This window comes from Nelusetta ayraudi, unplaced genomic scaffold (assembly GCF_046127955.1).
Source record: "Nelusetta ayraudi isolate G7.1 ecotype Tasmania unplaced genomic scaffold, CSIRO-AGI_Nayr_v1 ptg000060l, whole genome shotgun sequence".
NCBI classification, from domain to species: domain Eukaryota; kingdom Metazoa; phylum Chordata; class Actinopteri; order Tetraodontiformes; family Monacanthidae; genus Nelusetta; species Nelusetta ayraudi.
This window is the reverse complement of record NW_027466110.1, coordinates 2230261-2367933: the sequence shown is the minus strand read 5'-3', so window position 1 is coordinate 2367933 and position 137673 is coordinate 2230261. Positions and strand designations below refer to the sequence as shown.

Here is a 137673-nt window from a genome sequence, read left to right as displayed (position 1 = left end):
ACCCTAACCCTAATTTCAACTAACCCTAACCCTAACCCGAGCTTCAGCCTTATCGTTAACCCTAATTCAATACAAGTCTATGGGGGGAAATTTCAACTTTGTCCTAGAGACATGGGGCCACTTGCGTTCTCATCAGGAGCCCCCAAGAAGCGGCCACACCAAGTTTGGGGCTTCTAGTAGTTGAGGAACCCCGAAACCCTAACCCTAATTTCAGCTAACCCTAACCCTAACCCGAGCTTCAGCCTTATCGTTAACCCTAATTCAATACAAGTCTATGGGGGGAAATTTTAACTTTTTCCTAGAGACATGGGGCCACTTGCAATCTCATCAGGAGCCCACAAGAAGCGGCCACACCGATTTTGGGGCTTCTAGTAGTTGAGGAACCCCTAAACCCTAACCCTAATTTCAGCTAACCCTAACCCTAACCCTAGCTTCAGCCTTATCGTTAACCCTAATTCAATACAAGTCTATGGGGGGAAATTTCAACTTTGTCCTAGAGACATGGGGCCACTTGCGTTCTCATCAGGAGCCCCCAAGAAGCGGCCACACCAAGTTTGGGGCTTCTAGTAGTTGAGGAACCCCGAAACCCTAACCCTAATTTCAACTAACCCTAACCCTAACCCTAGCTTCAGCCTTATCGTTAACCCTAATTCAATACAAGTCTATGGGGGGAAATTTTAACTTTTTCCTACAGACATGGGGCCACTTGCAATCTCATCAGGAGCCCACAAGAAGCGGCCACACCAAGTTTGGGGCTTCTAGTAGTTGAGGAACCCCGAAACCCTAACCCTAATTTCAGCTAACCCTAACCCTAACCCTAGCTTCAGCCTTATCGTTAACCCTAATTCAATACAAGTCTATGGGGGGAAATTTTAACTTTTTCCTAGAGACATGGGGCCACTTGCAATCTCATCAGGAGCCCACAAGAAGCGGCCACACCGATTTTGGGGCTTCTAGTAGTTGAGGAACCCCGAAACCCTAACCCTAATTTCAGCTAACCCTAACCCTAACCCTAGCTTCAGCCTTATCGTTAACCCTAATTCAATACAAGTCTATGGGGGGAAATTTCAACTTTGTCCTAGAGACATGGGGCCACTTGCGTTCTCATCAGGAGCCCCCAAGAAGCGGCCACACCAAGTTTGGGGCTTCTAGTAGTTGAGGAACCCCGAAACCCTAACCCTAATTTCAGCTAACCCTAACCCTAACCCTAGCTTCAGCCTTATCGTTAACCCTAATTCAATACAAGTCTATGGGGGGAAATTTTAACTTTTTCCTACAGACATGGGGCCACTTGCATTCTCATCAGGAGCCCACAAGAAGCGGCCACACCGATTTTGGGGCTTCTAGTAGTTGAGGAACCCCTAAACCCTAACCCTAATTTCAGCTAACCCTAACCCTAACCCTAGCTTCAGCCTTATCGTTAACCCTAATTCAATACAAGTCTATGGGGGGAAATTTCAACTTTGTCCTAGAGACATGGGGCCACTTGCGTTCTCATCAGGAGCCCCCAAGAAGCGGCCACACCAAGTTTGGGGCTTCTAGTAGTTGAGGAACCCCGAAACCCTAACCCTAATTTCAGCTAACCCTAACCCTAACCCTAGCTTCAGCCTTATCGTTAACCCTAATTCAATACAAATCTATGGGGGGAAATTTTAACTTTTTCCTACAGACATGGGGCCACTTGCAATCTCATCAGGAGCCCACAAGAAGCGGCCACACCAAGTTTGGGGCTTCTAGTAGTTGAGGAACCCCGAAACCCTAACCCTAATTTCAGCTAACCCTAACCCTAACCCTAGCTTCAGCCTTATCGTTAACCCTAATTCAATACAAGTCTATGGGGGGAAATTTCAACTTTGTCCTAGAGACATGGGGCCACTTGCGTTCTCATCAGGAGCCCCCAAGAAGCGGCCACACCAAGTTTGGGGCTTCTAGTAGTTGAGGAACCCCGAAACCCTAACCCTAATTTCAGCTAACCCTAACCCTAACCCGAGCTTCAGCATTATCGTTAACCCTAATTCAATACAAGTCTATGGGGGGAAATTTCAACTTTGTCCTAGAGACATGGGGCCACTTGCGTTCTCATCAGGAGCCCCCAAGAAGCGGCCACACCAAGTTTGGGGCTTCTAGTAGTTGAGGAACCCCGAAACCCTAACCCTAATTTCAACTAACCCTAACCCTAACCCTAGCTTCAGCCTTATCGTTAACCCTAATTCAATACAAGTCTATGGGGGGAAATTTCAACTTTGTCCTAGAGACATGGGGCCACTTGCGTTCTCATCAGGAGCCCCCAAGAAGCGGCCACACCAAGTTTGGGGCTTCTAGTAGTTGAGGAACCCCGAAACCCTAACCCTAATTTCTGCTAACCCTAACCCTAACCCTAGCTTCAGCCTTATCGTTAACCCTAATTCAATACAAGTCTATGGGGGGAAATTTTAACTTTTTCCTACAGACATGGGGCCACTTGCAATCTCATCAGGAGCCCACAAGAAGCGGCCACACCAAGTTTGGGGCTTCTAGTAGTTGAGGAACCCCGAAACCCTAACCCTAATTTCAGCTAACCCTAACCCTAACCCTAGCTTCAGCCTTATCGTTAACCCTAATTCAATACAAGTCTATGGGGTGAAATTTCAACTTTGTCCTAGAGACATGGGGCCACTTGCGTTCTCATCAGGAGCCCCCAAGAAGCGGCCACACCAAGTTTGGGGCTTCTAGTAGTTGAGGAACCCCGAAACCCTAACCCTAATTTCAGCTAACCCTAACCCTAACCCTAGCTTCAGCCTTATCGTTAACCCTAATTCAATACAAGTCTATGGGGGGAAATTTTAACTTTTTCCTAGAGACATGGGGCCACTTGCAATCTCATCAGGAGCCCACAAGAAGCGGCCACACCGATTTTGGGGCTTCTAGTAGTTGAGGAACCCCGAAACCCTAACCCTAATTTCAGCTAACCCTAACCCTAACCCTAGCTTCAGCCTTATCGTTAACCCTAATTCAATACAAGTCTATGGGGGGAAATTTCAACTTTGTCCTAGAGACATGGGGCCACTTGCGTTCTCATCAGGAGCCCCCAAGAAGCGGCCACACCAAGTTTGGGGCTTCTAGTAGTTGAGGAACCCCGAAACCCTAACCCTAATTTCAGCTAACCCTAACCCTAACCCTAGCTTCAGCCTTATCGTTAACCCTAATTCAATACAAGTCTATGGGGGGAAATTTCAACTTTGTCCTAGAGACATGGGGCCACTTGCGTTCTCATCAGGAGCCCCCATGAAGCGGCCACACCAAGTTTGGGGCTTCTAGTAGTTGAGGAACCCCGAAACCCTAACACTAATTTCAGCTAACCCTAACCCTAACCCTAGCTTCAGCCTTATCGTTAACCCTAATTCAATACAAGTCTATGGGGGGAAATTTCAACTTTGTCCTAGAGACATGGGGCCACTTGCGTTCTCATCAGGAGCCCCCAAGAAGCGGCCACACCAAGTTTGGGGCTTCTAGTAGTTGAGGAACCCCGAAACCCTAACCCTAATTTCAGCTAACCCTAACCCTAACCCTAGCTTCAGCCTTATCGTTAACCCTAATTCAATACAAGTCTATGGGGGGAAATTTTAACTTTTTCCTACAGACATGGGGCCACTTGCAATCTCATCAGGAGCCCACAAGAAGCGGCCACACCAAGTTTGGGGCTTCTAGTAGTTGAGGAACCCCGAAACCCTAACCCTAATTTCAACTAACCCTAACCCTAACCCGAGCTTCAGCCTTATCGTTAACCCTAATTCAATACAAGTCTATGGGGGGAAATTTCAACTTTGTCCTAGAGACATGGGGCCACTTGCGTTCTCATCAGGAGCCCCCAAGAAGCGGCCACACCAAGTTTGGGGCTTCTAGTAGTTGAGGAACCCCGAAACCCTAACCCTAATTTCAGCTAACCCTAACCCTAACCCGAGCTTCAGCCTTATCGTTAACCCTAATTCAATACAAGTCTATGGGGGGAAATTTTAACTTTTTCCTAGAGACATGGGGCCACTTGCAATCTCATCAGGAGCCCACAAGAAGCGGCCACACCGATTTTGGGGCTTCTAGTCGTTGAGGAACCCCTAAACCCTAACCCTAATTTCAGCTAACCCTAACCCTAACCCTAGCTTCAGCCTTATCGTTAACCCTAATTCAATACAAGTCTATGGGGGGAAATTTCAACTTTGTCCTAGAGACATGGGGCCACTTGCGTTCTCATCAGGAGCCCCCAAGAAGCGGCCACACCAAGTTTGGGGCTTCTAGTAGTTGAGGAACCCCGAAACCCTAACCCTAATTTCAGCTAACCCTAACCCTAACCCTAGCTTCAGCCTTATCGTTAACCCTAATTCAATACAAGTCTATGGGGGGAAATTTCAACTTTGTCCTAGAGACATGGGGCCACTTGCGTTCTCATCAGGAGCCCCCAAGAAGCGGCCACACCAAGTTTGGGGCTTCTAGTAGTTGAGGAACCCCGAAACCCTAACCCTAATTTCAGCTAACCCTAACCCTAACCCTAGCTTCAGCCTTATCGTTAACCCTAATTCAATACAAGTCTATGGGGGGAAATTTCAACTTTGTCCTAGAGACATGGGGCCACTTGCGTTCTCATCAGGAGCCCCCAAGAAGCGGCCACACCAAGTTTGGGGCTTCTAGTAGTTGAGGAACCCCGAAACCCTAACCCTAATTTCAGCTAACCCTAACCCTAACCCTAGCTTCAGCCTTATCGTTAACCCTAATTCAATACAAGTCTATGGGGGGAAATTTCAACTTTGTCCTAGAGACATGGGGCCACTTGCGTTCTCATCAGGAGCCCCCATGAAGCGGCCACACCAAGTTTGGGGCTTCTAGTAGTTGAGGAACCCCGAAACCCTAACCCTAATTTCAGCTAACCCTAACCCTAACCCTAGCTTCAGCCTTATCGTTAACCCTAATTCAATACAAGTCTATGGGGGGAAATTTCAACTTTTTCCTAGAGACATGGGGCCACTTGCGTTCTCATCAGGAGCCCCCAAGAAGCGGCCACACCAAGTTTGGGGCTTCTAGTAGTTGAGGAACCCCGAAACCCTAACCCTAATTTCAGCTAACCCTAACCCTAACCCTAGCTTCAGCCTTATCGTTAACCCTAATTCAATACAAGTCTATGGGGGGAAATTTTAACTTTTTCCTACAGACATGGGGCCACTTGCAATCTCATCAGGAGCCCACAAGAAGCGGCCACACCAAGTTTGGGGCTTCTAGTAGTTGAGGAACCCCGAAACCCTAACCCTAATTTCAACTAACCCTAACCCTAACCCGAGCTTCAGCCTTATCGTTAACCCTAATTCAATACAAGTCTATGGGGGGAAATTTCAACTTTGTCCTAGAGACATGGGGCCACTTGCGTTCTCATCAGGAGCCCCCAAGAAGCGGCCACACCAAGTTTGGGGCTTCTAGTAGTTGAGGAACCCCGAAACCCTAACCCTAATTTCAGCTAACCCTAACCCTAACCCGAGCTTCAGCCTTATCGTTAACCCTAATTCAATACAAGTCTATGGGGGGAAATTTTAACTTTTTCCTAGAGACATGGGGCCACTTGCAATCTCATCAGGAGCCCACAAGAAGCGGCCACACCGATTTTGGGGCTTCTAGTAGTTGAGGAACCCCTAAACCCTAACCCTAATTTCAGCTAACCCTAACCCTAACCCTAGCTTCAGCCTTATCGTTAACCCTAATTCAATACAAGTCTATGGGGGGAAATTTCAACTTTGTCCTAGAGACATGGGGCCACTTGCGTTCTCATCAGGAGCCCCCAAGAAGCGGCCACACCAAGTTTGGGGCTTCTAGTAGTTGAGGAACCCCGAAACCCTAACCCTAATTTCAGCTAACCCTAACCCTAACCCTAGCTTCAGCCTTATCGTTAACCCTAATTCAATACAAGTCTATGGGGGGAAATTTCAACTTTGTCCTAGAGACATGGGGCCACTTGCGTTCTCATCAGGAGCCCCCAAGAAGCGGCCACACCAAGTTTGGGGCTTCTAGTAGTTGAGGAACCCCGAAACCCTAACCCTAATTTCAACTAACCCTAACCCTAACCCTAGCTTCAGCCTTATCGTTAACCCTAATTCAATACAAGTCTATGGGGGGAAATTTTAACTTTTTCCTACAGACATGGGGCCACTTGCAATCTCATCAGGAGCCCACAAGAAGCGGCCACACCAAGTTTGGGGCTTCTAGTAGTTGAGGAACCCCGAAACCCTAACCCTAATTTCAGCTAACCCTAACCCTAACCCTAGCTTCAGCCTTATCGTTAACCCTAATTCAATACAAGTCTATGGGGTGAAATTTCAACTTTGTCCTAGAGACATGGGGCCACTTGCGTTCTCATCAGGAGCCCCCAAGAAGCGGCCACACCAAGTTTGGGGCTTCTAGTAGTTGAGGAACCCCGAAACCCTAACCCTAATTTCAGCTAACCCTAACCCTAACCCTAGCTTCAGCCTTATCGTTAACCCTAATTCAATACAAGTCTATGGGGGGAAATTTTAACTTTTTCCTAGAGACATGGGGCCACTTGCAATCTCATCAGGAGCCCACAAGAAGCGGCCACACCGATTTTGGGGCTTCTAGTAGTTGAGGAACCCCGAAACCCTAACCCTAATTTCAGCTAACCCTAACCCTAACCCTAGCTTCAGCCTTATCGTTAACCCTAATTCAATACAAGTCTATGGGGGGAAATTTCAACTTTGTCCTAGAGACATGGGGCCACTTGCGTTCTCATCAGGAGCCCCCAAGAAGCGGCCACACCAAGTTTGGGGCTTCTAGTAGTTGAGGAACCCCGAAACCCTAACCCTAATTTCAGCTAACCCTAACCCTAACCCTAGCTTCAGCCTTATCGTTAACCCTAATTCAATACAAGTCTATGGGGGGAAATTTTAACTTTTTCCTACAGACATGGGGCCACTTGCATTCTCATCAGGAGCCCACAAGAAGCGGCCACACCGATTTTGGGGCTTCTAGTAGTTGAGGAACCCCGAAACCCTAACCCTAATTTCAGCTAACCCTAACCCTAACCCTAGCTTCAGCCTTATCGTTAACCCTAATTCAATACAAGTCTATGGGGGGAAATTTCAACTTTGTCCTAGAGACATGGGGCCACTTGCGTTCTCATCAGGAGCCCCCAAGAAGCGGCCACACCAAGTTTGGGGCTTCTAGTAGTTGAGGAACCCCGAAACCCTAACCCTAATTTCAGCTAACCCTAACCCTAACCCGAGCTTCAGCCTTATCGTTAACCCTAATTCAATACAAGTCTATGGGGGGAAATTTTAACTTTTTCCTAGAGACATGGGGCCACTTGCAATCTCATCAGGAGCCCACAAGAAGCGGCCACACCGATTTTGTGGCTTCTAGTAGTTGAGGAACCCCTAATCCCTAACCCTAATTTCAGCTAACCCTAACCCTAACCCTAGCTTCAGCCTTATCGTTAACCCTAATTCAATACAAGTCTATGGGGGGAAATTTCAACTTTGTCCTAGAGACATGGGGCCACTTGTGTTCTCATCAGGAGCCCCCAAGAAGCGGCCACACCAAGTTTGGGGCTTCTAGTAGTTGAGGAACCCCGAAACCCTAACCCTAATTTCAGCTAACCCTAACCCTAACCCTAGCTTCAGCCTTATCGTTAACCCTAATTCAATACAAGTCTATGGGGGGAAATTTCAACTTTGTCCTAGAGACATGGGGCCACTTGCGTTCTCATCGGGAGCCCCCAAGAAGCGGCCACACCAAGTTTGGGGCTTCTAGTAGTTGAGGAACCCCGAAACCCTAACCCTAATTTCAGCTAACCCTAACCCTAACCCTAGCTTCAGCCTTATCGTTAACCCTAATTCAATACAAGTCTATGGGGGGAAATTTCAACTTTGTCCTAGAGACATGGGGCCACTTGCGTTCTCATCAGGAGCCCCCAAGAAGCGGCCACACCAAGTTTGGGGCTTCTAGTAGTTGAGGAACCCCGAAACCCTAACACTAATTTCAGCTAACCCTAACCCTAACCCTAGCTTCAGCCTTATCGTTAACCCTAATTCAATACAAGTCTATGGGGGGAAATTTCAACTTTTTCCTACAGACATGGGGCCACTTGCATTCTCATCAGGAGCCCACAAGAAGCGGCCACACCAAGTTTGGGGCTTCTAGTAGTTGAGGAACCCCGAAACCCTAACCCTAATTTCAGCTAACCCTAACCCTAACCCTAGCTTCAGCCTTATCGTTAACCCTAATTCAATACAAGTCTATGGGGTGAAATTTCAACTTTGTCCTAGAGACATGGGGCCACTTGCGTTCTCATCAGGAGCCCCCAAGAAGCGGCCACACCAAGTTTGGGGCTTCTAGTAGTTGAGGAACCCCGAAACCCTAACCCTAATTTCAGCTAACCCTAACCCTAACCCTAGCTTCAGCCTTATCGTTAACCCTAATTCAATACAAGTCTATGGGGGGAAATTTTAACTTTTTCCTAGAGACATGGGGCCACTTGCAATCTCATCAGGAGCCCACAAGAAGCGGCCACACCGATTTTGGGGCTTCTAGTAGTTGAGGAACCCCTAAACCCTAACCCTAATTTCAGCTAACCCTAACCCTAACCCTAGCTTCAGCCTTATCGTTAACCCTAATTCAATACAAGTCTATGGGGGGAAATTTCAACTTTGTCCTAGAGACATGGGGCCACTTGCGTTCTCATCAGGAGCCCCCAAGAAGCGGCCACACCAAGTTTGGGGCTTCTAGTAGTTGAGGAACCCCGAAACCCTAACCCTAATTTCAGCTAACCCTAACCCTAACCCTAGCTTCAGCCTTATCGTTAACCCTAATTCAATACAAGTCTATGGGGGGAAATTTCAACTTTGTCCTAGAGACATGGGGCCACTTGCGTTCTCATCAGGAGCCCCCAAGAAGCGGCCACACCAAGTTTGGGGCTTCTAGTAGTTGAGGAACCCCGAAACCCTAACCCTAATTTCAACTAACCCTAACCCTAACCCTAGCTTCAGCCTTATCGTTAACCCTAATTCAATACAAGTCTATGGGGGGAAATTTCAACTTTGTCCTAGAGACATGGGGCCACTTGCGTTCTCATCAGGAGCCCCCAAGAAGCGGCCACACCAAGTTTGGGGCTTCTAGTAGTTGAGGAACCCCGAAACCCTAACCCTAATTTCAGCTAACCCTAACCCTAACCCTAGCTTCAGCCTTATCGTTAACCCTAATTCAATACAAGTCTATGGGGGGAAATTTTAACTTTTTCCTACAGACATGGGGCCACTTGCAATCTCATCAGGAGCCCACAAGAAGCGGCCACACCAAGTTTGGGGCTTCTAGTAGTTGAGGAACCCCGAAACCCTAACCCTAATTTCAGCTAACCCTAACCCTAACCCTAGCTTCAGCCTTTTCGTTAACCCTAATTCAATACAAGTCTATGGGGTGAAATTTCAACTTTGTCCTAGAGACATGGGGCCACTTGCATTCTCATCAGGAGCCCCCAAGAAGCGGCCACACCAAGTTTGGGGCTTCTAGTAGTTGAGGAACCCCGAAACCCTAACCCTAATTTCAGCTAACCCTAACCCTAACCCTAGCTTCAGCCTTATCGTTAACCCTAATTCAATACAAGTCTATGGGGGGAAATTTTAACTTTTTCCTAGAGACATGGGGCCACTTGCAATCTCATCAGGAGCCCACAAGAAGCGACCACACCGATTTTGGGGCTTCTAGTAGTTGAGGAACCCCTAAACCCTAACCCTAATTTCAGCTAACCCTAACCCTAACCCTAGCTTCAGCCTTATCGTTAACCCTAATTCAATACAAGTCTATGGGGGGAAATTTCAACTTTGTCCTAGAGACATGGGGCCACTTGCGTTCTCATCAGGAGCCCCCAAGAAGCGGCCACACCGAGTTTGGGGCTTCTAGTAGTTGAGGAACCCCGAAACCCTAACCCTAATTTCAGCTAACCCTAACCCTAACCCTAGCTTCAGCCTTATCGTTAACCCTAATTCAATACAAGTCTATGGGGGGAAATTTCAACTTTGTCCTAGAGACATGGGGCCACTTGCGTTCTCATCAGGAGCCCCCAAGAAGCGGCCACACCAAGTTTGGGGCTTCTAGTAGTTGAGGAACCCCGAAACCCTAACCCTAATTTCAGCTAACCCTAACCCTAACCCTAGCTTCAGCCTTATCGTTAACCCTAATTCAATACAAGTCTATGGGGGGAAATTTTAACTTTTTCCTACAGACATGGGGCCACTTGCCTTCTCATCAGGAGCCCCCAAGAAGCGGCCACACCAAGTTTGGGGCTTCTAGTAGTTGAGGAACCCCGAAACCCTAACCCTAATTTCAGCTAACCCTAACCCTAACCCTAACCCTAGCTTCAGCCTTATCGTTAACCCTAATTCAATACAAGTCTATGGGGGGAAATTTTAACTTTTTCCTACAGACATGGGGCCACTTGCTTTTTCATCAGGAGCCCCCAAGAAGCGCCCACGCCAAATTTGGGACTTCTAGTACTTGACGAACCCCGAAACTCTAACCCTAATTTCAGTCTTAAGCTTAACCCTAAAGGTCAACTTTGTCCTAGACACATGGGGCCTCTTGCCTTTTCATCAGGAGCCCCCAAGAAGCACCCACGCCAAATTTGGGGCTTCTAGCACACGAGGAACCCCTAAACCTTAACCCTAATTTCAGCATTATCCCTAACCCTCACCCTAATTTCAGCATTAACGCTAAATCCTAAGGCCATACAAGTGTATGGGGGTCAAAGGTCAACCTTGTCCTCGAGACATGGGGTCACTTTCTTTGTAATCAGGATCCCTCAAGAAGCGCCCACGCCAAATTTGGGGCTTCTAGCACGTGAGGAACCCCAAAACCCTAACCCTAATTTTAGCCTTAAAAGACGGCAGGAGAGGACGTGTCTTAAACGATAGCGTCAACACATCCTGGCGTCGTGATCCCTCCATGCACGACGCATCAGGTGCAAGAATTCTCAGTCACATGATCAATTTGAGTTGACACAGAGGAGTAATCAAAGTCGGCCCTCTCCTTCTCTGTCTGGGATATAAATCCTGACCGAGCGCCCAGAGGTGTGAGCTGTCAATGGGGTGGAGAGAGTTGGGGGGGCTCAGCTGGATGGATGGTGCGGGTGGTGGTGGTGGTTATCGGCAGGGGCCGGGGGGGGGTTGGCTGGCTGTCACCAGCAGCGCTCGACTGAGCTCCTCCTGCTTCCAGCTGCGACCTCCGTCGGGCTGGGGCCCAGCTAATGAGCACGTTATCAGATCAGTGCCTTCAGCCTGACACAAGCTTAGCCTGGCTGGCTTGACCTTTTTAGCTATGGTTTCTTCTTCTTCTCCTTCTTCTTCTTCTTCCTCTTCTTGTGCCCCCACTCTTTTAAGATAAGCGATCTTGGGGAAACACACAATGCAGTCGCAGGAAGAGGTGGCTGGACGCTCCTGGATATTGTTTGTTATCTCCAGGAAGTGAATACCTTAAGAAATGAATCCGAAAGGGCAATGTGATTATGTCATATAATTGAGTTTCAAAAGTATGAGGTTTGTGACGTTCACCCTGCGTGGCTGTGTGCAGAATTTTTCATGCAGCTGCCAACGCAAAAAGGTCACATTTACACAACACATTAATGAACAGCAAATGTATTGTATAATAGGCCTGTTGAAAATAATCTTGTAATTCCTTACGTCTTATTAACGATGGCCGGTTGTCATGACGAGCTCTGCATGCCTGTTAAGATTAGCATGAACTTTGGGAGAGTGCACCGCTGTAGGCGCTTCGGCAACAGAGAGAGTACAATAATCATATAGTTAATAATATAGTTGACAATTACTAAATGTCTTGCACACTGTCACAATTTCATCAGTGTTTCATTAAATTCAGAAGCACTTGGCTGATCACGATGATATGAAAAATGGCATTTCTGGCCACTTGTGTTTTCAATTATGCAAGAAATACTTTTTCAAGTAAGATCTGTCATAAAACAAAGCATGTGCTGTCATATCAATGTCTGTTTATCTGGTTGATTAGAAATGTCCTTCCTGAGTGTTTATAGTAAAGTTAAAATAAGGAATAATAAATAGTTTGGTGCCAACCTCTTTTAACCATAACGTGTCACAAAATAGCAACAAGGAGTGCCTGCATCTCTCTGCAACAGTGATTATTGTTCTGCGCTACCTCATGGTGAAAATCTTTTTTTCTGGCTGCCACTTCTGCTGGGACGCAGAGAGAGTTTGATACCTGCCGACCTGAACTCTCTTTGATGTCTCATCTTTGAAACATCAAAGTCAACTTGGTGTAATTGAAAACAAGTCGGTCTCTGAAACGTCGTTATTCAGATCGTCGCCATCAGCTGAGAACTTCTGAGTTTAATGAATCACAGATGACTAAATATCGTGACGATCTGTTCGGTGTTCGGTAACTGACGATGAAATGAATGATGTCGTATTCAACAATGTCTCTGATGTCTCCGTGTTGCCTCTGAAGCTACAGAGGCGTGCGCTCTCTCCCGAGGTGCATGTAAAACTCGGCAGGCGTGCAGATCTCTACTTGACACCAGCAGACGGATTGCTGAGGTCTTAATTCAGAAATCTCTTTCATTCGTCTTGCCATCCTCCATTCTGTGTATTTTCAATAGATCCTGGACTGGCCTCATGATGGTCTGGAGTCAGTATTCTCCATTCACCTGCTCGTTCCTGCGATGCAGGTGTAACATACGCCTTCAGCTGCTGTCTCTTCTTCACTTCTTCCAACCTTTTTCTCTAAAGTGATAAATGTTCCAATGTGGCCACAAGTGTTAATAAATCTGTGAAAGCCTGCTATGAAAGCACCCAGCTGCAGCCTGAGATTCTCGTTTAATCCTCATCCACACCTGGAAGTGAAGCCACACAGGCACACAGCCGCTAGCCGACGCAGCAAAGCCGATCTGTTGTCACTGCAGCGGCAAGATGTGCATACTGTTACTGAGTGTGTTACTGCCGAATTTCACATACTGGCATACTGGGAGCCGTGCAGGTGCTGGTGCATGTTCTATCGACACGTTGGCGCCTTCTTCTTTTTTTTTTTTTTTCTCGAAGTGAGTGTGTTGATGCAAAAAGCGATTCAACACCCTGGAGAATGAGCTGCTCGGTAGCGATAGCTAATTGTCGCATTTGTTTACACCAGGCTTAGAGAACAATCAACGAGCTATCACGCTGTCACGACACCCGTCTCCCACACGTCGCTCCGGAGCCGAGAAGTTTTTTCCATCGCATTTAGAAGTCTGTGAACTGCGAGGGAAGGGTACAAACCAGGTGGAAAGAATTAGCTATGATTGCTGTGTGTGTGTGTGTGTGTGTGTGTGTGTGTGTGTGTGTGTGCACGCACCACCGATCACTGCGAGATGAGGTTCGTCCTGCGGTGACATCTCAACGCCATTGTGCGATTTGTGCAAGTTTGATTTTAGTGGGGGAGGTGAAGGAGTTGAAGGTGACGTTAACATGAACTTTCAAGCCTGGCAGCTAACAGCTAACAGTTAGCAGCTAGACACGCCTTTGCCCAGATGACTGAAGGATCTGTTGCTGTGTGTCAAATGTAGAAGACTCTTATTTGCTATTCCGTCCAAGTGCCAGCGTCTGTTTGCCAAGACTCCATCTTTCAATTGTCATCTCCAAAAGAGAGCACTCCTATTATTTTTGAAAGCATTATGTGGGCCATTAGCATGCGCCACGAGGTGCACTTCATCTGGGCGCACGGGGAGCAAATTAGCTTCAAGTGCCGCCGCCGTTGTGTAACGGATGACCGTAGAGCGTTCGTCTGGGGACGGGGATGCTGTGGCCTAACATAACACGCATGCATGCGCCCGTTTAGCAGCACAGGGCTTTTGGGCAGGGGAACAGATCGTTTTCTGCAGCCGCCCTCACAAAGCACCTATGTGTGCTGGGGAGGAACCTGAGAGGATGACGGCTTGATGTCGTCGCTGACAGCTAATTTGGCTGCGTGGGAGTGAGAGGGAGCTGCCGGAGTGTTTATTTCCCTCAGAAAAAAGGGGGAAAAAAAGCAACACGTCTGATCTCAGGTGGGAGGGAGAGTGATTTTTCCAGAGTGAATTTTCCTCCTCGTTGAGGGGTGGGTGCGGGGAGTTGATTGAGGTTGTTAGAAGGCTGCACCGGCTGCCTCCAGTCCCCTGGTTTCCGAAAAACTGAGATTAGATGCGACCTAATGAACCTCAGATGGATATGTGTGCAAGAGGAAGAGAAAGGCCTGCGGTGCAGAAACGTGCTGCTTATTGACGACCTGCTTGCTGATTACAACCGGCCAGCCTCGCTCTAATCTGTGTGGCAAACAGACATGGAAATGGACAGCACAAAGGAATTTTAAAAGGTGAAATTCAGAATTGGCCGGCGGTGTAAAGTGCTACTCAGATGATTGTTTGCACCATTGTTGAAGGTTTTCCGTGTTGAATCGAAAAGATTCCCAATCGTTAAACCGGGTTCTCATTGATTTCCTTTGCCGAGGTAACAGCTGCAGCTTGCTGATGCACTTTCAACCTTGTTGTGGTGAAACTTTCAATTTACACGTAGTTAAATTGAAAATTATAATTCTAATAATAAATAAGCAATTATAGGCTTTTAGGAAGGACAGCATGTTTATTTTTCAAGTAGTAATTTAAGAGCACTCGTGTCCCAATTCACCGTGTTATTGTGAATTTCACCGCCGACGGTGGAGCAGAGGCGGTCCGCAGGCCGCCGTCTCAATATCCTCAATGCAAAAGCCCGCCGCTGCAGCATCCACCAAGATCCCATCTCCTCACCCACAGGTAATAAAAGGCGGAACAGCCACTTATTGCATTTGTTTGGGCCACATGTGTCCCCCGACTGTTGGAGTGGCTGTCACATTTATCAGCACCTCGCACAAAGCCCCGCTGCTGCCTCAGGTGGCAGCGGCTTGCTGCGTGGAACGGCGAAAAGCCTCGGGGAGGGGAGACGAAATGAGGCAAGGAGGAGGAAGAGGAGGAGGGGAGGGGGTGGGGGGGGGTCGAAGGAAAAAGCAGCACCCGTCGCCGGGCAAGATAGCGAGGATGTTTTATTATATTTCGAGGATGTTCGGTGACAGACAGCCACAAGCCTGCAGCTTCTAAAAATAAGGTTCGACCAGCAAGTGGTTCTATGTAATACTGATTTAGATCTTTTTTTTTTCAGCCTTGTACAAATCCCAGAAAATAGACTTTAACCCTCTGTTTACAGTCTCCTGTTAAAATGTCTGATTTTAGCTTCAAACTGCTGAGCGATGGTGTTGTTGTTTTTTCATTACACTTGTTTGGAAGGAGAGAAAAGCAAGGTGGCTGCAAGGCGGTCCTACAGAGGACGACATGAACGCTAAGCTGGAACAGTTATGGGGTGGGTATCAGTTTCCCTTTGTGACATCACAAATCACATTTCACAAAAAAGTTGAGCCTTCACAAAAAGGAAAGGCAGACTTTCATGGAGAAATGTGCTTTAGTACAGAAGTTACTTCTTAAAAGGACCAAAATAGACCAAAAGAGGAATCCCGTCTAGAAATACAGCAGAAACTTAAAATAATATATATTGTTATCATGTTAAGCAATATATATTGCTTAACATGATGTAAATTTTACTGATGCTGATTGTCACGTCGCCAGCTGCCTAGCAGTCGCTTCACTGCAGTTTTCCAAAAAAAAAAAAAAAAAAAAAAGAGCGTGAAGGTTGTTAGCTGATAATCAATTTCCTCCTTGGAGCCTCCAATTAAGTCACCATTCTCCAAATCAGAGTTAAGTGGGAGACAATTAGCTGCGTCGCGGCTCTCTCAGTCGCAGCCCTCCACCTTCGGGTGCGGGAGGGTGTTGCGAGGGTGACGGCGAGGAGAGATTTGCGACCCTCCGTCCTTCTGTCCCTGCGAGCAGATGGCGAGCTGGATCATCGCCTCCAGATTGACTGCTGTCTACTCATCCGTTAGCCACCGCCGCTGCCCTGTAAACAGCTGCTCCAACAACAACAACAACAACAACAAGAATATTGATCACAAGTGCCGCTGGTCAACGGCAGTCGAGCTTCGGCAATCTGAGGATCTCAGCGTGAACGTCGAAATAAGAAGTACATTAAATGAATAAACCCGAGATCACGTTGAGGATTTTTTTTTTTTTAAAAGCAGTAATTAAAGAGAATAATTCAGCCTCGCTGAACAAAATTCCACGAAGAAGCGGAGGCCGTGCTGAATATAGAACGGTTAACAGCATGGAAACCATGTAACACCTTCAATTAATGTCGGCCCTGATGGCACACGCTCGCACAAGCCAATTAGTCGCAGTGCACTTCCTGTTAAACGATAATAAAGCGCGCGGCTCCACAGGTGCCCGGTTTCCGACCGCCCCGCCTGTGTGGGAGACTTCCTCATCAAAACCCAGACGACACCAGGCGGCCCTCATTAGCCGGCCTCTCCACGTGTCTGCTGGCGTCTTTTTACATTATGCTGCTAGATTAACGCCGGCGCTGTGACGGTCAATGGAGATGTAGCTCTGCTCCGACGATAGACCGCTGATCATTTGCCTTCAGTCGAGGGAGAATATTTAAAAAGGGAACTAGAAATTAGATTAGTATTGAACACCAAATGGGTATTAAAAGATGGAATATTTAATAGAAAAGGGCAGAAATTCTTGACTGTCAGATTTATAAAGGGGAACTGGATAGTAACACCATGTTGTGCCTGAGATTTTATTTAATTTGTGCTATATTTCTATTGCATGAACATTTCCCTTTTTTGTTTTTGTTTCAGTGTGAAAAGCCCAGACACTCAAAATTGTGTGATGCCTGCATGACGACAATCAGAGATCTTGAATCTTGAGCCGTGAATCTGTTGATGCCAAGCAACAGTCTCATATCACCCAGATGAACTTGTCATCCTGTAAACACACTCCAACCTAACGGGTTAACGGCACTGGCAGGTCGCTTGTAGCCACAGCGACTTGACTTAGAGGAAAGAATCAGAAGATGTGAACCTTCAATAAAAAAAAAAACCAAACTGATCCTGACGGTGTTTTGCTGTGAGTTTACTGTCAAAAGAAACACGGTGCCCTGGGCTTCGCCGTCTACTGAAGGTCTGTGTTGTAAACTTTTTGAGATCTCGCTTGGCATTGCTAAACACTTGTTGCTTTTCTCTGTTTGGCACACAGGGTGATGTGAAAAGTGTTGTGTCTGTTGAGAGGGTTAGAGAGCAAGAGGCTGGATTAGACAAACTAAATGTGGGCATTGTGTTTTGAAAATGTTGTATTAAGTTCAGACAAATGTCAGGTGTTGTTTCTCCTTTTGGTGCCGTGGAGCTCCAGTGAAGTTGCTGTATTTGAAATGACCCCCAAGGCAAGAAAAATATTCATACGAAAGGAAAGAAAATCTTTATTTTGTTTCATGCGGTGCCTGTGCTTAAAGCCTTTTTTTGGTATATAGATGTGGACATGTGTTAGTTAGTGATGGAAACGGGTACAGAGGCGCGTGAGCAACAGCAGCCTTATCTCTGGGCAACATAGCCATGAGTGTTTGGAAAACACGCTGCACCTCGCCGAGAACAAAAGCAGCTGTGGAAAATGAAGTTGAAAGATTTCTTCTTCTTTTTTTTTTATTTCTTTACTTTTTTGGACCCGAAAGATGTGGAATTTCTTCACCACCTGCAGTCTGAAAAAGCTTCCTCCCTCCGTTTGCAGCAAGCCCAAGAAGCCCGGCGGCCCAGTGGAGCCTCTTTTTTAATTACTTAGTCATGGCAAAAGTCCTGCATGAAGCATTTTTTACCTTGATCTTTTAAACGTCAGCACAGCAGCCGGGGCCGGCTCGCCGCACTCACCTGAAGAAATGAAGTGCGAAAATCAAAGAGAACCTTACCAGTGACCTGTTTTAATTAGCGGAGCCTCACGTAATGCGGTCCACTTAGGAGCCATTAAGGAGACGGCAAGGACACATATCAGGCTGAAAAGTGTGATAAAATAAATAAATAAATAAATACATCTCCGCAGCCTTTGAAAGTCACCGCGACGGCTCGTCGCGGCCGCCCACTGTTGCTACAACAACCTCGCCGACTCAGGATGCAGCTTCCCTTTGGCCGTCGCGTCCTTCCCGACTTTCATCATTAAACTGCGCACACGGATGCGAGGACCCTTTGGAAAGCAAAAGCAAAAAAAAAAAAAAAAAAAAGAAGGCCTGCCACTATTGAGCACCCTTGAAAGGAAGCCTCTTTTTATTTAGCGTTCCACTGAAGATGATTTGCATTCAGGGATTTTAATTGTGCCCTGTGATGTTGAGCAGACTAAGCTGCTCCAGAGGATTCGATCCTCTCATCTGCGTCGTGATTGATGGCAACTGATTTTTTTTTCTTCTTTTTTTTCCTCCCTTTCCCTTGAACTTTGAGAGCGGCGCAGTACAGAGCGCTCGGGGGGCCTTCGGGTGATGCAAGGACGGAACGGGAGGGAGAGGGAGGAGAAGGAGAGGACAACCTCTTCATATTGTGCCTTAAATGGTCACTTTATTCATGTATGGAATTTAGTCTCTTTATCTCTGGGCAATTGATCCATTGGCTCATCATTGATTCGATCGGAGTGACTGAAATAGATTGTAGAGCAGCACTTTGATGGAGCTCACGGAGATTGTGATCGTATGCCGTATACAAAATGCATTTGAGACCTGGGAAATTCAGTTCCGAGATAAGAAAAACACAAGTGACAGCAATATTGATTAGTTCTTTTGCAGTTGTTTGCCATCCTATCGACGTCTGTTCTGATACTATTTGATACCACGTTATCCTTTTACTGGAGAACAGCAAATTGCTGCAATTTGTTTTTTGTTGCAAAAAGCCTTCAGTTTTGAATTGATGAATTAACGCAGCAGGCACGGCGAGGGAAACCGTTCCGTTATGTAGTCTGAAGGCCAATAGAAGCGTAAATAAACCTTCCCGCAAAGGCGCCGTTGCTCTTGGTCGACAGTCTGATATTCAGTCGCGATTGTTATGCAGCCTGGGGAGAGTTTGCTAAACAAGTAGCAAAAAGTTGAACTTTTCTCTTACTTTAAAATGTCTGAACACATTGTGACAGGAATAGAGATTTCCCATCCCCTCCCCCCAGTCAGCAGCAAAACATCTGAAGCAGGAACTCAATGGACTCAACAACGGCACTGCAAAGGTGAATTTCTGCTGCGTGCTTCTTTGCTTTCGCGGTTTCACTTTCAGGGGGCTGCGTTTGTTCTGGTGTTAACGTTGTCTTAGAAAACCCTTCAATAAAACCTCCGCCTTTCATCTATTGAGACTTTGCAACTTCCTCAGGTGTTGGGGGGAGGGAGACGGCAAACTGCGAGCGGTTTCCAGTAAGTCTTTCGATCATTAAATAATGCATGCTGGATCGCAGCGTGCATTAGCAGCAGATGTGCGAGCTCGTTCTCAAACCGGCGGGGAACTCAGTGTGACCAAGCAGCAGCGTCTCCAGCGACCAAAGTTGAGCCTTGAATGACTCGGGTGAGGACTTCTGTTATTTTCTATTTCCAAACACTTTTATTGGAAGGCTCCAGAGCAGAGAAGCCCCCCCGCCCCCAAACCTTCCCCTGCCCTCCCGCTGCTGTACACCACTCCGCGGTTTCAGAAGGAGCAAATATAGCGGAGAAGTGACGGCAGATTGGACGAGAGCCGGTCGATTGAGCGCCTCCGCCGACTCCTCCCGCACTGGGAGGCCAAAGCTGCAAAGCCGGCTCCATTTCTGCAGCTGCAGGGGAGCAGCAGGCGATTTTGGGTCCCTATGACTAAAAATCGGTTTGGGCCGCCGCCTGCTCATACATGCGCCTCATTTTGTGCTGTGAGAGCTTTGAGGGTAACACGCATTTCACATGAAAAAGTTTTGAGGTGCCGTGACCTCGCTGAAACCTCGCAGACTCTCTCGGCACGAATCCCAGTCAGTCAGTCAGTCAGTCGGTCAGTCAGTCAGTCAGTCGGTCAGTCAGTCAGGCTTCAGAGGGGGTTCTGTAGTTTTCCGGCTGCACCTCTCGCAGCCCTCTCAGATTTGTTTGCTGTGCAACCCGAAAACGTTGCAGATTCGTGACAAGAGATCCTAGCATTTCATACGCTTTGAGATTCTGCTGGTTGCACGTTGTTGTTGGGTTATTTTTTCCATCCTCTGTTCATTCTCAGCGTTCAAACAGCCCGGCAGCCGCGATTCAGCCGCTGCCACGAGAGAAACTCATGCCAGGAAACGGCTGATGAGGATCACAGCCACGTCTTTGACTCTCCAGACTCTGCAGTCCAAAACGCTTGCGGCTGTTTTTTTTGTTGTTTTTTTTTACCACAGCATCAACTTCCTAACAACAGACAGCGCAGCTAAATGCAATAAATGAGCATCTCTTTGCGGCCCTGTTTTCTATACTCGGCCTGTAGCACAGGGGCAACGGGCAGACTGCTTTGTGTCAGAGAGACGCTCAGCGTGACTCAGTGAGCACGCTCAGACAAACGACTCCTGTCAAGGACGACAAAGCGGCTTCCGTGATGCTGTAAAAACAAGCGGAAGAGCGGGCCAAGACGCCACGTTATTAGCACCACACTGAGTTCTATTCTTGGTTTGCAGGCAGAGGGAGATTAGATCGGACGGTGGTGGGGCAGGGGGGAGGGGGCGTGGGGGAAGGGGCGTGGTGGGGCAGGAACTGGCGGGGAGAATTACAGGAGGGGGCAGCAAGGCCAAGTGGAAGCCGCCGCCGTAAGTGCCGCCGCCGCTGTCGTCTGTAATTGTGCGCAGGGAATATCTCAAACAAGCCGCTGAAACCGCAGCCCAGCCCTCCGAGGTCTGTCTTCCCATTAATGAAACTTGCTTTTCAATTAGCACCTATCTGACGTGACGATAACACAAAAGCAATTACACGCCGCACAGCAGATAACTCCTAATCCACTTAATAGGTTTGATTTGACTTCTTTCTTTTTTTTCCCCCCTTCCTTCCTTCCTTCCTTCCTTCCGCCACGGTGGCCTGAGGACCTCCTGCTCTCCTGCCAGGGCCGCCCGCGCGTCACTTCTTGTAGGTTCATCATTGGAGATGGCAACCAGACAGTCCATGCTCCCGCAGGTCCTCACTCTGCATTATTTCTTTATTCTAAGCAACAGTAGTAAAAATAAAACTAAATATTGAAATTGGCATCACAATAATCTATCCGGATGTGATACGGGGAAAAAAAAAAAACCCACTACAAACCTTTATGATGTCAAAGGACAAAGATTTCAGAGCTTCTTTCTGTTAGCAATCGCAATCAGACGACCTAACTAACCGATGATCCAATTGTCTTAAAACAACCATGTATTTTCATGAAGACGTGAAAATACCACGTCAAATATTACGTTGAACATTACACTCAGTTTCACCGAGACTGCATACGTTTCACGAAAAGGAGAAAACCCATTAAACGTGGTCCATGCCGCTCTGATCAAAATAATGTGCTGAGGGAACATGAGCGGCAGAAGAGGAAAACAAAGCAACGAGGCAGCGGCGCAGCTGAGTAAGTAGAACAAGTGGCCGCAGCCATTAACCTGGAGCGACTGCAGCTTTGACAGCGGAGAGCTGCTTCCACTAATGTCTCGGAACCACAGCCATCGCGCGGCGCTTCTACTGGGAGACTAAATGGATGGATCACCGACTTATTTAAATGAAAACAAATCCTAAACAGGGCGAGGGGCAATCAACAGCAACTTTGTGGAAAGCGACAAACGCAAAAATGGTGTTAAAAATAATTGAATAAATGATGCAAACAATAACGGCGCCATCCTAGGAAAAGCAATCATGAACTGATAAATTCTAATGGAAGCACATCTCCCCTTGAGTGATTTTTCTCCCACTGTGTCCCTGATGTTTGGATGCATTGCACAATGCGCAAGACACGGTGTCATGATTTGCATCAAAAAGACACTTTGTTGCAATCTTTTGCTTGTTTCACGGTGCTTCCTCTCCGCTCTTATTTGGCAAAGCAAACAAAGGCTGTTTGTGCTGCTGACGCTCGACGCGTTCATCAGATATTTCAATTTGCTAAATGGACTCATGAATGCAAGCGAACAGTTTCATGATGGGAATTCATTTTCCTTAGGATCTGTACATGTACACACATAGCGCCTGAATTATTATTCACCGCCTCCTTTGCACTCAAGTATTTCAAAGTAAAAATAATATTTTCTATCAAAACATTGCTGCAGCCATTTGTTTTCACTGCATTTCATTGACGGCTGTGACTCTCTGAGAGCTCCCAGTGACCAGGACCTCTCTGCTACACAAAGCAGATAGAAATGTAATCATTTTTAGTTGAGTGACATAAGAAGGAAATAGTGAGCAGTCGGCCTTCTCAGTATCCTAAACAGCCAGCTCTGCCTTGTTACTGCAGATTAAAGAAGCAAGAAATAATTCAATAAGAACCGTGAAACAATTAAATATTCAGTGAAACAAAGAAATAGACCTTAAAAAATGTTGACGTAATTATTTCCACTTTCAATCTATGATGCATTTAATTATTTATTCAATGTATCGATTTATTTAGTCCATTTTGGCATGGTTTTGCCTTGGAGAGCTGCCCCACCCTTTGTCATGGTGAACAGCATGGTGATGGAACCCTGACTGCGGTGTAGGTGATAGCTGCTTCAAATCTTCTTTGAAATCTTTGGGTTTTAAAGTATTAAAACGAGAGACATTTCAATAACAAAGATGAGAGGTCTCCCGGGGAACATCTTAGAGAGTTGGTGCAGGGCTCTGATGCCAGAGGTTGGTTGTTCAGCTCTGGTGCTGTTTTTTTTTTTGTTTTTTTTTGGCACGAGTGTCAATGTTTTAAAGTCCAACAGTCATAATATAAAAGTATAAAAGGAAACGTACCATGAGAAGTTATCCAACCGTGGAGTCGTTGGTGGGTTTATTGTGTTCAAATCCTGCATGTTGCTGACATAACTTTAGCACTAGGGGGCAGTGTTGACTTTCGTACTGTAAACCATGGAGAATTTAAAGTACCGACATTAAATATATTTGTACATATTAAAAACAATGAGCCATTTGAGGTAGGAGTCAGGTTGGAGTCCAGCTTTTCTCAGCAAAGAATCACACTACCTAAGAGTTCTACTCTCTGGAGTTATTTCTAGGGTTATTTTTAATCTCTTACTGTACGTCTCATGTACTGTTTTGAAAAAACAATATTGTTAGTCAACTCCCATGCTGCCATCTTAACTTATTAGTCAGACTTTCAATTTTGCTTCTCAATCAAGCTTTTTACGATGATAGGCTACTTTAAAGAACATCAGTTCAACTAACCGAGTCTGTCTTTGACAAGGCTTAAATGAGCTTCAGGTGCCCTAATGGAGATTAATTTTCGGTTTCATCTTGGTCTTAAATCCGCTGCGTCTCTAACAGCTGATGATGGATTAGCGGCTAACCACAGAGGAGCCTCCTAAGTGCTTTCCTGAAGTCCACATGGTAGGTGGGGGCCGAGTGGGACGCCGCAGAGGGATCTGTGATGAGCCTTGGAAACCTCTTCCATTAGCATGTTAACCGGCTTCAAACACGGACCATCAAAGTGTCAACGAAATGGCCAGTGGCAAAAGACTTTGACATCCTGCTGCAACACTGAGTGGCTGGAAGTCCGTCTGAAGGTTAATCATGGCATGCGGTTAAGAATGCTGTAACTCTCTCTGACTTCAATTATTTTGAGTCTATGAAAGATGGTGTTCTGAGGCATCATTTGGGGCTTTTACTTCAACAGACAAGAGCAAAAAAATAAAAAATAAACAAGGACAAAAAGACGAGGGTGAAACCATGAGAAACCAAAACAAGTCAGTCAGACAACATTACAAAAAACAAAGAAGCTAAACACGGTCAGATTTCCAGACCCTCAAGCCTGATTACTCACCCTTTGTCAAAAAATAAATGCCTGTACACATCCATGCCTCTCCTGCTTAGCTTCACTCAGTCAGAATGATATGATTACTTCCGCACTAAACTCACTTAAAACGATCTTTCACTGTCATTTTTCTCTTGCCACAGACCAATGACATTTATTTTGAACTCCCTTCTTCAAACAGTGTACAGGCTGAGGCGGTTGTTAGCCTCCTGTCGACATCTGGCAACACAGTGGCCAGTAGCGGAGTGAAGCATATTGGGCAGACGCATCAACTCCATGTCTCCCATTGAAGTGACAGAGCAAAGCCAATCACCTCGCTGCATCTCCGCGATGAACAGCGACACACACACACACACACACACACACACACACCTGCATATCATGCTCCAAACGCAGCTCATTTCTGTGGGCAACCACTGTGTCAGCCTGTCAGAGGCAGTGGGCGTGACTCTGGCCCCCATAATGAGTTCCGAGCCCAGAATCCAGGGTCACCGAGAGAAACATCATCAATGCGGCGCATCATCCGGCACAAAGTGGGCGCAAAACAAACTGTAGTCCTGCCATTTCTGTCTCGAGTGTCTCATCTCATAATTCTTTTTGCTGTCGCAGTTGCACCGTAATTCGTTCTTTTCACGAAATGACTCAAATTTTTTCGGCTTGCTTTTTTTTTTTTTTTCCCTGCGACCCACTCTGGGAATAGGCCACGCAGCTGAATCACTCAAGTGCAGCAGTTCATTGAAATTCATGTGGGTAGAGCATGCAAAAGTGGTCTGATCTCTTCAGAGGAGCTACTTCGCCACTAAAACAAATTATACAGTTGGAGGGAAACCTCTGTGTCGCTAGAGCGCTAAAAACCTGGAGCCCTCGACACCAAAGTATACCAGTAAGATTATAATCACTGAGGCCAAAAGACATTTGCCTAAACGCTACTAAACAACTGATTAAAAAAAACAAAAAAACAAACATGCAGCCCCATATTATACACCACAGAATACAAATGCATCATTATTTAAAGCCCAGTTACTTGGAGTGTGATTAAAAGAAAAAAAAAAAAAAAAAAAAAGTGGTCAAAAACTTTTAATAATCTTTTCCAGAAATGAGTGGATTTGAACTAGAAATGTAACACGTGGTCTTAATTACAATGGCTCTGGGAAGTTTCTCTACGTGCTGTTTTTGTTCTCCTAAAGCTGTGGAGAATCCCTGCTGACAGGTGGGACCAAAAGAATCGTTGGGTGCCTCTATGTGAGTAATAAGCAACAACATCTACTTTTGCTTTTGCACATAAATTACCCGCAACAAATATTAGCAGGAAACAAGAAAGGCAGCAAATAACAGAGACATAGAACAACAAGTAACGACAACAAATTCCTCCAAACGCGCACGTGACCGGAAGACGTCGTTACTTAGCAACCCGGAGGCGAGCCAAACACGCTCGAACGGCATCTGAGCCGAAAGACGCGCGGAACAACCCGCAGTTCGTCATACACACAGGTCATATTTCCACAACGTGGCGTTAATTTGGGAGAGTTTTTTTTTCTTCTTCTTCTTTACAAAGCAACAGTGTAAAAAAAAAAAAAAACTTTTCTTCTTTGTTTTAGAGAGACCGAGTGGGAAATAAGATGGCAGGCAAGAAAAAGGAAGCAAGTCTGCAGGTTGGACGAGCACAACTTGAGACAAGAGGTCGAGCCCTGCCTGTGCTGAGCCACTGGTGGTCTAAACATACACGTGTGCTCGTTACTTTCTTATCCAGGTCTCCGTCACTAATCAAGAGCAGTGGGAGGAGATGCTCGCAACGAAAGGCCTGACAGGTGGGGAGCTGATTAAATGACGAAAAACAGTACGAATAATGATGTATGTATTTGTTTTTTTAATTTAAATGTTTGACTCCGTGCAGCGCACAGTTGTCACCACAAGACTTACTAAACATCTTGTCACTGTTTCATGTAAATCTAAACTTGAAATATTTCTAAATGCTGCAACTGATTTATTGTGTGCTGCTGCCCTCCTGTGGTCAGTTTCGTAACTACACGTAGACTCATTTTACGCTGACGGTCTGGTTTTTTTTATTTTTTGTTTTGTTTTGTTTTAATGTCAGTGGTAGACGTGTACCAGCAGTGGTGTGGTCCCTGCCGGGCGGTGGTCAGTCTCCTCCGTAAAATAAAGAACGAACTGGGTGACGAGCTGTTACACTTCTCCACAGTGAGCATAGAATCAACTCAAGTCACATTTAAATTTCAAATACAAGGGGAACCTTTTCATTTAATCACATTCTGTCGCGTGTGCGTGTGTATGTGTGTGTGTGTGTGTGTGTGTGTGTGTGTGTGTGTGTGTGTGTGTGGCCGCTCAGGCCGAGGCAGACAGCATTGATGCTTTGGAGCATTACCGGGGTAAATGTGAGCCCACCTTTCTCTTCTACGGGGTGAGTTGGACCGTGTGTGGTGCTCACGATTCACCACAGTTTTTCTGGTCAGAGGCCCATGTATGGTGCCCTGATTGTATATTATTACAGGAACAGTGGGAGGCGAGAACTGTTCCTAAGTAATCGTATGTAACCATGTATTTCAGTTCTTTCCACTGCAGCCAACTGTGCTAATGAATACTCTGCAGCTCATTCAGCTTATTCAGTCTTAAAGGGAAAGAAAGAAAGAAGGAAAGAAATAATGAACAAATGGAAGGCTCTGAAAAATGAAAGCTGAAAATACCTTTGGCTGAGCAGGGCGGGGAGCTGGTGGCGGTGCTGCGGGGGGCCAAAGCTCCTCTCCTCCAGAAGATGATTGTGGACGAACTCTCCAAAGAAAAGTTGGTGCTGGAACAAGGGGGTGAACGCAAAGCGGTGAGAAAAACGCCATGCGCTGTTGTTCATACAGTACAGTTTAACCCATCATGCAAATGCTCGGTTATATTTCAGAGACAAATGGATTCTTAACTTTTGGGAGGGTATTAGTAGCTTGGTGGTCGAGTAGTGGAGCGTCTGCCCTGCGACAGGTGGGTTGTGGGTTCGATCCCCGGCCAGGTGACATCAAAGACTGCAAAAATGGTAGCCATTGCCTCCCTGCTTGGCAACTTGTCTCTGGATGGGTCAAATGGTGGAGGATGACTTTTGCATCCTTTGGGGATGTGACCATTACTGTGACTTTAACTTTAGTTCTTTTTTCCTTTTTAAAAAGACAACATTGGCACATGCACAAAAAAACAAATGAATTTTTTTTTTTTTTTTTTTTTGAAGGATCATCTTTTGAATATCTCTGAAGCAGTGAAGCCGTGTCAAATTGTTTTTGCAAAACCAAACTGGGTTTCCAGCTCGTCCAAACTGTCAACACACTTTTTTGTGGTCGTCTACCTGAGCTCCTATAATTAATGTGTTTTTGCTCCGTCCTCCAGATTAAAGATTACGGTCTACTGGGTGAGGACAAAGAGGAGGAGGAGGAGACGCAGGCGGGAGACGAAGAGGGCATAAGCGGTACTGATTAAACCATATCGCAGGGATTCTTTGTGTTCTCAACTGTTCCCGCGCACACCGCGGCTGCCGCTCCTGCAATTAAGCGCCACTGTTAATCAGCGTCTTCACAATTCTCATCACCATTTTATCTGCATTTGCTCCTGATTGCTCAAGCTGCTCTCTCCTGCTTTAGTCCCCGACAGTAAATCCTGCACGGTTGCCATCATCAAGCCAGATGCCGTCGCTCACGGCAAGGCAAATGAGATCATTATGAAGGTACGTGAGGGACGACTGCTGCTACACACTGAGAGGAGGCAGGAAGGTGGGGGGAGGATGCCGTGAGAAGTCTCTAAACCCATCAGCAGATGTTAGTCCAGTGCTGTGACACAACTTCCCCTTGTCTGTAGATTCAGGACGCCGGATTTGAGATCCTGGCTCACGAGGAGCGCACGCTGACCGAGACGGAGGCTCGAGATTTTTACCTCCACAAAGCTGCGGAGGTACGAACAAAGTGAAGAATGAAGAAGTCACAGAGTCGCGCACTGGTCGGCACAGTGTATGTTTGTGCGGTGAATCTGGGCAGAGAAAAGAAAAACATGTCGCAGTTGCTCATTAGTTTGCAACATATGACAGATTGATGAGTTTTGCTGCACAGATTTAAAGGATTTGATGCGACTTAGAAGGACATTTTTAAGAAAAACCTGCAGTTAATGTTGCTTTAAAAATGTTATTGTGGTTCTCCTGTTCCCATTCAAACTCTTGCAGATTACAGATCTCTGCCATGACCTTTTAGCTGCTCTTTTCTTTTCTTTTTTCACCCAAAACAAAACAATCTGGTGGGCCAATATTTGTGTGTGTGTGCGCCATGACTGTTTGCAGGCTGGCTTCGACGACTTGGTCCGCTTCATGTCCAGCGGGCCCTCCCACGTCCTGCTCCTCTCTCGGGTCGAGGGCTCGGCCACCGTCGCAGAGGCCTGGCGCGACTTCATCGGGCCGGCGGACGTCGAGGAGGCCAAGAGAGAAAAGCCAGAGAGGTCGGTGACTGGGGATGAAAAATGAACAGTAGCAATGAAAAATCAGGAATCATCGGTGTGTTTATCCCTGCGAATCTCATTTGAACAGGGCAAATTTCTGCAGCGTCACACAATCTGACAGTGAAAAAACAAAAATCAAAAAATAAACAACACCTTCTCACCCGCCTTTGTCCGACACACCCAAGTATTATGCTTCCCTCTGGTGGAGCACCAGCCGAGCGACCATCTGTTCTTCTCCCCTCCCTCTTCTCTCTCTCCATCTCGCGGCTTCCTGCAGCTTGCGGGCGCAATACGGCGCACGGGCACCGTTCAACGCTGTGCACGGCAGCGAGGATGCGGAGCACGCCGGCAGGGAGCTCGCCTTCCTCTTCCCCGGCTTCAGCAGGACGGCCTCCTCGCGGACGGAGCCGGCTGCCGAGGAAGAGCGTGTGGAGAGGACACTGGCTCTGATCCGGCCCCGGGCTGCCAGGGAGAACAGAGGTGGGGCCCGTGCCAGGCTCGCAGGCGCAGGCGCTCGCAGGTGCCAATGCGCAAAGAGGAAAAAAAAAAAAAAAAAAATTGTTGATGTTGTGAGGCTGCCTCTTATTTCCCAAAAGGCAAACTAGCTGGAATTCAGTCAATCATACACGCTGTTGTCACTTTATTAGCCACCTGTCCCAAGCGCCAATTAAGTTTAATTATAGGAAAATAAAATGAGCAGTGGTGATGCTGAATCATCCATCCATCCATTTCCAATACCCGCTTCTTGGTATGACTTGGTATGCCCGTTGTTTTTCATTCATCCCTCACAGCCTCATAGGCTCCTCCTAAAGAAAGTCTCTCCGCCTGAGCCAAACGGGGGCAACTCTCTCATGCAACTTTTACCCGTTGCTCCGCAGACGAGATCTTTGCCAGAATCCACGAGTGCGGTTTGGCCGTGGCTCTCCAGCGAGAGGTGACGCTGACGGAGGAGCAGGTCAGACGCTTTTACCCCCAGCATGTGGAGCAGGACCTCGTCTTCCCTGCGCTGCTGCAGAGCATGACCAGGTGACCTGCACCTCACAACGCCCACCCCACCGAAAGCTGTGCTTTCCCTTCAACTGCACGAGTGTTTTCACAGCGGGCCGGTGTTAGCGGTGGTTTTAGTTGGAACTGGGGCCGTCGTTCGCTGGAAGAACATGCTGGGCCCCTGGGATGTGGACAGAGCCAGAGAGGAGAGTCCTGACTGGTGCGTCATTTTTTTTGTTTTTTGGAACTGAGCCTGCGAAAAACCCAATTGCAAGACCAGTTCTGGAGCAGAGCAGGTCATCGTAGGGCAAAGACCCGAGTGAAATTGGTCAGAACCCGCGTAAAAATTTAATGTATTGAAGAAGCTCTGCAAATCTGCTCAATAGCGCCCCCTACATAGACAAAAACACTAAAATCTCCATAGCGCCCTCTAGGAAGGTCGTAGACACATGAGACAAAGACCCATGCGTTTGTTCAATCAAGACCTAATTTTCATAAAGCTGACCTTTGACAACCGACAAACAGGAAGTGAGCTATTTTCCTCATAGAGAGATCATAGAGACACGAAGTAAGGTGGTTTTAAACTGTCAGTTAAGCAGCAACTTCCAATTGTTTTGTCTTGGAAGATAATTTGGTGCTTATAAAGTAGAATCAGACGCATTTTTACTAAACTTAGTATTAGGATGCCCTCTGAAGTAAAAGTCAGCAGTGGAATTGTTTTGTTTTTTTTTAAAAAAAACATGAAAAAAAAAATCGGCGGCGCCTGTAATTGCTGACTCCAGTGTCTGTGCTCGGCCAGTCTGAGAGCCCAGTTCGCTGTGGAGAACCAGCCCAACAACCAGCTGCACGGCAGCGACAGCCCGGAGGAGGCCGAGCGGGAGATCAACTTTTTCTTCCCCCGGCAGCGGACACTGGCAGTGATCAAGCCCAATGCTGTGGAGGAGCACAAAGGTCACTTCCTGCTCACATAAGTTTTGATCAGCTTTTGTGCGCTAAAGATTGAGCCTTAACATATGTCTTGTTTTGTGATCCTCTCTAACAGACACTATTCTGAAAGAGATCCGTGACGGAGGTTTCTGCGTGGCACACCTGAAGGAGCTGCTGCTGTCCAGGCAGACGGCCGAGGAGTTCTACGGGGAGCAGAGAGGGAAACCTTTCTTCAATCAGCTGGTGGAATTCATGTGCAGGTTCGTCTGTCCCCCGCCCCCGCCAAACCCCCGAGACCGGCTCAAGTTTTTTTGGGGGTAGCACTTTCCACGATAATCTCAACGACTGAGAATCAAGTCGGTCTCAGTTTCACTGTTTACACTCAGATAGATGCACAGACCGAGATATCTTCCGCTCCGGCTGATCCCTTCGCTGGGCTGTTACGCAAGTGCTCAGCCACAAAAATCGGCAGAACAATGGGAAGGACAGGGGGAGTTTGAGCAGGGGAACTGCATCCAAGTGAGATTGAAAATTTAAGAAACTCCCTCAGAGAACTGTTGGTGTAACTGTTGGCCCCGACCTGAGGAAAAGAAAAATAATTATTCTATAAAAAATGGTCAGTTGCAACACAGGAGCCTTTATGGTTTAGGTGCCATTAAAACCCCATTTACTCATCAAGTTATCAAAGTTATCGGCAATAAAGAGAAACCCCGTCTTCCTGTCGTCCTCATTGTCCCAGCGGGCCTTGTCTGGTGCTCCTCCTCACCAAGGAGAACGCAGTGGAGGACTGGAGGGCCATGATGGGCCCCGCAGACCCCGGACGAGCCAAGGAGGCGTCGCCGGACTCCCTGAGGGCCCGCTTTGCCTCCGACATCCTTCGCAACGCGGTCCACGGCTCCTCCAGCGAGCAGCAGGCCGAGGAGAAGATCCACCTCATCTTCGGCGACGTCTGTCCAGAAGCGGCCATCGGCAGTGACGGCGAGGCCGACGCCACTGCGTCAGGTACTCTTGTGATACGGCGTGCCAGTTATTACCATCTGTCACACCAGCTGCTCTCACAGGGCTTCAAATGTTCTACTCGTCGGTGCTCTTAAGCCGATGAACACGGCAAATTCAACATATCGTTGTTTTTGTTTTCAGAAAAAGCAGAAAACTCAGAGGACGGAAAACCCGAATTGTAGCCAACAGCATGAAGGTATTTACTAAGAAAAGACGCAAGTTCACATTTAAATAAGGAACCGATTGTTATTGTTGATTATTATTTTTTATTATTGATTATTGATCCATAAGGTTTGCATTACAGAGAGAGAGAAAAAAATCTGGTTACAGTTTACTGTGTGGATCCTTTTTAACACTACTCATATTAGTCTTATACCTCCCTGCCTTTACTGCTGAGAGTCCTGGTGCAGGGCAGTACGGCTGAAAAATCACTGCAAGGAAGCATTAAAACAGAAAAGAAAAGAACAGCTCCTGGCAGCAGCATGGTCCCTGAGCCATGAAGATATCGATCATATCAAGACCGTGCAGGATTCTTAGAATTAATAAGACTCAGAAATTCCAAGTTTTCATTTGCCCGTAAACCCTCTTCTGTAAAAGCCTCTCGTCTCATCGCCAAAAAACGACACACGTTTGGTTTTCTTGGACAGCACTGATATGTTGAAACATTTCTGCTTCCTGCGACACTTTGGTCAAGTCTGGTCCTGCTCCCTGTTTACCACTGTGTCAGCAAAGAAAACCTCTGCGGCTCTGACAGAGTTGAAGTTTTTAATTAAATTTATAACTTTGGGGCTCAGGAGGCTGTAATTGTATTTCGGGAGGACATGCAGCTTTTTTTTTTTCCAGAGACTCAGCCCGTGCATTAGGACACGGCTCAATCGATGGATAACAGCGGATAAAAGTTGAGACGCAGAGCCTCAGTCTTCGTCTAGACAGGAGTGGAATGTTTTATTTTTCACTGGCAGCGTGGGTGGGTGGCGATTTAGGTTGAAACGGTTGGAGAAAACGATTTTGTGTGGCAAGTTTTTTTTTTTTGTTTGTTTTTTTTTTGTTAGGTGACTCACAAGAAGTTCAGTCCTGCGGGGAAGCAAGTATCCACGACACCTGAATCCTGAAATAAATTGAGACTTAAAAAGAAAAACGCTCCTGTATTGCACCTTTGTTTATTGTGGGGACATTTTGTTGATCACGTAATCATTTCATTCTTTATGACACTAGGACATTGCAATAATCAAGTACAGTGGCTTAGCCATGGGCATATGATTGAATAGAACATAAACACAATCTCATCCAAAAATCAACTGTTAGTTTGTTTATTTATTTCTTCTTATAAAAATATAGATTGAGTTATAGGATGATGATTATATTACACGCATTTAAACCCACTGATGTTCACATCATGAACTGTGGGGCTGAAGGATCAGCTCTGGGTGTGTATCAGCCTTAGAAAGCCTCTGTCACATTAAGCCAACTGTGTTAAAACAGCAAGTTATCGGCTGAAATAGTCCTTGATGCTCTTACTGGCGGGGCTGACGCTGCTTTGGTGCCGAGCTGAACTACTGTTTCCGGGCACATCACAGTCATCATCCCAATCGTTTGCGGCCTCCAGCAAAGCAGCTTCATCCATGTCGTCATCCCCCCCGGTGAAGGACCTCTGGAACATCTCCATGATGGACCTCTGCTTTGGGTCCTGGGGCGGGAGAATAAAAGAAAGGAACATTTTCTGTTCAACGAGCGAGAAAAATGTCCTGCTGCACATGCAGAGGCATGACTCATTTGTGAACACACGTCAACGGCTTTAAATACTAACTGGCTGTACTTTGGAGTGGAAACTGGCGTTGAGGGCGTTGTCGGAGAGGTTGGACTCAGACAGACCCACTTGCTCCAAGATGCTCATTTTCTCCTGGATCATCGGCCTGCATCAGCACCAAAATGAAGTCAATTGCAGGAAAAAAAAAAAAAAGTAAAATACACACATCAATTCCGACTATACATATGAATTATCCAAGTGACTCCTCCCATCCACGGACTGATACACACCACAGGTGATCGTCAGCGGTTCCTTTCGCAACCAAGTAGTGAATGTTCACGTTGTTGACTTGTCCGATGCGATGCACCCGATCTTCTGCCTGAATAAGAACCTGCAGGGGGAAGGAAAGGAAAAGGCATCCAGTCATGAGTGTGAAACAATCTATTTTTGTATTCAACCAAAGCTTTTGCTGTGCACTGATTCCTTTGTCAAGAAGAAAGACAAATTTTAATCATGCGTCGAGGAAAATATGAAGGCTTTATTTCTTCAGTGAAGTTGCCGCCGCGAACAGATGAACAAGCCAGCCAGCGACTACCTTCAGTTGTCGGTTATCTAATTGGTTTTCTTCTGCTTTCTTTTTGCTCTTTTCTGCTGCGAACAGCAGTTTGGGGGCATTTCACTGGGGAGTCTCTCTTTTACGGGAAGACCAAAAAGGGAGCTAATGGAATCAAAGTTGCAATAATCTCACGCACAAGAAAGGCTGCCTCCAATTTCTCACCCCTGGGTTCCAGAAGAGCTCGGCGAAGACGACCAGGTCGGCCGAGTGCAGGGTGAGGCCCATGTTGGCCGCCGTGATGGACAGAACGGCCACGCTGGCCGTGGACGAACACTGGAACCTCTCGCACAGCTGCTGCCGCTCGGCTGACGGGGTGGTCCCGTCGATACGGATGTAACCGACATTCTGAGTGGGACCGGAAAAAAAAAAAAAGGCAACATTAGTTACATCACCTTTCTATGATCCGTTCCTCAAATGGCGGTGGGACAGATTTAGGACAGATTTCAGTGACAAAAATCATTCCAAAAAGGTCAACGACATAAATGAGATAAACATCAACATCATCATCATCATTTATGAGGATTTACATATTTATTAAATTTGAAGGTGCCCAAGTCTCCAAAATTACAAAGATTTTACAAAGGCAAATTGATAAAAGCTAACCTATTAAATCCATTTTGCAAGTTTTTTTTTTTATTTTATCCTGATCTCCAGTGGAGCAGCCTCATGCAATGCATAAGATCTCCAGAAAACAGTAGAGTTAGCCCTCTGTTTGCAGCCTCTCACTAAAAGTTTGCTTTGAAGCAAGCTCTGTTGTATTGGCCAGTAATGCTGGGGGCAACAGCATTTCTCACATATCATCCGTGCATCTCACCCACCTTTTTTCCCAGCTCGGCGGTGATGTGATCCAGGACCAACTTGTGATGGGCGAACACCAGAAACTTTTCCCTCCCTCCTTCCAGCATGTCAGTGATGTACTCCCTGAGGAGGCACACACACAAAGCCAAACTCAGATCCGGGGCAATCACAATGGGCCGACACAAAAAAATTGGATTTTCTCAGTCCTCAATTTTAAACGGATGGGACGTGGAGATCCCTCGTCATTAGGAGCGCGGGTGCTTACATAATGGCCTGTAGCTTGGCTTCGCCTGTGTGGTTGTAGAAGACGAGGAGGGCTTCCTTCTCCTCCCTTTTCTGAAAGAGAGATAAGATGCGGCGCCAAGATCAGAACTGACGCGGGACTCTGTTTGATGCCTGCTTGCGGCTGCCATTACTCTCTGATGAGCCGTGTGATTATGAACAATCAAGCTCAGAGACTTACTCCCGTCGGAGCGGCGGAGGATCTCTTGAAGCAAGGCTCGCCAGAGTATTCCCGCCCGCTTTAAAAGCACTTGCCTGTCTGAGGCCACTCCCTCGAGTGCAGAGGGCGCAGCGGGCGAGTTGCGAGCCGTCAGTCTTTGGCTACCAAGGAGAGTCGCACGTCGCGCTTGACAGCCGAGCAATTTGAACGCTTTTGTTAAAATAAAAAAATAATAAAAGCCTTGTGTTCTGCATCTTAACTGGAGTTGAGCAACGGACAGAGAGGAGCAGTGGTGCTGCTGAATAATTAAGACTGATTAAAAAAAGACCTTTAAATTCCATTAAACAGGTTTGAATGTTAAAACAGTAGAATTAAAAAAAAAAAGTCGTACAGAAAATCGTTTTCACTGCCTGATGTCGCACTGTGCAGTGTGCACCAAAACAAACCAGTGCAGGGGTTGGTCTCGCCGACTCGACTCCGCCCTCAGCCTGCTCCGCCACGCCCCCTTTTCACCTGCATTAAGCACCCCATTCACGTCATCTCAATAACAAGATTCTGAGGTGCCTCATTGAAAATTGTCATCACATATTTTCGTATATTCAGGTTTTTTTTGTCACATTTTTTGTCGAGTTCTTCTTTTGCATAACAACTTTTCCAAAAATATCCCATTAACAGGGCTAAAATCAACTTGACACGCATCATTTAACAAATAAAGCTTCTTGTGCACCATCGGCGGTATTTAACAACTTGCACTCACATTTTGACGCTCCCTGGTCAACAGCTTGGCGGCGGCCGACAGAGCGGCTTTGATCCGCGCGTTGACGCCATCAATGGTCACCGTGACCACCTTGCGTTGCTTGGCGGGAAGCTGGGAAAGGACCTCGGGCTTGAGGCGGCGCAGCATCAGGCTCTCCTCCAGGAGCAGCTTCAGTTCCCCGAGGTTGGAGGAGCCGGAGTAGTCCCACCCCCAAGTGTTCTGGGGAGGAGACGAGAGAGAAGTCAAGAAACCGATAAGGAAAATAAAACGGCTTGTGGTTTAAAGGAAAAAAAATATATATATTTCACTTGTCACGAGTGTTAAATCGCCAGCTGCTCCGCGCGTCTATCGGGAAGCCGAAGCCACGCTCGGCAAATTTCACGGTGATAAGGTTGAATTTTACAGGCCGACACAAAAATCGCTCGAGATCTCCAAAATGAGTCATCAGGACTAAATTAAGGGAGTAATTGTCCTTTAAGTCGCAGAGCGTGTTCTCCATCTGAACCCGCTGAACCTAATCAAGAATATATTAAGCAGGAGAGGACCAGCTAAAAAAAGAGAAAAAGAGAAAAAAAAAAAAAAACACACAAATGCAAATGCAGACACGCTAGAGGAAAACTGATACGAGCTCGGTTCGCAGAGGCGCCCCGACTTTGAAAGTGAACTTCTAGTGAGCAGAACGAGATTGCAGACAGACGCCTACCGGCCCCGCTTGGGTCCAATTAGAGAGGTCTGCATCCAGCATTACACATGAAAGGGCCTTGCCAAGACCCAAGCTACCTGTCTGGCGTCACAGTAGCGCATCCCAAAGTCGTGAAATCGGGGGAAGAGGTTGGGTCTGACGGCGAGGATCTGCGTGTAGAGCTCAGAGGGCCGAGACATGGCGGGAGTTCCCGACAGGAGGATGACTCTCTTTGCAGCCTGAGGAGAGAAACACAAAACTGATCGGCTGACTACCGAGCAGCAAACTATCGATTTTTGTCACACGAGTTACAGTAGAAAGTGAAGGGCGACTAGCAAACAGCAAATATCTTGAACAGCAGCACACTTTTGAGAGGCAAAAAGCGACAGTGTAACCCCTTTAATAGGAGTTTTAAGAAGGCGTTGTCCAGAAAAACAAGGAGTGAAGAAGCACCTTCAGCAACGGCAGGGCCGCTTTACAACGAGCCGTTTTTATGTTCTTCAGAAAGTGAGACTCATCCTGAGTAGAAGGACAAAAAAAAGAGGAAAAAAATCAGAAGATTTATTTTATTAGCGGTTCTTTGGAAAGTGTATTTTAGCAACTCAACTGACCATGATGAGAACCTGGAAGGGCTTCCCTGGCTGCTGCTGTTTCTCCATCCTGCTCAGCAGGTCGTAGCTGACGATATTGACCGTGCCGGACTGCAGGCTGTCTTTGGCCTTCACCACCACGTTGATGCTGTCGGGACTCAGCGATGGGAGCCAGCGTCTGAAGGCCTGCGGGCACAAGCAAACACCATCAAAATAACCCTCACAGTGCCCACCTCGGCGCTGCCGGTCGATAATTCAGCCACCCACAGCTGAACGCTGCTAAAAAAAAATAATAATAAAATAAAAAAATATATTGTTATAAAAAGCTCCCAATTGTGTGATTTTAAGAGAAGGAAAAAAAAAAGTTCACCGCAGCCCAAATGCTTCTGACAGTTCACCTACTGGCTTCCTGTTCGCCTGTCAACCTGGGTTACACTCACCGGGTTGGCGCTGCCCTTGTTTTCGCAGAATTTTTGGCCAAACACAAAAGGCTACAACTGCAGACGAGAGCTGAGCCCAACACAGAAAATCTCCTTGGACTGAGATAAACTCCAGTGATTGTGACTCTCTGCAGTGATTCTATGTCCTGATTTAGAAACAACAACCGATCCAAGATTTCTATTTAACAAACTGCAATTAAAAAAAACGAAGAAAAAAAAACTAACAGATGGCGTAATTGGTTTAACTGTGCTAAATAATGTTGCTGTTGCTTTAGCAGGCAGCAAATGACGAAAAAGCGTCCAGATTTGCTCTATTTTCATGGTCAATGTTGAGTTAAAAGTTTACTCTTAATAATAAACCAAATGTATGCGGCCGTATTGCAGGAGCGTCACCACAAATAAATCAATGATTCATGATTTGGACAATCATCCGTAGCCACAGAACTAAATGACATTTAATACTGCCATCTTCTCTAGTGAAGATAAAGTAGCTCGCAGTGCAGGAAGTCCTTGGGGACGGAGCTGTAATGCGGAGCGCTACATGAGGCATTTTAAAGTCTAGGAGAGACCTTCAGTGAGAGGAGACTGCAAGGAGACCGGCTTGCTTAATGCAAACAGATAATGACACAGTTAACAGGAGATAAAGTGATAAACTCCAGCACCTACTGAGTAATGAGCCAATCTTTGGAGGTGTAAAACTTTAACGAACAGAAGAGTGTCTTTTTTTTACCTCGGCCCAGGTGAAGCGCACAGAGGAGGGAGCCACCACAAGCAAAGGCCACTCGTCCCTGTAGTAGGCGGCGATGCAGATGGCCTGCACCGTCTTGCCCAGGCCCATGTCGTCAGCCAGGAGGAGACGGCCTTGTTTGGACACCGCAAAACTGTCCGAGAGGCAAAGAACAGAACGAAGAAGCAGAAGAATTCAAATAAAGCCTTTGTTTGCCCTCGTCCTGGAAGCAAAGCAATGAATCTACAGAGCTGCCAAGATTATTTTTGCGACTGCATTTGTGGCATTCACAAGTTTGCATTAATGTAAAAAAACAAAACAAAACAAATAAAAATAATGTATATATGTGTTTGTGTGACTGTAATACTGATGGCTGTTTTGTCGTAGAGGAAGAGGAACAAAGGACAGAAGTGTCTCATCATTTGCACAAGACTGGGCACAGTGTGAACGTGTCCCCGTTTCCCTTGACGCTGAATTATTGGCTGAGCGGTGCAGAGCGGAGAGAACGCTAATGGCTGCTCAAAGGCACCTACTTGACTCCTTCCCTCTGGAAGGGCATGAGGCTGCAGGTGAGCCAGCTGTCCACGGCGGAGAGGTCCGCCTCGGGCACGTCTGAAGGCCTGGCGTCGGTCCTGTCGAAGTTGGCAGAGAAGGCCTGGATCACTGCCCTGGGTAGCGGCTCCACCTCCACTTCTGCCATCCCGCCGAGGACGTCCACTGGGTATTGGAACGCAGCACGCTCAGACTCTATGGCAAGCGAGCGACGGAGGCAAAACAGGAGGGCGGTGCGAACGCCGCGAAATAAAGCGACCGCTACTCACTGAGTCTCTTGTAATCCTCCAGCGCAAAGCTCCACTTCCTCGTTTTCATGTCTGCAACACCAAAACAACATCAGCAGGCCACACGACCAAAAGCCTTCTTCGTAGCGTCAGTGCTTGCCAGTTACCGTAGTTCTTTGTTGGCATCATCTTGAACGCCCCTATGACGCCGACATGGTAGCCGATCTCCACCTCGAACCTGCACCGGGACACCAGGACACACTGGCCCTGCACGGTGGCTCCGGGTTTCTGCCACCCGCTGCACAACTTCAACAGCGCCGCCAGAGCGGCACCGTCACGGACCACCACGGCCGAGAGGTCGATGGCGTCCATCCCGTCCAGAGGCCTCAGAGACACGGAGGGAACAGCAGCCGCCTCCTCCACTGCGCAAAGCAGCCAACAGAGGAAAAAACACCTTCAATACCTTCCGTAAAGGTCAGGTCCAAACAGTAAAAAGTATTAATATGGGCCTCGTGTTCTTACTCAGCCGTCGATAGTCCTCCAGGCTGAAGTTCCACATCTTTGTGGCAGGATCTGAAACAAACAACACGAAAGCGAAAACAGCAAGAACCTGTCAGGGGTGTAAAAACAAAAAAATAATTGCTCTTTTCTTTCGAGATCGTTCTGATCATCCTGGCTACAAGAGAGATTTCTTGTAGCTGGAGGATGACAGAGAAAACATTTCTAAAGCTATTACGGCTCGTTCTTTGTTTGACTGGCTCTGCAGGATCTCATAATGTGTGCACAGATGCAGTGCAGGGAAAAGTCTGGCACCCTGCTAAAGAACACAATGCAGTGAATAAGGGAAAAATGTGTGTGATAGGAAGGAAACTGATAAAAAAAAAAAGTAAACTGTTTACATCGATTCATTTTTTAAATTAATAAAATGTCTATGCACACCTGTATTGAGTGCAATTGATTTATGGGGGAGAAAAAGCTGCATTTAAGGAAAAACAGTCAAATTTGTGTTAAACTTCAAGCTGTTGCACAAACGTACTGTTTATCCTGCACAATGTTTTTCGACTTAAAGCAGAAATCATCTGGCAGGTCAATAAGATGACAGGAAACAGCTTCAGCTGAATCGCAGAGGCGGAGACAACGAGTAGAATCCCAATCAGTGAGCAGTTACACACACAGCAGCTCAGCGACTGACAATCTATAAATTGTCATTCAAATAATTTTCCTTCTGACAAACGGATATTTGCTGTGATAAAATTTAAGCAGCGCAAACACATTTGCCTAGTTAAAATTCAGAACTAGTTGGAGAAGTGCACCCTCAGGTTTGCCAGTGGCTCACTGCGTGATCTGAGCTGCTGCAGCTGTGGAAGTCTGGCAAAATGGCCAAATAGTTTAATTAAATAGCTCGAAGACAAATAAAGTTGCATTATCTTTGTCTTTGGTTCATTTAGATAGCCAAGTCACTGTTCCAAAGAGCACACTGCTCTCGTGTTTGACAGTGTGACGGCCACCAAACGGCTGCAAAAAAAAAAAAAAAAGCATGATAGCAACACCAGGTACTTACCATAATTTTTTGAGGGGATGGATTTAAACGTCGCAATGAGCTCTGCATGGTAGCTCACTTCCACTCGGAAGCGGCCTTCTGTGTGGGCCACACACTTTCCTCGGACGGAGATGGCGGGCTTCTTTGCAGGTAGACCGCCGCTGGAGGTAGACGAGTTGGAGGAAGGCTGGGTCACAGCACCTGCTGCTGGTTTACTGGACTGTTTGTAGAATGAGCCAGACGTGCCAACAATCAGGTCCGCTCTGGTCTGAGCCGGTGTCTGACCTCCTCCTCCTCCTCCTCCTCCTCCTCCTTCTCCTGCTGCTCCACTGGAGGAAGAGGGGCTGCTCCCATGTGGATTTTTTGTCTGAGGAAATGACCCGCTGCCTTTGGTCTAAATGGAACGAGGGTGTGAAGGGTTAGAACAAGGGTCAGCAACCTTCTTGAACCAGAGAGCTACTTCTTGGGTACTGAGTCATAAAAACTTTGCCTTCAGTAATACATTTTTATTAACGATACTCATCTAAGTGAAGATTTGTCATTCGCATTTTTAACAAAAACAATGTTACATCTCATGAACACACTTTTGAATTGAACAGTTTTAAAATGTTCACCTCAACCTTTCTAGAATTCATTGAAAGAATAGCAACAGAGTACATTTAAATTTTACACCAAGTTGTGCTATTTTTAGAACAGACCTGCGGGCCACTTATTTGGTCCTTGGGGGGGTGGGGGGGAGCTACCGGGTGCCGGTGAACCCTGGTCAAAGGCAAAGGCACTGAAACTCACCTCATTAGGAGCAGAGTTGACCGTGTGGCTGATGTGGTTGCCAGTAGCACCGTGGAGCCTCGACTCGTGTTGCTTCACAGGTGCAACAAACTGTTTGGGGGCGGCAGCAGCAGCAGCAGCAGCTGCTGCGACGTTGGGCGCCGCTCTCTGATGATAAACATCAGCGAGTTTGGGGTTAGCTCGCTCTGACGCACCCTTGGAGGGTAGCAGCGATGCCTGGCCGTTACCAGTGTTCGTCTGAGCCAGTCTCAGGGCTCTCCTTTCCAAAGCCTTCCTTCTGTTCTCTTCGATCATCCGCTGCTGTTCTGCAGTCAGCTGATGGGACATGATGAGGAGCCTCTCGCCGACAGAGTAGCCTAGCCTAGCCTAGCCTAGCCTATGTAAGTATGTAAGACACACTCAGTGACAGCGTTCAATAAAGTTTTAAACAACATCGCCGCTGGCTCATCGTTTGCTAGCGGTAGCGGCTAACGTTCCAGCAACAACTCGGTGGGGGGGAGGAGGGGGGGGCAGAATCGCAGATCGTGCTACAGAGAAGTGCAGCACGATCGACACGGTTTGCTGATCACTGGTAACTGGTAACTGGTTAAGGGTTGCCGTGGAGAGAAGAAGGAAAGACAGCTGTGTTGACTCCTGCTGCTGAACGGTAGCCTCCTCACATGCTCGTGTTTTCCTGTTTCGGTCGCTCCCGCGCAAGGAAGTGACGCCACGGAGAGCGAGAAGTCGTTTTTTTCCTTTGACTATAAAATTAAAAAAAAAAAAAAAAAAAACTAAACTAAAAAGTCACAGTGAATTAAAGCTAAATTCCACAAAAGAAGCGAACATTTCAAAGCGTTTTATTTATTTTTTTGTTCATTTTATTAGTATTTAGCATTTTGCACCTTGAATAGGTTACTTTCTAACTTTAATGATCCGTGTCCTTTTATATCTGTTCTTCATAGTTGCTGAGATACAGTATAAGTTTTAGATTTAGTGCGAACTTCAAACTTACTGCCAAGATAAATACTCTCCTTCCAGTCACTTGAATGGGAATGCTACATCATCACAGGTAGCTCACACTTCCTAAGCAACATAATGCATGCATTTGTTGGGTGAACAGCACAACCGAAAGGGTCCCAAAGAAATAGTTAAAAAAAAAAATGCATTTTCTTTTCATCACAATCGAATAATCTTCCTCCCACATTGCCTTACACTGTAAATTAAAAGTCTGTCCAAAGTGTAAATCAGTTTGAGTTGTCTTATTTCCAGTAGCTATTTAATCGTGCACCTGGCCACCTCACATTGGCGATGCTTTGTCAGAGCAATCATTGGCAATTACCTTCTACAATAGGAAACCAGCAGGCATGAGTGCCACCAGCATAGTCAGTTCACTGTTTGGCAAGTCATTAAATCCTCACCTGCATGCAATTCAACTTCTACCAAGTTCTGGGGGGGGGGGAATACAAGAAAAGAAACACTGTTTCTTGACCACAAATTCTTCAAGCAAGGTGTATTTATTTCAACTAATCAATCAAAGCACACAGCTGCTCAACATGGTTTCTACGCTTGTCATTCAAATCTCAAATGTACAACCCTTTCTTGTAATTGCTTGGAATCAAACCATCTCAAATAAGACCACAACTTATCTGAGCCAGAAGAATCTTTAAAAAAAAAAAAAACAATTCATTGTATCCTTTCATCTCACAAACAAGCTCATCATTGTGTAGAATGAAGCCTGGGCCAACTTGAGAGTGTTTCTGCTTTCCTCTAGTATCATTTAAAAGCAACTCTGCAACTTATTAATAATAATAAATAATATTATTATTTGTTGTTGTTGTTGTCCAAAATTGTAATTCGAACCATTTGCGTATATAGCGAGTTGTCTATCAGAATTTTTAAGCACACCATCCGTGATGAAGAGGAACACGACCCCCTCTGCGGTTGACTCTTTGAGTCGTGAGAGGCAGCGAGATAAATAAAGCTCATTAGCACTTTTACCCACACACACTCTCTCCCTATACAACAGACCATTTCCTGCGCCGTTGTCTCCACATTAGTAGTAATGAGCCGGCTGCTTGCATCACCGTGCGGCGGTGACGTGTGGCGTTTGGGAGCTGTCCCAGGGATCGTGGTGCTGAAGCCGCAGCACCAATCCGGCAGCCAATGATCACGGGAGAATCCGGCGATACGGATGATTCCGGGCAGAGCAGGACAGTCCTGTCGACAATCGTGTTGGATTTCACCGGGTGGATTTGCACGCGTTGGCTTGTTCTTTTTCGGCCGTGGAAATTCGATCATTGGGGGGATGTAGCCTCACAAAGAGTTGCCCGCGACCTGCAGTCTGCCTGGAGATCCGCGGGAAGAAGAAAAAAAGGAAAAAGCCCAGAAACTGTGGGGTCGAGTAGAAATCTGGGTAGCTCGCCAGGTAAGACAGATTTGGTTTTTCCCTAACATGGCACGCCATCGATTGACTTGATTTGCTTTGAGAGCCTTTCAAGATGACCGTCGACAGTCATTCCGAGGTGCGCTCGTTTAAGAATGTGGGGTTTTTTCGGTGTTGTGGGCGAATTTGTATCTGAATACCCAAGACTGACATTTTGTCCAGTACGTATCTTTCCTTTGTACGACCGAAAGGCAGATTTCTTTTATCCCCCCCCACCCCCCGCCCCCCTTTGTGGGTTGCACTCGTCGTGCATGTGGAGGGAGAAGCCTGTCGAGATGGTTTATGTTGCACAGAACAGCAGACTATTAAGGCCATGAGATGACAGTGGACACTGAGTGAACGGCCCATATAGCCTTATTACTTGAATGCATATTCCCATCAATCTAACATTTGACTTTCCTCTTCTAGCTGTTCCTTCCAGTGAACCTAATGGCTTCGGACACTTGTTTGCGTCGATGGGATTTATTCGCCTTTTGGACTTGCATCTCGGACGGAAGACAATAAAGGTCCTTTACTTGGAATATACGGATATCAAAGTCACAAACTAAAGATTCGGGAGTGCTTTTAAATAAAGACGCACGGAAAACGCACCTGAGAATTAAAACTCGCCACCTTAAACAAAAAAAAAAGAAAAGAAAGAAAGAAAAGAAGTCTTTTTTTTTGTGAATTCCTTTTTTAGTAATAGTAGTAGTAGTAGTAGTAGTTGTTGTTGTTGTTGTTGTTGTTGTTGTTGTTGTTATTGCTCATGACGGAGACACATTCGGTACATGCTGTTTCCCTCCAGCGCCTCGGCACGGTGCTGTGAGTTTGCGGCCGGAGAGACAGTGTTGATGCTGCGCAGCCAGGGCATGCTGAAGAGCCGCTGCTGCGTCCTGCTCGGTGACCTGAGAGTGCTCCTCCTCGGGCCACCGGCGCCACCGACGCCGCTGCCACCGCTGACCCCGATGAGCGGCCAAACCGCGGACGGTCATGAGACGGGCGTCGCCGCCGACAACAACAACACGTTAACGCGCGGCCACCAGGAGCAGCAGGAGCACGCGGACCGGGTCGCCGCGCCCGCATCGACGGCTGCCACCGGGACACCGTGCGGGGAGCGTGGTGGCTGGGTGGACGCCGCGGAGCTGTCGGTGGCCCTGCGCGGCTGCAGCAGCTCCTCCGATGACTGCTCAAAGGGCAAGCTGGAGGAGAGGTACTCCCTCACCAGCTACACGGAGAGTGGCTTCAGGACGCCCTTGTGCAGGATCTGCTTCCAGGGACCAGAACACGTAAGTCAATTGAGCACGTTGTCGTTTTTTCCACTCTCCAAGAAAATTTGATTTCAGGTTTGAGAGCAAATATTTGCTTGTCAAAATAGCTGATTAGGTCGTGGGAATGTTGCATATTTAGATCCAGAAATGTTTCCCCCTGGCAGCGCCTCTGTTTCTGGCTCTCTGTTACACTTCCATCCATCCATCCATCCATCCATCCATCCATCCAGCTTCCTCCTGCACTCATGGTTGGGGGGCTGGAGCCTCTCCCTGCTGTCATGGTGCGAAGGCAGGGTGACACCCTGGACAAGTCGTCAGTTCATTGCATGGCCACATAGAGACAAACAAACACCCATTCACACTCACACAGACCGATGGTCAATTTAGAGTTCCTCATTCACCTCACATGTATGTTTTGGACTGTGGGGGGAAGCCAGAGAACCCAGAGAGAACCCCATGCAGACACAGGGAGAACATGCAGACTCCACACAGAAAGGCCCCAGGTCCAGGATCGAACTCGCAACCTCTCGCATCGTAGATTAGGGCAGTAGGTGCAGCAGTGGCAGCATGAAGAGCCAGTTAGAAATTGCAGCGGGAGCATCATGAGAGTCCTTGTCACCTTGGTTGACAAATGCAGAAGATACACACAGGGTAGCAGGGTCATCACAGCCAAAAATCTGATTTCATCTGGAGGCATTACACGCATGAAAAAATGTAATAATAACTCCTCACTGTGCTGTTCATTCGCCACCTGGAAACTGAAAGCGTAATAATGTTCACGGGCAGAGCAGGCGGGGCAGCGCCTTCAAGTTAATCACGCTACATGCTTCTGTCTTTGAGGCCATATTGATGATAATGTCACGCTACATCAATCAGAGGGAAAAGTCTCAAAGCAGATTGGCCAAGGTGCCTCGGTAAATAGTATTAATCATAATGTAAGGGCTGGCGTGTGGCAATTTGGAGATTCACGGTGCAGAAACATGAAGTGATCTTACTGAGGTGGAGAGAACTGATTTTTTATCTTGCCGACTGTGCACGCTGCGTCCTCCCTTCTACCCAAGCAACTCATTGACCCATCTGCGCATGGCGCCGCTCGTGTCTCCCCACCATCTCCCCCCGTTGACTCAACTTGGAGCAGCAACACTTTGCGGCGCTCCACCTCTGAATCATTCAACGTTCTTCGTCACAGGCACCGGCACGAGGTTGGGTTGTGAGATTCGCAGAAAAGGCCTTGCCTTTGTTTTGTTTAAAAAAAAAAAAAAAAAGAATCTCCACAGATAGTCTGCGCACTCTGCGGCGCATACAAAGTAGCCCCTTCAAAGTTGGCCGTATTTCCCATGGCCTCCTCCAACTCATCTCATCAACCGCCTCCTCGAGACGCAGCAGAACTCGTCGAATGTGCTTGATTTCATGCCGTTTTATCGTCACGCCTGTTTTCATCTATCCGTCTCATCTATCGCCAGCGTTGCCTCTCTTCTCAACCTCGTGGCTGGTGAGGTTCAAGTCTACGAGGAGGTGAATAGAAGACAGTTGGTGTGGGTTGGACAGCGGCGGGGCAATGAGGACACTGGCCGTCCTCTGTTCCCTCCCAGCCACCAAGATGTCACCAAAAAAAAAAAAACAACCAAAAAACAAGGCAGCCATGATACGATCTGACACTCCACCTCCAAAACACTTGCGTCCCCAAGGCTGAGATACTGGAAAACGAGTAGAGAGCGAGAGAAGTTGCTTTCCGCAAGCCGCCCGCTAGAGCAGGGCCTTGGGAGGAGAAAAAAAGTTGATTTAATATGACACCAAATAATGTAATAGGCCTGTGTGATTGAATCTCTGTTCGTGCTGTCGGAGCGATTTCCTTTGGAGCCGACCTTGTGGTTCATATATACTTTTGAACAAAGGTTTCTGTCCATTTTAATTTGATCCGTCTGTATGTAGCCATAACTGCAACATAAGAAAAGTCACTTCTCTACCTACCTCCCTCCAGCCTGTGAGACATCCCAGTTTAAACGGCTTCACTGTGCTACCCACTCTCCACGACACCAGCTTATCAAACTAAGACTCTGGAGGAGACGCGCACGCACGCACGCACGCACACACACACACACACACACACACACACACAGCTGGAGTAGTTTCACATAAGGAACCCTCGGCACGCAACGTATGGTTATATCAACCCCTCACTTCACTTCAATAAATAAATACAATAAAATAGTTCAAGCCAGATTATTTGCTTGAGTCGATGGCCGCCCTCAGGCGCACAATGCGGATTATAAAGCGAGAACTTAATTACAGATGAAAGTAAAAGCATTCGATTTTCTTTTCCGGGAATCTTTTAAGACGTTCATATGATTCTTATATAATGTTTATTTTCAGATTTTTTTTTTTTTTAATTACACACGTCATTTACAGTAGGATCAAACAGCTGCTTTCTGAAAGCACGTAGGCCATTGTCTTTTCTTGCATCTCTTCTTACATTACCCCTCCAACAAGTGATTGGTTTTTTTGTATTTTATTATCTCCTCATCACCAGAGTAAGATTTTAAGGACTGGTCATGGAGTGCATGAACTTTCAAAGAGGGTCATTTGAAAAAAGAAATGATTAAAAAAAAAAAAAAAAAAGAGGATCTGTGCCGGTTTGTGCTTGCGCGCCCGTGTGTGTTTGTGTGTGCATGAAGCTTTCCTGATGTGTCACGCTCTATTACATTGAAGTGCCCTTTGGGGAGAGTGCTTCTACTGTCCTCACTTCAGCTGCATGTTGGGAACATGCGAGTCCCGACTGCTTAGAAAAAATATGTATATATGTTCCCTTTTCTCCCCAAATCACAACACAGACAATGCACACACACAGCGTGTGTGTGTGTGTGTGGGTGCACAAAAAGCACAGTGACGAGCCTTGAGGGGGTCAAGCGAGCGTCATTCTTCCTGCGTGGCCCCACAGTCCACTCTCTGTGGTCCATTACACCGCAGATCCTCTGCCGCCGGCCGCAAATGGGATGCAAACAGGTTATGAAATGCACACAAATTTTTGGCCAGGCTGAGGTCGATCGCAAGCGGCTGCGAATTCATAAACCTATATTATAAACCCAAGCTCTTCTTTTAATAAAGTGCCTTCAAAGAGCCATTAGCTGTCACTGTCTGGCTAATGATTCCCATAAAGCCGGAAACGACTGGAACGCCTGGCATATGTTTTATGAGCAGCCATAACAGGCGCATTTGAATATTAGATGACCTTCAGCGGTTCTTCACTTGTTGAGTCTGATTATGTTGCCGCTCGTCAGACGACTTGCAGATCCTTACAGAGAACGCCTGCAGCCTGAAATCCACCCAGCAATTGTAAAAGAAAAAAAAAAATTGGCTTTGTCCAGCTTCCACACGAGCCCGTTTATTAAAACACATCCCCCCTTCGCTCAGAGTTAATGGAGCTCGCTCGCATTGATTTTCAGACCCTTAAGAGATGCAAGTGGCCAATTCTAATTTAGCCTCATGTGCCTATGTACAACCGGAGTGGATTTCATTTTCTAGGAGAAAATTAGGAGCAACGGTGTGTTTTATTTTATGGACCGAAAGGAGAAACAAATAAAAATTGGCGAGGTCTCCTTTTGAAACCTTTGTTTGTCTCTGGATCCTTCTTTTACCGCCGCTGTTTGATCAACAAAAGGACATTTAGTTATCACTTTGTGTGCGCGTGGGCTGCGACGCCACATTTGTTATCCGGCTCTCTTGCACTCTCTCCAGCCTCGGTTGTACTGGAGTGATCTGGGTTTCACTTCTTGGCTGCAATCAGGCCAGTCACAGTCAGTGGTCTGAGTCCCACTGGACACGGCAGAAGTGTTCTGCCGCTTCGTGCCAATACACTCCCACCCCGGCCATCTGTAGACGGGCCTTTTCTCCTCTAACTCCCGCCTTTCCACCCCCACCCCCAGCCCCCTCCTTTCTCCTCCACCGTTCCGGTGCCTGTTCCGTCTGTCAGCGACGCCTGGAACGCTAACGTGATTTCAGAGACTTGCTGCTTCTCTGCGTCTCTTTTCCCCGCAACGTGTCTCGACGACGTGTGCAACGGCAGAGAGGTCAGGGAATGTTTAACCACAAAATTAAAAATACCTCGGCGCTGAGAGCTAATGCCCGGGATTATCGAGAGGTGTGGAGATATCTTGCTGCAGGAAAGCCTCGGCTGATTTATTTCCTCATTCACTACAGGCGTTTTTTTTTGTTCAGTCCAATTAAGATTAAAAAACGCATCTGTACAAGGAGGTCCTGCTTTGGATTTTACCAGCCAGCCTTTCTTTGACTGCAGGTCAGGCCCCAGAGAGGATGGCAGGCCTACATCTTCAGGGTCATCATCAGTATCCAATATGACAAGACGAGTAATGTATTTTAATATGCTCGTGTTCCCGGGTGAGAGATTATAAATTTCATTTGTGCCTCAGCCTGAATAGTTCAGAATTAATGGCTGCTTAAGAATATTGCCAGGTTATATCTCTCCATTAAATGACGAAGCTTTTGAGGTTGCTTGAATTGCGCATCTCCACCTAAGCCGATGACATTCAGTCATCTGTTGGCGAGGGAAATGCTTTGTTTTTTTTAAAGAGAAAAAAGGAAGGAAAAAAAAGAAATCCTGCCAGAGTCCATGTTGTCAGCCATCATTACGCAGCTGTTTTATCTTTAAAGTTCAGATTAACAACACAGACAGGTGCGGCTAATTCTTAACGCTGCTGAGCACATTTCTCAGATCTCCGTATCAGCCTTCCCTGTTTGCCAAAACCACTTAAAAGCGTTCCGTTGCTCTATAAAGCTCTTAACCGTCGGTGCAAGAAACACATTTCCAATCTGCCACTCTGTTCTGAACATCCAGACGTGAGGCTGTCTGGAACATCTCTGCGTACTGTCTCACAATCAATTCCAGGAGAGAAGTCGCTCTCTCCTCTCGTCTCCTCTGAAAACCTGAGATCAGCTTTAATGGCTGTTTTGTCAGATTTGTTTTCACCCTCTTTTTTTTCGTTTTGCTTTGTTCTCTTTTGGCATTTTTTTTAAAATTGTTATTATTTGTCCTTTACAAATCACGCTCTTATCTTTTCACGTTTCATCCCTCAGACAGGGCGTCTCCCGGCATTCTAAATGTCTCCCATTATGTCGTTTGCGAATCGCTTTGGTGTTTGAACAGGTTGCGATAAATAATGCAAGTGAACTTAACTTTAATGAAGACGAGGCGCCTGCGATCAGAGCGTGCGAGTGGTTACTTCACACAAAAGAGGTAGGACGTCTAAAAGACAGAGATGGTGTTTCTCTTCATTTTTATTTAGATGTTTTATTTTTTTTATCTCTTTTGCCTGGTGCGAACAGCATGTATTTTCAGTTCAGACCTACACATTCAATGAAAAGGGCGCGGCAGTCGTGCATCCGTGGGAGATTCCTCTTTGATAGAACTTCATCCTCATCTCTAATCCTCGTGCAGCGCTGGCGATTAAAGCGTTTTCCCCGTCAACTACGCACGCTTCACACCTGAACACTGCGCCTCTCTTGCAATATACTGTAATACGCGCAGTGCCGTCTCCCCCCCCCCCCCCCGCTTTCTGTGTTTGCATTCTGCGCTCCCAGGAAATCAATAGAGCGGCTGCAGAAAATACAAATGTTATGTATCTGCGTTAGCGATGCCTCGTCTGCGGGGTGGGAATAACAGCCAGTCAGCTGATCGATGCTCAGGGTGAGGGGGCTTTCCTTATGAATCACACCGTGAGTCGTGCTCCTCTTGAACCGGATGAACCCGGGCGGGCCTGCTGCGCCAGCTGCTGCTGCTGCTGCTGCTGCTGCTGCTGAAGCAGGGCATCTTATCTACTGATTCGTTTGCAGGTCGTTCAACTTGTTCAGCGGGCCGCCGGTACATTAAGAATCCACTTCATGTAAAACAGCGAAGGACTTAATATTTATTTCATTAGGGTGGGAAACGTGTCGCTGTGGCCTGAGGTAGATCAGCGCTGCCAACGTTCCTCGTACTCACACTGTATCAGCCTGAATATTAATGGCCTCTGGTGGGCTCACATGCATTTCCTTTGCACATTTTACGCTATTTCCTCAAGAGTTTCTTTTGTGTACAGTAGCTACATACAAATGCAGCTGAGCTCAATTGGCCTTGACGCTGTCGACTGCATGGTTAAAGGGGCATGTTAACATTTTTCGAACAACGTCCCGCGGAGCAAATGTGGCTTTCACAATAACAGCAGGTCACTTTTCCCGCGTTCAGCACAAGAAGGAATTTTGTGAAGAACGGAAGAAGCAATGGGAAAACCGTGCACCTTGGTTGCTAATTGTGGCCTCTCTTCCCACAGGGGGAGCTGTTGAGCCCGTGCCGGTGCAGCGGCTCAGTCCGCTGCACCCATCAGCCCTGCCTCATCAAGTGGATCAGCGAGAGAGGCTCCTGGGCCTGTGAGCTGTGCTACTACAAGTATCAGGTCATCGCCATCAGCACCAAGAATCCACTGCAGGTGACGCACACAAACACCGACGAAGTGCGGAAACGCCTTTGAATCTCGATGCGCAGCGCTGTAGGTTTGTCTGAGGAGCTGCAGATGGACTCGGTGTGTGATGAAAGGCCTGGAACGCCAGGGAGCAGATAGTCTTTATTTGGCGCGTCAGACATTCAGAGTGTGATTAGTTGGGCTCTGCGAGGAGAGGGGTAGATAGCTGCAGGCTCCTCTCCCTCCTGGGACTGATTTGGATGCATTTTAGCTTTTAATATCAAAATTATTTATTGCGAAACACCTAAAGCGCTTCTCTCAGGGATCACGCTGCCTTTTGCTGCAACTCTGGTTGTGAATTGCGCACTGAGAAACTAAAGATTTAAGGCTTCTGAATGAAACGCAGCTCCTCGCATCCTCTGATCTTTAGAGGAGACTGACTGCGAAAGCAACTGAAGACGCCGGTGACACGACAGGCTCGTTTGCGAGCGAGTAGATTTCTTAAAAGGTTGCTCAGGATTCTACTTTGTTCCATGGAACGGTTTAAACATAATATCCAGCCCCATGAATGTCTTCTGATTATATGCCAAGAATAGAACTTAAGTGTTCGATAGTTCTTCATAATACTAGTTCCAGTTACTAGCAGTGGCAATTGTAGTAGTTTCCAGCTGTGCCGTTCTTATTCCGAGTATTTGCTCGCAATTGAGGAAAAAAAGGAGGAAGAGAAATAAAGCGACCAACTCTACCGTCTCTCTGCAGTGGCAGGCCATTTCCCTGACAGTGATAGAGAAAGTGCAGATAGCAGCAGCTATCCTGGGCTCCCTGTTCCTCATGGCCAGCATCTCCTGGCTGGTCTGGTCGTCCTTCAGCCCGTCAGCTCGCTGGCAGCGCCAGGACCTGCTCTTCCAGATCTGCTACGGCATGTACGGCTTCATGGACGTCGTCTGCATCGGTGAGAGGACGGTCATTAACTGCGTCGATGGATGCATGTGATGATGTTATTTTTGCACATTTGTGGCACCAGTGATTGCATGGATGGCGTACCCAGTCTGGTGCATGATAACACACCCAGGAGCGCAACTTCAAAGGTTCATAGAATTGGTTTTGAACGCACTTTAAATAAATAATAAACCAGTTCACGTAATGCGATGTTGCAGTTGCTTCAACTTGAACTGAATACACAAATGTTGTGCCACTGATTTCTTCAACACTGACGTTTGTTAAACTTGCTACAGAATACAAACAGTCTGCGTAACGTACCTCGAAACAAATAAAGCTCTCAAAACGCTGCACTCTTGCAACGCTGAAGTGGTTCCACAGCAGAAACCAGTTTTTTCATCTCGTCAACGCTGCCAAGTGTGAGCAACCATTTTCTGACTTTCTGTGGGTGTTCATCTTGAAAACTTGCATGCACTCTAAGCCTGCAGTCCTCCCTCTCTCTCTCTCTCTCTCTCTCTCTCTCTCTCTCTCTCTCTCTCTGTCTCTCTCTCTCTCTCTCTCTCTCTCGCCGGAGCCCCGGGGCCCGCCTGTTTTGGATGACAGTGTGATGGCATCTCGCATTAAGAAAACTGTAACTGCCACTTCAGCAGACAGCAGGATGAGTGGCGGAGGAGATTGATTGTCTCCGGTTTGGTGGCGAGCAGCGAGCGCGCAGTCATTAAAGTCTGCACTTTTTACAGAGATTAACTTGTCGCCTGGCAGACATTAAAGCAGAGACCCGACTTTCGCTTGATCCCTTTGGTTGGACTGGCAAAGGAACAGGGATGAAAACGAGGCAGGATCTTAAGAATAAACAGTGAAAGACAGCTTGGGATTCAAAAAAAAAAAAATGTTTCAGTTCACCAGGCTGCTGTCTCTCTGGATGCTGCAGCAATTCAGTCGTAGAGAACAATATTCTTATAAACTATAATTAGCTGTATGGGACATGTAGCTTTTATATGCTGGCTCCGGTTCAAACACAGCATTTCTGTCTCTACGTCTTCAAAAAATATATCGGAAAAAAAACCTGAGCAGCAACGCAATCTCCACTTCCAGGCGTGTCTTGTTACAGACTGATTTCATTTTTCTGATGGAATTTGGCGAACAAGAATCAATAAGCAATTTTAAGCTTCCCCAGAGGACAAATGAATCATTTTGCTAACCCAAAATCCAAAGGTACAGACCGATGCTGCTGCTACTGCTGCGTCATTAGTCGTGCAGTGTATACACTCCTTCTTGGAGATAAAAAGAGAAAAGATCTTTAGGTTGACAGAGCGATATTTGAAAGATGAGCTGCTTTGTTCTTCAGAGTGAGTCGGCTGCGGGGCCGTGTATCACCTCGCGCTGTCATTAAGACCTGCTGCCAGCGAGCGACGCCGGTGTCTAATTGATGCTCTTGATCTCCGCAGCGTTAATCGTCCACGAGGGGCCGTCTGTGTTTCGCATCTTCCACCGCTGGCAGGCCGTCAACCAGCAGTGGAAGGTCCTGAACTACAACAAGTCCATGGACAGCGACGACCTGAAGAACAGCACTGTGGACCGGACTCTGTCTCAGCCCAGCCCCAGCTATCAGACTGGAGTGGGCGTGTCCACCTCCACCTCCTCGCTGATGGTGGTGGCCTCCACCGCCGCCGGCTCCGCCTCCACCACTTTGGTGACGGCCGCCACGGGAGGAGGCGGAGGAGGAGGAGGAGGAGCGGGGGCGCACGTGGACGCGGCGCCCGACCAACACTGTCCCTACAACATCCTCCACCTGCTCAGTCACCTGAGGCAGCCGGAGGGGCGGAGCCAGCCCAGCAATAGCACACGGGAGCTGGTCATGAGAGTCACCACAGTGTGAGGAGTCATTCGCGGCCTTATCTCACGCGGACCGGGGCGGGTGGGGTCGGGGGGGGGGTGTTCAAGTTTTATGAACCAGCTGACAGCTGCGGGGGGCGGGGGGGATGAAGAAAAAAAAAAAAAAGAAGTCTCGTCTTAACTGCACTGGATTAATACCATGTCGTTGTCCGTTTTGAAATGCATCTCTGATGTCCTTACATGGATTGAATAAAAGTCGGCGTTGTTTGATTTGCAGAAGTGAGTGGGGAGTACTTGTTAGTTTTCGTTTTGTTTTTTGAGGTTCATAAGAACTTAAAAGAAAAAAGGAACCTCAAAAAAAAAAAAAGGTAAATTGGAAGCACAGTTTTAATCCCTTTCTTTGGAAGCTCAGAGTTTACATAACTACAAATGAATTTCGTTGAGCCATAACCAAAAGTGACCGGAGCCAACTGAGCTACACCAGAGGATTCTGATGCAGACTCAACAGAATTTAACTCATTTCTTGTGAGAACGGTGATTAATTCATATATAATGTGTATGTATTTTACCATTAAGAACGACTTCTACTACAAAAAAGGATTTTGGTAGTTAAGGGGTGAATCTAAAAGTCATTTTTTTTATGCTTAGGAGCTCATGTCGCTGAAGCAATGCACACTACTGTGATCTGTGAGGACAATAATTGTCACATGCAGTAAGAAAATTGGAAGTCTCAAGAAGAAACTCAAAAAGCTAAAGCCCCACCTGGGAAATGAATTGGAGATGGCGACAGTAGAAGACAGAATATTGCAATGATGGGCCGTAATGTGAGTGAAAGGCAGCATCAAATCATTTTCACGAGTCCCTTTAGTGTTTTTGAAGCCCCTTATTCTACAAAGGTGAGTCAGTGAAATCCTTCTACTTTTGCCACTGTGCTCTTTCTGTCAAACACTCTTCTGAAATACAGGGCCTTCTCAAGGTATTTCCAGCAGCACATGTGCATGCACAGTGGTGGAAGACTGTGCAAGAGCAGGCAACAGCCACTCTGCTCAAGTGCTTCCACCACAATGTGCACGTATGGTGGCACATTTATCCAAAGCATTTGCAGCCCATTTGGGACACAGTCATATTCATGCTGAATATATGTGGTTAGCGTAGCATCTCTTGGATCTCAAGACACGCCGTGTGTGCACTTTCAGTGTTGGAGCATCACGTTGTTGGTTGTTTTTTTTTTCTTTTGCATGTCAAGGAAAGAACGTTATCCCAGCGGATATCAGCTACTCCAGGCACATTGTCGGAAGGAACAACATAAAAACAATGTTCACTTCCACACAACGTCCCCAGACTGATATTAAGTGAAGGAGTGCAGGAGAGGCATTGCTCATTTTCACGCATTTTTCTCATGATTTCGCTGCTAATAATATCCGTTGTCTGGTTATACAACAGGCCAAAGCTGATCATAGTGTGAAACAGTTCTCCGCAGCTCTGTCTCAGTTGCCTCACAGTCGTTCCTAACATGCATTAATTTAAAACATCAATAGATACATTCATTTAAACGGGGGGGAGCAGCCTCATGTCAAAGTTTCTTCTTTAGGCTGTGTGTTGTAGCTGTGCAGCATCACAGTATAACTGCTGTTGTCAATATAGTTGCAGCTTTAAATTCTGAAAAAAGTACACTTCTTGCACAATCCCTAACCAAACAACTTTGTAAAAAAAAAAAAAAACAGTTGTCATAAAGCAGCATTTGAAGTGTTTTTTTGTCAATCAATCTTCACACAACCTGGCAAACTAGTGTGTCGCTCTCGCTCCAAAAACGGGAGCGCCGCAGCCTCTGCAGGAGAATCAGGTGCGGCGATGTTATATTCCACTGAATTATTTAAAGCCCGAAGTGCTAATATCTATGGGCGGGAGAGCTGCTCTGTATGGAAGCTGGGGCGAGGTTAGCAGGAGTTCACCGATCTGCTTGTCTCTGTTCCCTTCACGCCTTGTCTCTGCCAGTTTGAGCGCGCACACACCTAGCTTTGATAAAATGAAATAAAAACGCTTCCAAAAACAAGGCAACACACGGGAATCCTTACCCGAAGGTCGGCTGTCATGAGAAAAAAATAAGAAGCGAGCCTTTAATAATTCCAAAGTAATCTGGAGCTCACCTGTAGGTGAGTTGACACCTATTGTATTGCTCGTCACACAACTGCTTCACGATGAATTATGGACCCTGTAAAGGCGTTTAATGTGTCAGAGGGCCTAGAAGTCACTGCTCTATTAGCGCAGTGCCCTGCAAAATTGGCTCGAGCGTCACTTCTTTTGTACTTGTCAGCTTTCATCTCGCCTAATCAAACGCTGTTCTGAAAGAATATCATTACAAGCGCAAATGCTTGTTGTTCAGCCTCGGGACAGATGACAGATGTGTCAGTGCTGAAGTGGCAGAGTGGTGCTGTGCATTTGTTTTTGTTTTTTAAGGAATTAAAAAGAAAAGAGTATTTTACAGAACTCAACAGTGTTTTTTTTTTTTGTTGTTTTTTTTATGTTTTGAATAAAGGCTGCACAAAGTGATGACAAAAATGAAAATAGCCTCTCTTCAAATCCAGAATAGCACCAAATAAATGTGTCTGTCTTTTTAGGTTTGGTGTAAACAGAAGCACACTGTTCTCTGCTTGCTGTCCATTTTATGTAGATTGTTGCCAGACTTCATAGCAAAAACACTCAGTCACTCTTCAGCCACATTTTTTTTTTGAATTTCATTCAATTTAATTGCAGCCATTGTAAACTGAAAAACCTCACACCACTGTTGCCATTAGATTAATTGTGCAGCTCAATTTAACAAGTTGTTCCATAGGGAAACAACAAAAGCAGTTTGGGTGTGGGCCTCACTGTTTTCTGAGGTGCAGTGTCTCCCTACACGACGCTTTCATCTGCAGAAAATCGACCCAAAAAGGAGTTGGTTTTTTTTGCAGACTGTATAAAACACAGACCCTTTGAAATTGGCTTGCGAGTGCCCAGCTAATGTGTTATTCAGGCAGGTCATCTAAAGTCTGAAACATACCGGCGGAAAACACTCGTTACTGGCAACTTCTTGCATCCCGGGAAAATAACCAACAAAAAAAAAAGAGCCGAGGTGAACGTACGTGTTTTGGAGAGCAGCTAAAGGCATCAAAGGTCAGCAGCTCTGCTGGGTGGAAACATGCGCACGTGGCAAACCTATAATTCGACTTTTGGTGTTTATAGGCGTACGTTTGTCCACCCACCTCCAGTGACGGATGCTGGAGGCAGAATTCTCTTGGTGAATCATTCTCGGCAGGCGAAGCAAATTGCACATCAACGCTGATCCATGCAGTTTTAGAGCTGCACACACACACACACACACACACACACACACACACAAACACACACACACACACGCACACGCACATAAACAGAAACACAGGAAGGGACTCCAAAACAGGAAGTATGGAGCTGAACTCACACCCACAAGCTCCATTTTTCCCCGACGAGATAACAAGAGCAACAACTGAGCCATTGCTACGGCACGCCCTGTCAGGACTCTAATTACATGTCAAACAATCCTAAGCCGTGATTGATCAAGAGAGATTAAAAGATTGAAATTGATAAGGAGGTTTTACGTACATGCAGAAATTTGATTGTGTGTAATATGTCGCTCCTCCATCCTGCACTGCCAGAGCCAATCCCGGCTGCCTTGGGGCAATGGTAGGGCTACACCCTGGAGAAGTGGAACACATAGAAAAACAAACAATCATTTGTATTCACATTGTGATCTGGAGATAATTCATAGTTCTCAATCAGTCTAAAGTGCTTGTCTTGTGCAAAAGGAAGTCAGAGCACCTGGAGAGAAGCCACACGAATGCAGGGAGAACAAAATCCACACGAAAGGGACTCAAGTTTGGACTCAAACCGATCAAACCACCCAGAACAACTTACAGCTCCTTCAAAATAAAACGTGAGACCCGTACAGACTTCCTCAGGCCAGCAAAAGGCTCTTGACAATGTCTCTCACTAACGTGGTAGGCACTTGTGTGTCCTACTTTGTGGAGGTAATCTTTGTTCCTCTTCCCGTGGCGCACAGCAGCTGCTGCTGCTGCTGCTGCTGCTGCTGCTGCTGCTGCTGCTCTACCTGGACGCTGCTGCAGGCGTTTACAAAGAGTGTTGTTCCGGAGAAACAATCTCATACCGCCTGCCGCTTGCCTTAATCGCTCACTTGCTCGCTCAGCATCTCTTCAGAAGTGCACCCCACCACCACCACCACCTCCACCCTAACACACACACACACACACATACACACACGCACGGTTGCTCTGCAAACAGCAGCAACGCTATGCGAGCAGGTCAATAGCAGTATCATTGCATTCCTCTAATTGAGCCCCTGATGAGGGACTCAGCGAGCTTCGCCGCCTTTGAGCATTGGTAAACAGACAGCCTTTCATGAGTCCCGGCTGGTGGATGGTGGATGGTGGATGGTGGCGCGCACGGTGTCAGAGTACACTGTGCGACCTAATTAAAAATACCACGCCTCAAATTGGAGCGCGTGCCTCCATATGTCCAGTTCCCCAACGTGAAGGATTTCCAGTGCAGTCCCAGTGCAAACACGCACTCCCTGTTATGGTTTGCCGGGTGAATTATGCACCCGTTTTAATGAATGCCCAATTTTGGTCTCAGTTCAAAAGTGGATTTGCAATTCACATTATTTTTTTTAACTCCCTTTTTTTTGTTGACTCGTTCCAGGCCTTTTTCTCAAGGGCCAGGTGATGTTTTTGCCATAATGGAGATTTGACATTTCCCCGGTAAAGAGCACAACGAAGGACCTAAATAAAGATCAAATGTTTTATGCAGCGGTCGGATCCTCTCATCCGTTCTTTCCCGTCCTTAAACGCCCTTCCGTCTGAGCTCGCGGCGAACCTCGCTACTTAAATCTAATCGCATAAGCGAGGATTTACATTTGTTTAGCTGATTTTTTCGCGAGCTGATGCCGGAAGTCTGCCGCCGAAAGGAGATACTCCTGAGTACTCAGACAAGGAGTTCAAAACATCTGAGAATAATGTATTTTTAAACACAAAGGAGTGCTGCATTTCATAGTCTGGGTTGTCTGTCTTGAGTCTAAAATTTACAGAGACATAAGCTTTTCTCTTCTTAGGCTAACTTGGTGCGCAAAGATAACTGTATAGGAGAAAAACAACTAAAAAAAAAAAAAAAAAAAAAGCAGGAAGCCCCGTTTGGAGATGACTGGAATAATCTGACGTCAGTCACTTTCCAACTCACGCAGAAAAGTTTTTCTTTTCAATCGTTCATTGTTCATAAAGCCTGCAGGGGGCTTCGTGTTTTTGACCAGCTACACCCTTGAAGAAGCTCGTCCATCCTTCTCCTCAAAGGACCCCTACTGGTCCGGCCATATATATATGACAGGCTGGCTGATCTGTCAGAGCAGCTCGGAGGTTATGGAGATGATGAGCCGTGAGATTTGATTTAAATCTCGCTGCACACAAGAAGGGCCTGCTGTTTTTCATGTGGCTGTCAAATGTCCGGGCAACTCTGTGAATAGTGTTCGACACTCGGGCTGTTTTCAAGTTCAACGCTGGAAGTCTAAAGATCTTCTGTGCAGAAGGGATAAACGGGGGGGGCGAGCCAAGATTTAAAGGGGCGCCCGATTTAAAATGTCACTTTCGTCGCATACTGGAGGCGTTAATTGAGTCGGGGAGGTCTTTAAAATGCGAACTGCCGAGACGTAAATGCACTCGTCGATGGCGGCGGTCACAGCTTGTGCTCATGCTCGCCTATAAGATGATAATTACAGTAACATTTCGCCTCTCTTTAAATTAACCACGGCAATCATTACATTCCCAGTTTTATAAGATAATTGGGTTGCGTGGTCAGCGTCAGAGCTCAGAGGCCTTTACACTCTGACACACGCCTCATATCGCCTCCTGTCCACAAATACTAAAGTTAAATGATGCATGTAGTTCCAATGACTGCCCTCAGCGCAGGGAGGACACGTCCGCCCTTGATTCATTTATGAGATGACCAAAAATAATGTAAGGACGAAAAAGCCGGGCAGGTCATCTGTGATAATTTACCCACAGCACATGAGAGGGAAAAGGTCCCTCGATGAAACATTTATTTTACTTCCCAGAACTGAGCTGGTGCTGCTACTGTGTGTTTAGAACAGGGAATATTTAGATTCAGGAAGAGGTAAGTTGGAACAACAAAATCAAGCGTGGTTGTTTAGTATGTAACGTGGTGAAATATTTTTGAGAGAGTAGATCCACCAGTTAGCCAATCAGATTCCAAACTGATTTAAACGATTCCATTACTGTATGACTCTTCGGAGCTGTTCACCCTTAAATCAGTCTACATTTGTCATTTTTTGTTTTGTTTTGTTTTGTTTTTTTGAGTGGTTGCAGGCTGCATTCCATCAAGTTGCATTCCATCGTGGGACGTCTCATAGTGATACAGGCCTGAAACATAAACAGTGCCGGAGTGCGCAGGTTGCTCTCTCCAAGTATGGATGTGGAGCGATGGGAGGGTTAGGAGTGTGGGGGGGGAGAAGCCTCTGCGCGCACTGACAGATTCAGTCAAAATTCAGTCACCGTCTCTATTGGAAGTGTTTCATTAATTCTACCGAATCCTCGGTGCGTCTCCGCCGACCGCAGCTGCGAACAAAAGGCCATTAATCTGAGCATCAGCCCACGCACGAAATCCCCCCCCCCCCCGAACCAAAACCGTCCCACCCACCTTCCCGCGTGCTCCTCAGTCGCACGCGCGCGCGGCCGAACACGCTCGTGTGCAAGCGGAGGAGGCGGGCGGCTAACTCGAACCCTGAGCGCGTCTGACATGGGGACTTTCTGAGCGAGATGACGATCTGTAAGTACAGCCGCTGAAAATTGGCGGAATTTCCTGCGCTCTCGAGTCGCAGTCTGGGATTTCTATCTGCTGGCTCCGTCGCAGCGGTGAGTCCACTTTGTTTTTTGAACACTGGAAGAGATTTTTCAGCGAGTTTGGGGGGGTTTATATCAAAACACAGTAATATCCCAGTGCCGGAGCGATATAAATTCTAGTGCATGAGAGGGAAGAGTGAGAAGAGGGAGGTCCTTTTTGTTAAAGCCTGTAAAAATCCTGCATGGAAGCAATGAAACTAACAAGTCTCAAATACATGTTGGTGCTGCTTATGTTTGTAAATTGGTTATTTTGTTTCTACATATTCTGGGGAAAAAAAATTTTCCCACGATTATTCTGCAAACCAAAAGAAACCAAGTGACATACATGTCAGGCATGAGCACATCAAGTGAAATCTCTATGTTCTTATTAATTTATAAGTAGTTAAAGTAAAAGTAAGTCATTAAAAGTCATCAAAACCTATTTGATTAATTTCAGATGTAACGCAGGCAGTTTAGCTGTTGTTTTTCTAGGATGGAATGTAGAACTTCTAGAGCAAAATAGCACAGATTTATCTCTTGGATTAGGTTCTAACTGTGGTGAAGAAGAACTGACCCAACCAAAGAAAATTTAAATATCGTCGTCATCTTTATCCTAGATCCTATAATCTTCTGAGGCAATTTTACGACAGAATTTTCTTTCTTTCTCGATAGGTGTTATCATTCCTGACGTGAAATAGTTCATGAGCACTCCCAAGGTGGGATGCACCGACGACGACTTTCCATTACAGCTCTAATTTAAACATTGTCCACGCCGCCTTATCCAGGGACATTGTTTAAAGCGACAGTAAACATTCCTCAACTCTGTACAGAACCCTTCTGTGAAACCTCAGGCGTTCGACAGCCACTTCCTTCATCTAAAACAAGTGGAGTTTAAATGGAGTTTAAAAATATGAACTGAATCTCAGACTCTTTTTTTTTAAATGTATTTATTTATTTTTTTACTACGTTTCAGGATAAAATGGCAATCATTTTAGGCTTGGTCTTCCTGAGCGTGCTCCCAGCTGTACTTCCTCAAGGCCTCAGCCCCCGCGGACCCAGGCCCATACCTGGCCAAGGCGACCGGTTTCCACCAACGCCAGCTCCAGACGTACTAAAGCCAAATCCGCAAGGTTGTAAGAGTGAGTTTTGTTTTGGATTTTTCACCCCCAATGAATATTTCTTACAGACTTTATTTTATCTTGAATACACAAAAAAAAAACTTCCCGTAGGTAACAACCATGGAGAACACTTCAAAGCTCAGACTTAAATTGCACAGTCACTGCAGGAGATCATTGAAATAGTTGGAATTTGTCATTCAACGAAATTCAATATGACTCTTGCAATTTTTTTCGGTGGAATATAATTCCTTGTGGGAGGAGCCTCACTGTGGCATGACATGCAATTACAATCACACCATAGCTCTTCAGAAAATTAACAAAAAATATATACATTCAAACCTTCATTCGTGTTTTCTCCTCCGGCAGGAAACATTGAGTGCCCCATCAGGGTGTTTTTCACCATCGACACCTCAGAGACAATCGCACTACAGGAGTCGCCACCTGGAGTCCTGGTGGAAAACATCAAGGAGTTCACCAAGGTCTTCGCCCAGAAGCTGGTCGATGACGAATACATGGGCCAGGTGCTGCTCAGCTGGTCCATAGGAGGACTCAACTTCTCACAGACACAGTTTGTGTTCAGTCCGTTCACAACCAAAGAGAACTTTATCAGGAACCTGGCTGGGGTCAGATACAGAGGGAAAGGCACGTTTACTGACTGCGCAATCCAAGGTATGGCGGACCAACTGACCCACCACCACTCTGGCACCGAGTCGGTCCTGTTCGGCATCGTCATCACAGACGGCCTCGTGACCGGAAGCCCCTGCGGGGGGATAAAGGTGACGGCGGAGAAGGCCCGAGAGCGAGGCATCCACATCTTCTCGGTGGCGGCCTCCAGGAGAATCGATGAGATCAGCATGAGAGAGATTGCCAGCTCTCCCACCGAACTGTACCGCGACGACTACATCGCTGTGGAGATTGTTGACGGCCGACCGAAGATCATGACCAAATCTATCGACCGAATCATAAAAGCCATGGTAATCTGAACGCTTTTTTTCTGTGCTTGACAGTTAAATTTGGAATGAACCCAGGCTACCACAAACAAGTGCTTACTTTTTCCGTTTTGTTTTTCTTCCAGAAACATCAAGCCTATCTACAGGTATTGAAGCTTCAGTATAACTTGGTGTATGTAAATAACATACATAGTGCCATAGAGCGTGAAAAGTGGTTTGAGGTCCTAATATTGCTTTGTTTTCACCCATTTTTGCATCTCTCAGTGTTTTGAGCACACAAGCAAATGTTTTGAGATGCCCGGGATCACCGGACCAAGAGGACACACTGGTCTGAAAGTGAGCAGAGGAAAAACATCTGCAAAGATTTCAAACATTTGCAGGTTTAAATCAAAGCTTCTTTTTGCTAAATTGCCAAGATATCTGCTTATTAACAGGGCAAGAAAGGAGACAGTGGTGGACATGGGACGAAAGGTTGGCGAGGTAAACCGGTAAGTGTAAAACATATTAAGTTCTACCGTTTGCCCCTAAGATATTAACTACCACATCTGATACGACTTATTACCATATTTCAGGGTGACCCAGGCATTGAAGGTCCAATCGGGCGGCCCGGTCCAAAGGTTTGCTGAAAAGCAGTGACTAAAATTTTTGGGCAAAATATACTACATTTATCAAAGTTGTCGTAATGATCTCTGTGACATTGTCTTGTCTGTTCTGATGTAGGGAGACATCGGGTTGATAGGCGACAAGGTGAGATCGACCACTGCATTGCTGCTTTTCTGCACATTGAGCCACTTTAAAGATGTTTGCATCAATGACGTCTCTCCCTCTCTCTCTCTCACCCTCTCTCCCTCTCTCGCTCTCTCGTTAGGGGGAAATTGGAGCCATAGGTACAAAGGTAAATGGCAGTTTGAATGTTTCCGTTTCTAAACACGAGTGCATTTTCATTCCCACAATATGAAATCATAGAATAGGTTGAATAATTCACCATCTTTACCAATGTCCAAACATTCAGGGTGTGGCTGGAACACCTGGCAGGAATGGAACTGATGGTCAAAAGGTGAGTGTTCCTTCAAACACAGTGAAATCCACAGTATGCTGTGACTGCAACGTCCCTCTGTTTATTAATATGTTATAACTCTGCAGGGTAAAATTGGCCGAATCGGAGCTCCTGGTTGCAAAGGGGATCTGGGTGACAAGGTAAGTTGTGTCTGTTGGGCTTTTACATGAAAACTGCTTGCGCTCGAATCTAAAATCTTGCTGGTTTGTCGTTTGTACGCGTTGATAAGAATCCTTTCTATCTGTTATACGTAATAACCAGGCAAAATACTGGAGGAGAGTGGCTGAGTCTGTGATATATTATATAAAGCATTAAGAAATAATAATTAAAAAAAAAAGAGTTAACAGAACAGCTGAATCACTCTGTTTTTGTCTCTGAAAGGGACCAGATGGACACCATGGGCAATTCGGTGATACTGGGCCACCTGGAGAAAACGGAAGCAAGGTCTGTCATGAATCCAAACAGGAATCTATTTCTCTACTTAAATCTCACTGCTGGATAAAATGCATGTCAGGGGTCAAAAAAGCACCTTTTTTTTTTTTTACTAACATTTATGTCTGGGGTTTTAGCTGACATTGTGAAGGAGGGATTAAAACATTCAGCATCTTGGTTTAGTGCAAAGTGTCCTGGAGTCTGTCTGTTTTTTGTTGTTTTTTTTTAAATAATGAAGATTCTTTTGTCGTATGAGTTTTGGAATCAGTGGAAATGAAATTAAACCCTCAGAAACCTGTTTAAGGAGCGCCAGGTGTCCATAATCCCAATTTGGAATCCTTTGGTTCAGTGCATATGGTTACTTTTAAATATTAGCACTGAGTTTAGTGAAAAGCTTTGAGCCAAATATCTTTCATCATGTTTTTATGGCACGTTTTTTTTCACTATGTGTTTTGTTTTTTTTGTCAGGGTGACTCAGGCGTTCCTGGAAGACCTGGACCTCTTGGTCCTAAGGGTAATCGAGGACCAAAGGTGATCTACTAAGTAGACCGCAAGAGAAACATAGTCGAAACATGTAGTCAGAAAATATTTAAGTGACAGAAACAAAAATCAGTGGCTCACCAAATGTTTGTATAGGGTGAACGTGGATATCCTGGAACTCCAGGACCTTCTGGAGTTAAAGGACCTGCGGTAAGAATAAGAATATTCATTCATCTAAACTGTTCTGTTGATCGCGACTAAAAGTGAAACTGTTCATGATTAATTCTTGCAGGGACCCCCTGGATCACCTGGACGAAAAGGCGCGCTGGTAATTTAGAGTATTTTTATTTATATTTATATATTTTTTAAATATAACTTATTGTTTAACTTGCTGTTGTTTGTTTTAAATCATCTTGAATTAAATGTGACCAGGGAAGGACAGGAGACCACGGGTCCAAGGGAGCAAAGGGCTCAAACGGGCCACGAGGAGAGAAGGTGAGTTCTGATCCATCAGTTGGCTGTGAATCTGTCTTTTGATTAGATTTTAGTTGTTTGTGAGACTCGACTGCTGCCAGTTTTAAAGGCAAATCATTAACCCCCTCCCGCTCCCTTCTATTTCAATTGGTCTTAGTGTTGCGTAACTGTAAAAGTGGATTGTAAAGAAACCAAATACGAGACAAAGTATGCTTTTGATTTGAAAGCCAAATAACAAGATGCTGGGAACTTTGCCGCATTGTTGTAAATGTTCACCAGAAAAAAAAGAACATTTACAAGAGAGAATGAAACACAATCCCACATTTTACTAATTAGGCATTTCCTGTCGAGCTTCCAAGGAAAATTCCTCAAGTATTTGACCTAAATAGATGAACTGAACGCTGTTGTTGTCTGATAATGCTTGGGGGGGGCATTCTAATGATGCATTGTTTTCCTCTTTAAAGGGAGAACCAGGTCAAGTGGGAAGCAGGGGTTGGTCAGGCGAAGACGGACTCAAGGGAGCAAAGGTGAGTCGTGAGGGGGGGTGGATTATGGCAGAACTTGGAAGAACTTGGCCAGTACGAATTTCCGACCTTCCAAACATGACTTTGACTTAATGTACTCTGTCCTGCTAAAAATAACCACAGCTGGCCCTGCTCTCTCACAAAAGAGTTTCCTCAGAATTTCTCTCTTTAAACAAACCTTTCGTGTCAAATAAAGTACCAGTCAAAGCTTTGGATAAATCTTCTCATTTTTATCTTCTCACTTACATTTTCATGACTTTTTACATTGTAGATTCTCACCGAAGGCATCAAAACTATGAATATATTATTGAATATATGCAGTAGTCAGAAAGCGTAAAATCACTGAAAGACATTTTAGATTTTAGATTCTTCAAAATAGCCACCCTTCATATAAAGCATATTTACAGTTATTTAACAAATGTTTCTTAGCCACATACATCTTGCTCATGTATTTAATGTCTTCATGATGTATCAATGTTAAACAAAGTAAAGACAAAGAAACAACATTGCATGTGAAGGTGTGTCCAAACCTTTGACTGGTAGTTTTTATAAAAAATGACATTCACCTCAAAGTGAGCAGTCGTGACGCCGTCCTGATTATTTGCTCACTATTTCTCCAGGGAGACCAGGGACTGCCAGGGCCAAGGGGTCGTCCGGGAGAAGTAGGAGTCACCGGAGGAAATGTAAGTCGTGTCTAACAAAAAGACTCTGGCTGATAGACACAAGAGGTGGTGGCCACCCATTAACAGCGCCTGCCTTCGCAGGGCACCGTGGGAAATCCTGGAGATCCTGGACCACTGGGAGAGCCTGGGGCACGTGGACCAACGGTGGGTGAAATGATTTAGTTTGTCTTTTCAATCTTGTAAAACATCAGACTGTTCAGTGATGATAGTTCTGCCCGTTCTTCTACAGGGCGACCCAGGAAGGTCGGGATTCAACTACCCAGGGCCGAGAGGAGCCACCGTACGGTTTTCACTTTACAGCCCACAGAACTCCGGCATATTTTTCCACACTTGAGGCCTGACGGGACAGTGTTCTCTCCAGGGAGACAAAGGAGAACCAGGGAGAAGGGGACCAAGGGGGCGCAGAGGGGAGTGTGGTGCCAAAGCAGAACCTGGAGATGACGGAACCATAGGGGACGAGGTAAGACCGTTGATTGAGTGAAGGGCAGGTTTGGGCCGTTTATAGTCAGATTTTGTTGAAATTCAGCAAAAAGATTGTTGTGTTACTCAACATCAGCACAGGTATGAGGTGGCAGAGGACACCTCTGTGTGTGGTATTGCTTTAAAACAACAACAGCTTAACTGAATCCAAGCTGACGGTGATGAAAATGACAGTGATAGAGTGATGAATAGATGGGGATTTGTTTGTTTATTTAATAATCCACGCGACTCTGCTGACACAAAGAGTTCTGCAACTGCACTGGATCGGCACATTACGTCTGCTGCTGCTGCTGCTGCTGCTGCAGCGAAAACACATCGACTCCCATTTATTTCCAACTACACCCACTGTTTGGGTGTCAGCTCAATGAGGAAAATCTATTTTCTTTCTCACTGGGACTTCAGTCAAAAGTCGAGAGCAGTTCAACTCTGCTGCGGTTCACATTTACCTGCCACTTTCAATCATGTTATTTTGGTTTTCAAAGAGACATCAATGCACAGGCCATGAACTCTGAGCGAGTTCTATTCTGTTCTCAATCTACTCTGATCCCCGAGTTGTGACATTTAGTCAGTCTAAAAAAAATCTGAAAAACACAACCCATCATAATCAGGGAAATGCCCCTTTTATGCATCATTTATAAAAGCGTATTTTTTTTCCATTGAACTTCTGACACCCTGCTTGGAAAATAATGTTTTTGGAGGGATTAGAGCGAGAAACTGAAAACTGACTTGAAAAAAGGTCAGCTGTGTGTAGATAAGACACTTCCACTGAAATAGTTTTGTGCGTAGGGGGATCCAGGAGATCCGGGCGAGCCAGGACAGCGAGGACCCAGAGGAAACCCTGGACTTGATGTAAGCAACAGCACAAGCACTCAAATAATGGTTTGAGCATGCACGCAAATTTGAGATCCAATTACATTGCTCCCCGTGTGTGTGTGTGTGTGTGTGTGTGTGTGTGTGTGTGTGTGTGTGTCTGTGTGTGTGTAGGGGGGTCCAGGACCGGCAGGGGACCCTGGGCTATCTGTGAGTCTTTAAATAAAAAAATCTGTCATACTAATAACCTGACTAATGTCTGCTCGGTGTGGGAAGTAACCTCACATACTTGTCGCTGCAGGACTGTGATGTCATGACGTACATGAGGGAGACGTGTGGTTGTTGTGGTGAGGGAAAAAAACAAAAAAAAAAACATCACGGCCGGGTCAAACACAGTCTGGTCGCCTGAAAGCTCGCCGACTCTCTCACCGCTCTGCTCTGCTCTCGTCCCAGACTGCGAGAAGCGCTGCGGCGCGCTGGACATCGTGTTCGTCATCGACAGCTCAGAGAGCGTCGGCCTGACAAACTTCACCCTGGAGAAGAACTTTGTTATCAACACCATCAACAGGGTGGGCTCCATGGCCAGCGACCCGGCGTCACCCACCGGTACACACGTCCCGGCACATTCTGTTTGGGTTTATTTTTTCAATGTTTAGGGGCAAAGACAATGGTTGGGGGTCGCCAGGCCAGGAAAGATTAATCGTACTCGACAGTGAATTAATCCCCTTAAATGCGCAGCTACAGAGACGTAAATATTTGGACACCGCTCCCAATTACTCACAGCACTCTTTATCAACAGTTCCAGTTAAGACTCCCCTCTGGCTCTGCTGCAGCAGAGTCAGCTTTAGTTGAATCCGACACTGAGACAAAACATCAGACATGTTTTGGCTTTTTTTTAAACAGTAATGTCTGTTTAAAAAAAATATGTGTATAGCTATTTGACAAATTTGCAGGATTAGTTTGCCAATCGTTTATTTTTGTTCAAACACTTTTCGGACCAAGAAGAAAAATATTGGTTTCCAATATTATTGGTCAAATAAGAGCCAATGGATTACTTGCTGGCTAGCATTTTTTTTTAATCATTGGTTTATTGGTTATAGTATTGGTCTATTGATGATGTATTGTATTGGCTGATTTGAATCATTGCCAACAAAACACCTTGTTTCAGTTGATGAGCAGAAGAAAAACAAATTAATTGTCAGAAATGAGGCGTGTTTGGTTGTGAAACAAATATCTATGTAATCTTATGACATTTTACTTCAAGTTATGATAAAAAAAAATGTAAATATATATGAACATTCACTATAAGAAATAGGGGAAATTCTATGCTTAGCATTAGCAAGAGAATCTTGTAATCTGCACTTCCAATTTTAGTGAAAACGGTATCATGTGGCTACGAAACAAGTCCTGAAACCAAACGTACACATTGGGAAACTGACCTCCTAAACCTCACACGTCTGCCTCCCGCTATAGGAACAAGAGTCGGAGTCGTGCAGTTCAGTCACAACGGCACCTTCGAGGCCGTGCGCCTCGACGACCCCAACATCAACTCCATGTCCGCCTTCAAGACGGCGGTCAAGAGCCTGCAGTGGATCGCCGGAGGCACCTTCACGCCGTCGGCCCTCAAGTTCGCCTACGATCACCTGATCCGGGACAGCAGGAGGGCCCGGGCCAAGGTGTCGGTGGTGGTGATCACGGACGGCCGCTTCGACCCGCGCGACGACGAGGACCTGCTCAAGGTGCTGTGCAACGACGGCAGCCTGGTGGTGAACGCCATTGGGGTCGGGGACATGTTCAAACGGGGCCAGGACGACGAGATCCTGGGCTCCATCGCCTGCGGCAAGAGGGAGCGGGTGACCGAGATGAGGCAGTACATCGACCTGGTGGCCGACGACTTCATCAATACGATGGAGACGGTGCTCTGTCCTGGTGAGTCCACCGAGACGACTGATCTACAACTTTACGGGTCTAAAATTTTGAAGGAAGCCCACCTGACAGTGGGAACTTCCCATTAGTCCGACAAATTGCGCATTGGCCCAACGTCCCATTAGGTTTACGGTTACGGTTAGGCTTAGGGTTAAGGGAGGTCGGACCAATGCCATGCTTCCCAGACAGTAGCGTTTCATATGTAGAGCACTGTCAGGCGGGCTTCCTTAATTACCGGACTTCTTTAAAAAATGAAGTGCAAGATGGCAGCTAACTAGAAGCAAGAGCCTTGCTCTATGTATATTCTTATGTATATGAGACCTGTTGTAAGGGTAGGAAACCCAAAGAGTGTACAAGTGGATTTATAGAGGGTAAGTTGAGCTTTTACCCAATATAAAAATCATAAATCAAGCCAAATTTTACACACTGGACCTTTAAGTCATTTTATCTAATGTCTGCCTGTTTGGTTTTACCCCCAGAACCAGTGATTGTGTGTCCTGAACTCCCCTGTAAGAGTGGTAGGTGTGGCGGCCAATGAGATCACAGGCTCGGGGAGCAGAGCTCAAGTTTACCCACCCGCTGCTCCTGCCTCGTTTCAGAACCGGAAGTGGCCCCGTGCGTCCAGCGGCCGGTGGAAATGATCTTCCTGCTGGACGGCTCCGAGCGCCTCGGCTTGAACAACTTCAACCGGCTGCGCGGGTTCGTCCAACAGGTGGCGGACTCGCTCACCCTGGCCCGCAGCAAGGCCGACCGCATGAGGGTCCGCATGGCGCTGACCGAGTTTGGCAAGCAGGACGAGCACATCGACGTCTTCCCCCTGACGCACGACCCCGCCGTCATCGCCGACGGGATGGCGCGGCTGCCGTACCTGGACTCGTCGTCCAGCGTGGGGCCCGCCATCTTCCACGCCATCAACGTCGTGGTGGGCAAAGGGAACGTCCGCAAGACCAGGCGCAACGCCGAGGTGCTGTTCGTCTTCATCACCGACGGCGTCACCGACGACGTGAACCTGGACGAGGCGGTCGGCGCTATGCGCGGCGCTCAGGTGGTCACCGCGGTGATAGCCACGGGGTCCGACACCGACCCACAGGTCCTGATGAAGCTGGCCATGGGCGACCAGGACGCCATCTTTGCAGGGAAAGACTTGTCCAGTCTGTCCGCGTCCCCCGTGTTTCGCCGCTTCATCCGCTGGGTCTGTTGAAGAAGCCGCTCGGCGGACGACGACGGCGCCATTCTGGTGCTACTGCTTTTATGTGTGTGTGTGTGTGTGTGGAGAGGGGGTCATTTGAGTAGGATTCTACTTTTGCACTGCACAATTTGCAAGTGACATAACGGATGACTAGATTTGTCAGTTCGGGGGCAGTCCACACCACAGTCTCTGCAATGAGAACTATATAAATATGAATGTATGCAGCTAGCTAAAAATGCAGCAAATACGTGAAATAAAAAATGGTTGGCTTTTGGACGGCAGTCGCACGACTATAAACTCTAAACTCGAGCAACTTGATTAAAAAAAGATACCCGATTTATCAAAAGAATTGCCTTACAAAGTCATTTTTAACAACAGGGATGCAATCATGATTCGGGTAAAGGAGATGAAACATTTACACCCAACACTAAGCATCATGCCATCCAAATAGGCCTCACAAGGTGTCGTGGTAAACTTCACGACCGTCTTCTTGGGTGTGGACAGCCCTCAACTGCTGCACCGGTCTCTCGTCATTGCTATTAAAAGGCGCTCTGTGTTTTGACCACCACTATGCTTTAATGATTTCAGATATTAAATCTAGTATTTGTTGGACACCTCAGGGCACTGTCGTCTGTAGATTCGTATCGTAAATTGTATTTCTTCCACATTAATCTCGAGATTGAAGCTGTAATTGTACCCGACACTATTGAAACCTGGCCAAACCAAATCACCGTGGACGGAGAGGGAAAGGTTTTACTTAAAAAAACAACAAAGTTTGTATTTCGACATGTGAGACAAACAACAAGCGCAAACACACAGTGCTGGAAAACGTGACATGAAAGAGTTACCTTTTAAACAGTACTGTTGCAAAGAAAAGTCAAGTCATGCATCTTTCTGTGCAGCGTGTTGCAAGGAAGGGGTCTCCCAACGGGGGGGGCGGCAGAACAAAGCATGATTGAGTGGGTTTGGGTCCAGTTGGGATCAGCGACCACATTCTTCTTACTTCCCCGCTTGTTCCAAGGAAGGACGCTCCCCATTCCCTCTCTTCTTACATCATGTCCAGCTGCACAGGAAGAAGGAAATAAACAAACATGAGAAGAGGGAGTTTAGATAAGTGGTCTAAATTATCAGCCCCGTGACCTGAGACGACTTGGCTAGAATGCGATCTTGGTCCCCAGCGGTTTAACACTCAACACTTTGGAAACGCGCCGGTAACCAAACGTACCAAGTCGTCAACATCTCCCGTGTCTTCTTGCACTGGTGCGGCCACCTCCTCCTTCTTCTCCTCCGCATGTAGAAACTAAGAGGAGGACACATTTATGTCAGCGTGTTAATGGACTCCATCTTCCAAGGTTACTCATTTGAGTTTCCGTTTTCCACGTAGTTGTAGTTACCTTGTCAGCTTCACTTTTGGACACGGCGCTTCCTTCAACCTCGTCCTTGCCGATCAGCGTTATATTGTCTATCAAATAAACGACCCAGGATTTAGTCTCGGAATGCCGAGTCGTGATTCGGGGAAGAGCGACAAAAAGACATCAGTGCCTGCCCCCTCCTTCCGCACCCCCATTTGCGTTCCTTGTATGTCTGCACTCAATTGTGTGCTATCGCAATCCTGGCCCTGGGGAGGGAAGATTGCAGAGGAACCGTGCAACTGAGCGGCGGAGCTTAGCATACCTTGAACAAGCAGTTCCCAGAAGACCTCCAGCCGTCTGCTCGCAATGCTCCTTTTCAGGGACTGCAGGTAGCTGTTGTACAGGTCAGCGTTCCCCAGCTGAAACGCGCGAGATAAAGCTCATTAAAATCCACTTTGTGAATCTCCGCGAGCCTCACATCTACATACCAACACAAGGAGGGCGGCGGAGCCGGCCTCGCTCCAAGTGTGGAGAGATGATACAGACTCTTTGTCTAATCTGAACAAGTTGACTCATCGTCTCCGTGACGATGCCAAAACGGCGCTCTTTAATATTTCAACATGATTTCACGCGGAGAAAAAAAAAACAACCCAAAAAACCTTCCCCACGTCTCGCCGTGCATCAGCCAACATGGCGTCTAACGGGGAACGTTCGCTTACCTTAACGGACTGCTCTCGAAAGGCTTGGATACAGGTGATGCTTTTCATGTAGTACTGCGTGTTCTTGTTGCTTAGCAACTGCTCGATCCTTTGAGTCAGCTGCTGACAGACTGGGAAGGACACCGGGGGTCACCACAGACAAAGGCGGCACAAAGAACGCGACTGCCACAGCCAAGCGGACGAGTCACGACGTCTTACAGTCGCAAACAAACACAGGGGGCGGAGCTCACCGTCGCCGAAGGCAAGTTTCTTCTGCCTGACCAGAGTGCGGAAGTCCCGGGCTGGATCCACACTTCCCACCTGGTTAGCAGGTTTCGGAGGAGGAAAACAAAAACAGAAGGGAAAAATTAAGCGAGCTTTTAAAAATAAATCAGGCTAAGTGTTTTACCAAGAAATGCTCTTTTGTATTTTCCATATCCCTCTTCTTAATTTTTTAGATGTAGTTTGTGCTCTTCAGGGTTCTTATGCCAGCCAACTCCCCCCCCCCCCCCCCCCCACAAAAAATGCTCACTGAGGTAACGGAGCCCTCGGCAATGTCAGCCAGACTGTAATCCTCCTCCCCGTCGTCTTCTTTTGCTTTCTTGGCATCTGGCTCCTCGGTGCTGAAAATGGCAAAAAGGAGTGTGAAAATAATTCATTCTTACAATCAATAAAACCCCTACGCACAAATAAAACACACTCTGAACACGGCAGGCAGACTATAAAAAAAAACAAAAGCAGAGGAGCAAATAAATTTTATGCAATATTTAAAAAGAATACTCTGGAAAACCAAAGCTACTTCTCACTGCATGACAAACTACTCTGTTACTTTTAAAGGCCCACAAGCAAAGTAAATCAAACTTACTCTTTGCCAAATATCTGAGCGCTTGTCTTCAGATTCTTTTTCTTCTCTACTTCTATGAGGGGAAAAATCTGTTTCACCTCCTCCAGCGGAGCCTGGCAACTTTCACGGATGACATCAGGGCAGTCCAGAGTGATCTTCAGCCACTCCTCCATAGGAGGAAGAGGAGTGCCGGGGTTGACCGCCCGATGGTGTAGACACTGAAAGAGGAGTTTGGTTGACAAGAGGATGTCAGTTTGAGATCAACAGCAAAAGGGTGGTCGGGCTTTCATCGTCAGACACTTGCAGTTTGTGTTGTTTACTAAAGAAACTGAGCTGACAGATGAGGTTTAGTAGGCAGAGTGGTGTTTCTACTCCAGACAGACTGGTGTGCAGTACCTGGAAGAGCCTCTGGAAGGCCGGGTTGGGGATGTTGTGGACCTTGAAAATGTCCTTTTGCTTGCCATGGTCACCATTTTGCTCATCATCGTTACCATTTTCAACCAACATCATGGAGTCAATGAGGGAGTCCACAGCAGACAGCTGGGAGTCTGGAGCAGAAAAAAACAACACAACATGTTTGCACAATATTTCTTTTCTTTGGAAAAAGAAACATGGTGTGTGGTGAACTAATTACAAGTACAAACAAACAAACTGCTGTTGCACTTTAAGCCAAGTCGGTTTCTGAAAGGCGTTTTCTTCAGTAAAATAGGATCAATATTAGGAATCAGTTGACATATCAAACATCTTTTTTTTAAATTACGATCACCAATTGTATTTCTTCTTTGTAGCTGTATTCATATTATTTCCTGCTTACAAAACAACACTGGCTATTGCCGGGTAGCTATTTTACACATTAAACCTGTATTAGAGAAAAGTTGGTGCAGCAATAAGACACAAACAAAGGCACCTGAAGGCGTGAACTTTTTGTTGTTCTCCAAAGAAGGAAAGTTGAAGTGTCTGAGGTCTTCCATGAATGGCAGCTGAACATACTTGAGACACTGTTGAGTCCGAGAGACATGAGAAGAGTGCATCAGGTCCGTCGCCATAAGACACTGACGTCGTAAAAACAGCGGCGTGCGCGGGCGGGCGTGCGTGATCTCACTTCGTAGTGTTGCTTGACGCACGGGAAAGCTGCTCCCACTTGCGGGTTGGAGCGGCGGTCATAGGCGTAACGCACTATGGCCACCATGTTGAGCTGATCCAGCGCCTTGATGAGGGCGGACAGCGCGACGCCAGCATGCTGCTCAGACAGAGAAGGAGCCGGGGGGGCGGGGGGGTAAAAAAAAATCAAAACTGGAGGTCAGCATCAGTGAAATATCCCAGCCAGCAATGAACCGCCTCATCTCACCTCATCGTCCTTGGCAGCAAATATCTTGACGACTTGAGTTCCCATGAACTGATGGCGTTGCACCTTCAGGAAAGCAGTGGGAATAAATTGTAGGATTACTAAAAGCTCAAAGGTCTCAGGTTTACTAAAACGATGTGTCAGATGTTGAAACAATCACCGCCGTGAAAAAGTCTCGTACCAGACTGCGCTTGGTGAAGCCAAGAACAGCAAAGCACTTTCCATCATGTTTGTATTTCATTTGCTCTTGATCCACTTTGGAGAACGGAACGATGTCACTGCCGTAACGAAAACCTGAGATCGGAGATAATGCGTTTAATGAGAAAAATAATAAGTACGGGCCACAGTTTATCTGTCCGGTCAAGATCAGGTGTCTCGCCTTGGATGGTGTCGTCGGCCTGCACTTCCGTCTCATTTTCGTCGTCAAGACAGAACACGGTCTCCCTCTTGATGTCGTCCCTCTTGTTCGTCTGAGCATCAACTCTGACCCAGGTTTTCCGCTGCTTCTCCTCCGTCACCTGTGTCATCGGGTGAGCAGTTTAGAAAACCCCAATTGGCATTGATAGATTTGTTGTCAATAAATACATGAAGAACAACTGCAAAATGGCCAGCAATCAAACAAAATACTCTTTATTTTCCCATCATTATTTTAGTGAGATGGGACTTCAGAGGTACACCAACGCCAGAGAGCAAGTAGGTTGGTTTTTTTAACCTGCAACTGACTTTTACCACAAGGGGGCACTAATTCATCTGTCTAGATAACAACAAAGAAGGGTCTTCTCATTGCAATACAACCTGTTTCCACAGAAGAAGCCTGCAAAAACCATGTTGTGTAAGATGAATGCGTGCACTTACTGCTTTATATCCAACAATACGAATGGACAGACAGCTGCCGATGGTCAGCTGACAGGGCCAGGCCATGGGTCTCTTCTCTATTCGCTTGAACATACAAAGCTGCTCGATCGCATTCCTGCAGCATGAGCGCAGCACAGCAGAGCCAAGTCAGGCAGCATAAATCAATTGCAAAATAAACTTTTCTTAAATGTGGTCATAACTCCAGGGAGATACAAACGCTCATAAAAAAAAGGTAAACAGAGATAAATGTGAGAGATTTTATATTATTTATAAATTAAAAAAAAAAGCACCTGAAGGTGTAGATTTGATCCAGGCCATCCTCCTCATCCAGGCTCAACATGACGTGCTTGATCATATCCAGGCCTTCCTTCTGCTCCCTGGAGAGACCCTTGCCTTGGCCAGGGTTACCACGGCCTCGTCTGTCTCCATCTCCTCCTCCCTCTTCATCATCCTCATCATCATCTTCACCAGCAGGAAAAGGCAAACTGTAAATACATGGGAACAAAAGAAAACAAACAGTAGGTGTGGTGAATTAGAGTGCCAAGACCTGAAAAAGAGTGAACCTGGTAAGAATTCTAAATGTGCAGGTTAGATCAGAGTTTCTGTTCTGGAACCATGTATTTCACTTTGCGTTCCCCGTTCCGAAATGAGATTATAACATGTAAAATAATGGATTTCGTTTCCCATCTCAGTTGGAGATAAATACTTTTTTTTTTTTTTTTTTTTTTAATACAGTGATACAGTAATATGGAGCAAGAGCAAAAGCTGTTAATATTGCTGACTTTTTGCTTTTCCTTTTCCTATTATTATGAAAAGCTAGTTACACATTTAGCCAGAAACACAACTTGCCAGTCCTGTATTTGTTCAAAAAGTGCATGAGAAGGTACTTGTCATGAATGTAACTGGACCGTACAAGCACTGCAGAGTGATCCCAGCTTGTTTCAGGTTCTCAATGATAACGTCCTGCTGGTCAGAGCTGGCCTCGGTGCTGAGGTCGGTCAGGAGAACGATGTTGAGACGATCAATCTTCTTCCCCCTTAGAAGTGACACCCCGCAAAAAAAGAGTGTCATTATGAAGAATAAATAGTTCTCACAGTCATTGAAATTAACATAGACAACTATAGAAAAAAAACGAATTGTTGTCCCTCACTTTGTTCCTGACTGAAGTAGGTCCATACAGACAACAAGAGCATCCATCCCTGTTGGACAGAAGTCAGGAAACTAACAAACATCATCCATGTATAAACAGGTTGTGTAAAGAGGTGCAAGAGTCTATTGTTATGGTCATGGTTAGGCTAATCAGACAATGGCAAAACAAACAAACACATAATATAAAGGATACAATCAGCCTGCTGACTTTCAGGCTGAATCTGATTCTGGATCTCCTCCAGAAGCTCAAAATCTGGGACCCTGAGTTGACGGTGCACTGTGATATGCTGGTACTGTCCATCCTGATCCAGAGGGTTTTTGGTGGAGTCCGTGCCAAACAAAACCAAGGCAAGTTCATCCTTGGTCTCTGAAAACACCTAAGGGAAGGCATTTCAGGGTGGACTCTTAATAAGAATTTGGAACGTTCTCGTAATTGACCAGACAGTTCAGAAAGCATACCTGGCGCTGCACGAACTTCTGGATGACTTTTTTGGCGAGCTCGAAGGGAGGTTCTTCACCCGGGGCAGAGTTGGACATGGAGAATCCAACATCCATGCACAGAACCATCGCCGACTTCAGAGACATGACAATGCATCTTGTATTATTCTAAATGCGTTCCATATGTTGTTGCTGTTTTTTGTTTTTTTGTTTTGTTTTGTTTTGTTTTTAACTCCATAAACAACTGTACACGAACTTTATTTAAAAAAAAAAAAAAAAAAAAAACTTGAACTTTGTACAGTCTCCTCAGGTCAGGAGGTGTGGCGTCACCGCTTCAGGCTCTACAGCAGTCATGTCTAGACATGTCAATGCAGCTAAATGTCGTTAAAGTCTGGAACTATTCAAAACAAGGCTCTTTTAAGAAACGGTTACCATTAAAATGTGAAATATTTAATGGATATGAACATACGCGGGCGTTATCTTTTCAAGAAATGTAGAATTAAACTTACCTTAGCCCCTGCCATCTTGTGTTTTCCCTCTTTCAACCACAGTGCGTTACTCTGTTATGGGTCCGGGAAGAAACCGGATATGTAAAAACTGTTCCGCGGTTTTTTTCTTTTGCTTTTTTTTGCGAGCTCAGGGAGATTGTTTATATCCTTCCGCAGTGTGCTTGCAGTGACCATACATAAATTGAAAACAAATACTAAACCTTAATACAATTTTAATGACTTGTGATGTATCTTTTATTGAGAATACAGGTCGGTGAGTAAAACTGTAAAAATCATCAGATGTAGGTCAGACGCCCTCCAGCGGTTCGTAAGGCTCTGTGCACTGCGTACAAAACAGGCATATTAAATTTAAGGAAAACGTTTAAACCAGTAGAATGTGTAGATGCAACTAAATGCGATTTAATTTATATTTTTTGTTGCCTTTTTATGTAGCCGTGTGATTAGTAATTTACTGTTCTTTGACTGAACCTTAAATAACCTGTGTAGTAAAAAGGCCTGGTGTCATGGATACTGGTGTGCTATTCTCATAGATGGATTGAACTGTGCTTTAAGGATATGGATTTTCTTCACAAAGCTGCTCACCCCTGACACACCAGGGTGCGAAAATAATTAGTCAAATCCAAGGGTGCCATGTGCAACTGTGCAGGGATTAGTGCCAGTATTGTATCTTGAAAAGACATCGCAAGCTGCACAAAAAACAGGGACCTGCTGTCTTTGAAAAAATACTTACTTTTTATTTTTCCAAGTTTAAATTTCCGAATTACTCCACATGTTGCAGTATAACAATGAGAAAACTTTATCTGGGTTATTCTTCATGTTGAATTACGTAATGGATGATGTTGAATGTGGCAGACCCAAGCCATTCAAGCTTGTCTTTTTTTTCTATTCTGAAATTGCAATTTTATAACTCCAGCCCTTATCTCAATCTATTTTAATAAAAAAATACTTAGACAGTGTTGTTTGCAATGCATTTACTTCAAAGTGCCAGAGTACAAAACACCACATTACAACCATATTTGGAATACCTTTAGACTTAAATATTTAAAATAAATTAACAATAAGAATATGAAAAACACGGATATGAACAAAGAAGTTTTAAATTGAAATTTTCAGAAAAAAATTGTAACTTCCATGAACTATACGGACTGCAAATGTGAACACCAGGTACTTATGAACACAATCAAACAATCTAATCAAAGGTGAAATAAGGAAGTGTCTGATTGGTGGGATTCTCCTGAGTATGACTTCAAATATTGAAAGGACGAATCAAAAAGCAAAATCAATCTTTACATATTGTGACCCAATGTGTTGACAAGGTGGCTTCACTCAGCACAGACGGTGTCTGCTCAAATCACTGCATATTATGCCACAACTAATAAAAAATTACACCCAAATGTAGCCTTTACCCAAGAGAGGAGAAGGTTTGCATAAAAGCATAAAACTACAGTGTCTAACTACACGTCATTACAAAATAACTACAAAGAAAGCTGTAATTTATTAGTTACAGCAAATTGGCTCGTGGGTTTAGCACCACAGACAGGACTAGGTCAGACCTTTATAAGACAAGGAATGTTAGTTGATCAACTGACAAAATTAGGAGTCAAAATCGAGACGTAGGCGCATCAGTCACCAAAAAGTCGATGTTGCAGCGCAACATTTGTCCAACCAGCCTCGCTTGAAACACAACTTCACAGGACGATAGTGACCGGACTCATGGCTGAGGTAATTGCCTGTTAAACATACACTGCATCTGATGTGAGAGCACAGCACAGTGATCACAGACACTTTAGTGACACATATTTACAAATTTAGTGCATCCAAAAATTTGTTTAGCATTTTCACACTCATTTGATTTGACAACATTTCCTTTCAGGAAATATTTGACATGGACCCTTGAGCTGTGATTCAGCATGCTCACATCATTCAATATGACAAAAAATAAAATTAAGCAGTGTTTGAGCACCTCAGATCATCATTCGGGCAGTGTCATCTGAAGTGTAGTAATTTATCTCATTCAGCACATACAGTCTGAAATTTCTGGCACATCTTCCAACAGTCAAGACCTCAGTCCACGTCCCTCCATCTCATATGCTTCCTCCCCAACTCACACTGAGGATGTCTGAGCGAGTTCACTGTGTGCCTTGCTCTGCAGCGTACCAGAGAGTGTATCAGAGTCCAGCAGCTCCACGATGCTGTAGGGCGAGCAGTCCTCCAGCCCCATCTTACCGCAGGCCCAGCCGCAGAAGCCTTTCTCCAGGTCCCTCACGGCCTGCCACCACGCGCTGAAGGCCCAGGACACCTGCACCACGGCGGAGTACAGCGCCAGCGACAACGCCATGGGCATGATGAGCATGGGGTAGAAGATGATGAGGAAGGGGCAGATGGTGATCTTGTGCCAGAAAGTCCGCTCCTCGTTGTATACCAGGAAGACGTTGTACCAGGTGAGGGTGCCGTAGTAGAAGGAGGTGATGAAGGCGAGGAGGAAGACCACGGGGGCGCAGGAGACGCTCCACAGGACAACGTGCGGCCCCTGGCACACGCCGAAGCCGCAGGCGTGCTTGGAGCCCTCGCCCGCCTCGCACTCTGCGTCCAGACGCTCCCTGGACTTGGCCAGATCCCTGAGCTCCTTCTCCGTCATCGTGAGGTGAATGTCCACCATCTGACCCTTCTTCTTCCCTCGGGTGATGGTGCCTGTTAGAGTCACGTAGCGGCTGTCCGGGGGAAGGTTCCAGCCACTTCCTGCAAAAAGCAGCGATCACAGAATGACTGAAAACCCCCTGAAATGAGACATGGCTCTACAAGAACATGTGGGGAGCTGTTTCAAGGCTCAAAATTGTTATTATCATTAAGAAAATGCTCTTACCTTCCCCTGTAGGTGTGCAGAGGAATTTAGCCCCCTCTTCGATGCTCCGCTCGGTTGCCTCCTCACCACTTTGATCCTCTCCAGGCGCCCTCTCCAAATCAGAGCGATAGATAATAATGGACTCGGGCCGCGGGTCTTTCTTCTTCCTCTTCTTCCTTCTGATGGACGGTCCCGCCTCTCCGTCGTCCACGTGATTTGCCGACATGTCGGATCGCAGGGAGATCATCTGGGGACTTCCCTCTCCTTCAGTGTGAGGCTCCTCCACCTGAGACATCCTGGATGTGTCTTCAACTACCAGTAAGGCCCTTTGGCTGCTCAGGTTTTCTCAGGCTGTTAATGAAAGGTTACTGTAGTCCTGTTGAAGTCCGTCCATCCATTGCGCTCAGGTTGGATCTCTGAAAGTGATTAGAAACGAAAAGAGACAGAGCCATCAAAAGGGGGCAGGTTCGTTTTCTTGCAGTCACCATAATATAATCTGCACATGCCCAGTGAGACTGGCCTAGATTCTGCAGACTCACGTTTTGAGTGTTGCAGAATGGTGGCAGATTTACGAGAGAGAAAAAAAACAACAACAACTGAACTCTATGATTTTGTCAAACGACAACTGGCACAATTCAGACCAGACCCAAAACCAAGCCGATGAAACCAAAATGACAAACAAAGCGAGCTACATCAATTCCGTTCAATACATAAAAATCGTGATGGGGGGTGCTTCCCCTAAGGGAGATGTTGGGAGTTCCCTGTCGTTTTCACAGGACGGGATGGTGAGACAAGCCAACGATTTGCACACGGGAAAAGAATCCAGCAGACACATTATTCGTCAGGTGAACTGGGGGGTGAAATGTAACGATGCGACCCCTTCTCCGCGCAGCTGATCCCCTCCCTTTTAAATCCCACCCATGTCCGCTCTTTTGTCTGCAGCCGGCGAACAACATGTACACACACCGACTGCGACTGAAACCGGAATTCATTCTCACCTCGAGCAGCTCAGGAGGGCAAAAAAAAAACAAAAAAAAATGGAAGGCCAAGTGCGACGCGTGAGGGTAAATCTCTGGATTCGGGTGACTCCACATTTACACGGCGCCGTTTCAACCGAGACAGATGCGCTGCACGAGATGATTTCCAGAATAACTCTAAACCCGCCCCTCTTACCTCGGTCCGACCAATCCCAGGCCGCCCCCGAGCCAAGCTGCAGTCACGTGATCACGAAAATGAATAATTTACTCAGTTGTCTGTCTGTCGTTATGTTGGCTGTCAGCACATCTGTCTCACCCCAATACAGTTACTGTCAGAAATATAATTCCATAGAAAGAAACCTTACCAAGACGGTTACAACTATGTCTATTTATATTTTCTATTAATTATTATATCTCTAAATGCAGTTTTATTAAAATGCTTCGTCACTGTTTTGAGAATTTGTTTTTCACCGTAAAATAAGTCAGACACATGCATATAACCTCAAGAAACTGGTACTTTGTGAAGTACCAGTACCACCCCCTCCCACACCCCAACATAAACTTTATTATTATTATTATTATTATTATTATTATTATTATTATTATTATTATTATTATTATTATTATTATCATTGTTTATGATAAAGAGTGTTACAGAGACGTTGCAAAAAAAACAACAACAAACAAAATTAATTAATTAATTAATTAATTAATTAATAACCGTTCATTGACGGCCGTGATATTTGCAGTCTGTTGATTTACCTTGTCAGACGAGGCCGATGCCTTCTCTGTGGATATCATGAGCGACCAGTCCTCTGTTAATAACTTTGACAACTTCCTTTTCCAGTTCGGTTAGTTCAACCTTTTATATTTTTGACTTTGTTTTATTGTCGAAATTTCGCAAGTTTTAACGTTTTTCTCACAAGCTAATGCCGGCTAACTAGCATTAAGCTAACACGCCCGATGAATAGAACATTAGTAAGAATGTCAATAGCAATATTAATACAATACCGTTATAATTCACTTGTTTTTTAGCGCTTCAAACACGAGAGCTCTCCCGGAGGAAAAATGAAATCAACCTGCAAGTTACAGGTTTGTCAGTGAATCAATTTACAATGGTCTCACATAGGAAAATGTGAGTTAGCTTGGGTGTGGATCGGTCGTTTTTAAGGCATGCAGCATGCACATGATTAAAAACACCACATTGTGATTTATTTTATCATTACTAGATTTTTTTTTTAATGTACTTATTTATTGATTGATTTATTTTAAATAATGTCATGTTTTGCCAATTTGTCAACAGGTCTCAGAGCTCAGATTGCTGAGAGAAAGTCCTACATTGAGAAAATGCACATAAATATCAAGAAACTTCAGGATGAAATCCAAACAAAGCAAAACACCCTAACCCACTATAAGGCAAATGCCAAAAGGTACAAAAAGCCATTAACTGGCAAATGGGAAACATGTAATAATGAAACAGAACAGAGATAATGTTAGTATGTCCTGTTAATTAAAAAGCAACTAAAACATATTGACACATATTTTTTAATTTCTGCCCATACTCTCTAAAAATACAGAATGATGCTGAGCAGCAGCCTGCTCCGTCACTATGAGCAGACACTGAAGGAGGAACTGGAGAGAAGAAAGACGAGTTACAACCATGACATGTGTGTAGAAGCAGTTGAGATTAATAGTGTACATTAGCTTTTGTTGGCAGAGAGTTATTAATGATAAATAAATGGCTATTTACTTTTCACCATGTCAGGAAGGTCTACGAAGAGAGACTTGCAAACTACCGCAAAACATTCGAGTCCCACAGAGAACATTATTGCCAGAACCCCCTTGCTCAGAAACTCCTGACACTGCAGGCCCAAAAGGAGGAGATTGAGTCAAGGATCAAAGCTTGTGATGATGAGATTACCATGAAACAGATGGAGCTGGACCAGCTCACTGGTAATAAGCTTTTTTTGGTCACCGTTTACTTGAAAAATATTTACTCTTCCTCACATCCATGAATTATTCCTCTGCCCAGCAATAGATTCTTCTACCACTGAGGATTTACAGCACAGGTATTTTATCAGTAAGAATGAGGAAATTGTATTGTACAGTCTTTAAAAATAAATAAATAATAATAATAACTTTTTCCCTTAGTGTTTCTGACCAGGAGCCAATAAATGAACCTGCGAAATGCTCAAATCTTGACACAGAAGAAGAGGTAAGTTATTATTCCACTGATGTCTCCTTTCCTCCTCTCAGCCAGACAAAGGTTTGCACCACAAATGGTGACATTTTAAAAACACCACAGAAGTTAAATGTGGCTCCATTATAATATCACAGATCTCACAGGATGCTCATAAAACTCATGAGGAAGTCAATGAGGAAGACCATGACCAGGACACAGCTCAGAACCTATCCTCAGAAGAAGTCAGCGACATGTTTTTTCCAGAACCAAATTGGGAAGGTGCCATTGACAGCACCGAGCAAGTCCACAAAACTGGTCCCGAAGACCAGGTCATGGTACCTTTTTTATAATTCAGTGCAAAACTTTAACTTTTTGACCCCTACAATGTCAGACACAAACTATGTTCTGGGCACTAACTTTGAGATTTTCACTTCCCAGACATTAAGCAATGTGCCTTATGTATAACATTGGTTCTGGTTCTGAGGGGCCACTCTGTTTGAAATGGGTTCAAACTCCTTGTATTTTCCATCCAGGAGCAGCCATCTGATGTTGAAGACATAGAGGAGGCAGAGATGGAGGAGGGCGAAGCTGCAGTGAAGGAGCAACCACAAAGCAAACAGCACAACAGTGCACAGAGCGTCTGCCCTCAGTCGCCATCACAGGAAAGTGATCCCCAAGCTTCCCCTGCAACAGTGACCTCAACCCCGACGTTCTCATTCAGGTCAGGGCTGTGAAAGTTGGAAAGCTTCATGTCAGCTTTAAGACAGCTTCTGAAAACTGTTTGTTGCCATGCTGCTGTTTCAGCTTCAGTCCGAGCAGATCCCCACTCAGGGAGAGTCCTGCCACCAAGTCTACAGCCTTCCCATTCTCTCTGAACTCTGAGCCCAGCACTCCTGCCTTCCCTGGATTTGGGTTTGATGAAAACTCATCACAAGACGGGGTGAGATGTACTGATTGAATGAGTGATTCAAAAGAAATCAAGGGTTGCGCTTGTGGAATAAACTATAATTCACTTCTTCATTCGTTACAGGTTTCATCTTTCGCCTTTGCTGGCTCATTCTTGAAGGAGAAGGTAGTGATTTTTACCGTCGCTCCTGTGAATGCATGTTGGAAATAACCAGAATAAAACACATCAGGTTTGTCATTTTCAGGAAACCACTGAAACAAAGTCACTGAGCTGTAAGTATGAAGGCTGAAGATCTAAATTAGAACATTGTTTTAAATTAGAATTAGAAACTTCTGAAACAAAATTGCTCCTGTCTATAATGCACATAATTAATGTATTAAAGATATAAAACAACAACAATGACGATCGAAACTCAATCATGGCACCGCAAACAGCACACCAAGTAGTTGTGAAGTCCTGATCTGATTTGACCTACAATTTCAAGGCCCCGGCTTCCTGTTTGACCAGCAAGAGGAAGGTGAAGACTTTCAGTTTGCATTTTCTTCAAAGAGCCCTCAGACAACCACGGACAACTCCCGGGAGGATTTTCAGTTCCCATTCAACTTCTGACTTTGTAAAATCTATCAAGAAACAATCCATGTGTTGTGGCTTTGTTGTTGTGTTTAGAAAAAAAACATTGTTTTAAAAAATCTTCTCCAAATGCTAAAACATTGGTTATGAGTTCATCCATTTAAACAAGTTTAAGCTGTTTGGAGTAAGAAAGTAGGAGTTTGCTGAAAATGTTTCTCTAGTTGACAATGTTCATATATTAAATATGACTTATTTTCTGATTGAATCTGATTAGTAAAATTCTATTAATAATATTGAATTTAATTCACAGTAACACACACAATGCATGGTTCTTTACACTTATTTATTGCAAGTTCTGGGGTTCTGAAGCTTACAGTAATATGATAAACTGCATATTTATTATTACTTGTTATTTGTGTTTCAATAAAAAAAGCAAATGATGTGTCAGACAATTGGTCCCAATCTTGTGTGTGCTTGAATGTTTTAGAATGTTTGCAACACAGGAACATAAAACAAACTACCAAGACTTCTAAAAAAAAAAAAAAAAAGGTATAAAGTTTTAGCTTCAAAGCACTCTTGGTTTCCTTATTATGACAGTGATATGACTGACATGGCTCACTTCTCAGAAGAAACAACAGTAGCATAAAAACCTTGATTGTCTCGTTTCATAAATGACAACTTTACATTTTTACATTTTATAATCTCTTTGATTGACAACACATTGAGATGAAGGCAACAGAAACTTTTGGTCCTGTAAACGCAGCAGCAGCAGCAGCAGTAGCAGTAGCATGTGGTCTTTGCAGTTTCAAAGGATGGTGAGAAATGATAAGGGTTAAAAAGCCCGATGGAACGTTACAAGCTGTCTAGAAGCCAGAGTCGATGCTGATGGAACGTATGGTCACGTGTTCGATCGCTCCTGGAACGTACTCACAGAAGCTGGTTTGGTACTTGGCCAACATTTTTAGCGTTGGCCGAAGGTCGAACCACCACTGGACCTTTGGCATTCGGTGCCTGATGAGAAAAATACACATTTTGAACAGCTCTTCACAAATATAACATCTGTTCAACCACCACCCACAAAAAATCAGAATCTACTTACTCAAAATCAGTGGCAGCCTTTAGCTCAGTGACAGGGGTGAATGAAATGACTTTCCTGTTGAGGCCCAGAACACACGCTGTGTCCGGTGAGTTGGCGAACACATGGTCTGGCAGGAGGACAAGAAAGTGTTGGCGTCAGTCAGCTGCAGCTCGGGGGCTGTTTTTTTTCGTCCGCTACATATTTGCGTAAAAAGCCGTACCATCTCTGAAATTTTCAGACATTTTCTCGGAGAGCCACTGGATGGCCCTCACGCCCAACTTGGTGCCGAAGTTTCTGTCGAAGGGAGAAGGCGCCCCTCCCTGCAGCAAAAAGACAATAGTTGAATGAATGAAATAAAAATATGTTGCGTGCTTTGATGAACAAAGACGCATGTGTGGAGGCTGTACCTGCTGGAGATGTCCCAACACGTTGACTCTGCAGTCAAAGATGCCCTTCCCCTCCGATGAATACAGCTTATGGATGAAGTCTGTTGTGTAGTTTTCATGGCATTTCTCATTCCTGCGGTGAGACAGAAAATAAAAAAGCAAATGCTGTGTCAATAAAGTTCTGTTTTAGATTCAATTTAGAGTTACACAATTATAATGATTGGTATTTTAGCATTGGCTGGCTAACAAATATATGGCTCCTGTACTAGGAGTTAGTTCAAAAGCCAAGTGGAGTCTTGCTCGTTTCTTTCTAATTGCTGTCAACTCTGTCAGATGTAACACTATGAGATCATAGAATACACTTAGAATACACTCTATATACATTCAGTATTTTGTATGAGTAGATGCGAGGGCACTGTGATTTCTAGTCTACGTATAAAAAGTAAGAGTTGTGTACCTCAGCACAAGTCCTCGCTGGATGTCCTTCTTCATCTTTTCAGCCAAATGCTCCACATTGGTCTGTCAAAAGGACATAAAAAGAATTGCTGCTAATCTTCCATATGAAATAAGGAGGATTGAAGGAGGCGTGTTGCGGTGCTCTCACGGTGAGATCGTGGATGTTGAAAGGGTCTTCGTAGATGTAGGCTGCGTCGGCCCCGACAGCTATACCAGTGCTGGTTGCCAAATAGCCACAGTAGCCTCCCATGGTCTCCACCACAAACACCCGTCTCTTGGTGCCAGTCGCTGACTGCTTGATTTTATCACAGCTCTATTAAGGTGAAAAAAAAATCTAATTAGTAAGAGAATTTACTTGTTGACCAATGTGTGATTAAAACCACAACTATACGGTACTATACAAAAATAAGCTACCAATTTTGCCGTTTTTTATTTCATTTGGATTTATTTAATCTCTTTTGTTATTTGATTTGACCTATTTTTGGGGTATTTTGCACAGTGCACATGCACCTTCTAATTTCATGGGAAATATTTGGTGCTATTTGAAGATTAAAGGAAGGAAAAAACAAGGCCAGTTATATTGTCACCTCTGTTTTGACCATGCACGAAGGTCTGATATGTCTCTGGCTCGGGTTTATGACTTGTTTCATGTTAAGCCTGAGACATGAAAGGCACGCGGCTAATTTGCCTCCCTGCTCAGTGTTACCTCCATGGCAGAGTTGACAGCCGTGTCTGCCCCCAGGCTGAAGTGTGTGCCAGGCACGTTGTTGCTGATGGTGGCGGGGATTACGCACATGGGGATGCAGAGCTCTTGGAAGCGGCTGCGTGCTTCAAACAGCTGCAGCACACCTTCGTAGGCCTTTGAAATGTCAAGTCGAGAGGGTAAACAACACTAAAAGCTTTAGACGTGCACGCAATTCAGTTTTTTAATCAGAAGGTGGTTTCTTTACTTCAAACCCTCCGATGACGAGCAGGGCTGAGATGCTGAACTTGGAGATGGTTTGTGCCACGCCGTCCATGAATTTGTTTGGAAGTGTCCTAACACAAAGCGTGGAACGTTAATTAGAAAGCACTTCAAAAGTAAATAAACTGGAGGGATTCTTTTTTTTGTTGTTTTTTTCATATTACTCAAGTCAAGGCAAGGCGAAGCAAAATTAATTAGTTTCTTTTGAAGTTGCTCAAAACAACAACAACAACTAAGAAAGGATATTCAAATAAATATGTGCACATAAGTCAAAATAGTCTATTTGGAGAAGTGATTGCTGTTATAAATTGTTTCCTCACCGTTTGGTCCCGAGCAGTGAGCCGCCTTGGCCTGTCCATCCTGCCACACTGTGCCACTCCATCTGAAAAACCTGCAGACAGCAAAGCGTTGGCACTTTTCTCTCCACCTAAAACCTACTGGGGTGCGCAGATTCATCAAACAAGAACTCACTTGTCCTCTGGCGAGTCCTTGGAAGCCGTCATGAACACGGTAGACCTTGTGCCCGCGTATGAGTCCCAACCTGACGGCAGACCTGACGGCAGAATTCATGCCCGCAGCCGGAGCTCCCACGTTCAGAATGGCCAGGGAGAAATTGGTCTGAGGGGGAGAACAGGTCAGTCAGGCACCGAAAAACTAATTTCCACTTCACTCAATAAGGACATAAACTGCAAGGGCGGTCACCTCAGTCTTGACCGGCTTCTGGAGGGCCAGAATCTTGTAGATGTTCCAGTTGTTCTCAAAACTCCTGCAAGAAATCAAAGCTAAGGTGTCAAGGAAAGGTGTCATCACTTTAGAAGTTATTTAAAAAGAAAAAGTAATATGGAAAATCTCCCACCCGCCGCGTAGCTTTACAGCTTCATCGAACCTCTTCTCATTCATAGCTTTCTGCACCAGCTTGGTCTGCAGATCAAACCCACAGGGTGTTAGGACCTCCCTCTGTTCGCTGACCACGTCCAGCAGCAACGCATCGCAGAGGAACAGAGACAACTCACCATCTCCACACACTCCATGAGAGGCAGACGCACGGCGTAGTTACCCGAGAGGCCGATGACACAAGGAGGGGTGTCTGGCGAGGCCTCCATCAGGGCCACCACCGCCTCCACACCCAGCTTGCTGCTCTGGAACAAAAGACAAGGCTGTGTGGACCTTGGCTTGGACTGTGCACTTAAACATTAGAAGGTCACAGAAGAATGAATAACTATATCTTAGCTGCAACAACGGCAAACTGACACCGAAGAGTCATTCATCAGCTGAGCAAGAGAAGGATCCACTTTTTTCCCAGAACACCACAATCCGAACGCTGCCGCCTCATGTCATCGCTTTGATTCTTTTAAAACTGAATCAAACACGTCGTCATGCGTTCTGTCTTCCTGGAGTGAATCTCACCAGTATCCTGTCAAAGGCCGACGGGATTCCTCCGCGCTGAACGTGGCCGAGCACCGTCAGCCGGGTGTCGTAGCCGAGCCGTTCTATCACCAGCTGCAACAGACACAAGGGCCGTTCACTCTTTCAGAGCTCGTCAGCCCGCGTGCAAAATGCCAACGACAACTCCTACAACATAAGATCCTTCATCGTCCCAGTGCTGCAGAATGAGGTGCTGAAGCGATTTTAGCAGGTACAACTTTTAACTGTTATATGTTTAAATGGCATTTTAAACTTGTGTCTTTCTGAACGTATAGGCAGCCATAAATGTCCGTCAAGCAGAGGTTAGCATCTTTAACTTACGTCTTTCACGTAGGTTGAGGAGATCGGTTCACCATTCGTGTCTATGGCACCTTCTGCCACAATGACAATGTTGAGTCTTGATCCCGTTGTGCGGCTCTGAAACAGACAGTGAGCGCAGATGAATATTTTAGGAGGGATTCTTGTGTGCATAAACAGTCTTTTCTTCAAGTCTTTTAAAAAGTCATGTGGTTCTTTTGTGTGCCTACCATTTCTAGACGGGCGCACATCCGGTCCTGCCACCCCTCTTTAGGCGGAGCCTCTGGTATAAAGACCCAGTCGGCACCAGATGCCAACGCTGACACCAAGGCCAGATACCTGGAGCAACGGCACGGAGATAAAGATAAATCCTTTGTGAATCAGTGCCAGAGTGTCAACACAAGCAAATTGTGCCAGAGCGGTACTGACCCGCAGTGCCGGCCCATGACCTCCAGAACAAAAGTACGCTGATGGCTGTAAAAGAGGGGGGAAAAAACACACACAATATTAAAATTAACTTATGAACCCGTGCAGGAGATACACGGCCATTCCACACTGACACAGAGCAAGTCTGGGCAAGCTCATGGATACCAGGCAAGGATGAATAGAAGCACTGTGGCAGGACAAAGCTGAGTTATGATGAATTAATTCAGTAAATGCAAAAATACAAGGAAGATTAAATAGACAACAAAACCAAGTCGTAGAATTTAGTACAAACATGATAAATCTCAGTTTCTTATAGCGTTTCTTGTTTAGCCAGGACAACAGGTCCTCAGAACATTTGTCTTTTTTCAATTTACATTTCTCCCACATTTTTTACATTTCTGGTTTCTGGTCTTTCTGGTTATGCAGTGTATCTGATCAAACAGCAGCAGCTTCATTCAGAGCTGCGGGTCTCACCTCTGAGCGGTCGTCATGATAGCATCTATGATCTCCATGATGCGGTGCAGGGCGGAGTCGGCACCTATGGTCATGTCAGTGCCGCAGAAGTCATTGTCGATGGAGCCCACCAGCCCCACGATGTTCAGGTGGCCGTGCTGCTGCGCCACAGTGTCTGTGATCCTTCCTGGAGGGACGTTTTTTGTTTTTTTCAATTTTAACATGAGCAGCTTATTACAGCTCTCACTGTCAAGTTTTTTCCATCCTCACCTTTTTCCACGAGTTCGGCCAGCAGGCTGCTCCACTCGTTGCGGAAGATGTTGGCCCCGGTGAGGCTGCCGTCTCCGCCGCACACACACAGGTTGGTGATGCCTTTCTTCACCAGGTTGAAGGCGGCGGCCAGGCGGCCCTCGCGTGTCATGAAGGCTTTGCATCGGGCACTGCCGATCACAGTCCCGCCCTGTAGCCATTTGACAAAGATGATGAATTTGAAATTCAGAACTTAATGTGTAATGATTACTGACTCCGGTGAAGCGGCCTTGAACAATTAATAGTGCAAAAAAAGAAATCCGGTGATCTCCAGAAAACAGCATATTTAGACCTCTTAAACAAAAAAGATTGTCCTTTGTTCGCTGAGGGAAAAGTACTGTAACGCTGGCGTGCTCGTCAATAACCAGACGTTGCTCTTGGGTTTTCAGCCGGCTTTATTATTGCTTCCAACAACCTCGAATGCAGGCCTTTCCTCCATCAACCTTGCCCCAGTAACACGCACAGCCTCTTAAAAGGACCTCAACACAGACGCCAATAAACAGTGAAACACAAGCTGGAACACATTTCAAAAACGTTACAGTACCATAGAGCAATTGCTCTGCTGCTGTGCTAATATATTAATGTGTTACGGCTGCATTCTGACCCACCTGTTGGATGATATTGGTCACACTGTGCCAGTGTGCCAGTTTGATGTTGTCCCCTCCATCAACCAGCCCTTGGTAGCCCTAAAAATACATTTTCCATAATTCAGTTGATAGAAGTGTGAGCCTTATGTGCGCTTTTATTTTGAAATTGTATATATATTTTTTTAAATTAATATTATCATTATTATTATTATTATTATTAATAATAATAATAATAATAATAATAATAATAATAATAATAATAATAATAATAATAATAAATAGCTTGTTTACCTCGTAGACAAGGTAAACCTGGGCTCCCACGTAGATGCCCATTCTGGTCACAGCCCGAATGGCAGCGTTCATCCCTGTTTGAGGTGCAGTAACAAACAAAACACTAATTCCATAATTTCCCTTTAAGTAAGTTGCTGCTGGCACACTGTTACATCACAGCCGCAGCAGGAGGAAGCCAGTCGTACTGAACTCGCTGCTTTATTGGGCAAAGGTGCCACCTGCCCTGGAGACACATTAATCATAGCCATGTACAAACACATGTACGTGAGCCAATGCACGGCACGCTGTAAGCTTAAATACGCCGATTTACACACACACACACACACACACACACACACACACACACACACACACACACACACACACACACACACACACTGCTAATAGTTTTGTTAATAACTCAAGGGTGACGAAACAGCAGCAGCTCAGTTTGAGTTATAAACAGTGCTCAAAGTAGACTGATAAACTGCGTCTCATTTAATGTTTGTCTTCACTTCACTGTTTGCTCGCTCGCCATACCATACGCATGACCTTTAACCCGGGGATAACGCCTACTTTACTGCCATCTATCCGTCCGCCAACGTTCGCTGACTCTCCGCGAGCAACACGCTGCTAATTATTATCTACCCGTGATTGCGTCAAACCGTTCAACAGGTTAGGTAAAAGGTAGCAACGGAGCCTGACGCCGTGTAATAACGAGAGTGGGTTTGACTTTTTAATCACCTTGTGCATCTCCGCCGCTGGTCAGCACTGCCATGGCCCGACCAGCCCCGCTCATCTTCAGCTTCTCCAGGTCCATCGAAGTCATGTCGAGCCGTTCACTTTGGAGCAGTTACACGGGGCCAAAGTGACAATGTTGTTGCGGTCGGTCGGTCGGTGACAAGAAGCGGTGTTTCTCAAAGTGGTTCTCAAAGTTTGCACAGATGTCGCTTCCTTGTTTGCGCCACCCGCACCGCACGGCATTGAGTGACTCGCCTTCTGACACTAGCTCCGCCCCCCAGAGTCCAAAGGAAAAGGGGGTCGTGGAAAGGGGTAGCGAGCGCTTGTTTTGTTTCACGACTCCTCCCGGAAGAACTCCGCACTGCTGTTTTGATCAGTAACCCCGCCCGTCCAACGCAGTTTGAGCTACAAGAATCTCTCCGTTACAGCACGGACAACACCACGAACTGATTACACCAGGGTTTATTCCGCTATTACACCACTTACTTCTGGCTTTAGCTTTAAATTACTGATTTAAAACATATAAATCTTCATGCTTGGGGTTGTTCTTAGAATGCACTTATGAATTAACGTTCATATTTTCCCCAAGTAGCGATTTATGTCTTTTCATTCAGAATTTTCTCATAAAATAATTCGTTGTTTAAATATTAGTATTGTTTTTTTGTTTGTTTTTTTACGTTTTTATTTTAACTGCCGTTATCATGAAATCTGAATCTCTTTAAAGTCACAATCAAGTTTATGAATGGTTGATCATCATTACTCATTACTTTATTAAAGAATTTAGAATAAGCCACCGAAATGCTAGCAATCTTTAGTACCCATTGCTACAAAACAGCAACAACAATTTATATCGATGCTGTGAAAATACAATCAGGTAAACTTAATTTTAGCCATTGCAGATGAGACAAGAAAAAAATAAATTAATGCGTGTGGGGAAAAAAGACACAGATCTCAGTGTGTTGGGTACAGTACATCAGCATTTATTCCATGCAGTTCGTTGCTCTGATTTTATTCTCCCAGATATCCATTGCACTGTACACTGAATAGTATGGGAAAATGACAGGATTGGTAGATCTTAATGCCGTTCAACAACAACAGGGAGCTGAAAATAAGTGACAAAGAAACAGCTCTTTGACACATGGGAAGTGATATCCATCGTTAGAGATAACGTCACAGAAACTCAAATGTAAGTAACTGGTGTTTCAATTCCAAATGACAGGAAGGGAACTCTGCAGAAGGACAGAAGCCAGCGTTGTGTGTGCATTAAAATCTCTTTGACCCTGCTGTGACATCTCGCTGACTCTTTCATCCTTATGCTATATGATTCCCTAATGCTTTGTCACGATAATAAAAACTCAAGGAACAAAACCACTTATTGGTGTTAAGCCTATGAAGTTAGCAATGATCTAAATGAAAAATGGTCCCCTGCAGGATAAAAAAAGATTAAGAAACTGATAACGTTGCAGTGATATGATGATGACTTTGTTCTACATACAAATACTGTCCCTCTTTCAATACAATTTCATTGTGCTTTCTTTCAATAATACTTTTAGGGGAAGAAAACAAAGGTCATGATATATCTAAAGCTGCATGAAAAATTAAAAAGAACACTTACCATTCATTCAAAAAAATAAAATAAATTAAGAAATAATCATGTAGGCCAGCTACAAAAAAAAAAAAAGAAAAATCATAATTAAATTAAAACTAAACAATCGTACTTCACAGGATACATGTCAGAGAGACAATGGTATGAACTGCTCAATAAGATCACCCCGTCATTACGGGACGCTCGGTTATTTCACAAAAGTAAACAGGACTTAGAAATGGTAGAAGGAGGCAGGAGGAAAGGCAGCAGCTGCGTTCAGAACAAGGTTGTAGGCCTTCAAAGCAAAAAAAAAAAAGATAATTTTTTTTAAAATCCATTGCGAAAGATCAACAATGTGCAACTCAGATCCTGGTGAGATCAAAACAGCCTTCAAAAAAGAATATAAAACTTCAATGAGGAGCCTACAATGTGTGGACTTTTCCCCTGTCGGTACAGTACTCATTTCTGTCCAGCACACCACAGACCCTGCAAGTGTTCAATACTGATGTAAGATGCATCTTCCTGCTCAATTTTCGGTCACCTCAACACACACACACACACACACACACACACACACACACACACACACACACACACACACACACACACGCACACACACACACACGCGCGCGCACGCACACACGCACGCACGCACAGGAGCGCGGCGCTCTGGTCGGAGCTGTGCGATTACGTTACGGAGAGGACAGAGATGGATTACGTTACATTTACAGATATTTATATACAGAAGTAACTAACACTGAGATGAGGTTGGGGAAAAAACAAAAAACAAACCAAGAGCAACTTCATCTGCCCCGTGGCCTTGTCTCTGGCTTATATTCCTAACGTAGAAGCCGTCTGCATACACTTGAGCTGACATCTTGACATCATTTAATTCAACCCTGGCTGGCTTTATTTGGAACCGCAAAGTCATTAAGGTAGTTTGAGAAACACTCTAAGTGGGATTAAAATGACAACACGTTTGTGCAGATGCAGTATCCCTTTCCAAAGACAGCGAGTCAAAAAAAAAAGCAATATTGCTGGGATTCCTTGGAACTTTATAGTCAATGGACACGGGGAACAAATGACTCCTACCCCTCGTACCCATGATGAAAAAAAGCAACAAAAGGAACAGAGTGTCAATGAAAGTTTTGCCATCTAGTAGCTGTTTTTTTCTTATATTGCACCTGCTCTCAAACAGCAACACAAAACCTGAGCGTCAAAATGTGAAAAACACAAGTTCACAAAAAAAGGGAAAGTGTGAAAAAAAATAAACCTTTACAATTAGCAATCTAGTCCATGCAACGTGTCTAAGCAGCTGGATTTCCCTGCATCCTGAGCGAGCATCTTTTAGCACCTGAGCCCAACCTTCATTATTGCCGTTTTGTTTTTTCCCCCCGCAGCAGCAGTCGCGCGACGAGCGTTCCCGACATTAGAATTTACCCTGCTAGAAAAATGGTTTATAGGAGAGAAGCTGCTCCAGACTGATTTCAATAAAAAGGGATACTGCACCCAGACTGCGACCGAAGCGCCCCCTGCACGCAGTTGATCGCAACAGCCACGACGGCGTTGAACATCAAGGCTATATCATCTGTATTCACAACATGTGCCGCTCAAAGGGAGACACCTCCAACCCCACGCAAGAATTGGTCCTGTACAGATTCTCACAGTCCTCCACACAAACCTGAGATGAGATTTTAAAAAGGGCGATGTCTTAACGGAGGAGGTGGGGGGGGAGGTCTTTGGGTTTCCTTCGTGCACAAACACTGACATACACGCACGCGCTTATCTCTCCCTTCTGATTGACGATGGCGATGACGTCGGCGTGTCCCGAGGACGGACGTGCTGGGAAAAGAGTGAGAAGAAGCCTCTGTCGTTGTCGTTTTGTTTTCTTTTTCTTTTTTTCCGCCGCTGTCGCTCCACATGCATCGCTTGGAGAGTTCAGTGGGGCAACGCCGACGACGACACACATGTGGCGCGTGTTTCCAGGACAGGGGAGGGTTTGTGGCTGAGAGGCAAGTTGTTCATGCTGGTGTTCACATGTTGTTGTTTTGTTTTGTTTTTTTTTCCTTTTTCAATGGATCCTCCGCCCCGCCACTACCGACTTACTATCATGGGGACGGGATGCGGGTGGGCGACGCAGGGAGGGACCGGGCTCTGTGTTGTAAACTCATGATAGAGAAAGTCAGGCTTTCGTTATGAAGGAGTCCTTTTGATGGTATACCGTTTTTAATTCACAGTCCTCCAGATGACCAGGAGCGGCCGCAGTCAGGTCGCAGCACAGCCACTTCATCGCCATCATCCGCACCTTCATTTAATCACAGTCTCTTCCCCACACAGTTTATTATCCTCTGTCGTTTGGACCAAAGAATATATATATAGAAGTCCTGTATTTTCCTTCAAAACTCAGACAAAAATAAATTATGAATGTTACACTGTCTACTGTACATTATCATTCAAAAGTAGGGGCGGGAGGGGGATCCCTGCCATGGGTTGCCTGGGTGCTGTGCTGGAGATGAGGGAGGCTGGGATTTACAAAAGGAAAAGGAGGGCGTTTGAAGTGGGATCTGGGAGAGATTGCATGAGGCTTTTGCTTATGAGGGAGCTTTGTTTACGACGTTTGTCCTCTTATTGCTGTATTTCCTGCAGGGGCACAGTGTCGCACGGTGGCCTCCAGGCAAAAACAGACGCAAGCCCTGGGACTGGCGGGGGGTGGGGTTTCACCACGAGGAGGGCGCCCCCACTTTGTTGTTCCTGATGGTGGCGTCGGAGCACTCGGCTTCCGATGAGTCACAATCTGAGTCCCCGAACTGAAGTGGATTCTGGAGGGGGAAACACCGAGAAACATCAGCACTGATCTACGACAAACTGACAACAACTTTAAAAACTTTATTCTTTAATTGGATCGAAGACTGGGGGGAAAAAATAACAAATTGGCACATCTAAAATGTAAATGGGTTGTTTGTTACTCATAAGCAGCTGATGGCATTGGCAAAATCGGTTACATGCATCATCAATATCAGTGAACATATTTTTACTTAAATCAAGGGGTGCTAAAGTCTGCGCTACAAGTGTAATTTGTGCTAAATCTATTGAGATTCAGTCTGAACTGGTTGTTGAGATTCCCACTGAGACCGTGTTTACCTCGTAACTGTGTTCGTCTGAGCACAGCTTCCCCAGCGAGATCTGGGTCTTCACCCGGCGGACGGCGCACTCCTTGTCGGAGAGGCCGTCCGACTGGGTGGAGATGTCGATGGGGATGTCTGGCGTGTGCGACAGCAGCTCGTCCAGGTGCTCCTCCTGGCTGGTGCTCATCCTCTCCAGGGGCCCGCTGTGGGAGTGGTCGCTGGTGTTCCCCTCCTCGCCGTCCGACACCGACAGGTTCTCCGAGCTGAAGGTGGAGTAGGACTGAAAGCTGCTCATGCACCGATGAGGTCTAAGGACAAGAAAAAGATTGACGTCAGTGCTCCGTAATGATAGAAAGACACGATGTTGAACTCTCTTTCGCAGAACAGAACGGCGGTCACAGAAAAGTAAAGTTTGCCGCGGCCGACTGCGTGTACCTCGGTCTCCTTGGAAACTCCACTTCGCTGTCAACCTCCCCCTCTTCCTCCTCTGATGACTCATCTCCGCCCTGCAAGAGAGGTGCTTTCAGCAAACCTGGCACGGCTCGACACATCACGACTGCACTGCAGCTGCACTCACCTTCCGCAGAGGCCTGAGGCTGCTGCGGGCCGCGGCCGTGGGCAGCGGCAGAGCGTGTTGGCCCGCCTCGTCCTCCTGCGTCTCGGGCCTCTTCGTGGCGGCCTCGTCGTCCGAGGCTGGGTCTTTGCTCGGGGAGCCGGCCGACGCCGTGGCCTCCTGGGTGCTGGGCAGCAAGTAGTTGGGCAACCCCGGACGGCTGGGCGCAGGGGGGGTCTCCTGACAGTGCAGGCAGCCGGGGAATGGGTGCGCCTGGCAGCAGGGGCAGAGGGAGCTGGCGCCTGGGACGCCGGGGTTGGAGCCGGTGGACGGAGTCCTCTGACGCGTGTCTGCGTCCACGGCGGTGGAGATGAGGTCGGGACTGGAGCCGGACACACGGCGCTGCAGGTGGTCCGTCTGGGGGCTGCGCAGGGCGGCGGCGGGGCCAAAGTAGCGCAGGTTGTTGGCACAGTTGACGACGGCCTGCTCGCGGCCCTTCAGCGGGAGGAAGGGGCCTTCGGCAGGCGGGGGTTGGTGGTGGTGGTGGTGGTGGAGGAGGGGGTGGGGAGGGAACTGCTGCTCCTGAAGGGACTGGGTGTCCTCGGGCACCCCGACCACGGGCCTCAGCGCGCCCAGGAACTCGCCGTGGCTGCCTTTGCTGTTGGCGCGGCGGTGGCGAGGCTTGCTCCGGTAGCGCGGCTTGCCGGGGGGCGTGGACACCTTGGGGCTCGCCGCCAGCGGCGACGGCGAGGGGAGAGAGTCGACGCTGGGGATCCCGTCAGAACGGAGCAAATCTGGCCTGCAAGTCACAGCGAAATGTGAACGGAACGTCTCGCCACATATTAAACACTCATGTAAAGCCTGTCTTTGTGAACACATTCAAGCAAGGAAGATTGATATTACTGATTAATAATACTTTCTTTTGGCAACAGTCATCAGTGAGTTATACCTTTTTGGCTGTGGCATCCCAGGCTTGTGAGACATGCTTCCTTTCTTCTTGATGAGCTTCTCTACAGCGTTGGACCTCACTATGGGTCTCACCAGGTGGCGCTTGTACGTCCCGGGATACTTCTTCTCCACCGCTTGCTCTCTCCTGTCAGGAAAGGCCATTTGAGTTTGGTTGAATGATGTCATACAGAGTTGCGGTCAAAAGTAGAACTTTTAAAATTGCGTGCACACTTTTCAGTTGTCTTAATTTGCATTGAGCAGCTTAAGCACACGTGCACGTTGCAGTAGGCAACAGCAAAACATGCATAATCCAAAATGAATCCATACAGATGGAGAAAAAAACTGGTCAAAGAATTTGTGAAAAATGAAAAGGGTATGAGGTGACATTTATATCTGAGCAAAGATGAGAAGGATGTGTGATATGACTCAGAAAAGTGCCCGATTGTCTTGTAAACTATGCAAGCTGCTCAGAAACGGTGACTCGTCCTCTTCTGTTCTTCTCACTTGCTGAACGGGCCGGGTTTTGCAAAAGCCACTCTCACATAATTTCAGATATTTACTGAACCGAAATGCTATTTACAAAATGGCAGTAATTGCCCATAGTGAAAGAAAAGGGAAGGATGACTGGGCGGCCAACATGCAGTTTCTCTACTTAAGAGAACAACTTTCTTGACGTACTTCATGAGGTCCTTCTCTCGGACCTCCAGCTGCAGCATGATGGCACCAAGCTCCATGTAGAGGTTGTTGGCCCTCTCCAGCTTCCTCTCATAGTGCTCCCGGATATCCAGCGCATGCCTGAAAAAGGAAATGCACAAAAATCTCCTCAGGGGTGGGCAAAATGTTTGCCTTTCTCTCCCTTCCCTTACGGTTTCCTCTCGGCGCTCACCTGAGTTCATCGCGCCTGCGTCGGATCAGCTCCTCGTCCAGCCTGTGGATGCAGGTGCCCTCGCTCTTGATCTTCTCAAAATGTTTCTTCACTTCCTCCCTCCACTCCGACTGTAATACGACAAGACGACAATCAGGCGAAGTTAACTCAACGGTTCATTGTCGTTGTCATTGAGCTGTCGTTGTTGTGTTGTTGTGCTTTCCTCCAAGTAGCACAAACCTGAGACTTGAAGTACGTCTCCTGAGGAGCTCCCAGGACATCAGCGGAGGCGATGTCGAGGTGAAGCAGGATCTGTCGAAATGAGGGCCGATTCCTGGGTTTGCCTTGCCTTGAAATCAGCAACAAGCAGGGTGGATGGTTGATTCAAACAGCGAGAATCAGAAACACAGGCTGAACGTTACAGTTGTTTAATCCGTAAGAAGATATGAACCCACTATTACAGCCCATAATACTGGACATAGAGTGAGATAGAATTACCAAGTTTGTTTCATGAGGATTTTGAAGCCGTCTGGGCAGGTGGAGGGGACAGGAAGGTGGAGACTGTTGCTGCCGACACCCCAGATGATGGCGGACGAGTCTACGTCTTTGTAGGGAATTTCACCAGTCAGCAGTTCCCATAACACAACTCCAAAGGACCTGTAGCACACGAGTAAAGAAAGCAAGTTTCACTGAAGAGAAATCAACCATCTCACAAAATATCAGCTCTGTTGTCTATTATAATACTCTAATTAATCATTTAAACTGTGACTCTACACAACTTTAATGTGGCTTAAATAATTTAAATCATCTAGCAAAAAGTGAAAATGCTCACCAGATGTCAACTTTTTCAGACACAGGTTCATTCCGGATGACCTCTGGGGCCATCCAGGCCACCGTTCCCGCGAATGACATCTTTGTACTTTTGTCACTGAGCTCTTTGGACGTTCCAAAGTCAGAGATTTTCACAGTGTCATTCTGCGTGACCAAAACACTGTAACGGACACAAAGAGAAGAAGGGACATCGGGTTTTATGCACAGGGGTCAAACTGTTTGCTTGAGATCACCAGGAGAATTGTAGAAGGTCCTAATTCTCAGGCAGCCCCGGAGGCATTCAAGAGTTATTAAAAGGATCATGTTACTTTGATCGAAAAGCCGACTAAATTTAATCCACAACAGATGACCTGGGTTGAACCACTCTGGCCGCGCCAAGTTTTTCTTGTGACATTCCACTGGGTTTAAAGCCGTTTTTTTTAAGCATTTCAATTTAGGCCTGTAAGACTCAGCTGCTATAGAAGCACAATTCCGCATCTGAGTCACCACCATTATCCAAATGAGACTGACCTTTCAAGTGCATTCAGCGTGCTATCATTCTGCTGACTAACGTGGTGTTAAGCGCTGCTGCGGCATGATGATATTGATTAGGGAAACAGCGCTGGGGAGGACGAGGCGGGACACAGCCTGGCTCTTATATTGAGGCAACATTCAGAAATACCGAGAATGATGTTTGTGTTCTACATCGAAGTATGCAGAGTAGAAAGGGCGGATTGTTCCCGCCGCTCTGGGCTAAAAAACTCAGACGAGGCCGTCGGGCTGTTTTCCTCCGATTTAAAGATCAGCTGCTGCACAGCAGTGACAGAACAAGAGAATACACTGTGCTGTCTGATGGGCAGAACGATCACCTTTGCTGCTTGCATGCACTGCCGATACAATCCAACTGTTTATCTACTGCACCTTAACGCAACATTAAATTCAGTTTTATGAGGCTAACTAAAGAGTTATTTTACATTATAGAAGCATTGCACACGATGAACAAAAAAACCCTCGTTGTATCTTTCAATGCAGACAAATAGAGAGGACTCACTTCGGAGACTTGAGATCTCTGTGAATGATCTTGTGCAGGTGAAGGTAGTTCATGCCGCTTGCGATGCCGGAAGCCCAGTCCACCAGCATCCTGGGCGTCACTTTCCTCCCGGCCCTCAGCACCTCATACAGTTGGCCCTGTGCACAGTACTCCATGATGATGCAGTAGCAAGGTGCCTGCGTGCACACGCCCCTGGGTTGGACAAAACGCAAGGGATGACTTTACGGGACACTGCAAGCAAACACAACTGGAACTCTGGAGCTCCATCAGGTCACACAATAATAAATATGAATGGGTGAAACGCAAAAGCTCGGGGTTGCGGACTTACTTGAAGCTAATGATATTTGGGTGCTTGAGCTTTCGCAGGTGTTTGATGTCCGTCTCCTTCTGCTCCCGCACCTTCTTGATGGCCACCTCCTCGGAGCGGAACTTGCCCAGGAAGACGGCCCCTTGCGCACCGCTGCCCAACCACTGCAACTCTGAGATCTCCTCAAACGGAACCTCCCACATGTCTAAAGAGGGATGACATTATGTCACATTTAAAGCAAGATATTATTACATATTTTGCAGCATAAAATAAAAGTATGCCATTAAGTAGATGTTGAATTAGTTTGGAAATTTACTGATGGATTGGTGTGTATCCATCAAACAAAAGTCTTTGGACATTTCTGATTGTGATCTGTCTGCACAGCCAACAAAAAAAACAGTGAAGGAGCCCTTTAAAGCCATCTCCTCTGAGAAGTGTGCGGTACCGCAGAACTAAATATTTTCAGCAAAATAAACACCCCAAAAGCACGTGTAGCTATTTTCAAGCCGTACCAAATGATCTTAAAGCCAAATCCCAGTGGGTGCACACTGTCTATAACTGTCTTTAACAGTGAGTCACATGCAGCTCCATCCTCTCATGTGGTTTGGAGAGGAGCGTGGTGAGTAAGTTATCCCGCTTAAAATTACCAGCCCACCTCATTCAGACATGAGCTGACCGAGCTCAGCGCCCAGCCCAGTTCTGTCTGAGCTCCACTCGTATCCTGTGGCCTCTGTGTCCACTTTCTACCGGCAGCCTTGGAGCAAAGGTAAAGCTACCTCCACCGTGACCTCAATTCAAACTGACGTGCGCGCGGCATCAACCGACAACAGAACAAGGGGGCCGTTGGAGCTGAGGACGGCTGTTGAGTTACGGTTTCAGATCGGGAAAAGTAGGATAGACTTAGCGTCTGTTCTCTTAGAATGCTTTGGGACATTTGGAAAGAACTAAATCAGAACCAACCTTGCTGCTGTAGCTTATATTCTGTGGAGTAGGTCTTCCCTATGATGTTCCACACAGGGCGGAGACACCCAAACAGGCCCTCTAGGAAGCCGCCAGAGCCTGGGCCGGCTCTGTGGAAGTGCAGCTTGATGTCGTCGGGGTGGTTGGGCTGGCACGGTCTCCCCTCCTCGTTGTGGTGCAGGGGACAGTCCCCCTCCCTGCCGTGCTCCTCCATCCCACTGCCGCAGCCGTGATCGCAGGAGGCGGGCGACCCCGCGTCCTCATGGTCCTGCTCCTGCAGCTGGAGAACGCTGTTCTCAAAGTGCCGGCCCTCGCGCGTCGAGTCCACGCTCAATGCAATGTTCGGGGGACTCGTGCCGCTCAGCATCGACTCCTCGTCCTGGCCGGGCGTCAGCAGCGTCGGCAGAGGGACGGGCAGGTGCGTGGGCGGGGCCAGGTCCGTGATGATCTGCGGGGACGGGTTGGACGGGGAAACCGGAGGCGGCTGGGAGTTGGGCGAGTTTTGCTTCTTCATGGCGTCCCCGACCACGGTGAGTTTGAGCTCCTCCTTCAGCTTGCCCACCAGCAGACTGGGGCAGGAAGTCCAGGAGAGCACCTCGGGGGAGCTGCCCATGGTGTCATGCATGTGTATAGGCTTCCCCGGTCAGGTTGAGTTGGCCGCCTCCTAAACTGTGGTCCGTCTCAAAGCTTGAATTCACCTGCAGAGTCAAGAAAAAACAGTAGGAGATCAGTTAGCGAACGAGACATGGGAAAGGTGACTTTTCAGTCAGAATCTACTTAACCAATAGTTATTAACAATAGTATGCCTCTGGTCTGTAATTTTTTCAAATCCTTTGTGATGTCACGAGGGGCAGTGACCACACCCCCGGCAACATGCTTGTGCCACTGAATGAGGCTACCTCATGCTGGCCGCTTTGATTTTGAATCTCAGCTGAACCAGGATTAAAAAAAATAAAGTTCTGACAATGGGTATATTGTAAGATGGCTCATGCTAATGCTAGAAAAGGAATGGAAGCTGAGGCAGACCCCATTCCATGACTGTAGATGTCTCTGCTACAATTCAAACACGACTAACTGTTACCAGGGGACTGTGGTGCTTCCACAAAGAAAAATGCAATCCTCTCATTTCCTCTCATACATCTGGGATTTAGAGAGCTTAAGTTAATGATGATTATTTTTAAACTAAGGGGCGCGCCACCAATGCGGAAAGAGGTTACGGAAATATCGGATTTAAAATCAGCGCGGAAGACGGAGAGGTGGTAAACGACGGACGAGGCCTAATAATGCAATTCTAGGAAAATTCTGGGAAGCGCAGTGGCTCTAAACCAATCACAGACACAGACACGCACGGAGGGAGGCTTTACCATGTGCTCGGTGGGCCGGTAACAGTATAGTCGGGGATTAAAAGTCTTGCTGTGTATTAGGACTGAGAGCCAAACATCTGGCACACGCAGCCCATCCCGGTTGCTTAACCCGGCGGTTCAGCCATCGTCCCAAAGCCCAGCTGACAGTAAACACACTAGTTTATTAGTTTAGTGACTGAATCACATGACGAAAATCTGCGCCACCTTAATCTGCCTATTTTGGTTGCATAAGGCTTTTCAGAACTTTCTTTTTTTTTTCCTGGCCTCACCTCACCAGCTACAGCCACACATATTGCAGTAAAAAGCTGAACTACAAGGAAACGAGATACCGCCGGGACTTTGCACCTCGGTGCCGATAGGCCTATTTTACCCCTTACAACTTCTTCATTTCATGCCCGTGATGTAAGATCTTGTGCCTTACGAGAAAGAACGGCGTCACATTCGACATATAATAAAGGTAAGTCTGAGGTTGCCAAGTCAAAATAGAGCCTTCTGCGTTTTCCGCAAGATTACACAGTGTAACATCTAATCATTCCGATGGCAGGAATGTGTTGTTGCCTCTTCATCTCGGTGTCCAAAGGTCAGATGCGAGTATGTGTGGGTGTAATCGTGTGCAGTGTCTTCCGCTCTGTAGCCCCCTCTTTTTTCCCTTCGTCTTTCAAACACTAACACTGGAAGTTTCCAGATTTGAACGTTTAAATCCGACGCACGGGGGCAGAAAATTGTCCCACCATTGTTTTTTCTTTCTGTTTTTTCAACTGGAGCAAACACTGTTTTTTGGTGAGACTAATAGATGGTCATTTACCCAGTCCGACTATGCATGTTTACTGATCTGGGCAACACTGCGGGCATAAAAAAAAAAAAAAAGGGGAGGCTCTGAATCAACTTTGTTGTGGAAAAAAAAAAGAAGGTTTAATTCTTTTTCCCTTGCAAATTCAAAGGGGCATGGACTTAGAAATCCAATCAAGCGTGAGGAGGGCGGAGGACAAACAGAGAGGGACGATGAGCGGCGAGAGAAAAGGAGACAAACAGAGGCTGTACAGTGGCTACAGTCGGGAACAGAGGATCAAAGTCCAGGAGGGAGGAGACTGACGGGAATCTGTTGCGCAGGCCTTTTCTGAAGAGGAGAGCGCGCTCATAACACGGCCGTCAATAAACTCAGTTTATGTGGTCAATTTTGGGGGGATTCCAACTCAGACTGCCACCACTTCTTCGTGGAACAGGTCGACATTTGCCAGGATGTATCGATCCCTCTGAAGCAGCTAACAGTGCTGCTGAAATATCGACTCCCAACATTGATTCCGGACCACTGCTGGAAAAACGCAGCTCAAGTACTTCCCATCCTGGACACCGGGAGAGAGGAGACAGGGAGAAAGAACTCTCCTGCAAAGACGCAGCGAGACGGTTTCGAGGCACGAGTCCGTTTGTCCACGCGGATGCTGCGCGCGCCGCCACGCCGCGCTCTCCGTCCGTGGTGTGTGCGTGCGTCTGCTGGGGGTAACCCGAGCGCTGTGAGAGTGTAGCGGCTGCCAGGGAGCTCATCTATAATGCAGGGCCGTCTCTAAGCAGGTTGCTGAGAGTGCAGGGGAAGGAGAGAACGCTCTCTCAGGTATCCAATAAATCCGTCCCTTCCACAGGCCCAGACAATCGAGCCGCTCCAGAAGGGGCCCACGGTGTAATTCCACCCGGTGGACGATTGTCGGAGCCGGGGCCCTCTGACGCGAGTTCCCAGTGGGTGGAAGTGGTCCGCTTTGCGAAAACCACGCACAAACAGAAGCAAACAGGCTTTCAGCCCAGCTAACTCGACACTTACTGTGCTTCGCTAATGACTTCTCGCCGGCTTTTCAGAATTCTCTCCTAATTGTTGCCTCTCCGACCAATGACGGGACGCACCAGCATCTGCAGTGCATCCGACACCAGGAAACAGGAAGCAAAACCTTGCGCTCCATTCCATTAATCTATGATGGAAGATCTCCGCCACGCGGCAGAGAATCCCATAAATAATTCCCGCGTCTCATCGAGGAGGAGCAGCGGGTTTAATTTACAAGTCATTTATTTACAGAACTTTTTTTTCTCCCCGAAACTCTGACCATCGAGGTTGTTACGTATTACAGACGAGCATCAGCAGAGGAAACAATGCGGAGAGCTGGATCATATAAAGGAAGAAAGGCGGAGGCGGAAGAGGGGGCAGGGGTTGCAGAGAGCAGAGAAAATGTCATGGGCTCATCCTTTAATCCCTCCACAGGCCTGTAGAAGGAAGCCAGTGCAAACACGGACCTTACACAGCCTTTCCAACACACACACACACACACACACACACACACACACACACACACACACACACACACACACACACACACACACACACACACACACACACACACACACACACACACACATCGCTAGGGAGAAGCACAACATGTCTAGGGCACGTTTGGCATACGAGCTGCACTTTACGAGTGAGTTTGTTCTGTGTGCAGCTGGCCGTGCCTGAGGATCAGATTTAGAAAACATGCCTGCTTACACACACACACACACACACATGCCCGGGGCGTGTCTGGCAGGAAGTGATAATAATCCCCACCGCTGCTGGCCCTCCACTGGGGAAGGGAAGGGTGGTGGTCTGAGGCACCCAGCATTGCTGCGTTCAGATTGGGTTTCAGCAAACTTCCGCCTCACGAAGAGCAGCTGGGCCTCAGTTTTTTTCCTGCCCGTGACCCAGACGAGACCTCTTTACCGCACGCACACGCAGGAGGCGCCGGTCGCATCCGCGCTCGCCACGCGAGCACCGTCATCTGCGTCCCCAACGCTCAGCACGCGCCTCATTAAGGGAAGCCCTGCTGGGGCCCCATGGTGGGGCCCCCCTCCTATCCCACCCGCCCCACTCCTAAGGTGACAGCTGCGCCACCAACAAAGAGCCAATTTAAGGCCCCCGGACCTGCTGCGTCATTCGCACGTTGCCATGTCAACACAGCATCCACCCTGACCTTCTGCTGGCAGTCGCAGCGCACCAGTGCATCCAGATCTGGCCGAGGCTGCGACGGCCTTGAGGTTTTCATCTTTTTTGTACCGGCTGACCTCGCTCATATGGATAAAGCAGAAGGGTAGTTTTCAATTTTGTCAAAGCCAACAGATATCAAAAGCTATCTGTGAGTAAAAAGCAAAAAGAGACAATTAAGGTATATAGCACACAGACACTGTCTTGAAAAAATTAATATTTATGGGCAGTGAAATAAGGAGTCAGACTCAAAAGTTCCTTTAGTTATCGGTCAACACATGCAACATTCTTTAAAAGCAGGTCACAGTTGAACAGATGAAAACGATGGTGTGCACAGACTCTGGACTGCACTGGCCGTTCATCATGTGACGACACGTTATTATGAAACACCAGTCCGACAGCAGACACTGTCAGATCATCGGATTTCTTCCGGGTCATTGAACTTCCATTTCTATCAAAGATTGCTTTACGCACACTGCTGATATTGGCTCCATGGCATCGTCTCATATCACCGAAACACGAAAAGTCAAGGGAGCTGTTTCATGAAAATATGAAAATAAGGATGGAAACAGCTAAAATAAATAAATGGCGATTGAAAGTGCAAACTTCCCTCAGACAGTCAGTGATGGAAAGTGCCAAAGTAGAAAAACGTCTATCTATCTATCTACCTAATATATGTGTGGGCTCAAGTGCAGTCCTCACATCAGTACAATGTTTGAGATATTCCAATGAGAAGCCAATATCCACGTCGATACAAATCCTGACGGGCTGGGGGCCTCGGGAGACGTGACTTTGCCAACAGGGACGCTGCAGTCCTGATCTGATTGTCAGGAAGTGGGCCGATGTCTAAATCAGCTTTCCGCTGCAACGGCGGCCTCCGGTCCTGCTGGGGGGGATTGGACGAGCTGCTGTAGGTGGGAGGAAGTCATAATCTGTCGGTGCGGCGGCAGCAGCAGCAGCAGCAGCAGCAGCAGCAGAGGGCAAAATAAATAAATTCTGGCACAGTGTCCAGGCATCTGCCGTCACGGTGCCGACATTTCCCCATAATCCCTCTTTCTTCACATTCGGAATTCTCCGCAGTGACTCACCTGGCTGGAGGTGAAAGCGAGCCACACACAAATAAAACTAAATAATAATCCCGGGCCGCCCCCTTGCGTGCCGGAATGTTCGGGATAGACGGAGTGGAGCAAACTGGAGCAAGGTCAGAGCAGCTCGCTCCCTGGGGAAAGTGCCAGGTGGGAGCGTCTGAAATTTACCTGCTTTGTTGTGACGGCGGGATTTTTTGTGAAGAGGCGGAGCCTGTGGGAGGCTGGATGAATGAGACTGACTCGAGCGTGCGATCCGGGGCAGCTGTAGTCCAGTCTGTGCCTTAAGAGTCGAGTCGAGTCAAACCGATCAACGCTAGCTGCTCGTTTAAAAAAATTTTCAAAAATGAATGAAAATAGCAATTTGTGCTTGTGTAAATTTCGAGTGAGCAAATTTTGAAGTGAACACATACACACACGCACACACACACACACACACACACACACACACACACACACACACACACACACACACACACACACACACACACACACACACACACACACACACTCTCTCTCTCTCTCTCTCTCTCTCTCTCTCTCTCTCTCTCTCTCTCTCTCTCTCTCTCTCTCTCTCTCTCTCTCTCCCACTCAGTGAGACACGAGCCAGATCTGCACACAGACAGCCTCCTAATATTCTGGCCCCTATCACGCACACTGCGCTCTGAGAAGAGGCAACGTGGCTCGGCTCTATTCAGTCGACACCTGACGAGTTCCAATTTTTCTAAATGTTAACTGAGTTCAAATGGACACCGAGGGATAGGCGGGGGGGATGAATGCGAGCGGACAGCGAGGGACAAGTGGGAGAAGAAGAATAGCTTCTAAGAAGAAGCGCAGGAAGAAAAGCAGATTAAAACGGGGCTGGGGGGGGCGGAAGAAAAGATGTGGAGGGGCGAGTTAGGCAGACAGAGGAGGCACGAGTGGGGGGGGTTGGTGGGTTGGGGGGGGGGGGGGGGTCGAAAGAAGCGGAACGGTGACCGCCGAAAAAGAAAAGAGGACGTCGCTCCTCGGCCTGATGCTGTGCTGAGCTCCGACGGGGGAACGACTCCCAGAGCGACAACAAAGGACACAAGAGGAGCCGGCTCCATGCGCACTGGGCCCGTCTGCCCTGCCTGGGCAGGACACACAGACACACACACACACAGACACACACACTCAAAGGCTGCACACCAGAGCAGCTGCTGCCACAACAATCCCCCTTGTGCTCTTTTATTTGGGGCGGCCTTCCCGGTCTGCCGACAACAAGGAGCCGAGGGGAGAGACAGACGCACAAACAGAGACGCAACAGACGAACGTGGCGACTGGCCGCGGCTGACACCGCGTCTCGTGGACGCGTGGCGACCGGGGGGGGGCGGGCAGTTTGCTGGAGAAACCGATGCTGCGCAACATTGTGTGTTTCTTCTTCTTTCCCCCCCTCCATCCTCCCCCCCCCCCCCCCCCCCCCCGCTGAAGACGGATGGACAGACAGGCAGGCAGGCAGGCAGGCAAAAAAACAAAAAAACAATACACATTAGTGCGCCTGTCAGCTCCTGGGTTCACAACCACTTCTGCTCACTGATAGTGTGCGAGGACAACAACAGAGCACGGCTGTGTTTTCACTTACACTTTATCGTGTGTGCAGAGCTGCGAGAGACTTGAGCGGGCCGATCAAAACACACTTGCACTGTGACGCAAGCAGCGTTATTATCATTTGAGAAAGGACGGATGAGCGAGGGCCGGTTGGATGGATGGATGGATGGATGGATCTCTCTCTGTGTCCCTTCCTCCTCTTTTTCCCCCTCCTCTCCTCTAAAGGCCGGCTGCCGGCTACTCATCCAGCGCAGTTACATAAACACGCTTAGTAGAGGACAGAGGTAGGAGCATAAACACACACACACACACACACACACACACACACACACACACACACACACACACACACACACACACACACACACACACACACACAGGACCGGAGGCAATGTTGCTGTGTATATAGATGCAGGCACCACGACTAAGCATGTGCACGTCAACATGCGTGTCCCGGGTCTGACTGATCATTTAGCTCCTGCCTCTGTGTGTGTTTGTTTGTGTGTGTGTGTGTGTGTGTGTGTGTGTGTGTGTGTGTGTGTGTGTGTGTGTGTTTCTGGTCTGCGCTTTCACCCACATCTCCACCTGCCCTTCACTGAGGGCACCGAGAAGCACTGCATCAAAGAGCAGCAGCAGCAGCAGCAGCAGCAGCAGCAGCAGCAGCAGCGTCACAGCTGAGCCAAAAATAGCTCCTTGCACGCGTCGACGCACGGCCGCGGCGCCGGGACAAAACACACCGACAGCTGATTCCCCACGTAAACAAGCGCACGGCCCGAGCGACGGCCTGCGGCGGGTGACCGCAAATGGACGAGCAGAGAAACGTAAAAAAAAAGAAGAAGAAGAAGAAGAAGAAGAGAAAGAAAACGGTGCGTAGGAATAACAGGTAGACGGCAGGTTACTCACAGGCAGACAGAGCTCAGACTCGCGGTCGCCTCTCGGCTCGGAGGAGAGGAGGGGTAAAAGTGCGGGTCCACCGTCCCGGCGGAAGGAGAAGGAAAAAAAAGAAGCGGGAGGAGAGGCCGGAGAGGAGCAGACATCCCTCCAAGTTCCCCCTCCGCGGCACCTGTGTCGGCTGCGTGGGCGCGCGGCTGGCGGGGCGTGACGGCGGCGCTGAGGAACCTGCTCACGTCACACTTTTCATGAATGGAGCCCTTCTGACGCAGGGAGGACACAGCTCAAAGAGCGGAGGAGGAGGAGGAGGAGGGGGAGGGGCGAGGAGAGTACGGGGGTGGGATGCAGGAGAGGTGGAGCCTCCTGCACTGACTCAGAGTGGGCGGTGCAAAGGAGGGATGAGGAGGAGGAGGAGGAGGAGGAGGAGGAGGAGAAGGATGGGCGGGGAGGGAAGCAGCCAGGAACAGCAGGTTAGGCTGCTGCTGCTGCTGCTGCTGCTGCTGCAGCTCTCTGTAAGTAGGACAGACCGTTTTGTTTTTTTTTTGCACCACAGAAATTCCCTTTGTGCCAAAAACGGTAATCAGCTCTCCCCCCCGCTGTGGCTGAATTATTTCCTGCCCTCCCTCGCGCAGCAATGTAACGTCTGCAAGTCGTTTGCACGCTGAATGACAAACGCCTCCAACGTCGTCGACACATTTCATGGCATTTTACGGCCGGAATTCCAAAAACCCGCCGCAGAACGGAGAAAGAAAAACATAAAACGGTCTCGCAGCAAAGAGGTGGAATCTGCAGACGGAGACGTTTCCCTGGACTGAAACGCTTGAGTCTGAAGCCAGGCGTCTCTTCCTTTTTATCGCTGACTATCAGCGCACTGCTCTCTGTGCACTGACCTGTCCAGCTGTTTCTGGGCATCTCTCAGGGTGTGCAGATGACAGGCTGCCTTCTGTCAGAGAGTCAGTCTGCCTGCATTCACACACACACACACACACACACACACACACACACACACACACACACACACACACACACACACACACACATGCACGCACGCACAGAGGGGGAAACATGGTCAAATATCAAACTGAGGCTGGGCTATTGTTATAGTACTCGGGGATTGGTCTCGGTCTTGAGACCACTTTTTAAAGGTCTCGGTCTCGGACTTGGAGGCATGTTTACTCGGCCTCGTCTTGGTCTCGGACTGGGACGGACTTGGGATTTTTGATCAAGACCGGTCAAGGCTACAATGACAGATAATAGCAAAGAAGAATCCAGCTGCTGCCGTATTACGCTCTGTTTGTGACACCCAGAGTGACACCCTGCCCCCTTATTCCTCGTTAATTTAGGTTTCAATTTTACGAAGAAAAGTTGTTTTCTTGAAAGTGGTTTAAAATAGCTGGCAAAGCAGCAAAATGTTAAGGAAAATTATTAAAAGATACTTGCTGAGAATAGATGTTGCTGTTCCATTGGGAAGCAAACTTGGATTTAAAAAAAGATACTGGTCATTTTTTATGTTTTGCTGTTATTTTTCTTTGATATATATAAGTCTTGGTCTTGTCTCGATACTCTCTAGTCTTGAGAACGTCTTGCTCTCGGTTGGTGCAGTCTTGACTACAACACTAGGCTTGGAGGCTGCACAAATTAAGATTATGCACAGACTGGATGATGTACGACTGAAAGGCCATCAGTGCCGCTTTCCACACGAGTCAACACAACGCCGAAATAAATGAACTGATTTAGACTTAACGGTGTGCAATTCAGACCAGGGGCCCTGTGGGCGGGGGCAGGGGCCAGACGCTCCACCCTCCAGTTTTGGGCCTAAACCTCAGGGGATGATGATGATTATTGGGGAGGGGGAAGGGCTGGTTGGTGGAGGAACAGAGTAATGATGCACAAAGTGCTGGGGGTTGGGGGACCAGTGCCCCGCTGTCTAATCTCAATCGTGCAGCCAAATCCTCAGTGAGTGCCTGAGGAGGGGGTCTGGTATCCCGGGGAGTTGGGTTTGGGGGAGGAGCTCCGAATGCAGACTATAAATGGTGTGAAATGACTTTGAAATGAGTCACAGTGCAGATGGGACGTGAGGCAAAGGTGAACGAGCTGTTTGTTTCATTTGGTCTAAAATCAACACCTCACCTCAGGCACCCAAGCATGGACGTATTATAAGAAGTGGATATCGGACTGGCAATATGGCGGCATGCTGATTTTTCCCAGTGGCCACTCGAGGTAATGCAGCAAAAAAAAAAAAAACAACCACATTTTTCCAAAAAGCTTTTTTCCCATAGACCGCAATACAGAACTAAATGGCTTTAAAACGACTGACAGGACGACTGTCACTTGAAGTTATGGTCTTTTAGTCGTTTGAAAAAAATGATAAAGGCCAGAAAATCACCAGAACAAAGTTTATTCCCAGCGTGACGTCAATGTCACAACGTCGTACGTGCCGCTGTGTCTCAGCTCGTTCTGATTGGCTGCGTCCTGACGTGTCTGTAAGTGGCGTTCTCCAGAATCGTTCCGATTGGCCAAATAGATCATGTGAGTTACAGAGGCATGATGGGAAGTGACACTACTGCGCACATTCTATGAGCCCATTAATGCGGAAATCAAAAACTCTTTCAGCCTATGTGCTGGGTGAGCAACTCCACTGAAATGAGCGGCATCATGTGTTGCCAGATATACGACTCAAGTTCAATAACCACAGAGGCACACACAACACACGCACACACACATGCGCGCAACTCAATACAGGCAAGCGAGTTCAAATACCTGAGCTGTTTGCTTAGCAGGAACCGCTAGCCGCGTTCTATAAATTCCAAAGTTCACAGATCACGAGCCCGTGCAGTTGTACGCAAAACAATCGACAGCCACACAAGTGGCGTGCAAAAGGGTGCGAGGAACACACAGCCACGTTTTAACACGCGCGTTTCAGGGACACCAGCCACTGTGTGGACAATGTGGTTGAAATCATATGAACCCAAGAGGAAAAAGACGACAAATCAGCTTTTGACTTTTCATATGAGAAGCGGGAACAGTACGTCAGGTGGTTGCTGATTTTCATTTCCCAGGATTCCCGGGAGTTGTATTTGTTAGTATAACAAACAGAGATAGAGAACACAGTGTGGAAAGCTACCATCAGAGACGGACTTTTCTTTTTTCTTTTTTTACAAGCACGTTTTTATAATTTACAGCTACAGCCCTTAGATGGCCTGGTGCAATAACCTCTGCGGTAAAGCCACTAACTTTTGCTCTCAAGTGGAGCCATTCCCACACAGATGACAGTCTCCCTTGCTTCCCCGCCATTTCTACAAATATTCGAGAATGATGATTTAAGCTGGCAGCTGTGGCCAGAACAAAAACAAGGAACAGCTGAATTCTGCTTTAATTACTCAGTAGCGCCGTGACGGCAATAATGTGCTGCACAAATAATGGATGACAAAGTAAATTTCATTCTCATCTCTTGAGAATCGCGTCATTTTTCTTTCAGTTAAACCAACACAAAAAAATAAACTGCTTATGCTTATGGCTTTTCAATAACTCTCACTGCGCGGGGTCACAGTTCTATTTTAGGGGATTTTTTTGGGGGGGGGTTCATTGGACGTGAAAACGCCACCCGGCACTGATAACCTTGTCATCCACGCAACGTGAACCAATCAATGCCTTCCTGCGCCTCCTCTTTTGTCTTCTTCTGTGGTGTCTCAGGTCAGCTTGTGGCAGCTGCTGCCGCTTCCTGCTCTCCTCACAGGTAAGAGGAAACTGATTTATCGATTTGTCTTATGGAATCCGATGCAATCCTGAGGACAAGATGGACGAGCTTGAGCTGGAACTGAGCTGGACCTGAAATCGAAGCAGTCCTGCTGGTGTACAAAGGTTAATAGCAAACTATATTTAACTTTTACGACTCGAACGATGTATGCATTACCAACAGGACTGGTGATAGTTGCTGTGACTAAATACTAATAGTCTGAATAAGCAGATTTAGATGTCGCTATCTTGGATTGATATTCCGATTTTGACTATTGTCACGTCATTTAGCTTTAATCCAGGAGCAGCCGCCACCAGCAGTCACTTGTAGTGTCTCCAAGACTGGCACACAGACAGGATGTCAATCCAGTCGGAGGTGCATGTGGCCCGGGCCTCCGTGTGCGACAGAGCTGTAAACCAAACTGGCCGGGCTCAGTTATACACACTCATTACTATTTCACCAGCAGCGGAACAACAGCGCTGACAGCTCCTGTGTCTGCCGCATTAATAAGAGAAAGAGCAGCAGCGCAGCTAACGGTGGTTTACCTTTACAGTCTGCTGTGACAGTGACACTGGGCCAACTCGCCGCAATGTTAACTGGAATCACTGGTGAGATAAATTGCATGAGGAATGCAATGTTGGAGATGCCGCTTCAGGATGAGGAAAAAGAATAAATACCTAAATTAAGTTCAATCTGTCTTTTCTTACAATTATCTTGTTGGCTCTTTTATCTCAGACATGGATTTTGAGGTTTTTATTTACCCAACATGTGTTTGTCCACCTTCATCTGATAAAGACGAGTCCAACGCACCCTGACACTCTGATAAAGGTGGAAGAACATGCCGGAACATGTCAGGTAAAAAAAAACAACCTTCAAATCTATGTCTGAGATAAAAAATAATAAATATCATTCATTCATTCATCTTCTATACTGGCTTATTCCTATTCAGGGTCATGGGGAATAATAAATATTATAATTCTAAATTTTTTTAGCAAACCAAAGCAGGCTTTATGACAACAACTGCGGAGCTCATCAAACCAAGCGATTAGAAGCTCTATTCAAAATCCAACAACAGAAGTATTTCTCAGCAGTTTTACATACAATGAGCGGTCTACGCAATGAAGGCTTAAATCTTTTCGTTTTGCAGAAGCAAATCTCTGCCACAAATCAAAACGTAACTATTTCTGTGCAACTTGTGCTGATTCTTGTACATGCAGCGCTACAAAAAGCTGGCGAGAGAATTAAATTTGTCACATGTCGGCACCTAATACTCCACTCGTGTACCTGTGAGTAATGTAATTCATTACAGCACGTGTTAGACACGTTTCCTTTGTACCGCTGAAGCGAGAGGGGCAATCGGCGTGAAAAAGAAAAAAAACTACAGCGCAAAGCAATCGGCAGTCAATAAAAAGTCTCTCTTAAACTCAAAGTCTGTTGCCTCCTCCAACCACCAGTCCATGTGGATTTACACACAGGACTTCCATATGGTTCTACACTTCGTCGGTCAAGATGCTGTCAAAGCTAAAAAGTAATTATTAAACTATGGTAAAATTTAGATTGCAGTACCTTGTACAACGCAGCAAGTAGCCTGTACTTTATTTCTTTTGGTCACAACAGAGCTTTCTTCATTCTCTCAGGGCGGCTGATATCCTCCGCAGACATCTCTTCTCTGAAAAAATTCACAAGTGTTTCCTCTGAAGTTTCCTTGTGATGAGACAGACTCACAGCGTGCTGTTGACACTGTCTATAAACTTCTCTCTGGGTTTCATTTTATTGGGTACCATTTCCTGGGACATTAAAAATGACGCATCCGCCACAGCCTCAGGGATTAACCATTCAATGAAAGGCCACACAAGGGTGATGGAAAAGTGCATGTGAGTTCTGGGAAAAGGAGAAGTGAGTTGATGAAGGCGTCCACTCTGCTGCCGGGGTCGGATTAATAACGGAGGTGTGCTGAGGAGGAGGAGGAGGCAGTGGGGGGGGGGGGGGGGGGGGTGGAGGGAGGCAGAGTCCTGTGGCACAGCAGCCGCTGATTCCCAGGGACAGATAATGCTTTGCCAGATTATTGCGCTGAGCCCACCAACAACCCACAGCCCGACCAATCCGGGCTGAGAGGAAATTACATAACAATGACTGTTCAACCCTCCCTGAGGATTCTGCCCACACCACAACAATCCGACAACCCTCTTTGCGAGCTTTGAGAGTTCAGGAGCAAAAAGGGATGAGGAGCAGGAGACAAAAAGTCTGCCCCCCCGTCGGCACGCTGCACGCACGCAGGCAGGCAGGCAGGCAGGCAGGCAGGCAGGCGGGCGGGCACACTGTACGCACCTGGTAATCCCCGGCATGATTTATGGGATTGCGTGCAGGGTCACAATGTGGAGCGCAAGCCGCTTGCTCGTCTTAGATAACGCACAACGCCGTGTAGGCTTTTGTGATTGTTTCCCCGCAGACAATTAGAGGAGCGAGAGAGAGAGAGCGAGTCAGCTCACGCCAAGACGTCTCGTTCGTTAACAGTTTGCCGCGCACGAGGGCGTCGGTGGTAGGTAACACGGCAGCGTGACTGCGGGTGCTGTATGCTGGATGAAGATGCAAAGCTACAGCCGTGACTGCAGGGCAGAGCAAACGCGGCGCCACAGTGCTGCGGTATGGCGCAAACATCGAAGGGTTGCGAGTACAAAGTTGGAGCCATTAATTATTATAACGACTAAATTGGCAAGATATTTAAAAGGCAGTGTTGGACATTAAAAAAAAAACATTGAATCCTTAAATCTTAAATCTTGATTCAAGGGGCAGCATACAATCAATCAATAATTTCACCACCAGATGTCAGAGTTTTATATTGCGGCAAACCAGGAAGAATATTAAGGAGGGAAACAAGGAAGTATCAGCAAAAAGTTGCTTTCCCTGGAAACCAAAGCACCTTCTGATGAATTCAGAAAGTTTTTGTCCAACAATAATTTCTCGACTTAGATTTGCAAATACTGATGACTCACCCGGTTCCATGACCTTCCCATCCTAACTAAAAATCCTATCTATGAACCAAAACAAAAGCCTGCCAAAATCAGTTTTTATATTTCATAGCTCTCAAATGCAAATGAAAGCGCCTCTGCAAAGGACTTAACACCGTGATGAAATGAAATGCTTTTTTAGTAAATGTATTCTGCCCCTGGACGGCACGCTGTACATTTACAACTTCTGTGAAAAATCCCTCACGTTGTATTCAGATGAGCGTTACTTAGGCATGCATACAATGAGCCACGGCTACCCGCGAATACATCTTTTGCTTTCATAATATAGTGCAGAAGCAGAACTCAGAGGTCAGGGACGCAGCCAACGCATTCAACACACACTCACTCACTCACTCACACACACATGCACACGCACAGCCTCTCCGACTTGTGCATGTGCTCCTCCACTCGTGTGTGTTAATATGCTCCCATGAGGCGCTGCAGGCTGTGGTAATTATAGAAGCGCAGCAAGCAGACACATCACAAGAGCCGAGTGCATCCAGAGCCATGTGCAGTTGTGTGAATGCATCGCGAGAGCGCCACTCAGAAATGCTCGTGGACGGTCACACCGACCCCCCTACCCCCCCGAGTTGGCTGCAGTCAGGCTGAGCTCTCTCACTCACCCGACACCCCCAGTTCTCTCCCACCATTCGCGCTCCGGAGAGTATATAGAGCCTGGATATATATTTATATATTTGCCTACCAAAGCCCAAATATTTAAAGACGTGGAGCTTAACCCGAGAACCCGCCACGTCCGTTGCAGTTAGCTGCGCCTCTCAGACCTCCTGACGAGCCCGAAATCTACTTGCGGCAGGGCGGAAAAGTCGCAGAGCAGCCCGCGAGATGCTTCCTCTCCTCCTTTAAACCGTATTGACGTTTCTGGGGTCCGATATAGACGTGGGGCTCGTCTGGCATCCTCTCACCCAGTGGCGTACAGTAAGCTCAGGATGGAGCGGAGGCGGAGCCCCGGCACGCTAGACGGCATCATTACAGAAATGTCACTCTGAAAAGGGAGGAAGGGAGGAGAGAGGGCCTGAGGGGGGAGCGGAGGAGTGGAGGAAACAGGGATGACATTCATCTTCACGTTCCACTTTTAGTCCCAGCGTTTGTTGTTTGGCTTTTTCCACTCAGCTGCCCATCAATGGCGGAGCTGCTGCGGCGGCACGCAACATGAACGGGCCTCCAGCCCGTAAACCTGCTCGACGTGCGCTTTCAGCAGCCAGCAGTCTGGAATTTATTGCTGCGTACCAACCAAGTAAGGGCATGTGAGCTTGAGAGAGACCTGACAGAGTCGAACACAGCAACGTTTAAAAAAAAAAAAGGCCGGTGTTTATCTCCAACCGGTATAACAGCACCTGACGGGATCTTCATGACGATCGGCATCAAACCTGTGAAGTCTAACTCGTGTCACAGACTGTGCAACACATGAATGGGATTATTCATTAAGCCTGATGGGGCTGCAGCACCAACTGGAGTCGTGGGCATGTCAAAAAAACAACCCAAAACAAACAAGCTTGGGTCTCCAGAGCTGGGATTAAAGCGATGGGGCCAGCTGTAAGGCTGCAGCGCTGCTGCTGCTGCTGTTACACATGTCAATTACATAAAAACCACTTCCTGTCTCTATGCCAGAACCGCATCCCCCTCCCCGTCCCGAGCCTGTATGTGGAGCTGGGTTCAAAAGTGGAGGAGCATTTTAACAGCTTCAGTATAATAAGTGGTTAGTGCCATAACTTCGCAGATAATCAGCAATAAAGCGGCAGCACTTTTTAAAAGTAGCAGGATCGCAGCGATTTAAAATGGGACAATTTGAAAAGAGAGAATCTATTTTGCGTTACGGTTACAGTTTAAAATACCACATCTTGAAAACACGGGGAGCAGAAGAAGAAATTGGGACGGCAACCATGTGCCTTTCTGCTGCTAGCGAGTGCGAGGATGCTGCTGCGGTGGCATTTTTCTCAGAACTTAATGACATTTTCAGATGAGAAGCAGAACAACGAAGAGCACTGAGGGCTTTCTGGGAGGCATTTCTCCGTGGAAAAAAAAACAACTGTTTTTGCTTCATTCTTACAGTATTTGCTTTGGTGAGAGTTTTGCTAATGCTGCAGCATGTCCCAACTTTCCAATCAGCATTTAAAGGAGCTGGTTTTTTAGATCAGTTTTTTTTTTATAATGGAACTCCACTTCCCAATAGATTGATACAAATAAATCCAACAGATCCATCTGCAGCTCCAGGTCTTACATCAGCAGACTGCTGACCTGTTGTGCTCAGCGAAGCTTAGCTGTTTAGCCAGTGTCATTGTTCTCAAGTCATGTGTTGCACATGTCATGTGTGACACCGGCCTGCTTGCTCTCTGCTGCGTGCGTCCTGAGCTCTCAGCGACCATCTGACACAAATCAGACACCCGCCTCACATGGACGCCCCATGTCACAACAGCTCCGCGGCACAGCTGCTCTTCACTCTCAGTCCCACGCTGTTTGACGTACGGCCACTCCAAACGTGCGAGCGCCAGCGCGTTTGTCGCTCACGCCAGCGCGTTTGTTGCTCACGCCAGCGCGTTTGTCGCTCACGCCAGTGCGTTTGTCGCTCACGCCAGCGACTCCGCCGTTTCCACCCTGACTGCGCTGCGCTGGGACGCTTCCCGCAGTGCACTCACAGGTCACACTGTGTACCAATCAGCCAAATGTAGCCTCCCCGCAATGACAACAAGCTCGCTGTCACACCTCTCAGGTGTTCTCTGCCATCCAACACCAGGTTTACGACAAGTGAGCAACCACACGAGTGGGCCCATCAAATATATTTTTCATGCGCGAGAAATTTTGATTGTTTTTTGTTTGCACACAAATAAAAAAACAATCAATTCTGATCTTCTGTTAATAATGACATTTTTCCGCAGACTTGACCAATCAGTTGTTCTAATCATAATGGTCTTAGATAGTTTTTTTGTTTTGTTTTTTACAATAAGAAATCAAACATTCACTGGTGTGCTATTAAATAGCATCGACTTCAACAGAGGGTCCGAACTAAAATAATACATTTTCTAAGACTTTAAGCCAGGCTATAAATGTGTATCAGCATTTTATTCCTTGTAAGGCTCGCTCAGTGGACCTAGATTGGACTTAGGACTCATGCAGTTGTTTTCGCTCTGCATTTTATGAGAGGGTGTGACTTACAACTGGTCTCGCTGAGCATTTGGGACTGGGCAGAATATTGAGAAGAGCTCTTAATGCCCCCTTCCCTCCGCAACGCAACGGCCACAGGCCACAGCCCTGGACAGGACGAACAAACTTGATCTTGAGCAACTCTTGCAGCCACGTCGTCATTAAAAACAACACATACATATACTACACCAAAGTACATTGTGACCTGAGAGAAAAACAAACATTTATCCAGCACCCACTATAATTTGACCTCCTCCTTCTCCTCCAGCTGCAACCAGCGGCGCAGACAAACCTGTAATTCCGTCCTCCTCCTCCTTCCTCCTTCTCCTCCTCCTCCTCCTCCTCCTGCTGCTGCTGCTGCTGCCGCGGCAGTTCCGAGACGACAGGAGTCTCTCCACTGTTCACATCCGACAACAGCTCACTGATACCACGGTCCGCTCGGTTACATAATGAAAGCGAAAAGAATCTCTTAACCTTTTAATGCGCCCCGTGCGTCCCTATCTAAATCCGTCCTGTCTGTTCGCATGTTGGCCGACGGTGGGTTCGGTCCGTTTTTTTGTTTTATTTTAGGTTCATTTTTGTTTATTTTATGGTTTTCCCCGAAACTCGGACACGACGGGAATGTATGCTTCTTGTTGTTTGTTTTGTTTTTTTTACTCATTCATAAACACTATAAACAGTTGTCGTAACACTACGACGTCGTGTTGACGCACAATATCGTTCGTAGCAGTCACAACGCAAGCAGCACCCAGCGTCGCCGCGCCGGTTAACAAATATATGAAATAAACAAACTTAAGAGTAGTAAATTAAAAACCATGTCGTCTTTGAACAGAGAAGATTGTGGGGTTTTTTTGTTTGTTTGTTTTGTTTTTTAAAGAACATAAGAGGTTACCGTTTAGCTTCGCTGAATCCCACAGAGATATCCACTTGTCCCCTCCGTCTCTCAGTCGTCCCATGTATTTATGATGCAGTCCAATGGCGAGAGAGCGAGAGCTTCACACGTCACTTCCGGACTCTGTCACCTGTAAACTCAATGCGCTTCTTGTCAAAGATCGTCTGTGTGTCCATCAGAAAGATGGCTGGTCGGACCCAAATTCAAACTTCAACTTCGTTTTACGAATATGAAGAAGAGAAAATTGATCAATCCACGTTGTTTGCATTGCATTTTTCTGAGGAATGTATTTTTTTGTCTAATTAATAAAACAGATAGGTAGATAGATAGATAGATAGATGTCCAAAATGTTTAGGATACTAACTGACTAATCATCAATGTTGTCTTTGCGTACAGCATAAATAACGAAATGATTGGTGCTCCATTATCATGTTGCATGATTTTGCAATGACCAATAAGATCTTGGTTTTGTCTGAAACACGACTACGTCTGATAACATCAATTAGTAATTGGTATAGGGTTTGATTTTAATATATCACATCATCAACAAATTTTGACCGAAGTGAGAGGTCTTAAATATGTTTTTGTCTTTGATGAGGAGGAGGCTAAAAATAGCTTGCGTATCTTTTTTAAAGGCGCTGCAAGCCGAGATTCCACGCTGACGGTGGCAATAATAATGTTATTGAAATGAGGGTGATGATGGTGATAATAATAATAGGCTACATAAACTCAGCGTTTTTGCACTTGAACAAAATCAGACAAAATCTCACAGAAAGTCAAGTAATTGTCAGTATGTCATTCATTTATTTTATAAATTGATGATTGTTTAAAAGCCAGGTGTCCTAAGGTGCATAATACACACATGAGAAAATCTCTGCAGGAAGAAATATTAACAAGCCACTCATGACCCACCTAAATTGAGAGTTGTTAACATGTGAAAAGCAAATACAAAGTAAAATCAGATCCTAAGCAGCGACACAGTCATTGTTACAGAGAATGGTTTCTTTTTTCTTTATATGGAGATACTGAGTGCTTTCAGTCATTTTACTGTATGATTACTGAGTTAATACTATGAACGGTAGAATTCCATCGCTGCATGTCAAGCTTGTATTGTTCTGTTCAGAACAATAAATATTTAATAGAAGTGAGAATACTGTGAGACAAAAGGAAGTGAAATTTAGATAGCTAGAAGAAGTAAAAAAAACAAAAACAAATTCCATTCTATGCTTCACATTTGACAGTCTATCCCTTAAGGCACCCCTTCTCAATGAGCACAAAGCTTATTATTTATCATAGTGTCTTTGGTAAAACATGCATATTTAAATGTCCTTTGGCATTTGTGCAAATAGTAGCAGCATAGTATCATTTTAACAGTGCTTGGTATTTTTCTCTTTCTCTTTTTTTTAGTGGAACAAAATCAGCAGAAAGGCCACGAAAAGAGAATGAACTACATCAGAACTTCCTGTTGTGCTGCGCGGCCACCCGTCTCAGAGAGTCTTGATGTTCCGTCATGAGTCTGCTTTTGCCGCTTAGCTCATGCCACTGGAGGACGTTGTACCCACTCGCCACCTGTGGTATTGAACAGCAGGAGATCAAACACCCGCAAGGATTCTGTTTGGAAATAGAAAGAGTTGATGTAGCCTGACCGTGTCGTTGATATCCGTGATCACTGGGCTTCTTCTGTCCAGGTGGACGTTGAGGACGGTGTTCTCCACCCAGGCGTTATCTGTGTTCTTGCAGTGGTCCACGTAGCCTTTAAACACCTGAAACGCAAGTGCTCCTTAAAGACTAAAAAAAAAAAAAATGGTAGCAGTGGAGGAGAGTAAACTGGAGCATTCAGTTTTAGCAGAAATGTAATGGTGCGCCGCCACTGCCACGAGAGGTGACCTCATTCCAGGGCTGTAAATAATAAACTGGCTGCTGAGGCTGGAATTTCCCGAACACGCACAAGTCCATAAAATACTTCTCAAGTTAACAGAGCAAATGAGCGTGAAAGTGTTGTGGTGTCGTTGGAATTTTTATGTCTTACAGCTTAACTAACTTCTCTCAGGACCTCTGTATTGTTCAAAGCTTTCTGAACTGTCACCTTTACAGACTTCTGAAACACATTTTAAAGGTCTTGATGATCAAGCATTTGCAACATATATACATCTATTGTATTTTTTTCAAAGTGCGCACTCTCCTCAGTCAAATGCAACACTTTCTCAGGCTGATTTGACTATTCAACCCATTAAATTAGCAGCTGTGCGTAATATTTACTTGCAGTGCTAAATTAAAGCTCCACCTGCGTGTTGCCGAAACCTACCTTTATTCCTTCGGACATTTTTTCAATTAATGTTTCATATAACGTGTCTCCCAGTGTCGTCTTTAGGCTGGGTGGCAGGTGCTCATCAAAATCGATGGGGCCCTGCAATTTATGAACATCACAAAATCATCCAACAGTTCTTCAAAATCAGTTGCTGTTTCTTTTTCTTTCTTTCTTTTTAAAAAAAAAAAAAAAAAAAAAATTCTGCACATAATGGTGAAAAAAAAAGAAAACATTCAATATAAAATTAACAAGATCAGATAAATAAATAAATTCACCCAAAAATAAAATAAAATAATAATGAAATAATGAAAATAAAATAAATAAATAAATAAATTAAATGATAATAAAAATGGAGACAAAGTACAAGAGACAGCAGTAAAAAAATTAACAAAGTAAATATTATTACGGTAAAAGTAAAAAGCCAGGCTCACCCCAGGCAGAGACAAGGTGCCTGTTTTTTCATCATAAACTGCCAGGTATTCCAGAACAGATCGTTTCTTGGCACACCAGCTACAAATCACACAAATTAGTTTTTTTTTAGGCCCTTTTCATAATAATCAACAACAAACTATTGACTAAAAAGTCTTAAAAGTAAATAAATGAAATAGAAAATAGAGACCAATCATGTGATATAAACAGTTATAGGAGAATGTAAGTCATAGTTACATAATTCAAAGGAAGAAAATCAATGGAAGAGGCACTTATGTGAGTCTTCACAGTCAAGAACAATTGTGATTTAGAATAATAAAAGGATTAAACTGCCTTATTTCATCTTGTTGTTTTTTTCCTAGCGACCGTTTACGTGGATTTGCTCAGATATGTATGAGAATATTTTTTCTTGAAGTTTGTCGTGTTACATACATACCGTGTTAAGACAAGATCTAATTTGCGGTTTGGCCCGAGGTGGCTCAGTGCACCTTTACCACAGATGCCCGTCCTTCCGCCTGGGTTTCTGACAAAGCGAGACATATGCATCAGACATTACGACAAGCTTTTAAAAGGTTTCTCAAAGTACCTCTCGATGTGCCGAGATTATTGCGGTTAAGATCATACTTGTATGAGAACTTGTCTGCGTCCTCTGCCGTTGACCTGCAATTGCAAATAAAGGGGATGAGGCTTCTGGGTACTTGCAAAGTGGACCGAAGTTAAACTGATTTGAAAGATTTGAAATGCGCCTTTATTGTAGAGTCACAGTCAACCAACCACGCAATGCCCTACCCGTCCGGGGTGTCCTCCGCCTTTTCGGAGTAACCTGTTGGGTCATATTCGATGAAGCTCACCTGCAGCAGGACGACAAGCGGTCCAGGAGGTCAGACGCAAAAAATAACCAGGATTGTGGTCAAATTCTTTTGAGTGGTGAAATACCTGCCATGGCACCTTCTCCTCAGGCACGGGGAAGCGGGTAACTTTGCTGTCCGGGTAGTAAAACTGACGGGCGTTGACGTGGAATCTGCCCTCTTTTTCCGAAGCACTGGTGTAGCTGGGCTTGTCTGTCGTCGTTGACACTGTTGGGAGGGAAATGAGAGCTGACAAAAGAGGGGGAAATGTACAATATGTTTGAGTTTTAACTGTCAAATTAAAGCAAATAATGAAGTAATTTTCTGACGGGGTGGTTGGGCTCCTTGAGCTGTGAAACCCTGAGATTTCAAACTGTCCATAATCCACTGCAGGGCTTTCGCTGACTGGGAAACCTGGTGAGACAGTGCGAGGCCTGTGAGCATTACAAAAATTGAATTGTATCATCCTAGATCGAATTACGCCCGTCATACCCAGTGGTAAAACACATCAAAGTAACAATGCGGGCCAACAAATGAGATTTTTATATATATATATATATATATATATATATATATATATATATATATATATATATGTGCTTTGCAGTTTGTCAACATGTTTTTATAATAAATGGAACGTGGCGCACGTGAACGTGACATCAGTAGCATGACATGTCAATGAGGTCACAACCTGCTCCTCCAGTCGAGCCAGCCGTTTCGTGACGTCCTCTTCCCTCTCCAAGTGATCGGATATGGTGGCAACCCTGGAGAAGAAAACAATAGTGTTTTATTTAACTCACTGTGGGCCGGCCTATATTGTCCAATCGCTGAATGAAAGAAAGTCCTTTAAAGACCTCCTTGCTTGAGATCAGTGGTTCTCCACTGGTGGAGTCTTCAGACCCACATGTATCCTTATAATAAAGTCACGACCCAAATTTATTCCACAGCACTCAAATTTATTCCCAAAAAATAAAAAATGCTAGCCCACTTTCTATCTTGTCTAGTAAATAAATTATTGACATTACTGAATGAAAAATATGCGCTGTTCTGCAGAACAGGGAGACGGAAATCTTTTCCATAAGGTTTATGTCATTTACTATGCTCATCCACTCCACCTGCTTTTTTCCCACCTTTGGGTCGCGGCCCACCAGTTGAGAAACGCTGCTTTAGATCTTACTTTTGGGACGTGTCCAGGATGCGTCGCTCCATGCTCTGGTTGTGCTCCTCCTGCGTTTTCAACAGGTATCTGTCCTTCATCAGCGCCTCCCAGGACAGCATCTCGTCCTCCTCGTTCACAGGGAGCGCAGTCTCTGCAAGGCAGCATCGCAGACGGCCATGCGATCAAGAGCAACTTTGACTTTTAGTGAAATGCAGAGGCTCGCGATTTGCACTGTGTGACTCACTGAACTCTTTGTGCAGGATTTGGGGCCTGCACAGCAACAGGAACCTGATGAGGATGTAAAGGTGGCTGAAGACGATGAAAGGAGGCGGCGCAGCAGGGCGGCTGTGATACTCCTTGATGAGCTGATATCTTTGGAATTTCCATATTCGGTCGGTGTTCTCTTGAACCTCCTCGAACGTGAAGCTGCGCGGCAAACACAGAAAGAGGAAAGAGTCGAGCGGCTAAGAGAGCAGGGCTGCACGGGGGGAGGTGGGGCTTCAAAGATGGGGAGACACACTCACTTGAAGATAGCTATGAGCAGGTTCAGCAGCAATATGTTGGCGAAGAGCAAGTAGACGCAGAGCAGGATGATGGTGAGCCACTCTGGGAAGGCTGGTGTTTGGTTTTCATTGAGCACCGGACACTTGGGCTTCAGACGATCCGAGCCGTCCATGGTGCAGGAGTTGATGTCAAACGCAGCATCTTCGCAGGAAAACACAATGAAACGCATGAAAAACTGTTTCTACAATTAGAGCTTGTAGTTGTAAAAGTGTTGGTGCCTAAATGTATATTTTATCTATATTAGTATATTAATAATTTACATTTATAAAGGACAATCTTACAGTATGGTTTATTTGAATTAAAATTATAACTTTAAAAGGAAGGCTTTTATATTGAAAGGTGATCCTTGGTTGTTTAAGGGTCTTGCATTGTGGGTGGAAAAATAAATGGAGAAATGTTTGTTTGGATGAGGATGGAAGCTGGTGTGGGTCAAGCCAGACTGGGAGGGTGGAGCCCAAAATACATTTGCCCTTGTTTTTGTTACTCGTTTTGTTTTCTCCACTTTCTTGTCTCAAGAAAAAAAAAAAAAACTCAAGAAAATAAATCAGTTGATTTCACGTCATGGTCAGACTGGATTAAACGGATTTTCGAGGTAATTGAGAAAACTACGTGAGCTAAGATGACAGAACTACAGCAAGGTTACAACTTCACATCACTCACAGTCAATATTTGTGGGAAAATCGCCAAATATGATGCGGTAAGGCTCATAAACGGCCCCGCGGAGAATCCAGTCCAGCCGAGCATCGTTGTGGATGAGGATGCCCTGCTTTGCCACCCCGTACGCCACCACCCAGATACTTAGCAAAAACATGAAGAAGAACAAATCCGTCATCTGCAGGGGGTGAGAAACACGGACACACGAGAGCGTGAGAACTGGTGCCAGGTGACTCTCATCTCACACAGACATGCATGTTTCTCACCATTCTCCTGACGATGATGATTTTGGGTCCCAAAGTCCGGCTGATGGTGAAGATGGACATGAGACGAAGGCAGAAGACCACAAAATCTATGCAGAGGATGACTTTACCAGCATAAAACAGCCGCACGGTCAGCCTGGGAGAGACAGAGTCGTCATTCAGTATTTAGGGAAACATTCCAAAGGCCTGCAGACACCCCGCGGACTGGAGGAGGGTGGACCTACCTGAGTGCAAGACCAATGACGAAGAGGATCATAGACAGGAGATCTAAAATGTTCCATATGTCATTGATGTACCGCCTGGCTTTCTTTTGAAGCGCAAAGCTGTCCGGATCTTGAAAAAACTAGAGGCAAAATAGAATGAAAAGCAGTAGTTTGAGATTTTAGGAAACACCTTCAAAATGATCATAGAAGCAATTGATTGAATATCATAAATACAAGTGTAATATAATGTTACGTACTGATAACATAAACTTTAAATATCATAATGACTGCAATGAGAGCTTTAACCACAAGGGGGCTATATAGTCCACAGAAATTATTTTGCTGCACAAAGGGCTTTGATGTTTTTCTTGCTGATTGAAATACTTTTAAAAGGACCTTAAACATCTGACTGATTGTGTGTATATGTGTGTATATATATATATATATATATATATATATATATATATATATATATATATATATATATATATCAAAAGTACATATACATACTGTAGATATAAATTCCTAAAAGGTATTACCACACTTCTTGTGCTGTATATTTTGATCAATGCACTGATTTATATTAGCTGTGTGTGTGTGTGTGTGTGTGTGTGTGTGTGTGTGTGTGTGTGTGTGTGTGTGTGTGTGTGTGTGTGTGTTTGCTTCATCACATTCTCTCACCTGTCTGATCTCCTCACACACCAGCGTGACCAGCCAGACGTACAGCAGGATCTCCAAGGGGGAGGGCCAGACCTGGAAGTCGATCATCAGCACCCAGGCAAACAGGAAGAGGAAGGCGAAGTAGGACACGATATTCCAGTAGAACTTGACCTGCGGTGAGGTGTACAGGCAGCGCAGTTTGGAGCATCTATCCAGCGGCTTTAAGTGCTTCAGCCTTGGGGGGGGGGGCGACAGAGAGGCTCACGGTTCACAACTCAGTGGTTACCAGTTAGAACGTTTCCCTTTCAATTTGTCTGAAATTTAAGTATTTCTTTCCTCTAATTTGATCCAAGTTCAAGAACATGTGACTGTCCACTTACCGGCTGTGTAAGTTTACTTTTGCTACACTTCCCGTCACTTTCTCCATGGTCTTGATCTCGTTACGTTTCTCCGCCTCTCTCTGGATGACTTCATCGCGTCTAGGACAGACACATTTTCAGAAACTATCAATGAACAACTCTCTAAAATCTGTTGCAACTGGGAGAAATAACTTCTATGAAATGTGTTGCCTTTGTGTTAGACTGCAAACTGCTACCCACGTTATGGTGGACAGGCAGCAACCACTGGTGTTTGCATCAGGTCAAAGTTTAGAAAATGCTTTCAGCTTCAGGTACAGGTGGTATGCAGTCATCTGAGACTAGTTCACATACATCTTACCACAGATATTCTAAATTAATATTCTCACATAATTGGTCTGCTTTTTTTGTGACGAAGAAGAACGTTGCCAAACAAACAAACAAAAAAATCCTCTTTCATCAGGGGGTTTATAATGAAACTCACCTGAACATGAGGGAACCCGTGTAGATGAGCGGGAAGAAAAGCATGCAGAGCAGCACTCTCCACACCGGGTTGTCAACTGAGAGCTCGCCGCACCAGATCTGAGTCAGAAGAGCCTTGGGGAAAGACATTTGATCAGACCGGCGTTCCGACACACATCTGGGCCATGAGTCTAATTATTGCTTGTCACGGTGCTGGCCAATCAGAGCCCATGTGAGTGTGACAAAAAATATTTATTGTATATTTTAAAAGGGTTACATCACCAAAATGGACTCCAAATTAAAAGTTGGAACCATTCAGTATAAAAAAAAATAATTAAAAGCAGTCCTTAATGCTCCTCCCCCTTCACAGCGAGCCCCACCTGGACGCCTGAGTGAGCCACAAAGTTTTTATCGTCGGCCTCCAGTGCCAGTCGCAGGCACGTCGTCTTTCCCCAGTACGGCGACGCACGAACCAACAACTTCTGGGCCCGTTCTGTATTGCTGTTGTGACACTCAGTGAACACACCTGGGAGAAACACACACACACACACACACACACACACACACACACACACACACACACACACACACACACACACACACACACACACACACACACGTCAAATCAGCTGCTGACCTCACATATCTGACCCCAGCGTGTCCCGGTGATGTTGTACCAATGGCGCGCTTCTCATAGTGGGTGGCCAGCTCTCTCATGGACTCGGCCTCGTCGGCGTCACTTCCTTGCTTTGCCAGTTTCTTCAGGATCTTGGTAGCGGCCAAGGCAGCCGCCGTGCAGTCCAGGCACTGAAGGCAAAAACTCATTTACACACAAGCGGACGTAAGGACGCGAAAGAGAGATTTTTTTTTTTTCTTGGTCACCTGCTCCCAGGCGATCTCCGCCAGCTCCTTATTGTTCTGAACGATGGCCCACAGGAAAAGGTCTCTGCCGGGGTCCTTGACTGCAGCCTCGGAATCTGGCTGATTTTTAGCCAGCTGGAGGAGGGGTTGCCATGGTTAGGTAAAAATGACACCTCTTCCCTCCCCAGGAGTTTTTAAAGTCATCCCGCAAAATGTCGTAATTGCAGATAAGAGAAGATTGCCCAGTTCCCAGAATACATTGCAAGTGAGTGAGATCAACCTCTAAAACAGACAAAGGCCTGATTACCCTCTAGAACTCTAGAACTCTAGAACTCTTCCCTGCTGTGTGACAGACAGCATTCTGGACATTTTTCCTGGACTCAATGACAAATGATGCACTCATGGTTTAGAAAACCTTGCTGATCAATTAAACTGTCTTTTTGACATCTGCTTTGGTTGTTTGTTGTACATAGATTGATTTGAATGTTTGTGTAACTATTGTTTTGCTACAACAGTGTAGTTCCCCTATTTGGGATCAATAAAGTCATATCTATAGATAGACATAGATAGACATATCTATCTATGTATCTATCTATCTATCTATCTATCATAACAACAGATGGTCGCGCAATCACAGCTAAAAACGCTCACCGAGTCTGAGGACGACTCCTCCAGGGACATGCTGAAGCTGTTCAGGCTGGTAGTGGGCGGGTAGAGCTGCTGGGTGAAGCTCCCCAGCAGGTGGCGCACCTCGTCCGACACGTGGCACAGGGAGATGGCGTTCCCGAAGCTGTCGCGGGGCCTGAAGCCGCCCGCGTGGAGCTGGTTGCGCCGGTGGTGGCGGCGGGAGCCGTCGACGCGGTTGGCCACCTTGCAGAGGAAGAAGCAGCCGGGCATCTGCTGGTAGAGCTTGCGGAGGGTGTCGTCGTCCTGCAGGAAGTCCCGCAGACTGGTGCCGGTCTCTAGCAGCAGGCGCACAAACTGGGGCTTGTGGCCGACCAGGGCGGAGAACATGGCCCCGTGGAGGTCGCCAGGCTGGATGGGAAGAAACTCGTTTTGTGTTTGCTTTTTTACTTGCTTGGAGGGGGCGCTTTTTTAATTTTACCCACCTTCCACTGGCTCTCCTCGGTGAAGATCTCAGTCTTGGCGATGTCCACTCTGTTCCAGGCAATGGCCAGTTCCAGCTGCCTTTTCCAGCTGTCACTTCCCAAAGACTCGCTGGTCTTGGAGGCTGAGTTGATGAGGAAAGGGCACTGTCATGATGTGTGTGGTCGTAATATTTTACCAACCAAGGCTCAAGCTCCCGGTGTTTAAGAAATGTACCACAATGGATGTTCTCCACTTCTTATTTGCTTGTTTACTACGTGCGTAAAGCCATTAAATCTGAAACTACTGGAAGATTATTTGGAATTCGCTGGAACATGACAGGCTTTCATTTGGATGTGCATTAGACAGGCTTGAGGCTGCTTGGGGGAAAAAAAATAATGGAAGGCAGTGATGGAACACAGTGGCGGACGGAGCATTTTTATCAATATGGATGAATCATCAAGAGACACAGGCCTAAGTGACTGTTTGGAGCACTTTGGCTGAGTACACTTTAAACACTGTGCATTAGACTCTCTCCAAGCGGGTTTAATCTGTCTCTCTCAAGGAAAATACAAGGGTGGGCAGAATACATTTAGAAGAAAAAAAAAAATCACTGTCTCAGTTTAAAAAAAAAAATCACTGCAGTCCTATTTGGAAGCAGCTATTTTCTGTCAAGCCGAGTGAAAGCCAGACTGCAATGCACTGAAATGCAGTTTTGTGCACTTGTAAGACAAGCGAAATCCCCACCTTTTAGCAGCGCTTGCAGAATAGCCACGTCCACGTCGCCGTGATTGTCCTCGCAGGACACCGTGAGCAGGTGAGACATCCTGATGATGTCCTGAATCTGGATCAGAGAGAAGATGCAGCCACATATGGACAGTGGTTTCAGTGGAGCTGAGCAAAAATGATAGAAAAATAAACATAGAAGCATAGAATCTGAAAAGACAAAATAATCACTGTGCCAACTATAATCAGGCACATGTGGGAGGCTGTACCAGGAAATATCTGGGGCCGGTCCAAAGGACATCTGCGTGCCATTTGACACATTAGCGGTAAAGAGCTCTGCGTTATAGGCTGTGGCCATTCCACAATCCAGTTTTGAGATCAACCATCATCAGTCATGATCATCAGCAGAGGGCAACTGATCGATGCAGGTCTTAAATAACACGCAGCTAGGTTGGAGTTATCTATAAATTCTCCTCTGGCCAGCAGATGGTGGAAAACGTGCAACGTGAGACATTTGAATGAAAACTACATCGAGTCGGCCATCATTTTTGCTATCAAAGTTGACTACATTTCCTTCTCCCCTGTTTTAGCGTTTCTTTTTCCTACCCAGCGACTTGGAAAAAAAGAGGAGCAGCTTCTGCTCTGTAACGGCATCTAAATCCAATAATCTTATTTCATTACACATTGTCAGTATTTCCCAGAAATTACTTTTTGTCCTTATGTCTGTGACATTCTAAAAAAGGGGCTGCTAGTATTTTCTGTTCAGTTTTTGTCTTTAATCAGTTTAGTCAAGCTGAAATATCTGGACGTTTCTTTGAAATAAAATGTTGGTTGGTTGGTTAAGCCTGTGATGTTAAAAGGTGAACTGAGGGGAAATGAGGTGTTCAGAGTGCTGATCTTTCTTTTTTTTTTAACCAGTTGTTTGATAAACGGGAAACGATCGATTGAAAAAACGGTTGGTTTGGTCTGAGGCTCACAGACCTTCTTGGTCCACTCTATGATCTTGAGGTGGGTGAAAGACTCGTACTCCTGACCAAAGAACCTCTTCATCAGGTGTCGGATGAGGGAGATGGTGACGTCGCCCACTGGCAGCCCCGCTACCTCGGCGATGACGTCCGCTATCCTCCCGGAGCCCTCCAGGATCACGCACGGCGTCCCGTTCAGCATGGCGTTGTATATCGTCTGAGAGAAACAGAGACAGATGGAGCAGATGGAGAGATGCGAGGAGGGGGGCGGGGGGAGCGGGAGGGGGGGCAAGACGACTGACGACTCACGTTCAGTGTGCCTGGACCTCCGTCCAAAACCACACACACCGCAGGGATGGTCACACCGCTCCCTGGAGGTCAGACAAATCAATAGAAATCAATGTTGAGAAGGCCGACAGATACCTCAGATCTGTGGCGGTGACTCGGATGAGATTTATTTTCGCCGTCTTTCCACCTTTGTGTCCTAGACTCTTCCCCGAGATGCACTTCTCCAGACACGTGCGCAGCTCGATCTCCACGCCGTACTGGCCCTGAGTGCCGTCGTCCACCAGCAGGAAGTGGGTGTGGTTGCTGTCCAGACAGGAGAGGTGGCCTTGGCCCTTAATGTCCATGGTGTAATGGGCTGGAAAACATCCCTGCAGAGGGAGCGAGAGGGAGAGGAGGGAGAGAAGGGGGAGAGGAGGCCGGCGGTGGGAATCATTTATCTTCCTCCACCTCAAATCCAATTAGCGCGCCTGAAACATCTCAACATCGTCGGGTACCTCGGCGTGCACCAGAGCCTCCCTGTTGTGGATGATGCCCCACGTCGCCACGCCAATCGCCACGATCTGACCGCTCAGGGAGTTGCTCAGGGCGTAGTCCCTCACAGCCTGGCCCACATGCTTCATCACGCCCGTGTGCGTGCCGCCGGTGATGATCCACGCACCTGCAGACAACACGTGGTGCATGCGTGGTTTACGCAAATAAAAAGAATAAGACAAGCCAAAGAAATATCATCAGGTAACAGTAAATCAAGGGAAGGTTTTATAGCCTAAAGCTCATCATCTGGGTGTTCATGGTATTTGGAGTTGTAAACTTTGATTTGAGCAGGAAGATCAACACTCTGCTGTGCACCTTTGACATTTCAACCACTGTCGGGATTTCACCTGCGTTCGGCAGCCAATCGGCTTCTTTCTAGCGGGGACAAAACCAGGAAGTGGCTGCTGCCAGAGACCTTGAGAAACCCCAGAAGATGACGAGGAAAAAGAAGAGGAGGGCTAGCTGCCGCTAAAGAGATTAGCCTCGATTCTGCAGCACTGCAGCAGCAGCAGCAGCAGGAGCAGCAGCAGCAGCAGGCGTTCCATTAGAGCTGAATGATGTTTCCACAGTAAAAGACGAGCTGAAGTCTGAGCTTGATGGACAGGAAGGTTCTTCTTAAGGGCGGTCAGCTGAAGTTAGGGGCCGATCTTTGTGACAGACAATTTAATTCATCGATTGTGTTCTGATTATATAGAATGAGCCGAACTGTATATATTCTGTATTTAGATTTCTGCAACAGACTTTATTCAGCAGTTTCTATGATGAGGATATTCTCAAAACTACAGTGGCCCGGCAGTTTATGGACAAGGAAATAAAACCCATTGAAAAAGTAATGAGACAGCAAACATGCTGTTGTGTATAGAAACTACGAAACATGATAGTGTATTAAAATCAGCTTTTGACATTAGATCAATAGAAAAAGTGACACAAAGACATTCAAAGTACTCATAACTGTGAGATGATTTGTGAGCAGTTAATAAGGTAAGTCTGCGCGGTGACCTTTTCAGAGAGTTTTATAACACGGAACCTTTGGCAGCATCAACTGGAGGCGGCCATAAAACACACAACTGGTCTGGCTAATCATTGGCACATGTTGACATCCGACGCACACACACGTACACACAATCATTTCCCTCGCCAACCCAGGCTCACCTGTCGTCTGGGCCACTTTGACCAGACCTCTGCGGAACATGTCCTTGAGGCGCGACTTGAGGTAGAAGTTCTTGGCCCCCCCGGTCACCGAGATGAGCAGGTTGGGAGGCGAGAGCTTCCACTGCTCGGTGAGGAGCTGGTAGAGGATCTCCGGGCTGGTGTCCGAGGAGACGCGTGCGTACTGAAACACAGTTAGTAGTCGTGGTTAGGTAGGTTTGTGCAGCAACCACAAGGGGGGACAGAGAGAGAAAGAGCAGAGAGAAAAGACGCCTTCACCTTCCCCGACCTTTGACCCAGGCCGCCGAAGCTGATCTTGCCAAAAGCGTCAGTGGGCACTTCGCGGATGTGCCTGTCCCTGTTCCAGGTCTCGTCAGTGTCGCTGTCTGACTTGATGGCTTCTTCCGCATGTTGGCTCTTTGGGTAGCCACACTTACAAATACTGCCTCTGTTTAGGGACGACAAATTATACATATATTCTTTTAGCATTTTCAGATGCAGATGACCAGCTTCACAAAATATTTAACCTTCTGTTTCAGCCTGCTCACACAACCCATACAGAGGGCTACATCCTCTTGCAGACCTTCTCCTATCTTACCTTAACTTTATCGTTTGCCACTGCAACAAACTGCTGCTTTGTTGGATCTTATACATGCTTGGACGGATACAAAAATAAAGCAACGAGGACAAACAAAGCTGACCCCTTTGTGACATCACAAGTGGCCGATCAGTCAAAAGCAGAGCGAGGAGAGGAAGTCCATTTCTCGTCCCCGCAGACATGTGACTGTTGCAAAGGACTGGTGAAGTGAAGTTTGCACAACAGTAGAAATCCGCTACACAATCAGTACAGCTTTGCTCAACTATGGGCTTTCAATACGTTGTGAAAAATATGAGGAACTTAACACTGTGTGCTTATCATTCAACATAATTCTTAGCCACCATCATGAGGGTTTAAAGCATAAAGTGTCAGCTTGTCATCAATTGCACTCTGTGTTTGTTTGATTAGAGGAACTCAGCATCAGATCAAATAAATCTTCTGATCCTGACTGAGGCATTTAAAGATCGCTGAGTCCAAAACAATACTCAGTGACAACTCAGCAAGTGCACAAGAAGCAAGAGGCAGAAGTCGTCTGTTGGTTTACGTTCATACAGTGAGAGTTTAAATGGAGTCAGTCATGCAGAAGTAACTCATGGAGCTCAGACAGAAGGCGTCTCGTCCTACCTGCCGCCGTCGCTTTCAAACAGGCAACACTCCTTCTTGCTGACATTGCTCCGGATCCACTGCTTGAACAAGGACTTGCAGGCACCGCGCTGGAACAGAGCAGGGAGAGACAGGTGGTTAGACAAGCCGGACCACGTTAGCACCACCTCGTGCATCATCATCTGAGACTCCACTTCCACCTCCTCCATCCTCAGGGTGTCAGGCGGGCTTATGGAGCTGCCGTTGCTGCCAGCGGCGCCTCTGGAAAGCAGAGAGGTCAGTCAGGGAGAAGAGAGAAGGAGCCTCTGCAGCGGAGCGCCGTTTGTGCTGGCTCACCCCCCCCTCCCCCCACCAAGCACCGCATCAGTGATGTCAGAGATGAAACCTGACTCAGGCTTCCTCCTCAGGCAGACAGCAGCAGACTGGCCGCAGAGCCGCCGGGATAAGGCGCCACGTCCGCATCGATACTGGCTGCAGCGTTGAGATTATCTTTACATGCTGAATTTAGTCCAAGCGCGGGTAATTGGAACACACTGCTATCTTGAGCAACCTCCAGTTTGTTCTCTGTGTAATACAGATAACTTGACAAGCTGTTGGGAGAACAGTTAGTATTATTTTTGTTTGTTTTTTAAATTTTCATAAATATTATTATTACCACTAATAATAAAACTAGTTCTAACAAAGCACCTGTTGATTGGTAGAAGGGTTGAGTTAGGGCAACTGGACTTGTTCTGGTGATCTTGAAGACGCTTCGCCTCTCACCCGAAAGGCTTCTTCAGCTCTGAGAGATGTTGGAGACATGACATGTTGCCGTACACTTTTGGCACATGTCACGCTGCTTATGCGGCAGAGTAGAGTGCGACCTGGTAAACGGGGCAA

At 46.3% G+C, this 137673-nt stretch overlaps 10 protein-coding genes across 26 annotated transcripts; 4 read left to right on the top strand and 6 right to left on the bottom strand.

The window, feature by feature from the left end:
- Positions 1–25299: 25299 nt before the first annotated feature.
- LOC142897603 (thioredoxin domain-containing protein 6-like) lies at positions 25300–32592 on the top strand. Its single transcript, XM_076040048.1, has 18 exons — positions 25300–25374; positions 25482–25535; positions 25634–25691; positions 25979–26082; positions 26231–26302; positions 26600–26716; positions 27265–27343; positions 27516–27598; positions 27730–27822; positions 28202–28356; positions 28634–28836; positions 29235–29382; positions 29456–29563; positions 30143–30294; positions 30386–30530; positions 31010–31272; positions 31411–31465; positions 32322–32592. Exons 2-17 carry the CDS (start codon positions 25503–25505, stop codon positions 31449–31451), a joined length of 1854 nt encoding a protein of 617 aa, XP_075896163.1. The 5' UTR covers positions 25300–25374; positions 25482–25502; the 3' UTR covers positions 31452–31465; positions 32322–32592.
- On the bottom strand, positions 32575–41709 carry smarcal1 (SWI/SNF related, matrix associated, actin dependent regulator of chromatin, subfamily a-like 1). Of its 2 annotated transcripts, none has more exons than XM_076040046.1 (18): positions 41177–41709; positions 40718–40781; positions 40409–40684; positions 39370–39420; positions 39015–39269; positions 38890–38940; positions 38602–38785; positions 38072–38222; positions 36923–37087; positions 36765–36830; positions 36410–36550; positions 35630–35848; positions 34696–34766; positions 34451–34553; positions 33795–33977; positions 33307–33407; positions 33086–33182; positions 32575–32956 (listed from the first exon to the last, which is right to left on the bottom strand). In XM_076040046.1, exons 1-18 carry the CDS (start codon positions 41501–41503, stop codon positions 32756–32758), a joined length of 2706 nt encoding a protein of 901 aa, XP_075896161.1. In that variant the 5' UTR covers positions 41504–41709; the 3' UTR covers positions 32575–32755. The 2 variants fall into 2 exon arrangements, with proteins under 2 accessions (XP_075896161.1, XP_075896160.1); XM_076040045.1 differs by having other exon boundaries at positions 33077–33182; positions 41177–41707.
- A 362-nt stretch (positions 41710–42071) lies between these two features.
- LOC142897604 (E3 ubiquitin-protein ligase MARCHF4-like) lies at positions 42072–54159 on the top strand. Of its 6 annotated transcripts, none has more exons than XM_076040052.1 (6): positions 42079–42224; positions 43182–44104; positions 44383–44863; positions 51169–51324; positions 52057–52249; positions 53685–54159. In XM_076040052.1, exons 3-6 carry the CDS (start codon positions 44429–44431, stop codon positions 54113–54115), a joined length of 1215 nt encoding a protein of 404 aa, XP_075896167.1. In that variant the 5' UTR covers positions 42079–42224; positions 43182–44104; positions 44383–44428; the 3' UTR covers positions 54116–54159. The 6 variants fall into 6 exon arrangements, with proteins under 6 accessions (XP_075896165.1, XP_075896167.1, XP_075896170.1 ...); XM_076040055.1 differs by having other exon boundaries at positions 42092–42224; positions 44007–44104; XM_076040053.1 differs by lacking the exon at positions 42079–42224 and having other exon boundaries at positions 42996–43580; positions 44007–44104.
- Positions 54160–60714: 6555 nt separating this feature from the next.
- On the top strand, positions 60715–71734 carry LOC142897599 (collagen alpha-2(VI) chain-like). 2 transcript variants are annotated; one of them, XM_076040044.1, is made up of 28 exons: positions 60715–61025; positions 61966–62122; positions 62477–63084; positions 63186–63206; positions 63325–63396; positions 63495–63548; positions 63633–63677; positions 63781–63807; positions 63929–63955; positions 64073–64117; positions 64204–64257; positions 64499–64561; positions 65018–65080; positions 65186–65239; positions 65322–65357; positions 65462–65524; positions 65968–66030; positions 66648–66710; positions 66792–66854; positions 66940–66990; positions 67072–67170; positions 67977–68039; positions 68175–68210; positions 68302–68347; positions 68454–68606; positions 69474–69929; positions 70406–70444; positions 70526–71734. In XM_076040044.1, exons 2-28 carry the CDS (start codon positions 61972–61974, stop codon positions 71125–71127), a joined length of 3117 nt encoding a protein of 1038 aa, XP_075896159.1. In that variant the 5' UTR covers positions 60715–61025; positions 61966–61971; the 3' UTR covers positions 71128–71734. The 2 variants fall into 2 exon arrangements, with proteins under 2 accessions (XP_075896159.1, XP_075896158.1); XM_076040043.1 differs by having other exon boundaries at positions 60717–61025; positions 61966–62131.
- A 143-nt stretch (positions 71735–71877) lies between these two features.
- On the bottom strand, positions 71878–78405 carry LOC142897602 (X-ray repair cross-complementing protein 5-like). The gene is made up of 21 exons (XM_076040047.1): positions 78306–78405; positions 77818–77931; positions 77552–77735; positions 77360–77408; positions 77123–77245; positions 76500–76694; positions 76210–76324; positions 75734–75872; positions 75536–75648; positions 75358–75420; positions 75112–75249; positions 74917–75007; positions 74406–74557; positions 74031–74227; positions 73698–73788; positions 73417–73486; positions 73187–73296; positions 72790–72886; positions 72510–72577; positions 72341–72415; positions 71878–72178 (listed from the first exon to the last, which is right to left on the bottom strand). Exons 1-21 carry the CDS (start codon positions 78318–78320, stop codon positions 72164–72166), a joined length of 2214 nt encoding a protein of 737 aa, XP_075896162.1. The 5' UTR covers positions 78321–78405; the 3' UTR covers positions 71878–72163.
- Positions 78406–79261: 856 nt separating this feature from the next.
- tmem169b (transmembrane protein 169b) lies at positions 79262–85698 on the bottom strand. 2 transcript variants are annotated; one of them, XM_076040198.1, is made up of 3 exons: positions 85320–85698; positions 81169–81563; positions 79262–81044 (listed from the first exon to the last, which is right to left on the bottom strand). In XM_076040198.1, exons 2-3 carry the CDS (start codon positions 81440–81442, stop codon positions 80410–80412), a joined length of 909 nt encoding a protein of 302 aa, XP_075896313.1. In that variant the 5' UTR covers positions 81443–81563; positions 85320–85698; the 3' UTR covers positions 79262–80409. The 2 variants fall into 2 exon arrangements, with proteins under 2 accessions (XP_075896313.1, XP_075896314.1); XM_076040199.1 differs by lacking the exon at positions 85320–85698 and adding an exon at positions 81687–82473.
- Positions 82848–85837, top strand: LOC142897694 (uncharacterized). 2 transcript variants are annotated; one of them, XM_076040196.1, is made up of 13 exons: positions 82848–82975; positions 83160–83216; positions 83428–83554; positions 83702–83791; positions 83890–84077; positions 84157–84193; positions 84276–84390; positions 84471–84641; positions 84840–85027; positions 85111–85246; positions 85337–85378; positions 85458–85485; positions 85698–85837. In XM_076040196.1, exons 1-13 carry the CDS (start codon positions 82924–82926, stop codon positions 85820–85822), a joined length of 1356 nt encoding a protein of 451 aa, XP_075896311.1. In that variant the 5' UTR covers positions 82848–82923; the 3' UTR covers positions 85823–85837. The 2 variants fall into 2 exon arrangements, with proteins under 2 accessions (XP_075896311.1, XP_075896312.1); XM_076040197.1 differs by lacking the exon at positions 83428–83554.
- Positions 85838–86107: 270 nt separating this feature from the next.
- Positions 86108–93437, bottom strand: pfkla (phosphofructokinase, liver a). The gene is made up of 22 exons (XM_076040195.1): positions 93179–93437; positions 92456–92529; positions 92186–92263; positions 91539–91728; positions 91290–91455; positions 90819–90863; positions 90620–90728; positions 90414–90509; positions 90075–90167; positions 89681–89806; positions 89524–89588; positions 89370–89433; positions 89139–89285; positions 88988–89058; positions 88654–88741; positions 88410–88562; positions 87852–88016; positions 87705–87766; positions 87269–87380; positions 87082–87181; positions 86883–86988; positions 86108–86794 (listed from the first exon to the last, which is right to left on the bottom strand). Exons 1-22 carry the CDS (start codon positions 93261–93263, stop codon positions 86647–86649), a joined length of 2343 nt encoding a protein of 780 aa, XP_075896310.1. The 5' UTR covers positions 93264–93437; the 3' UTR covers positions 86108–86646.
- A 697-nt stretch (positions 93438–94134) lies between these two features.
- map3k13 (mitogen-activated protein kinase kinase kinase 13) lies at positions 94135–122182 on the bottom strand. 5 transcript variants are annotated; one of them, XM_076040191.1, is made up of 16 exons: positions 122082–122164; positions 121482–121610; positions 121202–121297; positions 103380–104077; positions 102441–102624; positions 102113–102304; positions 101084–101242; positions 100750–100908; positions 100492–100600; positions 100273–100382; positions 100065–100181; positions 99388–99531; positions 98463–99237; positions 98321–98391; positions 97902–98193; positions 94135–97579 (listed from the first exon to the last, which is right to left on the bottom strand). In XM_076040191.1, exons 4-16 carry the CDS (start codon positions 104002–104004, stop codon positions 97478–97480), a joined length of 3039 nt encoding a protein of 1012 aa, XP_075896306.1. In that variant the 5' UTR covers positions 104005–104077; positions 121202–121297; positions 121482–121610; positions 122082–122164; the 3' UTR covers positions 94135–97477. The 5 variants fall into 5 exon arrangements, with proteins under 5 accessions (XP_075896306.1, XP_075896307.1, XP_075896305.1 ...); XM_076040192.1 differs by lacking the exon at positions 121202–121297; XM_076040190.1 differs by lacking the exons at positions 121202–121297; positions 121482–121610 and having other exon boundaries at positions 122082–122182.
- A 675-nt stretch (positions 122183–122857) lies between these two features.
- trpm2 (transient receptor potential cation channel, subfamily M, member 2) lies at positions 122858–137108 on the bottom strand. 4 transcript variants are annotated; one of them, XM_076039859.1, is made up of 32 exons: positions 136816–137106; positions 135873–136041; positions 135597–135777; positions 134408–134571; positions 134101–134281; positions 133935–133996; positions 133642–133842; positions 132682–132778; positions 131958–132079; positions 131500–131883; positions 130870–130983; positions 130665–130794; positions 130368–130513; positions 130010–130122; positions 129550–129648; positions 129191–129404; positions 128531–128649; positions 128310–128442; positions 128050–128221; positions 127350–127530; positions 127070–127251; positions 126844–126976; positions 126353–126430; positions 125996–126075; positions 125755–125894; positions 125608–125669; positions 125443–125478; positions 125255–125341; positions 124821–124899; positions 124387–124488; positions 123728–123844; positions 122858–123650 (listed from the first exon to the last, which is right to left on the bottom strand). In XM_076039859.1, exons 1-32 carry the CDS (start codon positions 137001–137003, stop codon positions 123534–123536), a joined length of 4383 nt encoding a protein of 1460 aa, XP_075895974.1. In that variant the 5' UTR covers positions 137004–137106; the 3' UTR covers positions 122858–123533. The 4 variants fall into 4 exon arrangements, 2 of the variants coding, with proteins under 2 accessions (XP_075895974.1, XP_075895973.1); XM_076039858.1 differs by having other exon boundaries at positions 125996–126080; positions 126358–126430; XR_012928459.1 differs by lacking the exons at positions 122858–123650; positions 123728–123844; positions 124387–124488; positions 124821–124899 and having other exon boundaries at positions 125302–125341; positions 127075–127251; positions 136816–137108.
- Positions 137109–137673: the final 565 nt, after the last annotated feature.

Excerpts from the sequence above, each read along its gene's own strand:
- LOC142897603 (XM_076040048.1), top strand. The coding sequence starts at position 25,503 with ATGGCAGGCAAGAAAAAGGAAGCAAGTCTGCAG. Across the intron at positions 25,536-25,633 it reads AAAAGGAAGCAAGTCTGCAG|GTCTCCGTCACTAATCAAGA; the intron begins GTTGGACGAGCA and ends TTTCTTATCCAG. Across the intron at positions 27,823-28,201 it reads ACCTCCACAAAGCTGCGGAG|GCTGGCTTCGACGACTTGGT; the intron begins GTACGAACAAAG and ends GACTGTTTGCAG.
- smarcal1 (XM_076040045.1), bottom strand. The coding sequence starts at position 41,503 with ATGTCCCATCAGCTGACTGCAGAACAGCAGCGGATGATCGAAGAGAAC. Across the intron at positions 40,782-41,176 it reads TCAACTCTGCTCCTAATGAG|ACCAAAGGCAGCGGGTCATT; the intron begins GTGAGTTTCAGT and ends CGTTCCATTTAG. Across the intron at positions 33,978-34,450 it reads CCGCCGAGCTGGGAAAAAAG|AATGTCGGTTACATCCGTAT; the intron begins GTGGGTGAGATG and ends GGTCCCACTCAG.
- LOC142897604 (XM_076040050.1), top strand. The coding sequence starts at position 42,202 with ATGGGAATGCTACATCATCACAG. Across the intron at positions 42,225-44,382 it reads GGAATGCTACATCATCACAG|CGCCTCGGCACGGTGCTGTG; the intron begins GTAGCTCACACT and ends GTTTCCCTCCAG. Across the intron at positions 51,325-52,056 it reads GCACCAAGAATCCACTGCAG|TGGCAGGCCATTTCCCTGAC; the intron begins GTGACGCACACA and ends GTCTCTCTGCAG.
- LOC142897599 (XM_076040043.1), top strand. The coding sequence starts at position 61,972 with ATGGCAATCATTTTAGGCTTGGTCTTCCTGAGCGTGCTCCCAGCTGTA. Across the intron at positions 64,562-65,017 it reads CTGGAGAAAACGGAAGCAAG|GGTGACTCAGGCGTTCCTGG; the intron begins GTCTGTCATGAA and ends TTTTTTTGTCAG. Across the intron at positions 65,525-65,967 it reads ACGGGCCACGAGGAGAGAAG|GGAGAACCAGGTCAAGTGGG; the intron begins GTGAGTTCTGAT and ends TCCTCTTTAAAG.
- LOC142897602 (XM_076040047.1), bottom strand. Across the intron at positions 75,421-75,535 it reads GCTTCACCAAGCGCAGTCTG|GTGCAACGCCATCAGTTCAT; the intron begins GTACGAGACTTT and ends GCTTTCCTGAAG. Across the intron at positions 73,789-74,030 it reads GCTCAGATATTTGGCAAAGA|CACCGAGGAGCCAGATGCCA; the intron begins GTAAGTTTGATT and ends TGCCATTTTCAG.
- tmem169b (XM_076040198.1), bottom strand. The coding sequence starts at position 81,442 with ATGTCTCAGGTGGAGGAGCCTCACACTGAAGGAGAGGGAAGTCCCCAG. Across the intron at positions 81,045-81,168 it reads CTGCACACCTACAGGGGAAG|GAAGTGGCTGGAACCTTCCC; the intron begins GTAAGAGCATTT and ends TGCTTTTTGCAG.
- LOC142897694 (XM_076040196.1), top strand. The coding sequence starts at position 82,924 with ATGAGCGACCAGTCCTCTGTTAATAACTTTGACAACTTCCTTTTCCAG. Across the intron at positions 83,217-83,427 it reads AATCAACCTGCAAGTTACAG|GTCTCAGAGCTCAGATTGCT; the intron begins GTTTGTCAGTGA and ends ATTTGTCAACAG. Across the intron at positions 85,247-85,336 it reads AAAACTCATCACAAGACGGG|GTTTCATCTTTCGCCTTTGC; the intron begins GTGAGATGTACT and ends CATTCGTTACAG.
- pfkla (XM_076040195.1), bottom strand. The coding sequence starts at position 93,263 with ATGACTTCGATGGACCTGGAGAAGCTGAAGATGAGCGGGGCTGGTCGG. Across the intron at positions 92,264-92,455 it reads AGGTTTACCTTGTCTACGAG|GGCTACCAAGGGCTGGTTGA; the intron begins GTAAACAAGCTA and ends ATGTATTTTTAG. Across the intron at positions 88,563-88,653 it reads TCGTCATCGGAGGGTTTGAA|GCCTACGAAGGTGTGCTGCA; the intron begins GTAAAGAAACCA and ends GACATTTCAAAG.
- map3k13 (XM_076040190.1), bottom strand. The coding sequence starts at position 104,004 with ATGCATGACACCATGGGCAGCTCCCCCGAGGTGCTCTCCTGGACTTCC. Across the intron at positions 100,383-100,491 it reads AGACGTACTTCAAGTCTCAG|TCGGAGTGGAGGGAGGAAGT; the intron begins GTTTGTGCTACT and ends GTCGTATTACAG. Across the intron at positions 99,532-100,064 it reads CGAGAGAAGGACCTCATGAA|GAGAGAGCAAGCGGTGGAGA; the intron begins GTACGTCAAGAA and ends CTTTCCTGACAG.
- trpm2 (XM_076039859.1), bottom strand. The coding sequence starts at position 137,003 with ATGGAGGAGGTGGAAGTGGAGTCTCAGATGATGATGCACGAGGTGGTG. Across the intron at positions 130,514-130,664 it reads CTATGAGAAGCGCGCCATTG|GTGTGTTCACTGAGTGTCAC; the intron begins GTACAACATCAC and ends TGTTTCTCCCAG. Across the intron at positions 127,252-127,349 it reads CTGCTCATAGCTATCTTCAA|CTTCACGTTCGAGGAGGTTC; the intron begins GTGAGTGTGTCT and ends TTTGCCGCGCAG.